Below are 121896 nucleotides of genomic sequence, written 5' to 3'. Positions count from 1 at the left end.
GTTTATGAACGAGACTCTCTGAATACCACATGACAAACTTTACATTCGGTTACATGTACCACTCAGATTAGACAGAAAACATCAGGAACAAACTGAGCTAATTTACATCAGAGGGCAAACATTTAACACTTATAGAATATTACAAGTGGCAGGAAATAGTTTGCATCTTGTTATTTTAAGGCATATTTGTCACTTATGTGTACCACAATATTTGAATATATCTTTATAAACACTTTTTCATTTGTACATATAAAAATACAGCTAGTATGGAAGATTAAACATGCATGTGTTCAGCTTAAAGACTTCTCTTGATATGGATTTTGAAATGATTAATAACATGGTTCAAATTGACTGATGATCATAAGTTATACATCAAAGGTCACCATGGACACAGTACAACACATATCATCAGATATTTATCGCTAAAGACCGCTGATCTGATTTGCTGTCGACCAACACAGATTTGAACCACAATGCACACTAAAAGAATCCAAGTCACAGGACACCCTGAATGGACATTTTTGAGCAGAACAACATGCTTGATTCAAGTTTCTAATAATAATAATCGTGAAGTTTAACATTATCTGAATATCAAAAATAGCAACCAATGCGACCATATATAAGCTTCATGCATCTGATAAACTGATTTGGCTAATTGCACATATACCCTCACTGCACTTGCTTTTATATTATTATTGCACAAAGTGTACGATACATCCATACAGTACCCTTATTCTACCTCTAAGTGCAAGTAAAAAGCACTTATATACACAAGAACACAGTGGTATGCCTCAGTCACCACTAGTAACTTACTTCAAAATTGCACTGTTCATTACATTTTCTTTTTTACTATTGCTATTATTTTATAGAACACAAACATACAGTACTACTTGTGTATGTCTAATGTGCCCCTCTGCACACACTATATAGCCACATTAACATGTATCCATTCTACTCTTTAAAGAAATATCATAAAGTGCCTACACAGACAGATTTCATCTACGGACAACCTCTTTGGCAACCTTACAATGTCAGTAGATGCAAAATAAACGAAACAAAAAACACTTTTGCATGTTGAAATAGATGTTAAACTGTGCATGATCCAGTGTGTTGTCAGCATGGCACGCACACACACACACACACACACACACACACACACATTCAGTGGATAGGTTTGCAGGATAACATTTACACGGTGTCATGATTGTTGTGAGTCACATTAATACACTTAAGCTCATATTTGTTTTAAAGGTTTCTGTTACTAATCTACACGTGTAAGTTCTACATGAACGTCACTCAGTTGATTCACACTCTGATTTAAAGGAGTTGCTCCTCACATCAGTGCTACAAAGCAGGCATGGCTTCAGTTTCCTAAAGGCAGCAGACCAGTTAATCTCAGTCTACTGGGTCAAGTAGAGTCACTGTTGGACCCCAAATCATTCTGGTGTCTACACACATCCAAAATAAATGTAGAGTTTTCTAGTGTTCATTCACAGTTTTTGATATTTACATATGAACGTTTAAGGCTTTGCATTTAGTCATTTAATAAACACTATTGCACAGACAACAGAGACACACAAAGCAATCTCGACCACTGAGTCTAAAGCTGATGTGTCTAAGTCTAAAGAGTGTGAAGTGGAGCAGCTGAGGGCTTTCCCTCTCAGTATGGCTTACTTCCCTGATTTTTTAGGCTGGCTAGCTCCCTGGCCGCTATCAGCTGGTTTGCTAGCAGCAGCAGCAGCAGCAGCACAGCTTCTATTGCACAGATCCCTGATTTCCAGCAGGCCCTCGTTCAGGGCTTTGACGAAAACAGCAGAGCTGGTCTCCGTGTTTTCCCAGAAACTGGACACACAGAACAGAATGTGGTCCGACTGCGGGTTGTAACAGGCGCCGTAGCCGTTGGGTACAACCGGGCCGTAGCAGCAGAACATTTCAACTGTGGTGGGCACCTGGAAACAAGAGGACACCGTCTTGGTTAGACCAATTTATCGTAAAGACAGTAAGATGTTCAGTATTTGAGAGCGATTAATCAGCTATGATTTGCAACCAGCAATTTGAATCATCTTCTAGTATTCTTTAAATTTGTACTGCGTCTTCACCCATACACAAACTCCTGAAAATGTCCAAACATGCCCAAACATTTTCAGGGTGAACTGAATGTGTGAAGGCAAACAGAAAAAAATGTCACCCCAACTTTATCCAGAACATTTCCTGCCAGCCGCCTACTAAAATTTACACGAGGTTGCTTTGAAGTCTGTTGTCGATTTCCTTGTCGTCCTTTTTACATCACATCCTTCACATATCCCTTATACACGCATCTTCCAATCCACTGATCACGATGCTGTCAATTTATACTGCAGTGAGCATATATATCTTCACACTTTATTTATGTAGACACCTTAAACGTTGCACTTTGTAATAAGTGGGGTTCAAGTGCTTTCAGGAAAGTCAAAGCTAATAAAGGGATGCTCTCAGTATATAAATGCTGAGGGCAGATGATGAGTCAGGCAGGGTTTCTAATTAAAAATCAAAGACAGGAAGCACTGGGCCCTCTGTGAGGATCCCAAACACAAGCATAAACAAAATATTTTTTAATTAGCCCCGTGATTTTGTGTTTTCAAGTGTTTTTTTGTGTTTCACTTTTGCTGTTATCAGTCCCTGGTTAAAAGACCGCAGTAGAGTTCAGTGAACCTTTTTGAGAGGCTTCTCCTTACACCTGGTGAACTGGGTTTTCTTATTACTGCACAGCTTTCTGCTAACTTCAGTTCGAACCAGATGATGCTGGACTTTATTTCAGTCTTGAAGTACAAAACAACCACCTGTTTTAAATTAATACAATTTGATGATATGTGTGTGTTTTGGTTTATGTGAAAACATATTTCTAGAGAGTGGATAGTTTTTGGGGTCAGAGTGTACTCTAAAGAGAAGCTGTATGATCTCAACCTTCACGTAAAGGAAAGCACTAGTTCTAGTTCTACAAGAGCAGAAAAGCTTTTTAAAAAAATATTGGGGCTGTCAGCATTAACTAGTTAATCGTGTTTAATTAAAGTAAATGGTAAATGGACTTGAGCTTATATCAGCCGAGATCCGTGACCAGTTCCTTTTTCCGTGGTTAAGTTAGTGTCGTAACCTTCAATCTACCATGAGGACCTCACTTCATATGAAAATAAAGCAGGGTTGAATTCAAACAGCAAGTGAAATACTCAAAGCTTAAGATTCAAAATAAAAGCCTAACAATTTTTATTTTGAAATGCAAAATAATGGAATTTCTAACATGTGGTTAAAATGTGATGAATCACAATTACATTTTGAAATATTAATCGTTTGACAAACTTAAAAAAAATATTTCATAACTAAACAAGGCTCTAATCAGAGTATTGTGTCGATGTAGTGTGTAATTATTTCTGTCACAGATCAAAATAAATTGTGTAAAAGCAGCACAAATATCAGATTAAGCCTGAGTATTTTATTTTAGTATCGCCATGCTGAGTCAGTACAAACGCAGAACTCCACGACTCAGCGGTTATGATCTGTGTGTTCTGGTCTCCCTGTCCATTGTGAATAATTAACCTTAGAGTAACTATCAACAGGAAAATGAAGAAAGGTTTCCAATGTTACCTGACTGGTAGAGAGGATGAAGTGGTTACTGGACACATACGTCTCATCACAGAAAATCTCTGGTTTCTCCATCTTGAGCTCCTTTGAGATCCTCAGAAGTCCAAGGAGATGATTGTCTATTGCCATTCCTGTAATAGCCTTTAAAATAAACATATGTTGGTTAGAGATAAGAAATTGTATCTGATTACAGCCTCTGTGTAAGCAATGATGACCGGCTCTGTGCTTTTCTGTGCAATAGTTTTTCACAATGTCCCTGATATTACTATAGAGATGAATCACATTATAGAATGAAGAAATAAATCACCCTCTGTGATTGTTCCTTAAAGGGATTTTGGACAATAACTTCTAATTTACTTTTTTTAGGGGTTTTCTGCACAAACTATTTCATTTTTTTCCATTTAAGTGATCAACATTGGAATCTTCTGCAACAAATATAATTTCATGGTGGCTGATCTACGCTCTGTAAGGGTGATGTGAAAACCTTGTGCAACAAATGCACTTTCTGGCTTGATACCGCTCTCATATCTAAAGTTTTAAAGGCAGGATGAGTAGTATTTTCCTGATATATGCTGCTCACTTAACATTTCACACCTTGTTTGTTTATTGTGTACAGAAACTGAAGTGTAAACTCCACATGTTGTGGTTAATGGTGGGAGTTGGGATTAAGTGCCTGACTATTTCTTGGCTATAGGCGCTGTGAGTATTGGGTGTCTCCGTTGGACGCCTGAAAACGTTACTGGGAGGGCAAGACTCCACCAAGTCACTGGTCAAGCCAAAACATCCTGAAAAAAGCTGGTTGCTAGGCTTTCATGTTTTCCCCTGTTGGATTGAGCCTACCTTCTTCCTCCTGCTGTCGGTCTTTGATGAGCCAAGCAAAATGTCTCCGATTGGAGCTTTATATTAACCATGCACTTTAAGTCTCTAGTGAGTGAGTGTTTTGCAGATTTTGGGGTGAAACAACATTTAAACACCATGTAAAGTAGTTCATTATAAACATTTAAATACTTACTGCAATTGTATAACTTGTCTGGGCGTTGATTGCATCCCTTAGTCGCTTACTTTTTTCTGAATCCTGTTGGAGAAGTGAAGCAACATTTTGTCGGATCATTTTTAATTCTGGATATTTTTTTCGTCACGTGCTTAAAGAGTTCAGCACAGCCAATAAATCCACTTTCCTAAGACATGTTAAATCTGCAGGGAGATCATCTGCTTGTATGGGAGCACCGGGTTCGGTGGCTCCTCACACCTGTTCACATTTACTCTGGCTGATGTGGGAGTTACTCAGTAATTGTGGTCAAAGTGAGAAAAATGACTCACCGTGTAAGTGACCCTCTCATCTGTCATGGACTTAACAAAAGCCAGGGCTTCGGGGGTGGCTGAGCGAATGTTATCAACCCGACCCTCTTGGAAACGCCGAATGGACGCGCTCTCATAAGTGGACACGAGCCTCCCAGTGCATCTGTGAAAGACATAATCACAGCAATATCAGCACATTTGAAAGCACATACTGTATGAATGACCAGTCGTGAAGATTTAGATCATTAATGAATTCTTTACTTGAAAAATGCAAGCTGCAAGGCGACTTGTATGAACGCATCTGGACTCATCTTCTGCTTCTTGATGAATTCTTTCCCGTAAGCCTTGAACTTGAAAACATCCATGTCGAGATTATCCACCAGCCTGAAGGAGAAAGTGCTGAAGTTACGAGACTTGACGTCCAAAGTAAGACAGAATTGTTACTTGATATGCTCGTATGGATGGTCATACTTCTGAAGTCTGTCTCCAGAGGATGTTAGCAGTCCATGGATGTGTGCGTTACATTTCCAGAGCAGCTTTCTTGGAGGAAGAAGCTCTCTGACGGTGGACGCCTTTGCTGTCTTGGTGGGACTCCCTGTTCTGTTCAGGACGACAACAACATGTTGGTGTCAGCAGCAATCATTGAGACAACAGTAATTAGTAGAATAGCCGTCAAAACCGCATTAACCAAGACAAAGTCATGACCAGCTTATATCATGACTGAGAGAAGACAAGGACTGTTCAATCAATCAATCAATCTTTATTTGTGTAGCATCAATTCATAACAAGTGTTATCTTGAGACGCTGTCCAAAAAGCAGGTAAAAGACCTTACTCAATGTTATTTCATATTACAAAAGAGCAGGTAAAAAGACAATACTCATTGTTCAGGGACTAAGACCAAGTCAAAACTAAGGCCAAGGCAGGGTAAGACCCCAACTTAAAAATCACAAGTGAACACTCCTTTTCAATTTCTTAAAAGTTTTACCAAGTTGTTACTATGACACTTAACAATCATCTTGAGGTTGATTCAAACTTCCACAGATAAATGTGTTATTTGTCTTTTGAGTTTGTAAGACCCTATTGCATGGACTGGCTTATTGAGGAGCTTGTGAAACTGCAATGAAATTATGAAACAATGAACATGAAGTGTTGTGATATTACAACAATTTGTTTTCCTGAAATAAAAACCTAAGTATTTTAACGGAGGCCCAGACAAAATGGCATAAACATTTGATTGAGTCCAAAGAGAGAGAGAGAGAGAGCGAGAGAGACCTTCAAATGACAACACTAGAAGCCAGTGAGTACATGTGTCTCAGTGAGCTGACTTACATGTATTTCATCACGTATTCAGAGCACTGCACCAGAACTATTCCTTCAAATGGGGAATGATCACACACAACTCCACAAAACCCGTCCATTCCTACAACAAACTGCGAGAAGGGGGATTAGCCAACGGAACCAAACTCAACATTCAAGAAAGAGAGAGGATTCTTGAAGGTTGTCCTATACCTGCATTGACTTGTCATACCAGCGGTTGGCCCCGTTCTTCTCACGCCCGCCGCCGTGCAGCATCATCAGAGCCCTGTTGGTGTCCCTCGGCTGGAGACCACAGGGCTCGTCCAGACACACCACACACACACAGCTCTCCATCAGGGCCAGAGAGTCCCTGTTGGTTTGATCTGGACATGGGTGAGATATGTATCAGTTTGTTTCTAAACTTCTTGTTACAAAACTTCACAAAGTTATCAAAAAAAATGTATGTGAATGTTAAAGCTGAGACCTTTTGTGAGAACATCTCTGGCTTGAGCCCATTCGGTTCTTCCATCAGAAGTCAGGACACCAAGAGGAGGGAGTCTCTCTTCAGCGTTTTCTGCCATTTTCATGATTTTCTCCAGTTGGGAAAAGATCTCTGTCTCATTGAGCTGCTTGTTGTTTGGGGCAACATCCAGCACAAAAAACTACGGAGGAAAAATAGAAGACAGAATGATACATTTCTCAATTATCCCAACTCATATGTAAAATACTTAGAAAGAGGTCCTTGCTTCCTTATATTGTCCGTATGTCTGCATTTATAGTTACTGTTTAAACAGTAGGGACTAAATAAGTCTATTCCTATCTAAAATATGTCTCATCCTGATCAGAACACTGATCTCTAGGAAGCAAAGAGGCAGATTCAATCAGCAGTAATGAAGTTAACAGCCTTTATCTCCATAGGGACAGACACTCATGAGCCCCAGAGTGATAGTTCCCAGAACCATTTGCAGGTGAGAGCTCCTGCTTTTCCATTTCTGTGGTAATTTAAAGGCACAATCCGTGAACTAAATGTAATCCAAATAGCCTCAGACTGCAGACCTGCAGATGTTGTTGGCGGGGATTTCATGCCTTTTTGGGAATATCTTTAGAGGCTTATCAATCAGGACTTGAAGACTTCTTGGAGGTTACGTTACACATAAATAAATAGATCAATAAATGATCACAGACAGGATGGTTTGGGACAGGGGACTGGAAACATAACTCATAATATATAACTACACAGCCATAAAACTGCTTTTTAAAGAATCAATAGTCCATCTGGTAAAATGGACAACGTGTATGAGAACCTTTGATTGATGGTTGATTTATTTCGAACATGTACTTTTTGTTCACCTTTCACCTAAAACTTCAATTTGCCAACCTTTCTTTTTCAATTTTGGATCTTAAGAACAAAAACTATTGCCAGATTTGGTTCATAAGGATAAAAAGCAGAGGAGAGGCATTTTATTTACACCAGTGCTTCTCAAACTGGGGGGTAAGCCCCTAAAGGGGCGTTGCTAAATGAAATGGGGGTCGCCGGGAGGCTGGGCAGGGGCGTGGCAGAATGGGTCGCTTGGGCCCGATTTGAGATCTGACGGGCCACTCCAGGTGCCAAGCCAAAATTGAAACTATGATTGACTAATCGCCTTGTCAGGGGCTTGTTGAAACAGGCTGCCAGTTGCTTTCTTTAAATTTCATTGTGGTAAGTTTCCTTTTGTTAGAACTTTAAATTGTTACTTTGAACACAAATCTTTTGAGTCCCCAAAGAAATAAGCATCAACGATTTAAACGTTACCACTCTGTTGTCCGACTTGAAGTTAAAGATGTTTAAGTTAATTTTAATTCAGCTTTTTAGTTACCATTCTGTTCGGGTAGGGGCGCAAAACTTTTTCCTCCTCCAATGAGGGGGCATGACAGAAAAAGTTTGGAAACATTTCCAGATGGGGGTAGAGGAACAACTTCCTGTATATGCTCCACATTGTTGCAAATCATTAAATTATCATCAAAATATGAAACTGTAAAAAATCACACGTGAATAGGGATTAGGATTAGGATTGAGGAGCACAACGCTATCTGATGTAAAAAAAAGGCTCAGTCATTCTCAAACTGGAAGTATAAAAGGCAGCAGTGCATGGTGAGGCTTTCTTATCCATTCAGGAATGTCATTTATAAATATAATCGAATGATTACCCACTTATGAGACTGACGATGTTCAGCCTGCCCAATAACAAGGTTGAAGATGTAGAGGAATGCATAGTTTGGTTTATGTAAGCCCATTGTCCTGTACTTTTCCAATGAGGAACATTTTTTATAATTCACTTTGCTCCCTTTTATTTTCAAACTGACTGCATCAGTTTGTTTTTGAGTAACTGCTTATTGATTTAATGTAAGCAGACTCATCCTCCTGAGGTCCTTTGAGAGAAGTTTGTAATTAAGCATTTTTATGAAAGTTAAATGCTTAAATGTTCCTCCTGGCTGTTACTGGAAAACAAGCCTTGTATTGAACACTGCTGAGGTTTATTAAGTGGAGGATTTTTTTTGTACATTCAAAAAAATGGTACTATATATGTGGTGAATCCACTACATCCTGGTTGTAAGACAATAAGAAGACAAACAACCCCCCTATTTGACAAACAACTCTCACTTGTCAGCACATGTTTGTTAATGTCTTTTAATGGGTGTGTTACTAATAAAACATCCTTTCACCCACTTGATATTTTTCTGAAATGATCAGGACTCTGTCTATTGCTAGAAGTGTGATGAAGTGTGAAAAGTGTCCTCACAGTCCTGTGTCCTGACCTGATTCTTGCATGCCACAATGATGTGCTCTGGCGTTGAGGAGGCTGCGTTCATGTGGACCTTCAGCGTGTCTGTCTTCAGACCCGGGTAGCGGTACGAGGTGAAGAGGCGGTAGTACTGCTCCATGCACAGCGGGGTCCCGGCAAGCTGGCCTCGAGCAAAATCCACCGGTAGGGCACGCCTTGGAGACATTGTTACACATTTCAAATTACCTCTGAGGATTCTCACTTTCTCACTTTCTATTTAAGTTATTTATGATCCAACTTACGCATCAATGAGAGCCTTATAGTCCAACACTCCTTGGATGAGACGAGCAGCAAATCTTAAAAGAGCATCAAGTTTGAAATTAGAAAAACCGGGTGCTAAATTCACCATATAACAGAAAATACACAACAAAAAGCAGGTAATTATGATTAGATATACTCTCATCTCTCTAACTGTAATCACATTATGGTTAATTACTGGGATACAGTGGGCGAGCAGTGTGTGTTTATCTGTGTTAGTGAGAGAGACAGAGAGAGCCGGTCTGAGTGGGCGGTGAGGGCATACAGGGAAAACACAGAGGCCTGTCAGCTCTCGTGCTGTGTGTCATTTGTCTCCATGTTATTACGTCCAAAGCCAGATCGATACAGAGGAGGCGGCCGCGGAGCACCACACCCCTAAATGCGGCCTGACTAGCAGTCTCTGCGGAGAGCTTGGTCCTGTCACTCCCAATCTAATAAGTGTCCGTGTCAGTAGATAACCAGCTCCCTTGCTGCAGTGCTCTGGAAATATTCAGTTAGTGCGGCACGAGCTGACAAAAGCTAATGTTGAGTTAGAGGGTTTGGAGGGACCGGTGTAATGTCTGGAGGAGCGCACAGACTAATTTAATAACAGGCCGAGATTTGACCAAGAGATGATGCCTGTGATTTTGTCCATGTCTGTTAGTCCGATCTTAATCAGAAGACTGCTGAGAAGATGAACATTAAGCATGTAAGTGACTACAGAAGTGAATGATATACTGCACACTTTGTTTCGTTAGCAATGAAAGCCAAGCCTTGGCTCACATTCTACTTCAATTGCCTTTGAAAACGTTGACCCTCAGATAATCTCCAAACACCAATCTCTGATGTTTAGTGCACACTAGGTATTGTTGTGTGATGTGAAGTTTTGTCATGTTAGTTTCAGCTGCAGAGGAACACTATTAGGGAACAAACAGGCATGAACTATTACATTTCTTTGACTGACACAATCCTTTCATTATTTTAATAATATTTTACATCGCAATTTGTGGGGGGTAAATTTTTTAAGATTTGCATCTTCTTTGTCTTGTGTGACTAAAATTTCAGTTTGATTGGGTTTTGGACTTTAGGTTGGACGAAACAAGCAGCGAGCCAACTTTGAGTGAATCAAAGCAAAACCCTAATGTATCATATTTTCTTTTATTTGCAGACTTCTGCAGATACTCCCATATTATAATTAATTATCTTCGGTGATTATAGCTAAGAATTAATTTTCGATTGCCGTTCTTGATGACCGCTACAGGAAGCAATAGTTTAGAAAGTGAAACTTTTTTTTTTTACAGATGGAACAGTAGGAACCAAAAGTCCCCTACATACCTGAGAGCATCTTTGTGATCTCTAAACGTCTGCTGAGGAAACACCATGACGGGACTGGAGTTAACAGGTAGAGCCAACCTGTTGTTTAGGTACATGTCCTCAAGCCAGTACTCATACACCTAAACAAAAAGAGAGAGACTTTTTGACAAATGTTGCTTCATTAAGCTATCTGGACTCAGAGTTATTGCACTCAGCGAGGAGACATGTGTGCAGTGGTGTAAAAAACCATTACAGTGTGTCACTGCCACATGAAAGCAGAGAGTCAGAGAGAGTGGGAGCGTGATAGATTTCACTGAGCTGGATGAGTAGTGGACTGAGCGATCAGCCAGATGCAGGAGGAGGAGATTGAAGGGGGAAAAAAGCACAAGCAAGAGGCTCCAATAAATCCTCATTGCCAGGAGTTTACCTCTTTTCAACTCTTTTATGAATGGGTTTACAATTTTCTTTTCATTTATAAACTAAAATGAAGCAGATGCAGCATTTAATATCTACTGTAATTATTACAAAAAACTGATGCTGTGTAAATCTGTATGAGGTATAAAATGTTTAATCAGGAGGAAGAATAATTGCTGAACATTAATTACATAGAAATTACTTTAAATTACAATTTTCTAATAAAAAAACACTTTGTACTTTTATGGGCTAATAAAATAAGAATAAAAATCTTATTGATACATTGAGGAGTGTGGGGAATGATAGGATTGTTCTTGTCCTTTTCCCCCCTTTTACAGTTCATACACCTGCAGAAAAGTGCAGCTGTGTTTGTTTATACTGAAGGTCTGAGATTTTACCCAGTTGTTCGTCTTGTCGCTTCTCTCTAGAAGCTTCTTCTGCAGAATCTCCCCGACTCCTCCAGGAGCACCAAACTTCTCCACGGTTGCCTTCGTCTTCTTAAACTGCTCGTCCTTCACCAGGTGCTGGACGCACTTCAGGTACGTGTCAAGGGTTTGTTTCAGCGGCGGCACGGGCACCTTTGGGAGCACCTGATGTCATAATAAATAACATGTCGGTCCTAATGAGTGATGAAGAACAGCTGCAAGTCTTTCCCATGATTCACGGAGGGTTCATTAGTTAAAGGGGCAATTCCCTCACATCTTTCTTTATGATTTTATTATTAGAACCTGATTTAATAATTAATCCTCAATGCTTCGAGTGTTTCCAAGTCCCGCTGTCTCGTGGGATTTCAAAACACTCTTGTTTTTTTAAAGACAGAAAATGCAAATTGATGACTTTTTCTGTCTGATGTGAGATCATTTGCATAATACTGTTAGTAACCCAAGATGATCAAATTGACCAGGATATCGGAATTTTTTTAATAAGTTGTATATCTGTGAATTCCTGGAAACAGGGACTTTGAAGATGTATTTTCTTTTTTCATAAGTGATAAAATGTGTCCCTTAAAAAAACAAAAAAACAATGACAAGTATGATACTGCATTATCCATCATGATATTATCAACAACCACACTAATGTTTATGTAATCCCTTAACAACAACAAATATTATCAAGTTCTTTTGATTTGTCAGAATTTGTAATGATATTTTTCTTGTCACTCCAGGGAAAGAAATAGGCCTCCTGTCACTTTCACCCCTAGCGGTCAGTCATCGTAGGTGTAGCTGCCGCTGTCCGTGGTGCTGAAATCCAGCGTAATTTGTTTGCCAACTCAGCACCATGGACAGCGACCCCGCTCAGCGTTAAGAAGTGAACGAACACAAAAGTGGAAAGACAGTATGATTTGTTTCCTTACTTCGCTGTCTCTGGCCGTCTTTTTCTCCATGATTGGCATCTTTGCACTCCAGTTCTTTTCAGTTAAATAAAGTGGAAACCTCCTACAGACTGTCGGAGTCCAGCCTTACCTGCAACGAGACATTTCAGGGGTAAAGAAAAAACTGTACATAAAATTAGGCTCAGTAGCACATCGCTCTGTCCAAAAGTGAACCAGCGGGCTTCATTCTTCATCATTTTGCCAAATGCAATTTGCCGCATGTCCTTGAATTCCAGCTGCGCCTCATCGCTCACCTCTGCACGGAGACGTGCATCCACAAAACCTCACTTCATCTCCATTTCTGTCTTAAGAGCTTCATTTTCCTGGAATAAATAATTTTAAAACTACTTGGAAAAAAAAGAAAAAAAGAACCGGAAATAGTAGACTACTATGTCAAAAACATTTTATGAATGTTCACAGTGAAAGATGCAAGTTCGTTTAATTGAAAAGAATTGAAAGGATTAAAGGATTAGAGCCCAAAGTGGACTTTTGTGCATCTTGAATGACTTTTAAAGAAGAAAAGTCGTCCTCGCTTTTAAAGCCAGGCTCTTGCAGGTGGAACAACTTGTGAATAAGTTATTGTAAATGACTAATAGGTGTAAAAAGTTGTCTTACCTGGTCAGAACGCCAATCAGGAGGTCAGAGAAGTGTTTGCTCGAAGTTCACATTGCCTCCCACGTCCACACCGGGAAATCCCATATTAGTGTTCAGCTCGGTGCGGGCGAGTGGCTGCTCCCCCTTCCCCTTGCAGCGCCATAAGGCTGTGACTCCACATTAAAGCGCACCCAAGAAAAGATGCTGAAGGTGTTTGCGTCTACCTACCCCCCCGAGGCAAGAAACTCCTCCCATCGAAATCTATTCGCGGAACATATTATCTAACAGCTTGCTTCAGCCCCCTGCCCACATCCGATAATAATTTAAAAAGGAGTGAGAGTCTTTTTTTTTGTAGTTGTGTCATTCATGGGTTTGGTGATGCTCGTGAGGCTCGACAGAGAGGACAGTCGTGGTTCGTTTTCGTCTCTCACATTTACTTTTTCTGAGGAGTTTTTCCACTTTAAACACCTCGGGTGCGCTCGTGCCGAAAAATACAGTTTGCAGCTGATACCATAATTTAAGGGTTGTTACACATTTATAGCTGTTAATTAATACATTTCTTTTATTCGTATTTTGTCTAATGTGTGCTTTGTTTGACTTTTTTGTCTTGTCACTACAGCCTAAATTTAAAAACTATTCAACATTCATAAGCTATGTCATCTGAATAAAATGTTCATTTTGTAATGGGATTGTGTAACTTCCAGGATTTAAATATTACATTTTAATATAATAAATTTCTTAAAAATGTATATAATAAGATCCACACTTTTATTCGTTTGAGGCAAGAAAAAATAGGAAAATCAGCGCAGTCACACAGATCCAAACAGATTTATTAAAACAACAGTTGATAAATGAATACATATTTGTTCATTTTCAGGACACTTTATTTGCTACGTCTTGACAATGTTTCATACGTACACGCGCGTACAAACATAAATAGACACACACAGACGCACGCACGCATACACACACACACGCGCGCGCGCACACACACAGACACACACACACACACACACACACTGTTGTAGAGGTCCACGTTATGATTTGACAATTTACATTGTGCATATATCCACATATGTACAAAATCTATTTTTTAATGATACATTTAATTTCAAACAACAGAAAAATAAAATTTACAATTAACAGGCCCACTTGTTGCAAAGTTTAAAATCACCATTATAACAAAAGAAGAAGAAAATCAGGCCTTTGATGTGCAAGTAAAAAAAGTTTCCTCAGAGACTAAAAATAGAGGCTATTTTTTTTGTGTAAGGGGTGGGGTGGGGGGGGGGGGGATGTGCTGCTTAAAGTTGGTCCCATATACTATTGTTCGCGCATGTATCTATATCTTTTTACAATAGTCAGTATAACACTAAGAGTCGACAGTAGCTGATAGAGCTCTCACAAAACTCCAGTTACACGTCCATGACAAACTACACATACTTTTTGGACACAATTAAATCACAGTAAAAAAAACAAAAAACCAACAAAAAACGTTTTACGTCTCACACAGTCGTGATTTTGGTGATAGGGTGTTTATATTGCACATCGGTACTTACAGAAAACTTTAAGTTACTTGACTATAATCTGCCTGTTTAAATCTCTCCAGGGGGAATGTTTCATACAAGGCGAGGGAGTGGTCAGAGTCAGAGCGTGGCCGGTCTAGGTGTATTCCGGACCGGACGACTCTTCTGACAAAGACCGCTGTGCTTTGAATGGATCGAACCCGTTTTCATCTACTGACAAACAATTCCCTGCGGTACTGTAGCCCTTCTTTTTCGCCCTCCTCTCCTCCATCCTGATAGTATCGTATAGCCCCTGTGGAGCCTCCTCTAACAGGTTATCTCTCTCGGAGTAGGACGGTTTCATTTGGCACACGTTGCGCAGCAGCAGCAGAGCTGGCGCGTAAAGCACATTAACAAGACCCATCCCCAGATTGAGCTGTACAAAGCCGTGATTGTGCACGATCTGTCCGGCTACTATCGGACCCATGGCGTATGCTACAGAATACGAGATATCTGCTAAAGCGTAAACACTTCCATACACTGAAACATGACGAACGTCGACTAAAAAGGCGAGAGTGGGTAGCAGCGCCGTGTCTACAAGCGCGATGCCGAAACAGATGCCGCACAAAGGCGCAATGAGCTGCCCAAAAGTTTTGCATGCGGGGACTGTGCAGGAGCTCGCGCCTATGATAACCATGCCCACAGCTCCGTAGAACCACTGCAAGTTTGGATGCTTTGCTGCTAATTTGACAGTTAAGTACACACCGAGGACATGCGGGAAGAAGGCCGGCAGCCACGTGAGCCCCATCTCCCACTGAGAGGAGTGCATGGTGGACTCCATCCAGTTGGCAATGGTGGGCTCCAGAAAAGCCAGGGGAATGTTGCAAACTGTGAGCGCCCCGGCCACCACGGCGATGTACGGGTCGATCATGAGTTTGTATATGGGGGTGCCGACTGGCATGTTCTCTCTAGTCCTGTTGGAGAACGGCTTGATGACTGTGAGCAGCAGGATGCCGTCCGCCAGGCAGATGACCGCGAGCACGATGAAGGGAACCTTCTTCCCCGCGAACTCGTACAGGACTCCCCCGAAAGGAGGCGCCACCAGGCTCCCGAATGAGATGAACGCCAGGGCGATCCCGAGCGCTTTGCTCCTCTCCGCCTCCTCTGTGTACTTGTCAGCTATCATGGCGATCCCGGAGGTGTCCGCGAACGCCGACCCCAGACCCTGCAAACTTCTGGCGAAAAACAGCGTGGCATAGTTCTCCCCGATCGCAAAAATGCAGGTCGAGAAGAACATAACAGAGAGTCCAATTAAAAGTGGAATGTCATATCCAACACGGTCTATGAAAGTCCCCGAAAGCGGGTTTACTAAGAGCTGCAGGATGGCTTTGGACGCAAAAAGTACTCCTATCTGGATATCTAAATTGTTCTTGTTGCTTTTGTCTTGGCTTGTGCTGTTGACTGAAGAGTTGGGATGCATCACTACGTGGACGTGCTCTGACTGCTCACTCTCCAGCTCTGCAAGATAGTCCGGGATAATTGGCACGATTACCATGTAGAGCATATTGTCCAGCAGGAGAGCAACGCAAACAATCACTAATATGATCCGTCTCTGCTGGTGAGGATCCTTAATGGCGGTACCTAACTGTTTGGTTCTCTCGCCCATCTTGGACAGTTTAACTGCGGCTGATTTGACCAGTCCAGATGATCCCCCTTCTTCATCCATGGTGTGCTTTTTGTTTTGAAAAAATAAAAAGTTTCACGATTAAAAAAAATGGTCCTTGTGCTTGTCCTGTGTGCTGCCGCTCTCTCAGCACCTCCGATGACTCATTGGTGCTTCCTTACATTGATGTGATGCTCTCCGTCCTCACCTCGCCTGTGCGTAAAGGGAGCGGCGAAGAAGAGGAACTTGGCTGCCTAATCGGTGAAGATTTCTTTCCTCAGCTTCCTCAACTTGTCCTCGCCTGAGCCACATCCCGACACTGTTTCATGATCTCCCGAGAAGTGACGCGATGAAAGCGTAGAGTTTCTACACCGTGCAGAAAGAGGCTTCAAATCGTGAAATCTTACATTTCAAACTTTGTTTGGAGCGATATTTTGTTACTTATTTGCAACATCTACGACGCGCAATCCCTCTCATCTGTGTGTCCATGCATCCCGTCACCTGTGGCACTTTTGCGCTCAGTTCCGAGACCACGAGTAGCTTCGTGGCCATTGGTGCACATTAACCCGCAGGTTGGGAGCTATTTTAGTCCCTTTTTTTTGTCTCCTCTATTCACCAAGAACTGTGACGCATCACCAGCTTGCCCCCAAGTGGATCCCTTCGCCACTTGCCTCTTTTATGTTAATTTTCCAACCATGGCAGCAATCATTTCAACCAATAAGAGCCAGAGAGCACCACGGCACGAGCCCTATACAAGAGCCTGGAAGAAAAAAAAGCTTTCTTATTCTTTAGATACAGTGTGTGACTGTGTTCTCTGTTGTTATTCGCCAGTGATCCTATGTACAAACTCACAGCCATTTACGCACATCCAAAGCTGAAATATCTGCATCAATACACCGTTACTAAAAATATATATATCAAATATAAATCATAATATTAGGCAAAAATACTAGAAAGAGTAAGTAGGTACTTTAGCAGTGGGCATATTTCATCAGACTTCGGGCTCAGAGGATTTATACGTTCAAATAGTTGAACAATTGTGACAAAATTCAAAAACACTTAAAGTTAAAAAGAAAAAAAGCTTTTAAAATGTATAAGTACCCATGAAGGACCCTGAGCCGCAAGAATTGAACAGATTTCAGGACCACATCACTACTGGACAGCTCCCATCACTACAGACACACATGAGAAACGAGACCTGAGACCTGAGAGGAGTTTTTCTCTCCCTTATCATTTAAAAAATACTCCCTGGGACCAAATGATGTCAATCACACAATGAATTATTTCAAAACCTTTACCCACAGCTCTGACGTCCTGAGATGGAGCGGTGCGAGAAGCCCACGGAATATGTGGAACTGAATACAGGACACTGGCGACACCCTGTGGTGAAAATCTTCCAGTGCATGCAACATCCACAAAAACACCGCGAGAACTATTCCAATTGAAATGGTCCAGTTACAGAAGTTACAAAATAATTATTGTTTGACGTCATTAATGTTCATCCTGTTCACATAGTCGTTTTCGTTTAGCCATTCTTTCTTACTTTCAGGGTATTTTTTTTTTTTTTTCTCAATTTTCAATTAAAAATTTAAGTTCTATGCATCAACACGTTTTATTATTTTTTAAGAAACGTCTTATTTTTGGCTTTCAAGGCCTATTGGTCTGTCTATTTAATTGTAATTTCTTTCCTGATCTACATTTTCTGACCAGTAGAGGGCGGTAGAGACCTGCATGTTCACGATGTACTGAGAAACAACAAACTTCAAAACAGGACTGGCATCATTTCAGTGACACTAATCAACGACCAATAAATCTGAGGAATAAAATCATTTTCTTGTGCAGAACTTGTGATGCGGGGGGTCTTCACAAGTTCTCTGTATTGATATTCCTAATATTTTAACCTTAATATTTCACTTTTCAATTTACAAATCCTTATAAAGTATACCTTTTTGTCACTGTTTAAAGCCCACAGAAAGTACATTTGTATAGGTCTTAATAGATTCGTCAAATTATTTTTTTCTTCACAGTTTTTACTAGTTAAATACTATTTTATTATGAATATTACACTCTCATCATCATGTCCCACGTGTGCATAAAGATACTGTACTCCATTGAACAACACACATTTATTTATTTATTAATAAACTCTCAAATATGACTTTTTCCTGCACTAAAGGTACAGATGTTTTTACTGTATGTTTTGAAACCACAGCCAAGAGAACACATTTTTTTTAATCTTTGTTGATATCAACACTTAGGATGATTACAGAGACAGCAGAGGGGTGTTTCCAGTCTGTTGGATAATTTGATGCAGAAATGGCAACATTAATACACCAAGCAGAGGATTAACACACCACGGGAAATAACTGCCCAATTTCACTAATGACAGAGAGTTGGCACAGCGGCAGCCATCATATAAACACTTTATATAGCATGGTCTCAAACCATATCCATATACAGTAGTACACTTATTCTTTTATATATACACAAATATATGAGCGAGGCAGAGATGTGATAACCTGGATAATCTCTGCTGACTCATTCATTCTACCTTGGCAGTGTCAGTAAACACGAGTTCAAAGTATTAGCTTTGTCCTCAGATATAGACGGTGCCTTGTCCTCACAGTGGAAGACAATATAGAGATGATTTATAAATTAGAAAGGAGAAAGGCCGTGAAAGGGCAAGTGACATAAATATCTTATCCAGAGTATTATTTGTAACAGTCCTTTAAAAAAATACAGCTATAGAAAAATACACAGGAAACATGTTTACCGTCATTTGTAATTATTAAAAAAATTAAAGTATCAGCTAATGTTTGGTGAAGGAAAAACATGAGCAGACATGTGCAGGGTTATGTCATGTCTTTGTTTTTGTCATGTGACATGTCTGCTTCCTCTAAACTGACCTGTGGACTTTAAGTGTGATGTTTAAAGTTAGATTCATTTTGAACTTTGTTTTCTTTTCTGATGAATGGATTAACCTTTTGACCTGGGTTGACCTTTACATATAGGCATGAGAAGAAGATCATTATTAAGATATTGCTTAACATAAACTACTCTTTTTTATCAATACAGAGTTAATCATTTACTTCAAACTTTATGCAACATTCGATTCCTCAGTTGACCTCTAAGCTTCAATGTTCACTCAGCAAAGTCTGTCTCTGAGCTTCAACGTTCACTCAGCAAAGTCTGTCTCTGAGCTTCAACGTTCACTCAGTAAAGTCTGTCTCTGAGCTTCAATGTTCACTCAGTAAAGTCTGTCTCTGAGCTTCAACGTTCACTCAGCAAAGTCTGTGTCTGAGCTTCAATGTTCACTCAGTAAAGTCTGTCTCTGAGCTTCAACGTTCACTCAGCAAAGTCTGTCTTGTTTGTGTTTTTTCTTTCCCAAATTGTAGTTGAGGATTGGATATTCACCACTCTAACAGATTATCATTTTTATGTGAGAGAAAGTACTCTTCAAGCATTATCCATCACTTAAAAAAAACCTTATGCATTATGAGTTTTGTAGAAATATAATCCAGCTGCAGTGAACAGCATTTATACAGCACACTTAATACAAAATCTACAACACAAAATAATAAACATAAACTGCATTTTGTACTGTGTTTGGTTATTAAATAATAATGTGTTATTCGTTGAAATCTCCATAGCTTTTCTGGGGAGTTATTGGTTTTAAAAACACGAGAGGTTTATTTAACACACATCTTTTAAAATTTTAAAATGTCACCATCAGCCCGAAAAAAAAAAAAAATCAGGAGGTTTATAATTCCAAGCAAGATGTTATTATTTAAATTTAGTTTTTTATGCCTGGGTTATCGTCCTAGAATGTTGTAGAAGCCTTGAAATGACCTTTAAGCCACTATGGAACCCCTCCTCCGAAAATTGATTAGTTTGTTTGTTTGTGGTGTTTTTTATTGATGATTTAAGATTGTGTCACCTCTTTGACTGCACTGTTAAGATATTTTTGCACGGGTGCTTCTTAGAAGTGATGTCCAAACCGTCAATTGCCATTTGTGGATTTGGAGAACTCTTTGAGAAAGCGACATTATGATCAAATAGGCTGTCTCTAAAACCAGATGAGAGCATTTGAGAGTACAGAAACATCCCATCCTGATTATAGAAGTGTGTGAGTGGGTTGTAGATACAGATAAGGGACTTAATTGTGACCCCTTTATTTCTAAAATGTTTGAGCTACGGCTCTGGTGATTTGATCCTGAAGGTTAAAATCTGTCTCTGTTGAACTAAATCTCTCTAAACATCCCACACGTGCTCACCCATGTGTTTTATGGCTTTATCCTGAGTAAGGTTTTCTGGGACAAGTCTGTTTTTTTATTTTTGCACCAGCTGTCTGTGAGTAGCATTAAATTAAACACACTTATCATTAGCACTAAAGGCCAGGACCACCCCCACCTCATAACATACTGTGGCTGGATGTCGATCTAAAAGGTAACTCTTTGTTGTTTACGTAATTATTTCTTTGTACAATGTGTTGGAACAAGGCTCAGAGAGACTATATTTGTCCATGACACGTCGTTCCCCTAGCTTCCTGTTAGCTTGTTGCTATTATTGCTGATTCTATCTTCAGCTCTGACTGAATTAGATCACTAGTACGCACACAGCGTCTCATAATCACCTGTGGTCCCTTTTGACTGCAGGCCTAATCAGTCAAAGGCGACGACTTTTTCCAAGAACTGGAAGCTAATCTGTTGTAGTACTTGGTCTTTCCTGAGAAAACCCCTGGTCACTAGAGTTTATGAGGAGGTGATTATGCCAACATACAACAATGACTAAGAGCAAGAGGGACATCTTCCTCCAAAGAGTTTCCTGAATAAGATTGTGTTTACACGTTTTAGCTTCATTATGACTGACAGTTTAAGTAAGTTACTAACACACTCACACACACAACAGACTTCAACTCAATCCACTGTTTTCCTTTGTTACATAACACAAGTCTAACATGCTAACAGCTAAGAGTGACTGTCAATTTGCTACCATCATCATGCTATGCTAAGCAGGTACAGCCTAAGCATGTCCACCATTTTAATTTAACTGTTTACTATGCTAGCATGTGCTTTCTTTGGATCATGGACTGTCTATAAGAAGTGCACATAGTCCATTGGTGAAAAAGGGGAAGTAAATTATGTTGAAGAGCTTTAGAACTGTATTATTTCCAATGACCAGCTTTTGCAATAATAGAAGTTAAATTGAATGGAACAAGATGAGAAAACATTGATTTTTATCTCAGTAATCTTTTTAATCTTAAATCTCAATCTTTATAATCTGGTCTTTCACATTACAACAAGATATTCATTTGGTAAATCATTGTCAAACATGAGTGTCGAAGAAGTGTTTATTTTGTAGTGGGCCACTGGGTGTGTCCATGGTTGTCCCTAAATGGACACTCCTAGCCAAAACAAAACAAAAACAAGGTGGCGGAAACTAAAATGCCAAACACAAGAATTCAAAACTTTGTCAACACAGCATGAAGTTACGCGGCATATCATGCTTCTTTTATACAATTTATGGTTTGAACGTAGCTCGTTTTCAAGGTATTCGGTCTATAAAAGAATACATTGGACAAATTTACAATTTGATTTAGGTCCTACATGATACGTTCAGAAGACATGGAACATGAATATGTGTGCCAACTTTATTCGTAATCCTTCCAATAATTGTTTAATCAAGTCAGATTCATCCCCTATGGCAGATGAATGTTTTTACAAAGTATTATTGGAAACTCTTTTATAGTTGCTGAAATGTTTCAGTCTTGACCAGGATGGTGGACAACTATCGAAAGAGTTACAGCGCCAGCCAGAAACTAGTTGATATGTTGCTTTACTGTTGCTTTTGTTGAAATGGTTGTTTTCAGTCTCATTGAGCTGATAATTTTCTTTATGTAATTCCTGGATCAATTAAAGTGGTACCTTTCATTAGAATATGTGCTGTATTATAATTAACTGAAAGCTCATAACATGACACTTCAAGACAGCTTTATTGTGTTTCATCGTGCTTTAGGCATTCAGCTTTCAGCAGGACAAGAACCTGTGTGGCTCCTCCTCCTCTGGGGAGGTGGGCTGCCATTGGTGGTGAGAGGATTTCACCTGCTGATGCTTCAATCCTGGCATGGACGTCAGTCTGCTCTCAGGTTAGTGTGACAGACTCTCACTTAGGTTTTATTTCTGGAGTGCATGTATTTAGCTTCTCACAGATGACGGCGCCGTAGTCTGTGTCTTTATGTTCGCTGAAGCTGTCACCACTCGCTATATTGTGGCTCATAACGATTGATATTTGGATAAGCCATGTTTGATATACAGTCCCTCAATAAAGATTGGACTGAAATAAAGGCAAGACCAGAGACTTATTTTTTTAAATGCAAGAGCGAGCTTTGCATTTCTTCTTTTACATTTTAGTAAAAGTGTCAAGAGTGTAAAACCTGCTGTAACAGTTTCATTCTGGAGGTTAAACATCAAGTTTTAACAAGTAGCTCCATCATGAGACAGAGAACTACAACATCTGTTTCTTTATTTATCAGTCCGAGCATTTAAATAACCAGTTACTCAGAAATGTGACGAGTTTGTCTCAGGTGTTGTCTCTAGTATAAGTCAATAATACAGTCTTAACACAGTGAATGCTTCCTCTCTAAATATAGCAGTTACATCACCTCAAACCGTCTTCCTAACAAAAACACAATCGATTTATCGGCTTAGTAAAGGCTTGAGACGGCCGTGTCGTGAGAGGACGTCTCTGGATGCTGGTCCACTGTTAAAAGAAAGAGTCTTACTTACAGCAGCTCAGTTATTCAGGTTAAAAAAAAACTTTAAGAGTAGGTTGTGTGTAGAGTCAAAAAAGTGGCAACTCAATGGGTTTATTTTGAGTGTTGTTACATGGACGGAGGAGCATTTCAAACAATTAGCTGTAAAAAGAATGCAATAATTGAAAATCGATGAATAACAAATCTGCAATGAGGCTTCAGTAGAAGTTGTGCGACCCACCAACCGTTCACAGGTGAAAACATAACAACTGCACTGACAACTCATTGCTCATTTATGTGTACAACACATTACCAAGACTATGACCATCCTATAAGAAGAGAAACTGATGGCGTTGGATGTTTGCCTGAACATCCGACATTTTTCCTTTTATTTTGACTTCTTGATAACCGGATCGACAATCTTCTGTCCGGTGAGGAAGTGCCAAACGCCGCCTCGGTAGAACTCGTTTCCAAAAGTGTAGAGGAGAGCGTTGAAGATGGGGTTTGTCTTTGCAAGAACTGGAAGGACCTGAAAAAAAAAAACAAGTACAAAAAAACAATTTTCAAGTTATTGACTATACATTTAAAATGGTCTCATTTTCTTTTTTAGTGGATGTGATTTCTATCAGGTATATAATCATAACAAACTCCCAACCGGGCATGAGACATGAGTGGTGACAATCTCAGACAGATAACAACACAAAATTCCAGCAGGATTATTTCAATCACTTTATTTGGAAGTGAAACTAAAGTAGAGCTCATGAGAAATGTCTGTAAAGTCCATTGTTACACAGACATGCAGGGCCTGTACAGTGTCATAGGTCAAAGTTTAAGCAAGACATGAATGACAGTGTAAGTTTAAAAAATGTTTATGTACCTGTTTTATCTTTCACAAATTCACTATTTTAGTGGTTAACCTAATGACTATAATGTCAGAGAAACACTCGTAGAAATAATGGCAGATTCTACAATGGTTAGACCAGTAAGAAAACAGCTTTATCCTTTAAAGGTCACAAATTATTCTCCTCTTCAACAAGAAGTCTCAGAGCTCCCCAAAATATGATGGTGAAGTTTCCTGTCAAAAATCCACTCTAATCCTGTCTTTTATAATTCCATAAACCCCTCTATTTCAGGATTGCTCAGAACAGACTGTTTCTGTGTCTGTAACTTTAAATGTAAATGAGCTGTGTTCGACCACGCCCCCTCTCTGGAAGGGCTTTGGTTGCACTGACTTTCTTGCACCATGCCCAATTGTTTACGTTGAGAAGGCAGAACAAACACCTAGCTGTGGGAGTGTCACCCATCTAGGGGAGGGGTTACTGCCCATTGTGATGTCATAAAGGGAAAATCTCCAAAAGGCCTGTTTGAGCACACATTTTCGGAAAAGGTGGAGCAGGCAAAAGGAGAGGATGGACTCTTGTAATTAAGGGGTTTGTAGACAGACTAGTGACACATATTAGTGTTAGAAAAACATTGTGAAGTGTATTTTGTATATGTGACCATAAAGAAAGTCAACAGTTAGTGGACATTAGATTTTGCCCTATATTTTCCTACAACTAACTCGGATTGAATGAAAGTAATAAATGCTCACCATCCTCAGTTTTGGAGAGACCAGTTTGGCATTATCAAAGCAGGCGTAGAGACACATGATGACGTAGGGACCCCAGCACATCAGCAGCACCCTCAAGGGCACACTGGTGTTAAACTGGAAAACAACAGTTCACGTGTTATTGTAGATTTGAAAAATGCATTTTAAGGGTTTAGTAATCTGAAGATTTAGTACTCACAAAATTAAGCAGGAAATAAGGCAAAAACATTTCTGATACGTCGTCCATTACAGTTTTATGTCTGTGTCGAGAGACACAACATGCCGTATGTCCATCACATTTACCACTCTTCACTTCACTTTGAAGCTTGAATGGTTCTCTTTTCATTGTGTTCTATAAGCACAACCTAAATCTTCTGCAGTGGTTTAATGTCTGACTGAAGAAGGGTCACTTTCAAATCTCAAAGAGTTCATTGCTTATTTGCACCACATTAGTGGATAAAAAAAGTCTATTGCATAGTGTTTTTTTGTGTTTGCCAATTTTCTAAAAGTTTCAATCAAAACACCTCAACATTTTATTTTGACCCTCATCGCATTAAAACAACGCAAACTAATGTGCACGTGTCTTTTGAGTTTTTCTAGTAGTGCAGGTTATTCAAAAACACCCAGACAGAGCCTTACTAGCTGTTTCTCTCATTTCTAGTGCTAATGATTAGCTAAGCTAGTTGTCTACTAACTGTAACCTCATGTTTACTCACTACTTATACATGATGAGTGATGTGGAGCTTATACTATTCCCCATTTGTCTAACTATACCTAAACTCAAGTCAACCATACACTTAGTAAAGAAAATCAGACTTTTTTGTTATCCTGATTGTGTTTCTCTGTGTCTAAATATCACACAGTGTACTACAGGAACAGTAAAGACATGTTAATTGAGTTCAGGGTAAGTATACTAGTGCATTCATTGCATTACATCTGATCTAACATCAAAACTCACACAACAAAAAAAGCTCTCCAAGAGATTATGAGAATATTGCTGCACTGTTACCCTGTAGTGATGGATCTTCTTAAAGTGTTTGTGGATGGCACCGTAACATGACCACATGGTGTAAGCCGGGAACATCAGGTAGAGCACCACTAGAGTTATCATGTAGGTGATATAATCCCTGTGGAAAAGAGATCAACAGAAAAAAAAGGTCTTTAACCGAGTGTAGAGTAGCTCTAGTTTGAGTTTCATTCCTATATTCTATCATCTGTACCTGTCCCCTCTGGTGTAGTCCAGCGTGCAGCAGGTCTTCATTGGCTCAAAGTCGAAGACGCCCCATCCCATTAGAGGAACAGCCGCCCAGAAGATGGACATGATCCAGATGAGGCAGCACATGGTCACAGTAGTGCTCCAGAAGAGCTTCTGTCCTGAGCAATGAAAACATACATATCGTCATTTTAACGAAGAGACATTTCATTATGATTTCAAGAAAATAAACTTTGTTTTATTTGGAAGAATGCATTCAATAACCAGTGTTATACTAACTGGTGCAGTACTGGTGATATGTTGTACTAACTGGTGCAGTACTGGTGATATGTTGTACTAACTGGTGCAGTACTGGTGATATGTTGTACTCACTGGTGCAGTACTGGTGATATGTTGTACTCACTGGTGCAGTACTGGTGATATGTTGTACTCACTGGTGCAGTACTGGTGATATGTTGTACTCACTGGTGCAGTACTGGTGATATGTTGTACTAACTGGTGCAGTACTGGTGATGTGTTGTACTAACTGGTGCAGTACTGGTGATATGTTGTACTCACTGGTGCAGTACTGGTGATATGTTGTACTCACTGGTGCAGTACTGGTGATATGTTGTACTCACTGGTGCAGTACTGGTGATATGTTGCACTAACTGGTGCAGTACTGGTGATGTGTTGTACTAACTGGTGCAGTACTGGTGATATGTTGTACTCACTGGTACAGTACTGGTGATATGTTGTACTCACTGGTACAGTACTGGTGATATTTTGTACTCACTGGTGCAGTACTGGTGATATGTTGTACTAACTGGTGCAGTACTGGTGATATGTTGTCCTAACTGGTACAGTACTGGTGATATGTTGTACTCACTGGTGCAGTACTGGTGATATGTTGTACTAACTGGTGCAGTACTGGTGATGTGTTGTACCAACTGGTGCAGTACTGGTGATATGTTGTACTAACTGGTACAGTACTGGTGATATGTTGTACTCACTGGTGCAGTACTGGTGATGTGTTGTACTCACTGGTGCAGTACTGGTGATGTGTTGTACTAACTGGTGCAGTACTGGTGATATGTTGTACTAACTGGTGCAGTACTGGTGATATGTTGTACTCACTGGTACAGTACTGGTGATATGTTGTACTCACTGGTGCAGTACTGGTGATGTGTTGTACTAACTGGTGCAGTACTGGTGATATGTTGTACTAACTGGTGCAGTATTGGTGATATGTTGTACTAACTGGTACAGTACTGGTGATATGTTGTACTAACTGGTGCAGTACTGGTGATATGTTGTACTAACTGGTACAGTACTGGTGATATGTTGTACTAACTGGTGCAGTACTGGTGATATGTTGTACTAACTGGTACAGTACTGGTGATATGTTGTTGTACTAACTGGTACAGTACTGGTGATATGATGTACTCACTGGTGCAGTACTGGTGATATGTTGTACTCACTGGTACAGTACTGGTGATGTGTTGTACTAACTGGTGCAGTACTGGTGATATGTTGTACTCACTGGTGCAGTACTGGTGATATGTTGTACTCACTGGTGCAGTACTGGTGATATGTTGTACTAACTGGTGCAGTACTGGTGATATGTTGTACTAACTGGTGCAGTACTGGTGATATGTTGTACTCACTGGTGCAGTACTGGTGATATGTTGTACTCACTGGTGTAGTACTGGTGATATGTTGTACTCACTGGTGCAGTACTGGTGATATGTTGTACTCACTGGTGCAATACTGGTGATATGTTGTACTAACTGGTGCAGTACTGGTGATATGTTGTACTCACTGGTGCAATACTGGTGATATGATGTACTCACTGGTGCAGTACTGGTGATATGTTGTACTCACTGGTGCAGTACTGGTGATATGTTGTACTAACTGGTGTAGTACTGGTGATATGTTATACTCACTGGTGTAGTACTGGTGATATGTTGTACTCACTGGTGTAGTACTGGTGATATGTTGTACTCACTGGTGCAGTACTGGTGATATGTTGTACTCACTGGTGCAATACTGGTGATATGTTGTACTAACCGGTGCAGTACTGGTGATATGTTGTACTCACTGGTGCAATACTGGTGATATGATGTACTCACTGGTGCAGTACTGGTGATATGTTGTACTCACTGGTGCAGTACTGGTGATATGTTGTACTAACTGGTGTAGTACTGGTGATATGTTATACTCACTGGTGTAGTACTGGTGATATGTTGTACTCACTGGTGTAGTACTGGTGATATGTTGTACTCTCTGGTGCAGTACTGGTGATATGTTGTACTAACTGGTGTAGTACTGGTGATATGTTGTACTAACTGGTGTAGTACTGGTGATATGTTGTACTCACTGGTGCAGTACTGGTGATATCTGTCCCAGGCGAGGGCAGCTAAGAAACTGATGGACGCTAGGATGGATACCATCCCCTGAAAGCCGTGATAGTTACATCCATCTACACCAAATGGCCAATATCTGGAAAACACAACAAGTGTATCAAACTTCAGCATACAGAAAAGAGTTACCTAAAGCTCGTATTTAGAACATTGTTATTGAATGTTTTAGTTACAGCATGTTAGTCGTATAAAAAAAACATTTGTCACATATACTAAGACAGATTTTTCACTGCTGATTCAGAGAAATAGTTAATGTAAGGCTAAATTAGCCAATCATTACTCTTACATAGTAATAGGAGTTATTTTATACATTTCTTTTGTCTATAACCTTATGAGGTAAAACTCCAATATCTGATAAATTAAATTCTTAATGATCTTGTTTTCTCTCAGATTTGTCTTTCTTGGTTCAGTTTTACATAAAACCACCTGCTCTATCCCCAAAGGTTCCTGGTTGACATTTTAAACACCTGAATGCACTTCTAAAGCACATTACACACTGACAGAATGTGGCATTTTAAAACACTTGAAACATCAAATGATCTTTGGAACATTATTTTCTGTGTTCTAGCTTAGCTTTGAGCATGTATTGTTTCAGTTAATTGTGCTGACATGGTTAATATAACTGGATCAATTTGTGCTTACACAACACATACACTACACGAAGGGGGGGCTTAGTGGGTTAATCTGACCCCTGTGATGCTTACAGTAGGAATCAAATATAATATGTAAGAGGTTTAAACAGGACAAAATTACCTAATGTTGCTTCATTTGAATTAAGATTCTTAAGTAACTTTCAGCATGTTGGCTTAAGAAATGTGAAGCCCACACAGTGAATGAAGAGGATTTGATTATGAAACCCAAAGGCTTATTACGCTTTTGCCACCCATTGGCCAATATCAAACACTGCATAAGCCGTGAGAAATGTAGTAAAAAACACCTGAGGATGTGACATACACCGTCTAATCTCAGCGTTTCCTCTGCCTTTTACCTGAGATAACTGGCATACGCAGCTACAAGTCCATTTATATTCAAACTGAGGTCGGCAATGGCGAGATTGAACACAAAGAAGTTACTGGGAGTCCTCATCTCCTTTACTCTGAGATAGGACATGATGCTGATCACATTGAGGAAGAATCCCAGCATTCCTGAAAATGAAAGAAGATCAATCAATCAATCTTTATTTGTATCGTGCCAATTCAGAACAAATGTTATCTCAAGGCTGTTTACGCAAAAGCAGTTTGTAAATGTGATGTAACAAAAGAGCAGGTAAAAGACCTCACTCGTTGCTATATTACAAAAGACCCAACATGAATCCACCATGAGCATAGCACTAAGCAACATTTATGTTTTAATGTTACCTTCTTTTATTTTTATGTGGTTCTGTTTTAACTGTAGCCTATGTCTGATTTTTTTCTGTTTCTGTTGTCTGCAAATGTGATTGTCTCTTTAACTTGCTTCTGTAAAGCACTTTGTACACCTGTCTTGAAAAGTGCTCTACAAACAAAGGATTATTATTATTATCATTTAGAAAAGTTACAGTGGCAAGGAACATTCCCTTTTAACAGGCAGAAACCTTAAGCACAACCGGACTCATGTTGAACAGCCATCTGGTAAGACTGTGTTGGACTTGGAAAGAGGGATAGAGGGAGATGTAGAAGAAGGATAGAAGACAAACAGAGCAACAACAACTAAAATGAACAAGATAGATTTATAGCAACAATGTCAGTAATACTATTAAAAGTGTAGTTTTACACATAGCACATACTTTCCCATTCAATAATACACTTTACCATTAAATTCTGCCAGCCAGTCATACAAACAAAAATAAATAGGGCCTGTAAAAGTCTTGATTTAAATAGTTTTAACCAACATAAGAAGTCAACAATGCAAGTACAGAGCAGGCTAATACAGTTTTATGGGGGAAAAAATAATTTGATTAGCTCAAAAAAAAAAACTATAAACTTTTAACATGAGACTGAAAAGTAGGAAACAAAGGATGCATGCTAAGATTTTATAACCAGCGATCATTTCATTATGTAAACAAAAGTTTTAAGGGGGTTACTGTCCCTTTAATTCTGGTGCACGCTCCACTTACCTCCAACAAGAAGCGCTGTTCCGAATGTAAACATGTCGAAATCCGTGAATCCCTCCGGTAACGTATACGCTGCCATGTTGAAATGCTAAAAATTCAACTTTACTCTAAAACACAAGTTCTTTTTCCCTGATGTGTAGCGAACCACGGACTCCTCCAAAATGACGCTTATAAAGGCTCTTTCACGTGAAAACGCATAAAGACTCTAATCTTAGTAAACCCCTCTAAAAAAATCCCCCCAAGAATGTCCTAATGAGCGCACTTCCTGCAAACTTCCTGCACGTTTCGGGGTCGACGAAAGTTGCGCTGCGCAGCAATTTGATGCCGATGATCGATATCTAGGCCCGGATGTGATTTGTATTTTTGTCGGTAACTTATGAGCTGCCACCGAAAGAATATATGCCTACATGTTTTATTGAGCACATCCATTCAGCGCTCAGCAGCAGCTGCAGCAACAACAACAGCAGGCCTACTTGTGTGACTGATAAGAAAGCAGAGTGGGAACATGGGAAATGTTGTTTATTGATCGGCTGAATTTAAGAGAGGATAACTCAAAGTAGGAGAAAACGTGTTTGGTGTTTCCAGAATGCAAATCCTAACCATGGAATAAATAATACACTGGGCAAAATGACCCAGCTCGGAGGTTGACTTTTTAAAACAATAAGTTTAATTCATGTTTAAGCAACTTGATAGATGATTAGAGAGATTTCTCATGGATTAATGGACGACTTGGAGTTTCTGATCTGTGGTTAAAAAAATGTTTCTCTGCTTTCTTAAATCCAAACATGGGGGCTTTAAATTGTTTCTCATAGGGCACAGTGTTAAATATAAAGCAGCAGAGTGCCAACTACACAATGCAAAGACTCAATAAAACAATCTGTTAATCTATAGCAGCTGAGTGTAGATTAACAACATGAATGTAGTGGATTCAGGACTTGTAATCTCTGTATAGATGGTTTGCACTGTGTGTTACGTCTGGTTTAAAGAACTCGTAACAACTTAAGTCCACTGTGCAACAAATGTCTGTCTCCTCTGTTCAGATTATTAAGGGACAAAGGACCACAAAGCTACATCCTTATCAAAAGCATGCACCATAGAGCATAAAGATAGTAGAGACACATCATCTCATCTTCATGCTGTATCCTCTATCATAGGAGAGCTTAGCTTCAGAATGAGGGCGCTCTGTGTGTAATGTGTTTGCAACATAGCAGTGGTTGCACATTAATACATTGGCTAACAGTTAATTACATCATCCTAATCTGCTCGTTTCACAATGAAACAAAGGTTTCAGTGTTGAATTGCATGTGTCTCCACAGACTGAAATGATCAAGAGAAAGATGCAAAACTGAATCAACGTTAAGCCGTGCAGAAGTATGAAGTGATAGTTAGCAGCAGAAATGAGAAGTAGAACTTTCTTTAATAAATATCACTAGGAGAGAGTTTTCTACTTCACTATAATTCAGGAGGAGATACAAATGGGCTTAATGGGATTATTATGTGACAATTTCTGTGATACATTGCTAAATCCAAAAGAGCATTTAGTATGTTAGCACAGCTAAAAGCAGTTAGGTAGGCACTTACTGAAATACTGCACTACAGTACAACTCAGACTTTTTCCTTTGGTATTTTTTTACACCATATACTTCCACTGCTATACCGTTTTTTAAATAATATGTACTTTTAACTCCACCACATTTGAGTAAAGTACATTTTTATGTTAGAACTTAGCATGCGAAAAAATGAGCTGATAAAATGTGTGTTTGTATGCACATCTATATTCTCAAAATATGAGATCATGAATCAAAACATATCATTATTATATAGTCATCCCAGAAGGGAAAGGGATATAAAGGTCAGACACAGGTCTGTCCCCGTCATGGCTGTTTTTATTCAGGACAAACCTCCTGAAAGAAATGGAACAAAGACGTAATAATAAAACACAAAGACATGGCTGGATTAAAGGATTTGATCCTGACGGGCAGTCGTGTCCTCAAAGCTCTGCACCTGTGGAAATAAGCAGAGTCAGTGAATGCATGTTGGTCCTTCACAAAAGGTGTCACTCCCAGACAGATAGACCAACAAAATATAAAAATCTGACTGAAAAAAGAGAGCACAGTACTTTTTTTTTTTTTAAATAAATTGGAGATTATTCTTAATCAATGAAAACATGGAGATAATCTTTCATGATGTTTTATAAGGTATTGAACCCCGATGATCTTCTAGACGGATAACGTAGTGTTATCGAGTTTTACCTTGACAAGAGACACAATGCAATTAAGTCAAGTTACGACTCTACACCGCCATCTTGCGGTCAGTTGTAGCAATTGCCCAACCATCATGCAAATAAGTCCGTCGAGTTACTGAACTTTCTACAACCAACGTCAAAAATGCTGTAATTTAAGGACAGGCCGACGATTTTTTTAAGACTCTAGAACATCTATTTAGTTTCATATCGGATTTAAATGTGTTTGTTTTAATGCTATTTTGTTGAGCTGGCCAGAATCATTCTTATTCCAACATTGGGCCGCAGTATGAATTAAAAGTACTTAAGGCAATTACAAAAATATATATTAAAATGTCAGTAGATTCAATTAAAATATCTCGAATTCATTTATTTTCTAGCCCTTCAACAAAAACAAAAACAAAAAAATGCCAGTCATTCTGATTGTTCTCCACGTGCAGGTAGATTTAGGGATTCCGTTGTGTCCTCCTGCTGCCTCCTCTTGATTTATTTATTTTTACCGTCTTCATTATTTACCCTCCAATGAACTATTGGAAAAGAACTCCCTGAGAATAAAAGCGATATCTGTGTAGCCTATCAGCTCCCAGGAAGCAATAGCCTAATCGTGTGAATGAAAATAACCCAAGTCCCTCACTAATCCCCGCCTATCCTTTTTATCTCAGGATTCAGACCAGGCGAAGCAGTATGGAGCAGTGAGCCTGCAAAGCACCACCATGCATCCGATGCCCCGTTACACCGAGCTGTAGCGCCTACTTTTTTTAAAATAGTAGTTTAGCTGCATAGAGTTTAGGAGCGTGCAGGAGGAAAAATGAGTTCACAGTGTATTGTTGCTTTTTGTTTGGCGTTAGTTTTTCTTGCAGGGCTGAGCAGTTCTTGCCCTGCACAATGCAGCTGCTTCTTCCACAAACTAAGCGATGGATCAAAAGCAAGGTAAATATTGCAATAATTAAACGTGAATGTGTTTTGTTTTTCTCTTTTTCTTTTTTCTTGCATGACGAAATAGTTTTTTTTTTTTTTTTACTACATCTCTTTCTGTCCAGTCCCTCTGTATGGTGGAGGATTAACTTAGAGTTGCCATTTAATCTTCTTTCCTTGTTACTGCACAATAGCCCTGCTACGTTTTTCTTTAATAAAAGCTGAACTTTATAATTTTGTCTGCAAATTGAGGCAGTTAATATGAACATTTGTCTGTTATCAACACCAGTTTTGCAAATACTTTATATTGAAAAGTTTTCTTTTTGTGATTTTTTTTTCCGTCAGGAGTGTTCTCTGCAACGATCCAGAGATCACTGTGGTTCCTCCAAATTTTCCCATCGACACGTCGAAGCTACGCATCGAAAAGACAGCTATCACACGGATTTCAAGTGACAACTTCCACTACCTCAACAACCTGGAGTTCTTGTGGATGTCTTTTAATTCACTGAACCTGTTGAACGTGGACAGTTTCCGAGGTCTTAACAACCTGGACGAGCTCCGGCTGGATGGCAACTCCCTCACCTCCTTCCCATGGGCGTCTCTAACTGACATGCCAAACCTGAGGCTCCTCGATCTCCACAACAACAAGATCTCCACCATCCCCGCCGAGGCCATCGTGAACATAAAGAACATCACCTACCTGGACTTATCCAGCAACAGCCTCAACACCATTCCTGCTGATGTTCTCACTATGTGGCTGAGTGTGAAGCCATCCCAGGACAGTGATTCTTCCAAACTAATTCTCGGTGAGGATCAAGCTGTGACATATTAGGAAACGGGAACACTTTCATTCAAAGCTTCCTTGCATGACGCCTAGTTCTTTTACACCAGAAGCACTAAGGGATTAGTCTAATTATAGTTATTGTGTGTCAGGTTGTCAGATTGCTTCCATTTATTTTGACTCACGGCCTCTAGTTCTTGTTAACATAATGAGTCATGGGAGCAGTGGAACTGAAATCTATCTTTGATATTTTCTTCTCTAAACGCGTTTTTGTTCACGCTTGGTTTCGTTCACAGGTCTTCATGACAATCCATGGGTGTGTGACTGCCGGCTGTACGATCTTGTCCAGTTTCAGAAATCTCCGTCATCGTCCGTGGCTCTCATTGACACCAGGCTGAAGTGTGCTGATCCGGAGAGCTTATCAGGAGTTCTTTTCACAGAGGCGGAGCTGCAGAGGTGCCAGGGCCCTCGGGTACACACCGCTGTGGCTCGTGTTCGAAGCTCTTTGGGCAACAACGTCCTGCTGCGCTGCGGCACAGTTGGAGTCCCCATCCCTGAGCTGTCCTGGAGTCGCGCCGATGGAAAGAAAATGAACGGCACAGGTGAGTTCTGAACTAATACCAGATGTGCCCAGGATAGAACTGTATCTATTTATACCTAAGTCAAAGTGTCAATGAGATTAAAGTTACTCTTTTGGTGCCAATCTGCTTAACTCTGTGGATGCCTGCTTTTTTGTCTTTCAGTTCAGGAAGAGATTTCAAAGGAGGGCATCATTTGGTCGATTCTCAGCGTGCCTGCTGTCTCGTACCGGGATTCTGGGAAATACGTGTGCAAAGCAACAAACTTTGTGGGCACCGCGGACGCCATCATCTCCTTGGTGATCACAGATTCTATTAGATCAGAGGAAGCTGGCGGCGGTGGTGGTGGTGTTGGTGGCGTTTCTAAGAGAACCAGAGGGAAGAAACCTGGTGGCATTGGAAGAGCAGCATACCAAGAGAAACTTATTGCCAGATACGTTCCTCCACCCACCACCACTGCTGCACAACCCATCATTGAACCTCTCAACGGCAAAAGCGCCACCGGGAAGTATGAGATCGAAAGCTACAGTGTCTCTGATGATGCCTCTCCAGGGCGAGGAAAGGGTTCAGACCTGGATTTTCAGAGGGATGGTCTGAGTAACTTAGCAGCCAATGCCTCGTCTCTGCAGCAAGCTCCTGAGAAAAGGATTGTGCGTTCAGTGAAGGTGATTGGTGACACCGATCACACTGTCTCCCTGAACTGGCGAGCCCCGACAGCCACAAACACAACGGAATTCAGTGTCCTATATGCTGTATTTGGTGAGAGGGATATGCGCCGAATCAATGTAGGCGCCGGAAAGAATCGGATCACCATTGACAGCCTTGTACCAAAGACAAAGTACATTGCCTGCGTTTGTGTCAAAGGCCTGATCCCAAAAAAGGAGCAGTGTGTAATCTTCTCTACAGACGAGGCGGCCAGTGCCAGTGGCACCCAGAAGCTCATTAATGTGGTGGTGATCACGGTGGCATGTGTGATCGCCGTTCCGCTCACCCTGATTGTGTGTTGTGGGGCCATAAAGAAACGCTGTAAAAAGCTGCTGGGGCAGCAGTCCAAGGAAGTTCAAGACTCTTATGTCACATTTGAGACCCTTGGCCCCGGGGGCAAAGCTAAAGGGATGGAGGGGGAGTATCTGACCAGGCTGAATCCTGATGAATCCAACAGGTTGCTCTCAGCGAGGTCCAGTGTTGACTCAGAAGCAACAGCTAGGACTGAGGGGCCACCCAATGAGTACTTCTGCTAAAACCCAACGTTTGCCACAACATCCAGAGGATGAACTTTGTTTTCTATCAGCTTGTGATGTAAATAGGTACACGTCTCTCCTCGGAGACGTAAAGATCCTCTTTTGAGGGTCTTTAGAGGAACTGACAGCTCTGTCAGCATTGGATGTATGGAATTATTTTACAGCCTTGTGGGACTAAAAAACACCTTTCAATAGGTGGGTAACAAAAAAGGGAAAATAAACACATTGACACAGTTTCAATCTCTACGTGCGGTGAGATACCAATAAGCTTTTTTTTATACACCATGCACTTTTACAGCCGATAATTAGTAGAGGAACATGTCTGAAAATGTTGCCCTACTCTTTCAAAAACCCAATCAGTTTTGTTGTTTTCCATGATGTAACCTCTGCACTGTGTAAAAATCTTTATTCTAAACAACGTATTTAGAAAAAAGAAAAAGAAGAACCTTCAGTTAGTAGTCTATTTTGTATGTCAGTATGATGTTAACGTGCCAGGTTTACTGTTGGGTCAGAAACCTTCAATACAGTTCAATTCACAATGTGTAAATATTTTTGACCTGAACTTAATGTGTGTGTCTGAATGTACTGTATGATAAATAAATATTTTTATATTGGTTTACGCCCTCAAAGCTCCTTCTTACACTACAAAACAATAGTTCAATCTTCATTCTTCACTGCAAAATAGTATCACAAAGTTATGTCTTATTTACAACTCTAAATATTCTCTAAAAGCTGACCAAAGTATCAGACGTGTGCTAGATCAAGAGAAATGACAAAGAACATTTTTTTGTTGTTGTTGAATTCACAATAATAGCAAGCGGAAATATTTTTGCTTGTATACCAATTCCCGCACAAATATGTTAAATGACAACACCTGATAACAAAGTGGTTGCACCATTGGTTATTGGTAATGTGCAAAAAGTACATGCTGGCATCAAGGACAAACACCTGAAAGTGCACGAGGGAGCAGACTAAAGTCTTTGTAACACATGGTAAACATTGGTATAGTTAGTATCATCTATCATTGTGAAACCAGTTTTCATCAGCTTACTCCTGGCAATGTCGCTTTGTTGTTTGGTTAGCTTACCACTTACTTGAAGATTACGAATCAACCACAGTCAGATCATTTGGTAAAAAGCACTCTTCTTAATGCACTGGCATCTTAATTAGCCTCTGCTACACTTTTCTTAAATGTCTAAGTACTTGATAATAGCATGCTAACACTAATCAACTGAAGCATCAACATAATCAACTACTCTGAGATTTGGTTTTGTCTCTGAAGAAAAATGTTTCCTTAATCAAGTTTTTCAAAAACAAAAAATTAATGACATCAAAAAGTGTGTGCTACACTGAATTAACAATAGAAATTGCCGGCGTAATTTATATACATTTTTGAATTATAGCTAAGAGGTTGTGTTGATATCAGAAAACCTGATTGACTCTTTCCCTGTTAATTAAGAGTTTACGTCTATAAAGAGCTTGGACGTTGAAGATATAGAGATTGAAACAAAAGAGCTGTAACTGTTAGCTGCTTTCACGCTGTGTCTATGCGCTGATTCTGCTTTTAAAAAACTAAACCTGTGAGTCAAACAGGGTTCGGATTATTGAGGTCAGATTACAGTCCTCTCCAGACATCTGTCTCTCAGTCTCTCTGCAGCGCTCTCCCTCTGTGATGCTAAGCATAGAGAGGGAGGGATCCGGCCCACTTAATACAGATGGGCCTCCTGTCATGTCAATGGTTGGGCTTTATTGGGGGACAAATTAGACTGACGGAAAATATTTATGGGCCATACCTTAAGGTACTCTTTCAGTAAAATGAAAAGTTACCCACTGAGTAGTGTTTGAGCAACATTTTGTGTTGTTGACAAAGTGGACTATTGCTATTTATACACCTATCTTAGTGTGTCTCACATGTCACTTGGTGTCTCAGGAGTTACGTCAAGGAGGATTAAAGTAATAGGCTTTGTTCCACGCAGCCCGCGGTCCTGTCCTGCCCACACAGGCCTGTCTCTAAAGCTCCTCTGGGAATATGGACGTCCTTCATGTCACATTACCTGTCGCTGTTGTATTTTGTTTCATCACTCCTGTATCTTCAACTTGTGTGACCGGTTGCTCCTGCAGAGATGATAAACTGGGAAGGTAAGTGGCAATTGATCCTACATGAACTCCAAAATAGGGTGAGTGCTAATTGTTACCTGTTTTGAACACAGCAAGTGTTGTTTTAAGTGTTAAAACTGACCACTACATTTGTGCAAATGGTGCATTAACTTAAATAGCTGTTTAGATAATATTTTATATTCATTGCCATTAGCTTCTGTTGTTTAAGAAACTCCTTTCTGACCATTCTAGGTCTTTGCTATGTATGGGAACCTCCTTGAGACAAATCCCAGAGGACGTCCCACAAGACTTTGCTAAAATACGAATTGAAAACTGCCACTTGACAGAGTTACCTCAAGGGTCTTTCTCTAAAGTCAGTGCCTTGGAGTTTCTCTGGCTGAATTTCAATGAGATCACCCTGATGAACATCAAAAGTCTTGGGGGGCTGGCTAACCTGACAGAGCTCAGGCTACAAGGGAACAAGTTGACCACTGTGCCATGGACAGCGTTTCAAGACACACCCAAACTCAAGATTTTGGACTTAAAGCACAATCGACTAGACGTCCTGCCTGAGCAAGCTCTGAGGTACTTACCTGCCCTGACCTACTTAGATTTATCCTTCAACCAGCTTAGCGTGATATCAAAAGATGTCTTCCATAACTGGCCACTTTACGAGACAGCACAGAAAGCATGGGGGAAAGAAGGACTGGTGTCGAATGTTGTTCTGGCACTGCACGACAACCCATGGTTGTGCGACTGCAGACTCAAGGGCTTTGTTGAATTCATCAAGACCGTCAGCCCTCCCATCATTCTGATGAACTCTTATCTGATGTGCTCAGGCCCCGCCTCCAAAGCTGGCAAGTTTTTCCATGAGATCCCAGTGAAATCCTGCATGAAACCAGAGGCCTCTTCCCCAGAGACTAACATCACTTTACCTCTGGGAGCAAATGCAACACTTTCATGCTTAGTCAAGGCCAGGCCGAGCCCTACCATTCACTGGATGTACAGTTTGAAGATTATAAGAGGATTTACTGGTAAGTTTCTTTTAATTACTACCGTCCATTACACTGTTGTGAACCTGCTACAGGAGCACTTAGTGAGGTATACCTCCAACCCTTAGGCTGCATCTGCTTTATGAAAAGATAAAGAATAAATACCATCTTTGGGGACAAACCATCAACTATTGTCCGATAACCTCTGGGAGCAACATTCAGGTTTGGGGGGGGGGGGGGGGGGGGGGGGGGTTTCACTGTAGCCAGCAGTTAGGGATCAAAGCAGGCCAAGACTTCCTTTTTGGTGCATTTTAACTGTCAACAGTCTGAGTAGCAACATGCAAGAATGGAGTTGGAGATCAAACATATTGCATGCACATGTGTGTCTAAAGAGATGGAAGAAGGTGTACTGGCATCAGATGATAGTGAACAGGATCTTGGATTGCATTATATCGGACACATTTTGACTATTTCTACCTTTTCACGGACTGTTATGTGACCTGCATATTACCAGTTCCTGCTGAATTACTAGTGGGTACTACTTTGCCAACAAACAGCAGGTACCCATATTCAGAAATGAATGTTACAATTTCAATTTGATGCCAACAAGCTCTTTCCTAGAATTCACTCTGATCTGCTGCTCTGTTTTGTCTTTCTAGTTACAGAGACCCAGGTAGACGAGGAGACGGTCACCTCCCAGCTGGTGATCCCCTCTCTTCACCTTGCGGAGCGAGGACTCTACACCTGCGTGGCCAACAACTTCATTGGCAACTCCTCTGTCAGCATTATGGTGGACAGCTCTTCTCCCTCCTCCATTCCTCTCCCTCCACCCGTCCCCATGTTGTCATCTGATCATAACACCTTCATTGAAATCCGAATCGCAAAGCAGACAGTTTACGGTATCACCCTGGATTGGCATGCAGAGACGGACAACCCAGCGAAAACATGGTTCACCATCCACTTTGGCAAGTATGATACACCCAAAAAGGAGACGATCTACATTGGCCCCGGCATCAACAGCTACTCCGTTGGCAACCTGCTTCCTGTCACCAAATACGAGGTGTGTGTGAGCCTGAAAAACCATCCGCCGAGGGAAGGTGAATGCATCGTGTTCGTGACGGGAAATGACATCAGTGAGATGGAGCAAAGAAAGAGACTTATACACATTATTGTTATCGTGTGCGCCATGGTGCTGGCTGTGCCGGCTGGCATGTATGCTTGCACCACAGAGATCAGGTTCACCTGCGTGGAACGCTGCATGGATCGTTGGAAGAAGCGAAGACAGGAAAACAGAGAGAACCATCCTGGGACGGAGAGGCAGGGAACCTTTGACAGCCTGCAGGCGAACAGCGAAGAAGTCCTGTGCAGGGAGTTGGAGGAGAAGCCGAAACGGAAACGAGAGAAAGGAGGAAGTGCTGCTTATATGTACTAGCATCAAAGCTTGGGAATGTGTGCATGTGTATTTGTAAAAGATGTCAGGTTTGAGCTCAAGTATTTGAGTTTAAGTTCCAATGTCCAATTTCTCTCTTTCCTTAACTAAAAATGTTTTTTACACTACTAATGGCCATTATGAGAGTATGTTCAGAAACATTGACGACTCTTCTGAGCATCTCAATGACAAAAGAAAAGAAAAATACATTTTGAACAGATTCCTATTTAGTGATCTTATTTCCTTTTCAGGTTTCTGTCCTTTTTTTGGTTCAAGTAAGAGTAAAAAGAAAAACATCAACTTAAACAGTTGTGAATTTTTAGTTTCCTTCTTTTTTTTTTTTACATTTAATGTACAAATTTAGGATGGACTAATGTTGTTTCAGGTTGGTTTTTTTGGATAAGGGAGGAATCACAGCTGGCAAAATGAGTAAATTATTCATGCTGATTTTGTTTATATCTAGATAGTGGAAAAAACACTTGGGGGAAAAACATTCAGAATTTAGGAAAATTTTGTAAACTGTTGGCCTTTTTTTTAATAGATGGCAAGTTTTATTTATTTATTTTTGTATCCAGAAACTCAGATGTTTACTGTTACTTGTTTTGAACCCATACTCTGACACACGAGATGCTACTGAACTGGGGCTCCTTCTGTAAATATATATCTGAAGCTATCATCTCTAAGTGGTGGTGTCGACGTCCTTATTATGAGGACAATTTGTTATTATCATAACATGGTAAGTTGCTTTTTTTGTTGTTTCTAAAATATGTTTCACACTTCTTTGGGTCATTACAAAATAAAGATTTTGATACTAAATGCAGAAACAGGTGATCCTAAATCCAAAATATGTAAATACCAGTAATTTTGTCTTTTTTACGTTGTGTATATTAATTGTTTATTCGCCTGAATTAAACTGTAATCGAGTGTATAAAAAATAATCATTGTTCAAACGTATTTAATCCACTTCATTTAAAAAATATGTTTTTTTTAATAAATTAGTCTTTTGACTGAAATGACTCTCTTGTATTTGAATGAAATGATGTATGATTTGGATTAAATGGACGTCAAAGACAAATGCTGAGACACACTGTGTCAATCACAAAGAGGATTTGTTACATAAGCAGAGTTTTCCCCAGCATTTATACATACAGCCTTAAGCAGATTAAAGTGATTTTCCATCTGAATCCTAGTGAGCAGGACATGATATTTCCATTTAATGACAGCTCCACGCTCACTCTGTCTGTGCTTTATTCCAACAGGCAAACAGACTGCATGTGTACAGTTTCATCCAAAAATGCAAAATGTATCTTTTTTTAAATGTTAACATCAACTTCATTACTAAAATGAGTATATCATTTGTAATCTAGTATTACATATTTCACATTAAAGCAGTAAAGTACTCAGCTCTTTTTGTTTGGCGTACAAACATTACAATCTAAAAATATCCATCACAATACAAAAATAGAAAAAAAAATAGACCGATAATATTTGTAATTTTCAGATCTTTATATTGATATACTAATGTGTGAGCACAGTAATGTTTTGTCTTTTTTAGAGCTGTTTTTTTAGAGCTGTTATCTTGAGATATTGGAGCAGCTGAAACAGAGGGTTTTTGTCAACACCTCCTCTATGTCCACTATACCACAGGACTGCAAGCTCTAAAGACTCCCTCTCTCCACTATAAACAAACATTCATTCAGGGATGAATCCAGTAAATACATTTTTTCCTTGTGATTAATCTTCTGTTTTGTTTCAAGAAATAAGGTGTTTGGTATCTTCAGGTAACAGAAAGCAATTTTTTCTCATATTAAGAGACAATTCACTAGTGTTCTTAAGACAACATTGGGAAAACATGCTAGGTTGTTCCTAACTTCTTAGAATCTGACTTTTGTCCAAATTTTCTTACTTTTTAAACATTAGATAATTTTGTCCTCTGAACTGTGAGGGGCCCCTTGTGAATGTTTGCCTGTTATCAATCTTTGCAATTCTTTGTTTCTCCTAAAAAACTCACAATATACATGAATAAGAAAACTAAAAGCCAACCTCAATGAACTGTTCTAAATACATTGCTTCTATAATGGCCTCTGGACAAAATGGAGCAAAGACCAAATGATTTTCAAATATTTATTCAAAATCAAGACGATACAAATAGCGAAAGAACAGGCAAGTGTAATGGAGAGTTGAGATATGTAGTTTATCTGAACTTGTTGAAGATATTTGTAAGTAAAGAATCAGTCAGATACATGATTTTTTTTACAGCAATTCAATGACTGATTTTATTTGCCTTCATTTAAAGGCTTTGAAGGTTAACACTGTAGTTGACTAAATGTTCAGCACAGACTCTTTACATCTATAGATAGAGGAAGAGGTTATGTTTACTTATTTACACGATGATCTGAGTTTGAAAAACTTAATATGACCTTTTTTTGAACGACAACATCCCACGGGTGGAGTTACATGGAGTTTTATAGAGTTACTGTATATTTATTTAAGAAAAGTGTTTCATTGTATTTACTGCTGCAGGATACATCTGGACATTGTCCATATCCTGTCACATACTGTATGTACACTCAATATAATGATAAATTACTCCATACTGTACATTAAAAATGGACCCATGTTATGTACACAAAAGCTTTTCTCTAGACACTTAAATAAGCCTAAGTTTATCTTGCTTTACTTTGAAAACCTACAGTGGCACATCATACAAAAGAGCAACTGGTCAGCTTTCAAGCGGCTGATGTAACACAGTAAAAATATTCACACGCGGGTTCTTTTTAAGCACTTTTTAAGAAGCTGAGTTGTTTTGTTTTTCATCACCGTTTTATTCAGCTGCACGCTCTGGTCAGAGTTCAGTGTCGAAAAACAATAAAGCATACAGGGTCCTGATATTGACACTTTTCAGGAAGTTATGTAACTCGTGCCTATGCACAGTAAGTCTTAGTAATCCTCTCCTCAGGGAAGGTACAGTGTCCCTTCTGACTGTTAAGAAGATGTAATCTTCCTCAAGATGGCAGTGTAGTGATTTATCTCTGCACCAGTGAAAAGCAGTCTGCCTCGAGACATACAGCGCCTTTGAATAAGTGTTAACGAGATTTGAACTTTCCCACATTTTACTGTTAAAACCTGAAATTCAAATAGACTTATTTAGACCTTTTGAATGGATGTGGATCATTTTGAAATGCACATTATATTCTTCCTTTCTTACTTCAAAATTTGGAATTGTTTTCTGTTGGTCCCTTACTTACAACCCCAATAAAATCAGTTTTTATTTGCAGTTGTAACATATGGAAAAGTTCAGGGGGGTTAATACTCATGCAAGTCGCCTTTAATATCTGTAAACATTCCTGTTATAACCCTCAAACCCTCTGCCCATTAATGATCTAAATGCAGGTGGATCCTACCAGATCATCACATGAACTTCAAGGTACAGTTTGGGGAAGACAGGACCAGGGAACCTTTAAATCAGATGTTTGTGTGTCAGAGTTAATAATAACCTTTGTTACTCTCGTGGATTTTCTGCTCTAACTTCATTTTCAGCTCAGACACTAAAGCAGAGCTCATGTTTCCGTCTTTACGGCGGGTGCACTTTGCTTTTTTGGACTCTTTGGAGGACAGAGCACCGGATATGGTGGGTACCGCCCGGGGTCTCTCACTTGGACGTGTGTGAAACGGAGGTGGAGGAGGCAGAGAGGGAGCACTGGGGGGTGGAGGCCTCGTCCTGGGACCACTGGAGTTGCTCTCGGCATCGCTGATGAGGAACTTCTCTGCAGGGTTATTGAATCGAATAACGGGCATCGAGAAGGTCCAAGGCTGATGCTCTCTGGGTCTCCTCTTGATGATGCGACGCACGGGCATGATCCTGTTTGACTTTGAGTTGCGCAAGTACAGAGCCGTAGAGATCAACACAGTCACGCCCACCATTACGCTAACAACAACAACGACCATGCCTAGAGCTTTCATAGGATTGTCTCTACTTTTCATTAAAAAGGCCGCCATAGGCCCCTTGAGAGGAGTCTGTAAAAGAGCACAAATAAAAAAGTTGAAATCAAGTCCGAGGGACTGAGTCAAAGTGTTAGTGCAGCATTTGAAGCATGCGAGCATGAGAGATGGAGGCGCAAAGCACTGACAGAGGAGGCCCAAACAATGTGTCTACTCACAAGGTGACACTTACACACTCACACTCAGCCATCCGTCCTTATCTCTCACAGCACAGGGATGCTGATGTAAAGCTTCAAACTACACACAACTACAGTTGTTGGGAATGCATCTGGCAGTGCGGTGCTTTGGGATTTCTCAAGGGGCATGTGAGGGTTTAAAAAGAACCAAGATGAGAAATGAGGCCAAAATGGAGTGAAGTGGATGCTTGTGTGAAAAAAATAAAGATGAGTGAGTGAATCCAGAGTTACATCCAAAGTAAAAGGCTCCATCTATGTCTATTTTACGGTGGAATTACCAGAGCCTGAAAAGTGTTTCCGATTTTTTAAGAAATGTTTTGAAAGAGTTGGATTCAGTTTTCATTCTTGGAAAAAAGTGGCAAATACTCAAGTCATAACGTTGAAATAGAAAAAAACATATATTTCTGTTTTATTCCTTTAAATGTGCTCCAGGACTTTTTTACAGACAATTTGCAACTATAAAAAAATGAAGTATTTTTAAAGGTTATGGGTGAATACTGAAGTTCCGGGGTCGAATATGTCTCATTTCATTCTGCGGATCACTTTGATATAGTTGCTCTCAGGGTTGATTCTGGACTTTTTCACCGCGTTACAGTACAGGATTGTGGATATGCAGATTGTGAGTAAAATGAGGGTGACGGCAATGCTGAGAAAAATTCCACACACAGTCAGCGGACGTTTGCTGAGGCCCATGAAGTATGTTATAATTCGACCTTTGACCTGTAATGCACGATACACAAGACAGAAACACCGAAAACATGGAGTCATGTCATCATGTGGAGTGAAGGTATGAAAACATGGTGAAAACACAACCATAACAGCATGCAGCAAAATGTAATGTACAGTTTAAAGGATAAAGCTGCTGTTTCTTTTAGTTGTGATTAAATCCTTAAAACTTACTGAAGAGCCAGCACGGTTTGAATTAAAACTTCTAACATCAAGAATGAATCTTTGAGGAGCAGCTATGTTTTCATGTTCTAATAAGAAGCCCTTTGAAAAAGTTTCAAAAATATAACCCACGGCTTTTTCAATGGTTAAAAAAAATTAACTCATGTTTTTAGAAACATTTGAAATCACTGACTGAGTGACCTTTGGGTTTCCCAGTTGTTTAATATCCCTTTTAGTAGTCTGATCATAGACATCTAATTAATGACTTATTCACAACTATAGTGGTATTAATATCTTTTAATGGGTTATCAATATTTCTAACTAAAAAGAAAGGTTTGACCACCCAAAAATAATTACTCTTCTTTAAAGCAACCTTATAAGACATGGTCAACCATGAAAAGAAAGCAGGTTTTCAGATGATTTGAATCAACACTTTTCATCATTATTGCTCATAACTGATCTACAAAGTTGGAGACAAAAACATATCAAAAGACTTCTTATACCTAATGTAAGATGTTAGTTCTCCTTTTAGTTTCGCTTTTTTAAATTGAAAACATGGTATAACAGTTATAAAGTTTACATCTGCCTTATAGAATCAGAGGACAAATTGTCCAGATTATTTTTAGCGGTTGGTGGAGACCAAAACAGAGCTAAAAGAAAAGTGACTGTTCGACCGTTAACTGAAAAAATTAATCTGTTGACTTTTGTTTCTTTTTCATGCCACAACAGTTGGACAAAAAACAGCAAATGTTATAAGTGTTATTCAGATTTCATGTGAGACGACATAAACATCACTTCAGGGTAAATTCACCGCTGGCTCAGATTTCACCGTGGGACATGATAAAAAAAGTGTATGTTTTGAAATGATCAGCATTGTCCCTAAAGAATATGAGTTCAATGAAATGGGGTAAGGATGCTGAATTAGCAGCTGCATAGCGTGATTACAATGCCTATTATCACATGTTTAACAAGTAATTTCTAAAGCTTATGCCACCTTAAGCTCAGGCTTTGTTAGGGCTACGAGCATGCTGCAGAAAGAGAAATTCTTACCGCCTCTGTGATATCGATGTTGACCACAGCCGTTGTGCTGAATGACGGGGAGCCTCTGTCCCTGGCCTGGACCACCAGAGACCACTTGGCGTCCTTCTGCCTGGTGATATTTTGAACAATCTCCATGGACTTGATGTACGGCTTCAGCTGGATCTCCCCGGTGTCTGAGTTTATATCAAAGGCGTTTTCAGGATCTGCTTTCATGATGGCGTACTCGATGACGTTGTTTGGAGACTCTGCGTCTTCATCCACTGCCTGTAAAATGTGGTAAAACAGCGTTAAAGGGAGCGGGTTCTGATTGTTTCCTTAACCTGCTTACTACACAAATTTAGAACCAAATACCCACCCAATAGCCAAATGTTTGCTTTGTAGATGACAAACGCTAGCCCAATAAAATGAATAATACTATTATACTAATGATTACTTTTCAAACATGATCATTCAAATTAAAATTCACATATATATGGGTTATTAAAAGAGGAGATGTACCAAAATTTTAACAGGTGAGCCAATAATCATGGTCTTTTCCAGAAGTTCTTCATCAAACTCTGGATGATGATCGTTTATGTCAAGGACGGTGACAAAGACTTCAGCCAGGCTGTACTTTTCCTCCGAGTCTTGAGCTTTGACGTAAAAGTTGTATTTGGACCTGAGCTCTGCGTCCAAGCTGGTCCAGGGCTGCGTGGAGATGAGGCCTGAGGACGGGTGGATGGAAAACCTGCAAGTTCGGACAGTTTTAGAGGCAGTGGCAATGCTTTCTGAGGCACAAACACTCAGCTTCAAAACAAACCAGGGCGTCTAACACTGGAGCCCTTCTTCGCAGTGCAACAGACATTCACACCACATACTGTGATTCTCTACATGACTCTCATTAATTGTACTATAAAAAGCAGAGTGACATTCTGTGTTGTTGGAACTGTGCTGATAAAAATGTGCTGAAGATAATCCGATGCATTGTCGTCGTCAACAGTAACGTGTTCACAGATGTGATTAATCTTGAGACCTAAACGCGTTAATTATTTTTAAATGCAAATAATCATGTGAATTTTCCTGCTTCATATTCAAATGAATGACTGATTCACCTTAATTATCCTTTAAAACACAGTAAAGTATGATATCAAACCCTGATGGAAGTGATGACTAGATATACAACTTCATTTGATCATGAAGCCCGGTGTTCCTTTACAGTTTTGTAGACTATCACTGAAATATAATAACTGCACTGCAGACTAGAGTCTAATTAACCGTGACAGACAAAAGATGAGCATCATCAACACTCAGATCCCTGTTATGAACCATCTGTCTTCGCATTGTCATCAAATCCAGGTCACAAATCCTGATTGAGTCCTTCTCAGCATGTACAGAACTTCAAAACTTCCGCTTGCATAGAGAGTAGGCATCTATGCAGGCTGGAAATAGAAGTGCCTTGTTTTGCACTAGGTGAGCCATTCTTTTTTCTTTAATTCTCAGGCAGTAATGGTAGACTAAACAACAGCTTTTGTGCTCAAGTTGTCGTGTTTGAAAACATCTGGCTAAAATTGTGCATACGTAGGTGTTGGAGCGGCCATGTGTTTGCACCCATAACATTGTATAATAGCACATCTGTATGCGTAATAGTGAGCAGGATGAGCTCAATGGGCTCAGGTAAGATGTGAGGTATAGATGAATCTTGCTGTCTAAGCTATGACCAATGACTTCATTGTTGCTTAAATTATAATTATTTTCCAGTTAACACAATTGGGTACAAAAAAATGTTGTTTTACCTGCAATTTTTTTTTTTTATATATATTTTTTGTATTGTTGTAATGTAATTTTTATTGTTAACAAAATTGTGCATACACTTCTTCAAAACCCATTGTTTATGTATCCTGATCCTCTGAATGTCCTTATAATTTTTGGGATTTGAGGTTTTTCTGACTTGGCAGTGTTTGTTTCAAAGACGTAACCTGTGGGACACACCAACACATGCTGATCACTCCCTTACTTTGTGATAAACTGAATCACTTTTCACATGGATTGTTTCAATATCTACAAACAAAACCAACTTCCATCAGAATAACTTCAATGATGTTACTATCACACAAAAATGTTATACATAAGAATTCACTTTAAAGGTTTCTACATCACTTGCAAAGGTTGGTACTTTTCAGAGTACTTTCTATTTCCGCAGCAGGCCTACTGCCATCTTCCATCTTGTTTTCCGCTGTGAAATATCACAAGTTGCCTTGAAACTGATAACTTTCACACAATTAACTCAGGTTGCAGCCTGAAGTAGAGCGTAAATTCTCACTTTTCCTTTGCCGTGCACTGCCTTGCTTTTCAAAGCTGCCGTTTCTGCGGCTCCAGCTGTCACATTGCATGTTAATTGGCTCCCCCAATGTGAGTTGGGCCAGGCTGTCTATTTTTAACCCTCAGATCCAATTAGGAGATTAGCCAGCATCTTGCAGCCATTTTAGAGCGAGCTGTTTGTGCAGCTGAGGGGCCAATCAAACTGGTTTCCTGCTAACTGCTACCATCACAAACACAAAAGATTAATCAAGACTGGGGTCCTGCTGGCTAAGTTCACCAAACACACCAAGCCAATCAGAAGCTTTGAGGCCTCTACACAGAAAAATCCATCTTTTTATTTGGTAAATGTGTGTTGTGAAGGTGCACGAGTCACGTATATGATATGACTGAGCTTAAACTGACAGTCAAAGCTTTACTCACAAATCTGATCCTGATCCATAAATCGTGTATTTGACTTCACCCCAAGGTCCTGAATCTGGATCAATTGCCTAAGGGGAAAAACAGCACAGAGATTAAAAGCCCAATTCTATTTATAACAAATATAATCAATGTATATCTCTCTAATTCAATTAATTTACAGCAATACATTTACTGTAAACACAACCAAGGTGACTGAAGGTGATATTTTCCACTGAAGAGGGTCTTAAGCCCATGTACAGTGGGTGGGGCAGATTATAAGTCTCTTCCTGTGGTGATGGGTGTGTAGGTCAGCATGATTAACCTTGAGCCAACACTAAGCTTTTTACTACACCCTGCGTAGCTTGGACACATTGCTTGTTTACAAGATGCATACAGCATAAAGGGATCAGAGGAGACAACATTTCTATTAATGAAACTCTTGCCTTAGGTTAAATGACAGAATGTCAGAATGACACATATAGACTTCAATTAATAACCAAGACCAACAAAAACAAAGTCAGGGCTGCTGAGCTTCTTTTGTCTGGAACAACCTGCTTTCATCTAATCAACTGTACAGAGCAATATGAATTTATTGGAGGATTGATGGATGATATAATCCCTTTGGTGGGGTTTAATCTTGATTGACTCACAGTTACAGACACAACACTGGAGCCACCAGGAGAGTTTTCCGGGACCCTTGCGATGTAATACTCCGATGTGAATTTGGGGATGTTGTCGTTTGTGTCCAGCAGGTTGATCAATATGTCCGCTGTTGCACTGAATCTCTCAGGAGTGTCGATCTCCACTGCCAGCAGCTGCACAGAGAGTCGTGAAAAGTTCGGTCAAATCCGTGCAGAAATGTTAAATTATCAAGAATGAGATCAATAATCAATAAAGCATATTCTGAATAGAGTCAGTGCATTGCATACATGTCAAACCCCAACTTCTAATGGTTCAATAGTGCCAAATCTGAGCAAGAAGTGAGGTGAAAGGTGCAAAGGGGTTATTTTTCATCGGTGTGTTTTTGCCATAAAACGAATGAAACTTGTAAAGCATTGTCAACCTGCACCCAGCACACACTGTATCTTAACGGTGAATTTGACTTGTTGGAGAAGCAAACGGTTCTAGGTTGAGGAATTGGATCTGCTCGTATGCACAGTGGAAGTGTTAAAGCAGACAATCTCTGGAGCAGCAGGAATCCACAAAAGCCCCTTGAGGTCAAGCCTGCGTCAGATGAGATAGCAGTAAGTGTGTCCTGGTTTAATGGCATCAATCAAATCAAATTCGGCATAATATAATTTATTATCTACTGAGAAGAGATAAGCATTTTAAACTCAGATAACATCCTGGTAAATTCATCATCCAGAAGTTGAAGAAAAGAAGCAGTTTGAAGACACCATCTTAGACTTTGAGTGCAGCAAATAATCAATCAATCAGAAAGATGATCACGAGACTGAGAGACTGAATATTGGTTTCATTTCATAGAACTCATGAATAATGAAGTGAAATAGTAAGACAAACCTTATATGTAAGTGTCTGTCCTTTTTCATAGTCGATGCCGGACGTGTCTTCCACAATGATCGTCACCTGCGCTTCATTGAGGACCGTCTGGGGAACCACTCGAAGCACTCGGCTCGGCCCAACCAGTCTCAGTTTAAATTTAGCGTTAGCTCCCTGCAAGAAAACAATACAATGTAGAAAACCATACATTAGTGGAAAAAACTGAGAATGAAGATGCCCGTAAAACAATGGAGGTGTGAAGGTTTTCAATGGTGATGTATAGCTACACATACTTTGAGGCTGGTTGGCAGATTTGTATGCAGTAGTTTACCCAGAGGTATTAGTGAAAACCTCAGCATAGGAACAAACTCAACATGAGGACATTAAGGTAACTAGATCACCAGCTTTGGTCAAACGTAATGAAAGCTTGCAGCATGTTACTGTATCTGTACAATGAATATCTTGATGATTGAATGTTATCTTGCAAAAAAAGACCAATAAACTCCAATAGTGCCTGGTGTTCAATGAAACACGAGTTAAATTAGTTCACAAATGTACCTGATCCGAATCGTTGACAGTGATCTTCAACCCCCGTAGGATCTCCCCTGCTGGAGGATGCTCGTACATGGTGACCTCGAACTTGCTCTGTGGTCCGTTCTCTCCGTAAAAAGTGGGCGGATGGTTGTTGAGATCCACCACCCGGACTGTAACCGTGGTAATGTCATAGTCCATCAGGTGATCATTTGGTCCGATCTCTGACGCCTGTGTTGTCAGAATCACATTCAGCAGAAAAAGTGGAATAAATTCACAAGCTTGAAGTGTGATTCACAGGAAAATACTGGAGAGAAAGAATTCTATATTTACCTTGACTTTGATTTCATATAATTCATTGTTCAGCATAGAAGGATATGTTGACAGGGTGATGGATCCACTGGTGCTGTTTATGTCAAAGACTCCATCACTTCCTGAAAGGTTTTAAAAGAAATCATGACAATGTGCCTGACAAGAAGACATAAACAAGAAACATTCTGATGAATTCCTTGATGTTCTGCTCTTACCATTCATAATGGAATAATGTATGGGGTAAGGATTGCCTTGGTCTCCATCTTTAGCGTAAACAGTGAATATTTCAGAACCCTAAAAGAAAGCAAACATAAATAACCTTGAACACATTCGTCACATGTTCCTACTCTGGTTGTTTAAGAAGAAATGGAGGACTTACAGGGACTGAGACTTCGTAGACGTAGCCAAAATAAGGAGTCCCTATGAAGGATGGAGGCATGTCTTGAGCATCAATCACGTTGATTGTTATAGTGGCTGTGGAGGTCAACACCTGGTGCTTCCCCTTGTACTTTCCACCTCCATCCTGACGGAACAAACAGTGAGACAGACAGCAGCATATTTAACATTTCAAGAAATTTGATTTTTCTTCACTTTGGAAAACCGTATCCATTAGAAATGACAATAATAGAGATTTTGAACACAAAGTGTTATGGTAACAGGTTTTACGTGTTCTCTCTCTGTATCTCCCTCTACCTGCTGCACACCTGATCTCTCTCCTTGATTCTCCGTCCTCCTTCACCTGCTGCACACCTGAGTGCAACCTGTTCTCAGGGAGGAGGAGGGATATTGAGAGGAGCTGGGTAGGAGAGACTGGGGCACACACACTCTGAGCTTCCCCATATACTTTTTCCTATCTAGGTTTCTGTTTTTCCCCGGGCATGTTGAGATTGCTAGGTTTTGTAGTTTAGGCTGGAGATCACCTGTAGTGTTATTTTGGGTCTTTTGGTTTCTTTAGGTTGATCTTTTCTTCTTATGTAGTATTAAGAGGAGGTGCCGGGAGCGATGGCCCATGATGCGATTGACTCGGCACCTTCCCATCTTTTGTTCTCTTTGACCAGGCCCCTTTTTGTTTCCTTTAGTTTCTCATTTATCCAGTGTTGGTTTTAAAACCTTAAATCTGTGTGGCGTCCTCATTTGTTTTCTGTTTCCATGTTTTGAGCCTTGATTTAGTTATTTTCATTAAGGAGACTGTAACAAAGGACACAGACTATGCTAGTTAATGGCTTTTCTATGGACTTTCTTCTAAATTATCACTGAATTTATGTATTTTCTAACTCCTATAATTGATTTAATATCATCAATACTGAAGCAGTTGCCTATTTTCCCAGACTAAAATAATATAAAACAGGCTTCTCACAGGTGTAAGGGAACCAGAAGTGTAGTTAAAATGGTTTAATTTCTAATAATAAGCTAATCAGAATTACAAAAAAAAAAAAATATGAGCACTAAATGCCTGATAAATTGTGCGTGGTGTAATGAATGAGGCTTTATTGGATGGATGTCTGTTTAAAACTGGAATGTAAACCTCTTAATCCACACTTGGCATGTCAAATTTAATATAATTAGGAACAGAAGAATCTCTAATTCAATTTGCATGGCTGTGTAAATCATGTTGTTATGCTTTAAGGAGACCAGAAGATGCAGAGTTTAATGTCTCTCTGAGGAGTTTGAAGCTTTGTTATCATGGTAATTCAAGTAGCCTATTTAAAAAAAAGTTTTTCATTAAAGATTTAAATTCTCAGTGTGTGATTTATTAAACACAGAATATCACTAAACTAAGACTCTATGTGCTGTATGTTTTTCCACAAACACAGGGAAGAGGCTATAAAAATAAAAGAGCCCTATTTTCTCCATCTTGCTGGAGAATTGACACTTCAGGTTTCTCACACACACGATGGGAGCAACACTGTCAACACTTCCCCAGACATTAATTTTCCTCACTTTGGCCTACAGAGACTGAGAAAATTCAGCATAGTTTCTGCGTTCAGAAAGCTTATTCATGACTGAACTTAACCTGACAATATTACCTTCTTACAAAAGCAAAATGGTGCGTTGGTACATTGCTTCTAATTCAGGTATTGCTCTCTAGCCGTGTTACTTCACAGGAATTATCCAGTTTACAGCAATCACTGGTCAAAACACACAACCTAAATGTGGAAATTACACAACACCGTGGATCAATCTGAAACTTCTAACGCTTAGATAGGATGGGGAAACCTGCCAAGTGAGATAGTACCATAATTTAATGTTTGTTTCAGGGAACCTGAGGAGAAAAGAAAGGCCAACAGCGACATCTCACCTTTGCTACCACCGTCACAAAGTGTGTCGGTGTGGTCTCGTAGTCCAAAGTCTCACCAGGTTTGACTCTGAGGATACCGCTGTGCCCATCAATGGTAAACTTTGCAAGTGGTGATGTCTGAGAATAACAAATAAAACCACACAGTCAGCAGATTTGACCAGTTAACACATGTTATTTTATAACTGCAATTTTGAAATTGAGAGCTACTGAGCTCAGTCCAAAGACGCTGTTGTTATTGCTTTAAACTCTTGATCCTCCTTACTTTTAACTTGACATTTCAGGATTGTTTCAGTTTCATAGTTGACATATAAACAGTAACGACTACTGTGCTGTCAGCTGTTGGCCCGCACCAAACCTAAGCTCCTATTAAGCCTTCTGTGCCTTGCTCAAATGTAATTGAAATTTAATCCACTAAAGTAACACCATTTCCAGACTGCTCTCCAGATTAATCTTTCGCTCTCCCATCACTCGAATGCTCTTTTCCCCTCCACATGGCATGCTCAGCTCTCGTGACTTCAGCTTGACCCCTGGCCAAATGGAGCCAGTTTACAGAATTACTCTGTAGATGATAATAAGGAAGCTGTACTGGTAAAAATGATATGTTTTTGGACTGGTTTACAAAGATGAAAATAAGACAGGATGAACTAAAAAAAGAAGAAGCTTTCTCTGCTTTGAAGTAAGGTTTTGAAAGGATAAGCTTGTTGGCAGTCTTCAGGTTGTCAGCTAAATAGGTCTGAAGATGTAAGTTGGTGCAAAGCTATTAACAGCTCGACATGTGATTAGTAAAATCTTTCAATCAACTTTGAATTCGACTGGGTGCCATGTGCAAGCGGGCTAAAATAGCATAAACCGTTTTAGCCCTTCTTACTTTAGTAAGAAGGGCTAAAAGCTGTAAAAGCTCCAGCGACTAAAGATAGATACAGTACGCTGACCAAGGTATAATAAAAGCATGACATGCTTTAAAGAAAATACAGGGTTACAAATGGGCTCACTCCTTTTTCAAAAAAGAAAATAAAAACAAATGTTTAGAGCTTTAAACTCAGCTGAATTTGAGCAAACATAGCAGGAAAAACCTTTGGAAGTTATGTTATTTTTTTGATGCAGAATCAATCTACAACACCCTCTAATTCAACAAAGCTTTAGAGAAGTCTGAGTAACATCTGTGCATCATCTGCATAGCATCAAATCTGTTTACCTGTAGATAATAAGAGACGCTGCCTCCTGAGCCCATGTCTTTATCCACTGCTTGGACTCTGTAGATGCTACTTCCTGGAGCAGTATCCTGGTGATGAGAAAAAGGAGCTTTATTCTAAATGATGTTTCACTCAATGAGCAGATTTAAGAGATCATTTGTGGCCCAGGATAACCTACAGTATATGATTTTCGGTATTTAGTCTTCATACTTTACCTCTGGGATATTAATGATGAAAGGCAGGTTTTGAAATTCAGGTGGTTCATCATTGGCATCAGTGACAAACACTCTCACTGTCTCGATAACCTGAAAGAAAACCAATTCTGAACTACAAGTAGAAACAACTGCAATAACAAGACTTTATACCCAGGCTATGTTCTTTCAGAGAGACATAAATACTCTGAAACTGATTAGAAAAGTACAATTCAATTAATATACATTTCATTTTTCTTTTTTTTTGTGGTTTTTATGCATTTATTTTGATTTTAGGTTATAAAATCAGCAATTTGCGTGATTCATTTATTAACATAAAAATACAACACAAGTAGTAAACACCTACTTTATTGCGACCGTCAGTTATGCTCACAAGCACTGAGATCTCATCTTGTTTCTGCAAAGAAAAAAAAGGTGTCAGACTGTCACAGCCTCAGATGTGGCAAATTTAAAGCAGCTTCCTTCAAAACAAAGAATCTCTGATGACGAGCCTTACCTCTCTGTCGAGCTCTTTAACTAGGGTCACATTTCCTGACTTGGGCTCCACCCTTAAATATTCTTGGGAGCCCTTTTCAAATGTCAGACCGTATCGTACTGGATCTCCCTCTGGATCTGTACCATTCAGAATGTAAACCTGCATCCCTATGTGAAATAAATGACAAAGACATTGTTAGGTGTTATAAAGACCCAAGATGTTGTGTTTCTTAGAATGATTTAAGGAAGCTTTGAATGCCTGTGGTTTTGTTTCTCTGTTGGTTTTTTTATGGCAGGTTTAATAACCAGGTCACATGAGCAAACGCTGAAATGTTTTCTTCCTGTAAGTACGTCATGATCTGATAGTTATCCCAGTGATTAACGGTAGCTTCAGTAAGTGTGATGATATCATTGTTAAACCCGAACATGTACAACACGCAAGTGTTGACAACAGGAGATTCACTTTAATTAATTACATTTATGGTAAAAAAAAAAAAAAAAAAAACATCATTAGACTTACCAACTGGTGTATCCTCAGAGATGCTAAACAAGGCCATGTTCCCATTTGTACTGCTGGGTCCATTGTCGTAAAAATATGGAGCATAGTCCGTTTTCCCTTTATGTAGGAAAAAAATACATGTTATCTGAGTAGATGATAAATTATGAAATAATGGAAGAGACTGTTAAGAAACTACTCAATATACTGTAAAAACCTGAAAAAATATCATATTTAACTATGAAGTGTTGACTAAACTCTGTTCTATTTCTAATACAAATGTTTATCTAATGAAGAGATAACTGTTGCACTCACTTGCTAAAAGGGGCAGCAAACGAAAGCAGGCGGGGGAGGATGGAGAGGAATTAAACATATTTATGGGTTGAAGTTTCTATCACAACACCGACATACTATCACACACGCTAAGATGGACCTCTGTGTGTTTAACCAGAGGATTAACCAGATAAGAGCAAGGCAAGAAGTCTTAACCACACACACTATAACAGCATAAAAGAAAGAAACGCAGAGCCCTACCTGAGGTAAAGTGAAGCAGGAGGAGAAACAGCAGAGCATGTGTTTTCTTTTCCTTCTTCATCCTGGTGGAGAGCTAAGGCTTGGCTGGCTCATGTGGAAGGCTTGGTGGAGGTAAAGCGAGTAGTGAGTGTCTTGCCCTTCTGGTGGCGTCTCAGCAGCTCAGGAGGGAGAAGAGGCTGGGACGGATTCTCAGGCACTAATCCAGTGACGCATCCCTTCCCTCCGCAGACATCTTCTGCCACACTCTCTCACTCTGATTTCTCCTGAAAGAGCGCACAAGGAGCGAAGAGAGTTCAGGTTCCACACAATATGGTGTCATCACACCTCTGCACATGTGTTAATGTACATGTAAGTATGTAAGGCATAAATAATACTGTACAACTAAAGATTGTGTGACACAATTCTCTTTCAGAAACAAATGTTCTAAAGTGGAAAATCTAAATTTGTTCTTAATTCTTAATTCACAAAGTCCAGTTCACACAAACTGAGAACCTCTAACAAAAATCCTGTGAGTCTTGTGTTCCACATTTCTTTCTCTTTATTCAATTCTCTTCTACAATGAAAAATGTGGCTCCTCATTTTGATATTCAAAGGGTTTGATTAAAAAAAAACATTAGTCACATATGGCAAGTCACACTGACCTAAGCATCCAGTCGCTGCTCACCTTGGCAGCGATACAAACCTGAGCTGTGCTTGCGGATCTACAACCAAGCGGCTTTTTTTTTAGCCTCCGCAGTCCACTATCCCTGGAAACCCAGTGACCTGCCAATGACCCCGCCTTGAGACTCCAAACATGCAATGCTTTTCTAAATAGTCATTAATCTCAATCAGTGTTCTTTGAATCATACTCTTTGGGGCTGCAAGATTACTTTATACTTTTTTGGTTCAGCTTAATTTAAGTATGTCATGTTCCAGATGATGTGTGCCACTAAGCACCGTCTTAAATTACAAGAAATCCTCCCTGTATGAATCGCTGCAGCTTAGGAAGGTCAAAAACCAAATCAAAGCGCTCCAATTCAGGAATACATACCCAAAAATAAACAGCCTAGCTGATCTGAAAAAAAAGGAAAATTTATGTGACAACTAAAGGCTAAAATGGAAAACCTAGTACAATAGTTTGATCCTGCAACCATGCTCGTACTATAGACAATCAAAAGCCTTTAAAATCATACTTCTTTATATTTGAACACAATCTCCAACGAGTCTAGTAGCTTCTTTTAAATCAAATCTGCGGCTGTGACATTGAGAGACACTCAATTGGTTTTAACTGGCTTGACTAACTCATTCACTACTGCAGCAGTCCTTAGCTATGTTCAGTTAGATGCCCTTTGTTAACCGGCTTTATAAAGAGGTTTGGACAGAGAGTTGATTAGCATGCTGCTAGCTAGATAGCTTGCAAAAATCCACGCTAATATAATAAGGGTATGACTGTTTTGTTTTATGAGGAATAAAACTTCAAAGAGTGCTGTTAAGAAGTTCTCGAGTAAAGTAACTTAAAATAAACAACAAAAAACGTAACACTTGTTCATAACAAAAGACTTTAAATGGAAGTAAAACAGACTGTCTTCATAGCTGCTCCATGATTCTGTAATCACAGTGAATATTTTAGCTAACTGCTAATATTAGCTTGCTGACATGCTAATATAAAGAACATATTTACTTTGTCATCTCAATTTTTGTGTGCCTTACCCTTACCAGGATAGATATTGTTACTTTTTGTACATCTTTACATTGACTACAGACAACATGTTCTACTTGGTTCCTCTTGCTGATGTTTTTAAGAGTTTCAATTAACTTGTTAGTCACAGGAAGCAAGTCCCAATGACTTAAGCATCCGCAGGCTCCTCTCTTTGCTAACAAGCTGACCAACGAGAACCTCAGCTACACTTGTGGATCTGTTATGCAACAAAAGCCATTAGGGTTTTCAAAGTCCACTATCCTCAGGAAGCCCAGTGACCCGTCAATCACCACACAGTGAGACAAACCAAGGCTTTCAAAAACAGACGATATCATCAGTCAGCATGATTTATTTTAACATTTTCAAGCTACAAGCCTCCTTTGTTAGTTCAGTTTCATCAAGGTTTATCTTTCAGAAGATGTTTGCCACTGTCTTTATGAATCATTGCAGCTCAGGGAGGTCACAACCAAAACACTGTGTCGGTGTTTTGAAATACAGACACAAAATATAACATTTCAGATTTTTAATAAGGACAAGATTTGACAGTCTGCAGGCATAAGTGTAAAACAGATGAACTGCATGTTTAAGAAAGAAACAAATCATGTACCCTTGCCTGTATACTGACGACTTTCAAGGGACTAAAAAACGTCATTCTTTTTATTTTTACATACGATTTCCTCTTCTGAGCTGAGTTTTACACCTTTTTTTTCTTTTCAGATCTGATCGTCCATAGGAGCAGGTGTCATGTGAGTGCACTGTATTGGTGCAGGCTTTATTGACTTACTCTCTCAGAGGTGTAGTGTGGTTCACTTCCTGTATTCACAGTTATAAAAATAGTGTCTGACGTTCAATGACACACTCTTGTATCTCACTGGCTGGAAGCCAATGAAAAATCAGCTCCGTTCACAGAATGAACACAGAATTCAGAAACTGCTCTGTGTTTTTAGAGTAATGAACAATTTGGACAAATCAGATATAAAGAATGTATTCTGCATATGGTACAATGGTTATTGACAAAAAGCTATAATATTGGTGGTATGGAAAAACTTAAGTATACAACACTGATTCTAAAAGAGCTTACATATCAGTTGAAGTAAAATATTCTAAAACAAGACAACAGTCTACAGCCATACCAACAACTCTTTCATGCTTGTGTTGTTTTGTGTTCTGAGCTTAATGCTAACTTTAGCATGCTAATAAGTGAAAAAAAGGTTACCATGTTAACGATTTAGGCTATAGTGTTTGTAAGTCAAATATGTTGAGTTGTTGTTGTCTTTATATGAGTTGCAGGTAATGTGTAAAGATTGCTGATCAAATAATTGCTCTTGATAATTTAAAAATAATCAAATGTCAACATAGGACAAAATATACACAGTTACACGTTTAGTCAACTGAACTTTGGAGAATTGAAGATTAAGGTAATGCTTCTTGTAATGTGTTTTAATGCTAACTTTCACTGTAAACAAATCAAAGCTAAAACGTGAACTATAGCATACTAGCAACATTTGCTGACAGGTGCTAAACACAAATCAAATGCTAACTGTTTAACGTGCTAGCTTGCTTACATTTGCTTGTAAACACTAAACTCATATCATTTATAAGGATGATAAGAATTTTGAGTTCTTTTAGGACACAAACTGAGGTTTGGGCAAGATATAACCTTGAACCGATAAATGGCCAGAGGGAAAATGGAGTTATAACCAGAGTTGTTTTTGTTATGACATTCCTTCCAAACTGAACAAAAAAAAACAACATTACACCCAAAACAACAATGTGAACTAAGAATGGCCCAGGATGGGGAAAAATTTGGTTAATATCAAAAATCAACATGGAATCATGTCTTCAGTCTAACCCAGCTAACAGCTGTTGAGATATTTCAGTCTGGACCAATGTGGTGGACCATGAACAGTTTCTATCCTGAGAGAATCACTGTAAGCATGATTCAAAATCAATTTAAAAATGTTCCGAATACTGTACAGTAAAGGGTTTATAAGCTTATAGCATTTTTTATAAGTCTGAGTGATTATGTAAGAGAAAGAGATCATTAGAGGTTAGAGTTCCTAAGGTATTGTGATTTAAAGAGCTAAAGCTATAATAAAGACATAACATGCATGGACTTATTGTCCTCTGGATTTGTTCAACTACTCTCTCTCACACACACACACACACACACACACACACACACACACACACACACACACACACACACACACACACACACACACACACACACACACAAAGCCTATGTTTGGCAGTAGAACCTTGGACTTTAACCAAATATTGGTCATCAATCTGAAAATGACTGACAGGAAACTTTTATCCCCAGTAATGGCAGATCTCCACATGCTGTAGCTTTTTAAAAAAATTTCCATTATTGCCCTCTTTATCCCTCCCATCTGCAGTTTTTTTTGAGTATATGAATCATGTGCATCCTTAACATGTATATGATCTGCGGGATTAAAAACATGGCCTGGCAGCATTGTGATCCACGTGTGCATGCTCTAATGAAGCACCTTCACATTTACAGATGTTAGCATCTGTTGCAAGTGCCCTGGTTTTGGAGGTTTAATTTTAGAGAAGCGGCCAGATGGTGGACAAGAGGATTAGGATGCTAAGCCTTTGTCATCTGCTGCTACACACTGACTGTTTATAGGCAAATACAAGGTGGACCCACACTGGTGCCTCAATGATGGGAAAATGGTGGATATGGAGGTTTTTGGCTTATTAAGTAGCAGCAGTAGGGCGTTGTGGAGACAAATATCCTCCATATTTATGATTTTTGGACATCATATTAAATCAACTCGCTGCTCTAATTGTTTGGCAGTTGGTGCTTTTAAGGTCTAGCACATGTATTTCTTAAAATAGTCACGTAGAAATTCACAAAACTTCCATTAGACATTAGAATAATTTGGATAAAATGCAGATTATCTCCTGAAATATTCCACTGTCATCTGGCATACTGTATGCCAAACATTATCATAATTCAATGATGCCAGTTAAAGTTTATGACCATTTTGTAAAACGTCATAATGAAGCATTCCAAAATAATTTACTTATAAAATGCAGTATTAAAATGAATTTAAGATATTTGGAAAACAAACTCGGCCCTGTAAAAGGATTGTTCACAAGGACACTGGCATTTTCTTTGTAATGTTGTGGAAAACACTTTTTCCACGAAAACACTAGTAAATGTAAAAACTGACTTAGGATACACAGTCATTTTTTTTTTTTTTTTTTAAGATTTTTGGGCATTTTGTGTCTTTATTGGAGAGATAGGACAGTGGATAGAGTCAGAAATTGGGTAGAGAGAGTGGGGAATGACATGCCGGAAAGAAGCCTCGAGCCTGGGATCGAATCGGAAGGTCAGATTCGATCCCAGGTCGACCACTTGGAGGACTACAGCCTCTGCACATGGGGCGCACGCTCCAACAACTGTGCCCCAGCACCCCACATTTTGTCATTTATAAAAAATTGTAGATGTTTTTACAGGTTATAGCTGGATTTTTTTTCACATTATTTCAATTACCATAGCTGCATTAGCAGAAGAGTTGCTATTCAAGTGTCGCTGTGAGCTTCATGGACGGTAGCAGGCCGCTGAAACCAAAGCAGCTAAACCGATTCTAAAAACTGACACAAGACAAAATAAAGACGAAAAATAATAACTTTTTGCTTGTTTATTGAATGATCCCGTTGCTGAAATAAATGTTTATTTTCTCAAAAATATATGAACTAGTGCCAACATTTTTAACCCCTCACAGATGTAGATCAGTTTATAATGGAGAAAGTGCATACAGCCATGTTATTTATTACACTCTATGGTTATGTCTATGGGTTGACTTGTGACATTTCTGTTGCATAAACATAAACGCTAACTCCTCCCTTCTCATTAGAAACAGAAACATCAACAAGTGGAAATAAATACAAAACAAATAATACAAATAATGCAGACATTATAAACCATCTGTACCCCTCAGGATAAAACACAAGCTTCCACAATGAAGGTCATCGCTCTTAATTTGCCGGTGCAGTCCTTGCACAATTTCAAAGCAGTCATTTTTATTAACCAGTTAGACTAGTTGTGTCACTAAGAGATCACACATGGCATATGCTGCTGGCAGTAAAATGTGATGTTGTCAAATTAAAGCTGAAGTCACACTGCTGCTGTTTACTTTCTTCTGCCGCCACCGCCGTTGGCCAGGATCATCACCAGTCTCATGAAGATGTTCATAGTGTCCATGTAAATCCCCAAACACCTGTAAGATTATTGAAAATATGAGATCCATACCGTGGTTAAGGTACATAACTGACATTAATCTGCATTTGAGGTGAATATGAATATTTCCTAGAGTGACTTACGCATTGATAGGGTCATATTTCTGAACACCGTAGAGCGGATGTGTCTCTGCCCTCTTGATGACCTTCTGTGTGTCATAGAGGAGGAACATGCTGAACAGGACCAGTCCTCCATACACGGCTATAGAGTACAGGCCTGCCCCGAACGCCGAGGACGGAGGCAGGAACATTGATCCTGAAAAAAGAGATATTCACTGTGAGACTGAGTGTACAATTTTGAGTTCAATGTAATTGCATAACCCCCTAAAACGTAATGACAAAACAGTTATATTATATGAAGGTAACTGTTTGATCAGCTGCTGTTTAGAATTTTATATTTTTGCAATTTGGTCCTGAAGCAAAAAGAATATTTGAAGTTTGAAGTGTGAAGTTTTGTTACTGATTGTTGAAGAAATGACTAAGACTTGACTCCATACAATAAGACTCAGTTGACTCAGATGGCTTACGTTGATGAAAGTTTATTCATCAGATGAATACTCCGGAGGAGACATGATTCAACATCACACTTCTTTACTCGTGTCTTGCTCAATCACATCTGCCGAACTTCTCGAAAGGCATCGCATATATCCAAAAAGACATTACCATTATCAGGGTCGTGTCACATTGACCCACCTAGACTAAACTGTGACATCAATAACACTGGAGCAGACAATAAGTCTACAAAACATCCTTGCAGATATCAGGAAGAACAGTTGACACTCTCGAAGCTGTACTTGGTGTTCTAATAACAACTGAACTCTGTCAGGTCTGACTGACATTAGAGAACAGTGAATAAACCTAATGACATCTGTACATTATAATCTAAATAACTACAGAAATTCCACCACAGTGATCTTTCTCTGACATTGAGTACCGATAACATGACTTATCATTTACTCCAGACTTGCATAGACTTGTGTTTGAGTTAAGTGCATAGCATCTCTATTAATGCACCTATTGGTTCTTGTTACAGTGGGATCACTACAGCAAAAATAGCAAACAATACATAAATCACAATATTTGATTTGCTGGTCAATGTGTTTAAAGTGCACATGAGCGAAGTGGAAGGAGAGAAGTCAGTTACTCCTGGTCTCCTAAATAAATGAGCAAAAATTACAATATAAATAACAATACACCAGTTGCCGGCACACTTGACTTTTAAGGCAATGGCAAAAGACACAGATTGGGTTTGCCCAAAAATCCCAGCTATGAATGATTAGAGACAAAGTACAACACCTTTGCCCCTGAAACATTACCGTTAACCCAGATTTGATGTTGTTGAACTAAAAGGGGGGATTGGACACGCCCTTTCAGTTAAGGTTACGCCATATGCCATGGATTGTTTAAATATAGCTCAAAGTGTCTTTATACCAAGCACAGAGATGGGAGAGATCTTCCCAATAACATTAACTACTTATTCTCAATATTATAAATGGATGAAAAGCATTTTCGATAGTAAAAAAGTGTGTGTGTCATGATTATTATAAGATTAAACTATGTCTCACTTTGTAGCTCCTGTTTTTGTGGTAATGAATACAGAATGCAGATATTCCCTAGGTAGGTGTGACGTCAAGCATATTTCTCTGCATACATGATGAATGAGTGTTGTGAGTACACTTAAAAGTGCGACTTAATCACCAGATTTGCATTTCATTGAATTAATCATAGAAGAAGTGACATTTCCCACGTGGGAACGTAGACGAGGTAAAACATACAATACCTGCCGTCAAACACCTTGACTGTAATCAAGCATTCAGTTGAAAAGTGTGGCTTCATCAAGAATGAATAACTTGACATTGTGCTATGATGTTTATATCTATAGTTTGAGGGCCATAGCATGTAATGAAACGACACAGAGCCTTAGATATGGGGCCAAACTGCATTATACTCACCAATAGAAGAAGCGAAAACCACACCAAAGCCCACAGCCAATGGACCGCCCATATTGAGGAACTTTTCACTTGGGGCGCACATCGCCACCGTGGACAGACCTCCCACAATGCCTGCAGTGTACCAGGCGGCCCTCATCATCAGAGGTCCTCCCAGGAGAGTGAGCGGAGCGATGACAGCACCCATGACACCTTACCAATAAATAATACAGAAAGAAAATTGAATGATAAAAAGAAAACGACAAACAGGGTGGATCATTCAAGGTGTAACAGTAAATGTTACAAATAAAGCAGAAGCAGTTTATTTTAAAGGTTTTACATGACTGCCCTCTAATGTTCAACTGAGACATTACACCATAGGAAAAAAATACAGTGATAGATAAACAGTTTAATGACACTCCACTGGACATTGTACTACAAACCTGCATGAAGCATCCAAGCAAGGTGTTTCGGCATCGGGCTGTGCTCATATGAAACTGATCTGACCAGCATGCCGGCACCAATCATGGCAGCAAATGTTGCTCCAATAGCCTGGGTTAGAAAAACATTCAACATTCATTTAATAGCCTTCACATAAATAATCATTTAAAAAAATGTTTTCAATGCGGTGAGAACCTACAAAAAACATCTGCTTTTGTGGAATCAACTTCAGTAATGTAGCTTACCAGCCAGGATCCTCTCATCATAAGACCCATAAGTGCCGGGGACCTGCTGACGGCTACAGCTGACAGAGCTGTTAGTCCAACGCTGCCTGCAAAGTACATGTAGGTGGAGTGGATCCTGTCCTTCACATACTGAGGCCAGATCCTGCAAAGAGACGGGGGAGCCAAGTCTGTATGGAGCTCCCAGAAGGTAGCAAACATTTTCTATGCACTTGTCTGTCATTCAGAAGACGATAAAGGAGCTGCCTGTACAAATAAACTGTTACTCACACTGCTTTCTCAATGGCGCCAATTTCATTGGACATGCCGAGTCCGTAGTAGCACAAAGCTCCAAGTCCAACGGCTGCACCTCCAGCCAGAACCATTCTTCCCATGCTGTCAACTGAGGACAAAACGTTTACATTAGGCATATGTTGAAATGTTTTGTAATTCCTCATAGATATAAAAACACGCAAAAAAAAAAGTGAAACACTGTGGCTGTCATAGGACTTTTTTTTGCATCATTGCAGGTAAAGAAACCTGTGAAAGAGGCCGATATTTGAGCCCATCATATATTGGCACAGCTATGTCCTGTTAGAGTTCATTGAACGAAATCAATTAAGTAAGACTAAAACTTGAAAAGTAACAGCATACCATTATATTAGCCCCCCCCCCCCCACTTGAAAGTCAAGTTAAAAAATAAAAGTTTTTTGGGGGGCTTTTTGTGTCTTTATTGTAGAGATAGGATAGTGGATAGAGTCGTAAATTAAGGAAAGAAGTCATTTAAGGAAACCTTTACGATAGAACAGGACAGCTGTCATTAAAAGTAACCCATGAACACCAAGATTCCTTCAAGTGTTTGTGTCGGCGTCCGTCGGCGTCCGTCTGCCCGCATCCCCCCCCCCCCCCCCCCCCCCCCCCCCCCAAAAAAAAACAACAACTGTAAACCTAGGGGAAACACTGAGCATGTAACAGCACCTTATATTGATAACCAGATAAAATACATTACTTTTAATGGCGGTATTTGATGGTTCAAAAGCTGCATCTTTGAGCTGGTCTTTCGCTGTCTTCACACGACGGAAACCAAATCTGGCCTTAGAGGATAAACCCTGTGGGGGAAAAAAACCAAAAAGAAACATGTAACACAAAATCACATAACACTACAAAATGTTTGTTTAAGGGCTATAATATAATTATTAAATAATTATCAAGGAGTCAGCAACATATAATATCCATCAGTTTGCTTATTATACTCGTTATTGTAGATAGGACTTTTAATGTCTTACTTTTCCTACTATTTCCAACTCAATGTTTTTACTTGCAGTATAATTAAACAAATGCAAACGAAAAAAAAAAAAATTTATTATTATTATTCCACAGGTCATATCTCTGTACATTTAGTGCCCACTATGTGATGATATCTTGCATTTATTCCACCATCTGATAACAATTAATACGATTGTATTTCTAACATAGTAGTTTTATATGATTTACCCAATCATATTAGAAACAGCACCAGCCTCAACTTATTTAAAAAACAAACCATTCATTTCCTGCTTGGCCAATTAACCAATGCGCCATCATAATCATTCTCTGCCATAAGAGCTTACTTTCCTTTTTCCCCTCTTCTTTAATTTGTCTCTTTCTTGTTTTGCTTTCTTTTACACCTTATTGAGTATGTGTTCTTGTTAGCTTTATTGTTTTTGCTTGGACTACAATAATAATATGTCTCTGTGTTACATGTTTCTCTTTAGGAGGGCCACTCGACAAGCCCCTCTGGGTTTATTTGGCTCCTCCAGCACATTTCTTTCAAAATGTATAGTTTGTTAATTAACTAATCATTATGTACTGTCTGTTTTTTTCCATTGATCTATTATGTTTTTTTTGTGTGCAATAAATAAAAAAAAAAAAAAAAAAAAGGCAAGGCAACACAATACACTTCAAACTCAATCACAGTACAGTGTAATGACAAAAATAACATGTTCATAACATTTAATGAATGCTTAGGAAGTTAAAGATAAAAGTAGGACAGTGGTGTTTAAAATGTCATGGTGTGAAATAGTAGTTAAAACAATGCAAAGTGTTCATAATATGGGGCGGCTGTTGCTCAGTTGGTAGAGTCGTCGCCTCTCATCCGGAAGGTCAAGGGTTCGATCCCCAGCTGAGCAACATGTCCGATGTGTCCTTGGGCAAGACACTCAACCCTGCATTGCTCCCGCTGCTTCAGTGGCGGTGTATGAATGGATTAGTGTTGTACTTACTCTCTGATGTACGTCGTAACATTGTAACATTGTAACATAATATAAAGTGCATGCAGGGAGCCATGAAGCCCAGCCTGCCAGGTGTGAACTTTACCTGCTGGGGCCTGAGCAGAGGAGGACAGGTCCTCATCAGGATGGGTGCTCTCAGGGCTGGAGAGCTCTGTGACAGCACAGGTCGGAGCCCGGCGAGCGGGGCACTCCTCAGGCATGACAGCCGCGCAACCAACATGGTCACAAAAAAATGTTGAGATGCAGCAGCAGTCTGAAAAGACAAAACATCAGGTAATGTGACAGTGTCTGACAGACGACACTGTAACCTCACGTACGAACGTCACATGTATTATGATAGCGACACAGAAAGTTAAACAACGTCAAAGGAAATCTACAATAACGCTGGCAAAATAGGAAAGGGATACAAACGTCACATCATAACATTTAATGTCACTTTACTACGCTAGCTGACGTAAGCTAACTCTTAGTGGCGTAACATGTAAGACTAATTTCACTGAAAATCTTCAGGGTATTACTTCTGTTAAGATTCGCAGTGTATCTAATGAATTACTCTTTCATCATTTGCCCTAATAAACATTTGATATATCTCGAGAAAGCTGGATAAATGTCACATACCAGAGAGAGCAGCGTTCGTCGTTCACCTTTCAGGAAACAAATGCGCACGTTTCTGACGCAACTGTTTTTCCAACCTTCGTGAAATTTCTCTTTCAGCACGTCATCATTAAGCGACCTGCATGATGGGGGTTGTAGTTTTTTTTTTTGTCCGGGCTGTATTTTGTAACCTTGTCTGTTGTTTAATAAGCAGCCTGTTAAGATCCGATACACAGAAATAAAAAAAACTTCCAAGCACACATTAAATATTTACATATTTTACTTCACATGAAAGGTGTGATGCAGACTCTCAGCTGTCAACTTTGCTGTTTTTACTTCCTTCTATTTGCCATGCACCTTAACTGCCTCTGCTTTATCTGGTCTCATGCACTACATCACTTTATTCTATCCTTTTTATATCAGTATTCATACAGTTCTGGTTACTTATTCCTGATGTTTCTTATCCATCATTGCACTACGGTCACTTTATTTATCTCATTTTTACCTTTACAGTTATATTGTTTATATTAGTTCTGTTGTTCCGTTATTCACCATGCACCTTAATAACTTATCATTTAGTATTTAGTATTTGCCTACTTGCACATAGCTCTGTATATATATATTTATTTCTCGTTTACTGCACATAGCTCTGTTTACATCTGTTTACATCTGATAGTCCGATCACTGTCCACTTATATCTACTCTTTTTATATTTTGTATTTTAAGTTAAGTTTAAGCTTTAAGTTGTATTTAAATTGACACTTTATATTTAGGTTAAAATGTTTCGTCTACCTGCACTGTTGTTAATGTACTGCTCTGTGTGCCTTTGAATTGCCCCCCGGGGACAAATAAAGGTTTTTTTTAATTGAATTGAAGGACGAAACCACAGTGAGGAAGCATTTAAGTGGCTACGGTGTAAAAAAAAAAAAAGTGGACTTTTTTCCATTATGAAATCATCATCCACAGTTAGGTCCTATCTAAAAATGTTCGAGGAGTGTAGTGTACATGTCCACTGGTCTAGGAAAGAAACATTTTAACTACTTAGACTTACATTGCCCTACAAACATCTAGGCTTTAGAAAACATTTGGCTACATATTCTGCTAGGAATTTAATAGCCCGATTTACATTTGTATGTGCAAATAACAAATAGGCAACAGCTGCCAAATAATTGTAGCCGGATAGCAATTTTATGCCTATTAATGGACATTTAGTATAGAACTACACACTATTAGATAAGTAGCCTAAATAACTTGCGTATGTTTGGTTGTAAAAATAAAGATATAAGGAAGTGTTTTATAAATATCCTTTTCAAAAAGTTAATGTAATTTAATTTTAAATAGAGAGTTCATTCAAACCGACAAATCAGATTTTATGTTTTCCACTAGGCGGCGTGTTTGCATTGTTTTTCGTTGAGTGCTCATCACCGCAACAGTATTAGGCCTTTATTTATTCTTACATCGTTTCTCGCGATTATGTGTCTACTTTCAATAGTTTCTAAGGACTACACATGTGGTCTGTGCGGGTTTTTTTTTTTCTGGGGGCAGTGCGCCTCCTGAGGCTCCGCTCCTCGTGGACCTCAAAGTTTCCCCATGTGATTCACTGAGTCGCAACTGTTGCATTGAGTTGTCATTCAGTTAAGCGTGCAGCCCGACCAGCGGACACCTCCAACATGACTCCATCTGATTCTCAGCTTGCACATTTAGAGCTCCCTCTTTTGGATTTCTCCACTTTTTTGTCACACAAGTAAAGAACTCGGGAAGAAATGGGACTTATCTCTGCCCGGAGTCGCTCTTTGAGGAAAGGCTGATTAACTTCACGGATGAACCGGGGGGACTGAGGACGTTTCAACACTGTAGCTCATCATTATGGTGGGTATGAAGAGCGGACCAAAACCTATACTGTAACAACATTGGAGGTTTTGTCATCTCAAACAACACCCTGGTACTAAACTGTAAAGAGTTCTGACTTCAAAGTTACTTAAAGTGGCATTTTAATGAAGTGAGCATGACTTCAGTTTGGTTGATTTGTCCTGTTGACCTTTAAACGCAGTGCATGCTTTGCAGAGACCATAATAACCACTTATTTATTTCATTAGCCAGCTGCCTGTCCCCAACATAAGGGGCTCTGTTCAACTTTACGAATTGTGTAGGCCTAAATTGACAGCAAAATTACTCACAAAGTCACTAGGCTATACTCTGGATTTCCAGGATTAACACGCATGTCTATGTTTTCAGATCTAAATGTGTGACAAGAGCACTACTCTCCAAGTGCAAAATCGCCACATTGTCCATACACATACTAAAACCAGCGTGAATCCCGCCTACACCCTGGTCTTAATTAAACTTGTGGTGCTTGAATGCCTCTCTCCTGCTGTCCACCCCTCACTGATTGATTCACTGTCACTACTGATAACATTATAAATTTGTTCTCTGATTAAAGATGAAAACGTTTATTACACACAAAGTCCAATCATGAAGTCATAAAATGTTAAAAGGGTCTTTATTTAGGCCTGTGATTATTTATGATCATCTCTAACAAAGATCTGACCACAAGTTTCCTTTCCGAATTTGTGCACTCATTACACTTCCTGTAACCATGGCAGCAATCCCTCAGTCTGATTGCATAACTCAAACAGTCTCTGAAAAGTGTCCTACAGGTTTCCCTATCTGTCATCGTGACACACAAAAAAATTAACTTGTAATGCTTGAGCATAGTGCATTCATTTTTTCCTTTGGTAACTCACTAAGATGCTGTATTTACAGGTCAGGACTCACTGTACATAACACAGCACTCTATGGCAGTACAGTAGCCTATTTAACATCTACGGCTGCAACTTCTGATTGTTTTCAGAAACAAATAATGTGCTGATTATTAAATACCTGTTTAATTGTGCAGCCTTTAAGGTGTGAAAAAAGTGTCCCTAAAGTCACAATTTCTAAATGCTTCTTTAGTAAAACCCCCAAACTTCCTCTAATTTCATATAAGACATTGACAAACAGCTTATCCTTGATTTAAGAAGTGTTAACCAAGAAACATTTAAAATGTTGCTTTTAAAATGATATCACTGGATTTGCTGTAAATACAGTTAAAACGTATTTTAATTCTTTAGGTAGGCTACTTGATTAATTTGCTAAACTCCTTTTTTAAATCTGATTTAGATTTTTGTCAAAGTTACATGAAGATGCTTGAAGATAAAAAAAAAAGATGGCAATGTGGCTAACCTTCTGATTGAAACACTTGGTAATCTAAAAATATATATAGTGTAAACCATACCAATGTATCCTATTATATACCTTATAATATGTTTATTGTTATAATAAACTTAAACTTATCTAGTATAGAGGTGGAATATGTCCCTATCCATTATTCATTTTGTATTATTTCATTGTTTCATTTTAGTTCACAAGTACACATCATCCTGTAATTATCATGTCTACATAAGATTGTATAGATGATACTGAAGGGCCTTCTAATCAGTTGGTTTGGTGCTGTCAGATAGTCTCTAAATATAGTTTACATCTGCAGTACAGTAGCACATACTTGCAGCTTCTCAAGAAAAGTTGGTTGGTTTGTCTTCCCAACAGATTTACATAAAAGAAAAGGCAGCTATTAAAAGCACTTGTAACAAGATGATAAATGGTGTGGTTCCGTTACGAGCAGATGATCAAAAGTGTCATATGCCTCAGCGGTTTGTGAATATTCAAGAATGTCCGCTCATGTGTGTGGGTTTTTTTCTTTTCCTTCACAGAGCAGATGTAATAAGCTGAGATAATTGGTGTACATCTAATTTACCACAGAAATGACAAAATCTCAGAGAACTTCTTTTCTTGATGAATTGATGGAGTCTCTCTTTTTTTTAACATTTATTTTTTTAATCACATACAAAGGACAAAAAGTGTTTCAATATATACCAAATCCCAAAGAACTATGATGTAGGATGTACTTTTTTGTCAAGAGGAATCCCTCAGTCATGACGTTTTCATTCAACAAACTGCATGACAAATACAATAAGTTGTTTTTTTGGTTTTAGCACACAGGATGTGACCAGTGATGGCTTAAGGAGTCAGTTTTCATGCAGCCGACTATGTAACCAGTTCGACATGACCTTACATTCAGGGGGGTTTAGTCGCTGACCCCGTGATGTGCGAGTGACCTGGCAGTTTATGTTCCGCGATCTCGGCCGAAAAGGAGGTTTAGAGTCCCTCCTGTGTAAAGAGACCTTTGTGGTTGTGGCATGCGGCAGGCTGGTGTAAGACAGAGCAGACTTTTCCTCTTGGTGAAAACGTGCTTAAGTATACTGGCTGTTCACCTTTGATTACACACCGTTCCACGTCAACAGTGCTCCATCTGAGCTGTAAACGTCTCGTTCCCCTCTCCTAGAATTTCACAGGAGGTGTCCAACCATCCCTTTTGTTTAGACTGCAAGCTTTTTTTTGTACCTCCACACTGGCCCTGGACCGAGGTCAGGATGTGAGAACTCGACCTCTAGAAGCTGTCACGTGCCAAGCTTTACACGTCCTGCACAGTGCTGCTTGTTTGGTGTCGAACACCTGACTGCTGTGCTGCAGTGAGTGAAAGCTTGGTCTGTTGCGGTTCTGCTGATTAATAGCCGCAGTTTTGCTAATAGGTTTGCCCCTGAGGCTAGACCTGCCATCATTTCACAGACACACTCAGGACCATGTGTAACTCCTCACAGATCCCACAAACAAATGTTCTCACAAACCCAGACGTCTGATTCAGAATGAAAAAATACTGACTGTACAACCTCTGTGTGAGCGTCAAAAACATTTAACGCATAAATTCCAGCATTTTAGTGGCAACACATCAAATTGGCCCTCAGTAAATTTCCTCAAGGTGTCTTGTTTACTTTTGCTGTGTTTTCACTTAAAGACAAGATAAAGCAGGACCATGCTAAAATCCAAAGATGAGTTAGGGATTTGAGCAAAGATACCATTATCCTAAAGGTAAACTAATATCAGTCTTTCAGGAATGCACAAGAAATTCCCAAATAGGCATCTTTAAATCCACCCTTTGCTTATTTTAACTTCCCACTGTTACCATCTACATACTACTCGAAGTAGTGAATGGCCTGCAGGCTTCCAACACTACAATTTATGGCTTCATGACAAGCAGGCTTTCCCCTTCAATTTCAGCAGCGTGCAGTTATACCTCAGTGTTTGGACATGCGTCCCCCTCAGTCTCAGGCAGTGTTTTAGGCAGCACAAAAGGCATATTATGAAGAAGCAGCACATAAGCCCACCACCAGATGGTTTACAGCACAGCTAGCCCATGTCACCGAAGGCCTCCTCTGTTGAAAAGATCTCCTCCCAGTGTTGACATGAAGGGGCAGCTGGCAGTTTGGAGGACAGGCTGCTCAGCTCAATATATATCAGAGAGAGGGAGGATTATCAATTTAACCCAGACAACTCATGATCTTAAATGCAAGCAGCTTTGCAGTCGTGGAATTGCAGCTTAATTACAAAATTGTCCTTGAATTGCACTCAAGAGTTGTTTTTCAGCTCATTTTTCAAATCACTTCTATAAAGACTGAGTCATAAACGTGAACAAGCCTTCAGTCTTGCAGGGTGGGTGGGCATGCTCCTGAAATGCACTACTGCACTTAAAGATAACAAGGACTTCCTCATGGGAAGAACTAGCTTAGACTCCAGTGCAACACACTTGACTATGTTCTATTCTTACCTACTTTAGATATGGTATTTTTGTCCCTGAGTCAATGCCTCCAACATTGTTCTTGTAGACTACAGTACAGTGGTGCTCTGCATGGCAAAAAAAAAAAAGAGGAAGAAAAGTCACAGGATGGAGAAGCTTTGAACCGGCATTACGGTTCAGTATTTGATATGCAAAAAACAGGCTGTCAGTTTCCTCATTTCTAGGAGCGGCACACCTCAAAGAGTTTCGACACAACGAATTGAGAAGTTGTTACTCTGCTTCAATGTGCAAAATGTGTAACTGACACGTCGATGCTCATTTCATTTACAGGATGAAACATCGGCCACAACAGGGAATACAAACAACCGGGAGGCTCTTTAAGAAGGTGACTGGAGACTTACAAGATTGGCAGAACCCATTACGAAGAAGTCTGTAAAAGCATATCCAGGCATCCAAGAATGAGGATCAAATACACAATATCCGTCGTCTTTTTTGTGACACTTGTTATCATTGAGAAAGAGAACAACATTTTATCAAGGTAAGTCAATTTCAGCGATGAATGTAATGCTTTTGAGATTGACTTGTGAATCTTATCTCTTCCATACATTTAGAATAAGCTACAATTGTGCCTTACTCTTTATAACTCTGATTCTTCATGATTTCCAGGGTGTCAGATAAGCTTGCCTTAAAACAAACCCCTCAGACCCCACTGCAGCCCAGTGGTTCCTTCAACATACTGCTGAAGAACAATGGTTCCTTTACCTCCCTTGGTAAGATGAACTCTGCCTTCACGTTGATGAAGCGACGTCTGGAGAACTACAGCGAGCACCAAGAGATTTTGACGAGGGGCAAGAAGCACATCCTCTTGTTGGCCACCACCAGGACCGGCTCCTCGTTTGTCGGCGAGTTCTTTAACCAGCAGGATGACAACATGTTCTACCTGTTTGAGCCGTTGTGGCACGTAGAGAAGATGTTAACCCTGAAGACAGGTGGCACCAATGCCACAGCGTCTGTAGAGGCATACCGTGATGTCCTCCAGAAGCTCTTCCTGTGTGACTTCTCCCTGCTGGAAAGCTTCATTGAACCCCTTCCTGTGGACCACATCACCCCAAACCTCTTTCGTAGAGAGTCCAGCAGCTCTTTGTGTGAGGAGTCCGTCTGCAGCCCTGTTGTCAAAGGGGTCTTTGAACGTTATCGCTGCAAGACCAGACGCTGTGGACCACTAAATTTGACCATGGCATCACAGTCCTGTCTTCAGAAGGAACACAGAGCCATCAAGTCAGTGAGGGTGCGCCAACTGGAGACCCTTCGTCCCCTGGCAGAGGATCCTCGCCTTGATGTAAGGTTCATCCAACTGGTTCGGGATCCTCGGGCTGTTCTAGCCTCGCGTATGGTGGCCTTTGCTGCCAAATACAAGAACTGGAAGCAGTGGGCTTTGAACGGGGATGTGCCCATTGATGATGATGAGGTGAGGAAGCTGAAAGGGAACTGCCAAAACATCGCGATGTCTGCAGGGGTCGGCCTCAGGCAGCCATCGTGGCTGCGAAGGCGATACATGCTGGTGCGGTACGAGGACATTGCTCGGTTCCCAATGAGGAAGGCGACAGAGATGTATAGGTTTGCTGGAATCCCGTTCACTCCACAAGTAAAATCTTGGATTCTGAAAAATACCCAAGCCTCAAAAGAGGCCAGTGGTGTTTACTCTACACAAAAAAACTCCTCAGAGCAAGTCGAGAAATGGAGGTTTAGTATACCGTTCAAAATAGCCCAGGTTGTCCAGAGGGTTTGTGGACCAACGATGAAGCTCTTTGGGTATAAACTTGTTAGCAGTGAAGAAATGCTTACAAATAAGTCTATCAGTTTGATTGAGGACAAAGTGTTCAACTTTGTATAGACTTTGACAAAGCTGAACCCTGATACAGTCAACATCAACCTTTCAGAAAACTCTGATATGACTGATATTTCTATTGGGGTCTTTTATTCTAATACAGAGAGCTTTATTTTTTTCTGGTCATGTGCTATTTAAAGTTTTTTACTATTTAAAATAGTGTGAATAAGACATGTATTGCTGAGCAGAAAATACATGTAAAGCTTTCTACTCTTATTGGAAGGTTTATGAGACATTATTTTGACCTTCATGTGGTTATACCGTGATGGAAACAGAAAGGTATCGTCGTTTTTTTGCACTATTTTCTCTCTCCAAATTAAACTATCATTGGCTTGTCTTGCAAGCCAGTCCAAATTAAATGTTTAAGCAAATACAGGAGAGTCCTATGTGAGATATTTGTGGGTTTGTGAACAATAATGAGTTGTCTCAAACACCTCCAGGAGCCTCAGTTAGTTGTATACATCAACAGATGACACAGCAATAAAATGCTGCTTTTACACCAAAGAAACTTGAAGTGAAAAATGTTCATGCACAGCCAAAAATATTTTGTATAACCAATGTTATGGCAGGACATTTTAATGCATGAGATTAAGTAGTAATATCCAATGCATCATTCATTTCTTTTTGCAAAACTTTATGACTCCAGCTCTGAATGTGCTCCATAGGTTCTTTCCCTTCAGTAGGGGTACTTTTCTTGCACAACTGTACTGTATTTTGCTGTACATGCATGTTTATAATTGGCCAAAAGCTGTTTGAAGTTGTCCTCAGGACTGTAAGGACGTATTCTGTAAAAACAGATGTTTACACTGCCAATGTATGCATGCATTCCAACTGCAGCTGGTTTGCAGGATTGTGTGAGGTTTGTCGGCAGCTTTCTGTCTGTTGACACAAGTCTGTTGGCTGGTGATAAAAAGAGGCCCCGATACTCTGGCCTGCCAGACTGTTTGCTGATGTTCCAGTCTATTCCTTTTGCATTTTGTTTGTTGCAATAAACGTTCTTTTATGTTAACTGTTAAACATCTCACTCTTGAATGCAACCTAAAACAGTTTTTTTTGTCAACTGACACCAGCTCTGTTTTGACAAAAACCCAATTTTGTCTTGCTGTTATCCTTTAAAATGATCTTAAAGTCTAAACAATGACATCTGAAAGGGAAGTAGAGTGTCAGATCCATGTAAAAGATACCTTGTTGGTGCAAAATAAAAGAGACTCAGTAAGTTTCCTGCTATAAATACTACCTTTGTAAAGCTTCTAGAAGTGTTTCCCTTTCAATGTGTGTTAGTGTGTAAGTTAATAGAACTAGGGGATAGCTTTGTCCATCATTAGCAAAGAGGTAGCCTCATTAGCATGCTAACACAACAATGCAGTGCGAGTTGTTTTGGTTTCATGCTGGTGCTCAAGGGCGACATCTACTGGATCAAAAAGTAGAATATTCTTCCTTTAAGGCTGGTTCACATTTACTTCTCTGAACACATGCCTTGAGAAACACAGTTGATGTTATAGTTTAAGTTGTGAAACAAAACCACTCAGTGATTTTAAAGCCTCTTTGCTTTCTGTTAGAAGGGTTAATTAACGTGTCCCTGCCTTCTTTTTGGTCTTCCTAAACTAAACGTTTTAAGTTTTTGCACACTAACTTGTTTGTCTCTGAGGAGGCAAGAAGGAAAGATACTGTGGAGGCGTCCTGACTTCCAGTGTGTTTACCACTGTGGGCCTGGCTATTTAAGTCTCCAAACCTAGTAATTACCCAAACTTTACATATAATGTGGTCCGAGTCATTTTGGTCCACCTGACCCCACCCGCTTAAAGAAATGCAGGCAGTCTGTCGTTTATACAATCTTTCTCTCTCCGTCTCATTTACAAAGGAAAGTTTTTTTAGTTTAAATATTTAGTCATTCACACATCTTAGCTCTCACACATTGCTACGCCAAAACCACTTCAGTGCACTCAAAGTAAGTCCCTTCATATCAACAGATCATTATCTGGTTAGCTTGGGCTGGCTTTTCTACTTTAATAGAGAGTGTTACCAGGTTTGCTGCGTCTGGGTCTAATGAGGAGAGCTTCACATTCATAAACTTTTATATTAAGAGTGGCTTTATGTGGCAAGTGTGGAGGGTGGAGTCACTGTATGGTCAGAGCAAATATAGAATAACCACTTTCGACTGAATTAAAGCCTTCTCACCCCCCCCCCCCCCCCTCCCCTCTGCAGTAAAATAAGGGCATTTAGGTAACCCCACCCTCTTGCTCTGTTTTATGGTGCCCTGCAACATCAGCCATGAGGGGTTTGAAATATGCAGAACAGCCTGAGTAGAGGTGGAATGATACTGTACCCAAGATCTGTGATAAACAGACAGAAAATTGAGTTAATTCAGACATATCTCGGAGCTAAACACGTAAAAATCATGCTGTTGCAGGTGATTATGATAGTTGAGGAGCAGACATAAATCTAAATACACAGTAAATTATCTCAGCGGAGGCATGCAATTTATAAAACTCAGATTGTTGCATGTGATAATGAGCCACTCTGTGAGGAATTTTAATGCACAAAACTCTGCGATGAGTGATGAGGAGACTGTGGTGGAATTTCTGTACTTATTTAGATTATAATGTACAGATGTCATTAGGTTTATTCACTGTTCTCTAATGTCAGTCAGACCTGACAGAGTTCGGTTGTTATTAGAACACCAAGTACAGCTTCGAGAGTGTCAACTGTTCTTCCTGATATCTGCAAGGATGTTTTGTAGACTTATTGTCTGCTCCAGTGTTATTGGTGTCACAGTTTAGTCTAGGTGGGTCAATGTGACATGACCCTGATAATGCCTTTCGAAAAGTTCTGCAGATGTGATTGAGCAAGACACGAGTACAGAAGTGTGATGCTGAATAATGTCTCCTCGAGTATTCATCTGATGTATAAACTTTCATCAACGTAAGCCATCTGATGGCAACTGAGTCTTAGTGTGTGGAGTCAAGTCTTCAACAGAGACAAATGAGACACTTTTCATCTGTCATGTAAAAATGATGTATTGGAAATGTGACTATTATTGAGTTTTCTCTCATCTTTAAACATTTTTCAACCATGCATAAAATCTATACAGGCACATTTTCAGTGTATCAGCACCTCTGTGGCCAACTTTGCATAGGAAGCACTTTCCGGTCTATATCATGCTGCTTCAAATAAAATGGCTTCAATAAAACATGTTGTTTTTTTTACATGGCATCAAATGTCACGTGAATTAGGCCGGCAGACATTTTTCTAATTTTGAGCTTAAACAGGAAAAGACGACCTGGGGATTTACGAGTGCTGTTATAGTTTTTTTTTTTCTTCACATACAACCATAGTCAGACATGAAAGTTCTGATGTGGTTTGCTTTTCCCTGCCCCAGCTACACTGATGGGCTTGCTGTAAGCATAGTTTCAAAAAGCAGCTCAGTTGAGTTTTTGTTTTTAGCTTTTTTCCCCCTGAAACTCAAATAGACCATATTTTCACACAGTAAAAAAAAAACATTTTCTCACATCACTTTTTTTCTAATCTTGTGTGCGTTCATCTTTCAGTGGAAGTTGAGCAACTGTTTTATCATGCGGCGTCATAGGGGGCTTTTGATATCACGATAAGCTTATTCTGCACTGAAGATATTACGCTTCAAAGTTTTAATGTCTGAAATTTTCCGGAAAAAGTTCCAAATTCTTTGTAACATTTCACAAAAACACACTTATTTCTTTGTTTTTTGAGTGCTCCATTGTGGCTGACCACACCATAAATGCCTCGGACAGAATGGAAATGGATGCCCATTTTCTCTGGATTTAGATTCAGCAAAACATGGGCAAAAATACCCCAGAGATGTGGGAAGTGTCTTGAACTGTCTGACCATTACAGCCACCAAAATGTCTAAGAAAACAGAGTAACAATGATTGTGATTGTTGAGGAAATTATTAAGACTTGACTCCATACAATAAGACTCCGTTGACTCAGATGGCTTACGTTGATGAAAGTTTATACATAAGAAGAATACTCATGAGGAGACATGATTCAACATCACACTTCTGTTCTCGTTTCTTGCTCATTCACATCTGCAGAACTTTTTGAAAGGCATCGCATATATCCCAAAAGGCATTACCATTATCAGGGTCGTGTCACATTGACCCACCTAGACTAATCTGTGACGTCTATAACACTGGAGCAGACAACAAGTCTACCAAACATCCTTGCAGATATCAGGAAGAACAGTTGACACTCTCGAAGCTGTACTTGGTGTTCTAATAACAACTGAACTCTGTCAGGTCTGACTGACATTAGAGAACAGTGAATAAACTTAATGACATCTGCACATTATAATCTAAATAACTACAGAAATTCCACCACAGTGATGACTGCGGTAGCTTAAGAAAATCACAGCAGACACTTTCCTTTTTGCTAGAAAGTTAAATGTTAACCGTGATTTGTTTGCAGAAAAAGTTGAAAAGCAGCATGTTTTGACGACTTTGTTTTTTTTTTTTTCATAGTGCTTATGGTTGCATTGTACCTTGTCCAAAACAGGTCTGTTTAGAGCACAAGCATGACCAAAGAAACAGTAACTTTTTATACCCAAATACAGTCTAATCTTTGACTTCCATACATGGTTTCCTTTATATTGGAATGCATTTCTGACTGCAGCACCCTTTATCATTTGGATTATGAGCTCAGTGTTTATGCACAGCAACTGCCAACCCCTATACCCAGCCCCAAAAAGAAACATAAAGCATGACACCCACTCTAAATTTAGATATTCATCTAGTTTGTAACAACATGGAGGTTCCATGGTTGAAGTCATCGAGCATGGCATATAGATACAGTCAGCCCCCGGTAGTACAAACAATGGCTTGTGGGTGAGGGGAGAGTTTAAGTAAATAGTTGGGGTTAGGTCAGTACGTGGTACAAAGAAAACAAGATGACAAAGCACCTCTCGGAAATTCACTAAATAGGTGTCGCTTATATTGACTTAACCTTCTTTTTTTGTTCTAACACAAACATCCTTCCTGAGACAGCAGGTTAATTCACAAAACCCACTGCATTTTATGCCAGTTAAATATTTGTTTTTCTGTTTTCTTGAGCTTTGGTTTCTTTTCTTTGTCCATATATTCCTCTGAGAAGCCCCCATAAGACAACAGGAGTGTGTATGGTCATTAACATTGCAGTATACTTCATATGTAGACACTGAGGATATCTTAAAAACAGAAACATGGATAAACTAGAAACATTTGCTTAAAATCAAAATCACATACAGAACAAGCACCATTTCTTCAACTCCTGCCTAGCGTGCTGCTGAAGTACAGCATAAATGGGTTTACTGTAGCTTTCTTGAGTACAAGATGTGCCCCCATTTGCATTTAGAATTAGGGTCTTTGAAAGGACTGTTTCCTCAGCCAATTCTCTTGAGCATTACACAGAGCGTCAGTCTTCCCGTACATCAATACCTCCTTTTGTGTCAGCACCAAGAGGTCTTAAAAAAATGTAGAGCTACTGAATGGCTCGCTCCATTTGTCCCACTGTACTGGCTCTGCTCCAAAAACAGACTAAGTGCCTTTCTACTGCAACTAATAGTCGCGATAAAACCGGCATTAAAAGTTACGGGCCAAGGGGAGCAGCAGGAGCGATTCACCAATGTGATCCTGATGCAGTTACCAATTACAGATTAAATCCCGGCCTCGACAGTGTAATGACAGGCCTCTTTCTTTTACCATGTGAGTACCAGCCACGTGATGCTGCTGCATGGTTGATGCACAAAAAAAGGATCAAATAAAGATGCTGAAAAAAAAAATAGTACAGCAAAGCCAGAATGTCTGCCGGAATGAGAGAGCAAGTATCCATTTTTACACGGGCGGAAATGGTGGTGGAGGAATAGAACCGCAGCCGTTAGAAAAATCTAAATTGTGGGCTTTCATTCCCACCTTTTCCCACTTTTTTTTCTTTTTATACAGCTAGAGAAACAAAGAAGCATTTGTGTTACTCACTGTGTATCAAACACAACTGACCGAGTAATGGAGGCAGTTTATTTTCAGTATAGGTTGAACAATAATTACAGACTGGGGTGGCCTGTTGAGGGATTAGACGTCGGGGTTGCCATAGCAAACCTTAAACAGAGTTTCTTTAATATTTATTATGCTGTGATAACTTTAATATGGGTCAGTGATAAAAATAGAGCCATGGGCCGTATTAATTATAAGCTTGTGTCCACAGCTGACCACAAACCACAATGCTAAAATAACTGAATGCACACTGTGCACACCACAGCAGTCCAGTACTGAGGTTCTTAAGGTCATTTGTCAAGTGTAATATTACCTGAATTCAGTTAAAATGTTTAAAAATAAGTTGTAAAGCTGGAATGAACCATCCAAAGTAAGGCTTCAAATCTTGGCAGATATTTCCAGGATATCCAATCAAATTAAATCCTAACAATGGATTTGTAAATACAGACGTGAAACAAAAAGACAAGGAAAGACTTCTTGCTAATTCGTCTACTTTGGTCCCCTGCTATCTCTAAATACACACTGTAAAAAACTGAGAGGAGTCAATACAGAAGGAAAAGGTTCAGCACTTTCTACAGTGGCAACTAGCTCTTTTTGATTTGTGGCAAAAGGAAAGGGAACATTTTCATACCTTTGCCCCCGCCGTTTCTCGTACACAAAGCTTCTCTATTTCCAGCGCACAAGGCTGTGGTCTTATATGGTTGGTCGGTGCAGATAGGGCAGGCATTTTCCTAAGGGAGAAACGGGTTACATAAAAAGAGCAAAAAGCTAATATTTACTTTCTCTTATTGCAGGATTCTTATCAAAACACAGAGGGCAACGTCAGTCAGTGACCAATTTTTTCCCATCTCAAGAATAAGTTAAGCTCTAGTAAGTATTTTTTCTTTAATGTACACCAAGCTGTTTATCAGTGGTTTCCAAAGAAGGGGTTAGGACCCCTCAGGGGGTCGCGAGCCGCCAAGAAGGGGGTCGTGAGATGTCTTTTAAAAGTCATTAAAAGTTATTTTCATGTTTTCAGAGCCTTTATTGAATAGGACAGCTGAAGAGAGACAGGAAATGTTGGGGGGAGAGAGAGTGGGAGGTTGACATGCAGCAAAGGGCCGAGCCATGGATTTAAACCCATGGCGGCTACGATGAGGACCATAGCCACTGTACTTAGGGCATGCTACCTAACGGCTAGGCTTCCTGGTGCCCCAAGATAAATTCCATTTTAATATTAGAGGTTTTTGATTACGAAAGTGACTGTGTGAATGAAACCCTAGTAGATGAAGGCATCCGTTTTCAAACTTCACTTTTTTTATTCAGCCTTTTGCTGGTGAGATTGAGTTCAGTACAAACTGGTCTACACAAGCCTTGTCTTCAAGGTCAAAAACTCAGCAGCTAATTATTTGAAATGGACAGAAAGCTGACAAAAAAAAAACAGCTGAAGCAATAAGGTCACAGCTAGCTTGTGATAAAGCCATGTCTAGCTTTGGATGAAGCAATTCCAGCTATAATCTGTTTAAAAAAATACATTTTTATCAGCTGACATCTTTTTAAGTCAGTAGGAAAAAAAAGACTAATTAACCCAGAAGCTGGAAAAAAAATCCTATTAAAGGTGCACTATGGAGTTTTGGTAGAGAAATGTGAAAGTTGGAGACATTTACAGATTATGTGGTATGTTCATAACTCTCTACACAAACTGTCCTCAGAGGAAAATGTGGTCCCTGGAACTCTGTTTGAAGATAAAACCCTCTGTAGGGTAGGACAGTCAATAGTGTGTTTTTTTGCAGTGCACCTGCATGTCATACTGAGGAGACATTCAGGTGTGCATACTTTTAAACAAAGAACAGAGAACTCGAATGATTACTTATACTACAGAGGCAGGACAAACTGAACGGGTGCTGCATATCTTGTACGGTACAATCACCGCTGGCCTCACAGCAACATCCCCTGCGGCAACACAAACATCTGTGTGGTACCAGAAAATGCAGAGCAAATGTGGAGGCCGAAACCCTTCATTAATGCCTGACGACAGATGAGCTGATTGGAGTGGAAGCTTCTCACTTCTCATGAGAGACAAGGAATGATTTTGTGTTACAGCAGGCCAAAAACAGTTAAGAGAGTGTATCGGCACTTACAAAGTTAGATATGTGACATGATAGGTTTTTAGTTTGTTTGTGGTCAGACAAAGGAGACCGTAATTCATTTCATTTTAAACTGAGTCACCCAGTTATTATTATTTTTTTTTTAAATCTACGTATACAATATTCACTCTTAAATGTAAACTCAAATATGGCAAGAGATCCCTGAAGACCAGCTCACTGTTCAGCCGCTCCTTCGTACTGATTTCGTTTGGGCAGGAAGGAGGCCCCTCAGAGGGGACACACAAACACTCACACACACCTCTCTTTACTTTTCCACGGGAAGGAACTGAGCTTTGAAGATGATGGAACAGCTAGTTTCTTGTTTTAAGCATTAGGGAATTCAGAGCAGTTGATCTGTGGAGGTAAAAGCACAGACTTAGTTTTAAGTGATCAGGAATTATTTGTACAAAATCACAACATGTAAAATTTGTGAAATAATGATGTATATTTTGAACATTTACTGTGGCATTAATTAATGCAGTCCATACAATAATTGTAAACATATGGGTTTAAAGTCTTGACAGAAAATCTCGACAAAGTGGGAGTGGCAGTCAGTACCCACAGGCATCATGGGCCTCTCACACGGCTCGTAAATGACCAGTTGTTCACACAGATGCTGCTGATCAGAACCCTGGCAGGCGGAGGTGTAACCCAGAGGACGACGATCTGATGGCAGCAGCTCAGAGCAGAGGAAGCTGTGACTGGGGGCCTGGGGGTGATATACAGTAGCTGTGTGTTCAATAAGAAAGGAAAATTACATTAAAAAAGTAATGATTTAACATCAAAACACATACTTTTGAGCTTGCGACCACCAAAATAAGGTTGCCAGAGACTGGGGACCCCCACTGTCCCTGCAGGGGGGTAAGCCATATAACATAGGGCACTAATTTGCTTATTCAAACCCTGGTAATATAAAAGAACAACATAAAGAATACATTAGCCTAAAAACCATACAGGTATTTCACACAGTGATTTATCATAAGAAAGGCTAGAACAAGCAGAACAAGTGATTTCATGTATAGACTCTAGCACTGAGTCGACATACAAAATGTAATAGACACACAGGTGTGTTCACGTGTTTGTGTAAAGAGCAGCAGACATCTACATTGTTGCAGTCATACAAACTTACATTATTTGTACTTTCACACATTACTCTAATTTTCACTTCACTTAATGACCCCTGGGAGGTCCCGACCCCTACTTTGGGAACCACTGATTTAGAGCAGTGAACTCTTAGATTTAATTTCTGGATAGGTGCCTTTCCAATGGAAAAAAAAATTGGTCTTATTTATTTTGAATTATTCGGATAACTTATTCAATACATATGACAAATACATCCAAACAGTAGATATGCAGAATTCATGCCTTGATCAACTATTTTCAATTATAAAATAATTTTCTTATTTCAATCATTGCATACATTTTAATAGGAAATTCATCACAAATGACTAAATTGATATACCACAGTGCATCCCATCAGCGTGGATTCATGGTGATACATTTGACGCTTCATCACTGATTTTTACAACAAAGTTTAAAAACGGCCTCTCACAGTGTTCCTCTTACCTGTTAAGAGAATTTTACCTGTTTCAAACTAATCATGCTGAAATAACAGATTACTTAGAAAGTGACTTTATCCACATGGGTTTGGATTGTATTGATAAGTGGGTTCAGAATGAAATGATTCTGTTAATATTCATACATACAGTAACCTTAAAGTTAATTTAAATTCAAAGTAAACTGCTAATAAACATATTAAAGACTTAGAAAAGTAAGACGTAGTAAAAAAAAAAACATGTATGTAAACACCAAATTAAACAGCTGATAAAAGTCCCATTTTGTTCTGCAGTATAAACATTTAACATCCGTTCTCTTATTTGTTTTACAGTTTTGTAAAGCGCGTTCTGCCTACAATTCTAACAGAGTTCGTTTATTAGGATTCAGTTTTAGTGATGGGGAACAACACGGCTGAGAAATCTCCAGAAAATAGAAAGACTGATGAGATATTGATTCATTTACAGTTGATTTGACATCATCTCAAAATGTTTGAAGTGGCATGACCAAAAGTAAGAAGAAAAAAAAGACGTAAAGTGAGCCGAGTGTGAGCCTTTATAGACTCCTCGCTGGGAGAAACCAATGCCAACCCTGTAAAGGCAGGATTGCACCTCATAAAAAGAGATAATTCACATGTTTGTGTTTTGACTTGCACGTCAAACCTAACAGAGTAAACACCCACAGTGAGCCCCACAGCACAACAGCAGCCCTCAAAACTCCCAGTTTACGTGCAAACTCTAAATACGAGTGCAATGTGCAACCTTCAATTTAGCTTCTCAAGTAAAACCAAGTGGTCCCTGGTTTTACAAAGTCAGTGATTTGGGAATAAAAATACAGAAACAGCACTGAAAGAGGGAACAAACACATCGGTGCTATATACAACACAGGATGGTCGGCTTGGACGACATGCTAACAATTTACCAGAGAGACCACCGGAGAAAACTCAGGGGGAAACCAGGGAAATTCTGCTTGTAAAAAACACATAGAAATATATCTGAAATTGTCTTGACGTCCACATTACTATAAAGATTTTTGAAGAATGAAAGTACAATACACATTTTTACTACGTCAATGTTGTAGCTTTTTATTTACAAATCTTAAAATTGTCTAATGATTTTGCCTTTATTTGCTTTTTTTGTCATTTTTTGTCACATTATTTCACAAAAATACAACAAATAAAAAAAAAAACATGTAATGCACGTATGTCCAGTGTCTCATTGTGTAGCTCTTTTGACTTTTTATGTCATTTTTTCTGTTGTATTATTTCAACAATAATAAAGAAAAACACCATATAAAATGACATATCATGAATATCTGTCCTTTGCCTGGGTTTTTTGGTCATGTTTTCCACCACTAATAATATAAAAAAGGACCAACCAACCAAATACCGACACATTTAGTCAAGCGAAACGCTTATTATAGACATGTTTTTGTTTGATCTTCTATCACCTCAGGAGTTATTGTACCCCCTCGTCTCGCAGGTTCCACTCGAGGGTTGTTTTGGACCACCTGCTGCCATGGACTTGCTCTACTCCGACTGCTCCAATAATTATTATCAGTCATACTTACATCATCCTTGTAAGGATTGTCATGACTTCTATGTGAAACAGCTACTATTACTAGTGGCATTATAACTGTGAGTCTGTATTTTCTGTTGTCGGTTGTGACTGTCTGTGCGTCTCTATCCCTCTCTTGTTTTCTGCCTCTCTCTCTCTCTCCCTCTTATCCGAGCTAGCCGAGGCACGTCTGTCCTCCACTGAGTCTGGTTCTGCTCAAGTTTTCTGCCTTTGAAACAGAAGTTTTTCCTTGCATCTGGTGCCTGTTAATTGCTGGAGTAATGTTGGGTCTCTGTGATTAATATAACAGAGAGTCTGGTGTTACCCTTTTTGAAAGAAATGTCCTCAGACTTTAATGGTTGTGCTATCTGAAGTAAAAGTGATTGAATGAATAGATCAGTGATGATTCAACTATAATAGCGACAAGACATTCCCCTGTTAGAAAGGTCATTATCTGCAAACTCTAAACGGAGATATTAGCCCAGTAACCTTAAGTTCCTGCAGAGGTCAGTGTGCTCAAACATACACGACTAATAGCTCTAACTTTGACTTTTTTTCCCCAGCAGCAGTATAATGAGTCATGCCCCGTCATCACTTCCATTAAAACATACTCTTAACATCTATAAACCTCTCAATGTGACATCATGTTGATCTCTCCTTTGACAGCCTTTGTACTAGAACAGCTTCACACATGCTCGTATATGTGCTGTGTTGACAGATATATTAGAAGCTGTGTTCAGTTACAGTGACTCAGCAAGCTTGTAAACACTCTTCACTATTAAAAAAATAAACATGTGATGGAACTGTTCCATGATTTAATTCCAAGCTGGATTTCATGAAGGTCTGGCTGCATTTCCTGCTAATTCCCATGTCCCCTTTGCATTTTGTGATGTGCTAACTTTCCACAATGGCAGAGGATATACTCCAGGTCTTAATTGTGACTGCAGAAAAAAATGAAACGGTCACGGGCTTCCCTGTCTGGACCATCTGCATGGATTCTTCTATGATTGCTTCCTGATTTTCAATAGCAAGGAAGTGCGAGGAATTACCTCTTCAAAGGGATGTGTGCCCCACCAGCACTAATCCCCAGTTAATGGCCATAGAGGCAACAGACCCTACAAACCTCACATCCTGCAGTTTCATATACATCATTCTTTGTCCAGGTTAAAAAAAAAAAAAAAGAACAAGGGGACATTTTTTACAAATAAATCTGCAGTTTTAAGTGAATAACAAATTTTAAAAAAATGTAGAATCTTTATCTTGTTGTCAAACTTCATGGAGCTCAGGGTCATATGTAGAGAGACGGTCAGAGCCTCATTTGAAAATAAAGGAAGCATGATTTTTAGTTTCAAACTAAAACACAATGATTGTTACAAATGACCACTCGACTGTGCTTAGATGTTTACAAACGCTAATAATTTAAGAGTGTAGTTGTATTTACTGATAACTTCTCTTTGCGGTCGTACTGCAGGTGTGTGTGTGTGTCAGGTTTTCATGTGACTCTGAGAAACAAGCACAGCTCTCCCTGGTGGCCTCGAGCTGAACCGACAGACCGTAATTGGACTCACAACCCTCCAATTTAGAGAATTAAGGAGCGGCATCAGCCTGTCTTTATACTCAGGACAAACAGAAACACTCAAAGACAGATGTTGGCAGAAGCAAAATGGAGATTCTGATATGTAATTATAACATAATTATGATGTTTCTTTCTGTATCTCTTAAAAAGCACAAAACACCATCGTTAAAAAAAAACCAGCCCATGTTGAGACATCTCAAGATTTAAAATGCCAAAAAAGATTCAGGTCACACAATAACTGCAACAAAAGAAGACAAGACTCTCTTCATTTGGAAGATGAAGGGAATCAAAGCACTACTTAAAAAACATGTTTCAGTTCTATCTGCAGTAGATAGAAGAAATAGTTTTTGTTTTTTTATTCAGTCTTGTTTTACTTTTACATAGACTTTGTGTGTGTGTGTGTGTGTGTGTGTGTGTGTGTGTGTGTGTGTGTGTGTGTGTGTGTGTGTGTGTGTGTGTGTGTGTGTGTGTGTGTGTGTGTAAGGGGGGGTCTAATGTATGGCTTGCAAAATAATATCCACGTGTTCTGAAAAACAACAAATGTGACTGATTAGTTTTTCTGTCAAGTCAACATGAAGCTGCGGATCAAAAAAGATCTAACATACATCTAACATACCTTTGGTTCCAACAGTGAAATAATACATAGACACAGTTGTCCATATTAACCAATCAAAGCAGAAAGAAATAGAATTAAATCAGCTACTTCACAATGTTACAGCCATAAAGGAGCTACTAGTTTAAGAGCAGCTGTTGTTTTAGCAGAGGATGTATAGTTAATTAACAGGTTTGAACTTTGGGTTTTCATTTCTTACACAGCCTGTGCAAACACTTGAAAATGAAAAAAAGAAATAACCATTTCTAGAATTGGATCAGAATGAATGGAGAGAATTTTTAAACACTTCAGAAACTTGTCACTTGACTTCATACTCAGTGAAAACGAGACGTATCGTGTGGATGATTTGGTCCAGAACAGATGGATGTTGTGCTAACTGTGCTCAAAGTTTAAAAAATGAGATCAGATAAATGGATATACAGTACAGTATCCTAATTAAATAAAACTGTAACTTAGAGATTTGCAAAGACCATTTCAAGGATTTCCAGCTAAACAGCTCCCGATTCGCTGTGAATTATCAACGCTTGGATTTCTTCCCCCCAATTAACGCTTTAGTGCTTCAAAGTCAAATATTGACTCTAATACGAGCGCCATTAATTGGTGAAACATGGATGTTGCTGCTGCACACATGTAGAACAGATGCCACTGAGCCTTGGGGAAGCACAAACACTTCACTTTCACGTCGGTGATCTCGCTCGCTGCTTTGCAGTGATTTAGCATTTGTTCAAATTATTCAGACATCACCGTTTGTGTCACGTGACCTGTCAGTGCTCGTTACAGACCGGGTACGGATCAGGGAGTATGACACCCGGTGAGGATACAGGAAGCGCTTGGATTGTTTGGAATAAAAAATGTTTAAAGCTAGTTTGGAACAAATGCTGAAGATTTTTTTAGTGTGCGTTTACGTAATACATATTGGCCTTTTACAAGCCAAATAATAAGAAAACTCACAATAATTTAGTGCTTTTAATGTGTTATTTATTCATTTGGAACAAAAAAATAAAATGATTGATAGAAACAGATCGGTTGACTTGATAAAAGTTAACATTCTCTTATCCATTTCATGACGAATAAATGAAAATCCCCATGATTTAAATCTATCTGAAGTGTTATTTATTCATAAATGAATACAAATGAAGATTTCTCCGTAGATTTTATTTCTATTCCTGACATTAATTTCTCTCCGAGGTCGCAAACACTTTGATTGGTCATTCCTGGATTATTTGTTCTCCTCTTCCAATATTTATGCCCTCAGTAATGGATATCAATTTAGTTTTCAGCTAATGGCTGAAGAGATCCCCGCCGAGCTAAAAAGGGAGCCTGTCTATTGGTGGAATGATCAAACGTTGAATCTTTAATCGCCTCACCTTTTGGCTAATTCATAATTCATTGGAGTGGGAGTGAAGCATTTAGCTCTTTCCTGGCTATGGTCCGCTAAGTGAAATGGTGTGGAAAGTGTGAGGTCATTAACCTGTTACAGGTATGTTCTCTCCTCATGTGGGGGATAATGTATCCCAGCCGAGTGTGACAAAAAAGAGGCAGAACTTGTTCAGGGGGAAGGCGCCGTTCATGGTTTTTTTTTAAGAAAACTTCATTTTAGAACATTAGGTTATGAAAAGTTAATATCATTTTAATCAGGAGAGATTTCCCTCCTCGTATCTGGGGGAGATTTCCACTCTGCTGAATGTGGACCGATAAAGGAAGAGGGGAAGAGGGGCGAGGCGATTTCCCATCATGCTCCTGTGCATATCAGACTGCGTTCATTTATAGCACTGAATCCTTAACCCCACCATTTGACTTTATCAATGACTCTTAAATATTCAGATGAAGATAAGATTTCATTCAACAACCTTTGAAAAAAATATTTTATTTATTAGTGACTTTTCTCTAATGGGGCACCAAGGGAAGCTTACAGATGTTTTACTGATGTGCATCTTGTTTTATGTGTAAAAGTACAAACATTTTGTATTTGAAATGTTTCATACAATTAGATGAAGTGTTAAACAGTAAGAGAGTGTGGCTGCATTAAACATCAGTTTCATTATATTTCAGGTTCAGGTTACTTCATTTGTACCCGTAGGTTCATTTGGTTGCAGGGAGAGTCACATATACTTAATAAAACACAGACAATACATAACACGTACAAAGTGCAAATGCATGGTACATGGGTAAAAGTGCAGAAGTGCATAAAGTGCTCAGATTCCAATCCAACAATGAACAATTAACTGGAAAAAAATGGAAATGAATAGTTGTGTTAGATGCATCTTCATAGAGTACCTGATGTTTTTCTGTCTCTAGTCTAAACCTTTGCCTTTTCAACACAAATGTATAAATGTTTGGTAGATGATTTTATAATGCTTTGGAAAAATCTTTGTATTGTATTAATTGTTGTGGTGTGTATAACTCTACTCTGCTAAATAATACAAATAATAAAAAGATTGAAATCAAACATATATAAGCATGTTTTTCTTACCTGAGGTGAGACAATGATCGCTTTATTTTCCTTTTTTAAATCAACAAGAAACAGATTGATGACTGAACATTGATTTTCTTTCTTATTGAGGTTGAAAAGTTCAAATCTAAAACTTGACATTTAAACACATCACTTATCATCTTACAGTGTACCTGTCAGTCATTTTGCAGTTCATACTTTTATTTTTCACTACCCTCTGTTTTTTTTAAATTGATCTCATTTTGATTGGTCTAAAATGTTTCTCTTTATAGTTGTACGTTGCCTTTTAACGACCTTTTCATACTGAATGTGTCGGCCACTCCATTGACCTCACTACTAACTGCTTCTCGTATCGGTAAATTCATTTCTTAATTCATCCATATCAGGTGAAGTTTGATGTGCTAGATAATGCAGAGGTTATTCCTTTTTGTTTTGCATCTGTTCTTTGACTCCACTCACATCTAAATATATATGTTATGTTTCGCGCCGCTGTTTGACTTGGTGCAGACGAGGCCATAACTCTCGATGTTTATCGATCCTTCAGCCTCTGTTGAATTTATTTCTACATGTCTATACAAATCTGTTTGTGTGCAGCCTTTTGTACCGGAGGGGTTAATGTATTATACAAAGTGTTCGGATCAGGGATTAGATTTTCCCCCAATTCCATCAGTCAATTCTCGCTGCTCTCCGGGGCATTCATCATTTTGACAGTTGCAGATAAGGCAATTATTTTCCCCGAGCAACTACAAAATGTAGACAAGTGCTTCTGTGACAGTGTGTCTGTTTGAGGGGGGAACGCAAATATTATTCCAGCAGTCACTGATGGCACATACTGTTCACTACAAAGCCATATCCTCTGTAACACAAAGGAAACAGATGTTGTGAGCATTTCTACGTCCTAATGCACTTCAGCGTTTTACAGTGGATTGAAGCTCCATGCTGCGATTCAATAAGCTGTCTACAGTAATAGTGTTGATGTGGAGGCCTTGTTCTCTGCAGCTGGAGTACATATTTACACAGTCATAAAGGCCCTGATTGTTTCTAGGGAACTACACAAATGTTTTAATTGTCACTTAAATACCGGCTTGATTTATTTTCATGATTCTCTTCTTAAAATCAGCTTTGGAGCAGCTGTGAGAAAACACAATCAGTGACTTACTTCAGCGTTTTGTGCATTATTTTCCATTGTGACATAACAGGAATTACATTAGAATACGTTACATGGAAACATTAAATCTGCACACCAACTTTGCAACCCTAGAAAACACAAAAAGTATGTGCTTTTGTCACACACACTGAAGGCAATAACTGAAACTAGCAGTTCAATTTTTGTTTTGTGTATGAAATTCTTTTAAATGTAAACAATCACACCTTAATATTATGAGATCTCTCCCTCAGCATCACTTGAGAAAAAAATACTGTATCCTTATCACCTCCAATGAGTCTCGTCAGAAGGAGAACGACGTTTCTGGCTGCAGGACTGCCTGTAATCCCCTCTACTGGCCCCTGGGGGGCAGCAGAAGACCTTCATTTCTGCCCCGCTGCAGCTGCTTACAGCTGACTTACACCTCTGTCACCTTCTGCTCAGGCTCAAGTCAGGACATGATTCAGTGCTGCTGATAAATCCGTCCAAAAGAAACAGTAAAGTTTGCTCTTACAAACAAGCTCTCAAAGGCGATGGAGAAACTTTTGTCTTTTTTCTATTCGGCCCAGGTCGTTGTCAAACTTGCACAGCAGTCACAGATGTATTATTAACCAATAGATAAATGTTCTCTAGTGCAAAGATTCAGAACTTAAGGTTTGTATTCAAAATCCACTTAGTAAATAAATTCATTAATTCTCGCAATCGTCAAACAGATCGCTCTGTCGGCATGCTTTGTACAGACAAACATTATTAGAGTGACTGTAACATGTCACACACTAAATACAAGCATCCTGATTGACCTTTCACACATGTGACACACACAGATCTAGAGAAAACCTCTCAAATCTTAGGAACTTGTTTTTTTTTATTTGCTTACATTTTAATTATGAGTTTGAGTATTTTGAGTAAAACAAAGCAGCTCCATTCTTGACGGATTATCCTCCTTTTTATTGCCTAATACCGATCATACGAGTATTATGAGTGCGTATCTAAAGTGGAGAGAGTGTTGTTGTCTGAACCTCAGACTTAATAAAAGTGAGAGAGCAGCAGGATGACGTTAGGCTGAGCTCAGGTCTGTCATCAGATCAAAGTGGGAACTTGTTCTCCCATCGCTGTCAGCACGTTTTAATGATTGCCGAGCCAGGTCGAGCTGTGCCTCCCTAAAACTTTCCCATACCGAGTGTGTGATAGATTCATAGCTTAATCATTAACTCGCTCTTAATTCGTCTGGAGTAACATTAAGCTCAAATTACAAGAGGATTTTTAGCAGAGGTCGCTTTCACACAGCAGTTAATTCTTGACTTCTCTGTCCAGAAAATCACAGACAATCTTCCTGCAAAGATTTGTAGGGTTGGGGGAAATATTTCGGAAAGGAAAAGTTATTGCAGGAAAATTCTATTTATTTGGAAATTCCTCAAGAATAAAACACTCCAATCCATGATAACCTAAAATCTGTTTTGAACTTTGCTTTTAAAAAATGGGACGCAAACCTCCCCTGTGTGTTCTGAGTGGACAAACAGGCTCACTTTGCTGCCATGAAACATCTCCTATAATATGTACAAAGAGAAGATGCTGTTCACTAAAGGAAGGATGTGTAATCATTGTAAAATAGGACTGTAATTCAAGTAAAACCTCACCCTCTAACATGAGGCATTTAGAATAAACAGAGAATTGTTCAAATATAAATATAAACGGCAATCTATTGAAATTATTGTAGACAACAGTCACCAGCAGAAACAAACAGTTTCATCTTCCGCTCTGAACCTAATGTACATTTTTAGAACACCATGGTTCTTTCACATCACAAATAATTATACTTTTTTCAGAAATGTTTTTTAGTCTAAGAGCTTAAAGCCTCTGTCAGCATAAAAACAATTGTCATAAAACAGAGCTATAATATTTGCTCTCTTCTTGAGTACATTTGCCTTTTTAACACTTCTGGCGTAAGCATACAGATGAAAAAACATTGAGATGATGCTAAATGGGCAAAAAGACAAAGAAATGGTTCAAGCTAACAAAAAGTGTCATTATTGGACAGACAAAGGTTTCATGAGGCCGTCTGAGCTGAGCTGCTGTGACAATAAATCAAGCCCAGAAAGAAGGCCGAGGCCTTTATGGGCTGTGCCACCCATATATTGACTGCACATCATAGCAGCCCTCCTGTAGTAGGCTGGATTATAAATCCCATTTCTGAAAGATATATGGCACTTCACATGTGTCAGACCTGCCTTTTCTTCAACCTACCTACAGTACATGTTGGATGTTTTTTTTTTTTTTTTTTGCCATTTACGAATCCCATGACGCCCAAACCATTTTAAGCCATCCTTAAATTCACAGTGAAGTACTTAACATGTAAATGTAATCTTTGCTTTCATATATAGCCAGTAGCATGGCTCCTGATGGATAAATAAAGTGTTGGTAATAACTTTAGAAGTAAAAAAAATCTTTGTACTTTAAATTAACTCACCCGCTTTTTGTTTGAACTCTTCCTTCCGTCCTTGTACGTCTGATAGGATGCATGGTGCATGTAATGAATGAGGTGGCTGCTGTAGGCTTCTATACAGCTCAAAGTATTCTGGTGAGAAAAAGAGAGAGAAAAGATCAGCCAACAGATGAGGGGAAGAGAATCCAAGCTGAACCGGGGATCAGCCCCTTCAAACTGTCCCAAAACAGAACCTCTGTCCCTGCAGAAACTCACATCTCCAGGCTCGTAGATCAACCTCGTAAAAGGGGGTTTCGAGTGCAGGCCGAAGATGTCTATAGCATCAGGTCTCAGTGACTATGGCGCCGATAAATAAAGGAAAACTGTAAAAGTTAAATCAAAGGCTTTGTAGGATTGTTTGGTTTGCATACTCATTCTTTGATAAGAACGTCCCTGACTGATTTTAATTTAAAGTGAAACCGTACTTGAGCTGCTGATATGTCACAAAAGTATTAAAAACAAATTAAAGTAAAAGAAAAAAATCAAGACATTGTTTTTTTTCAATGTCAATACAATGTAGTTTGTTCTTTCTTTAAAACTCAGACTCAGTGATCCAAGCCAGTGCCACCTGTGTTTAAATGGCTCTTTGAAAACAGCATTTATACCATTTAAAGATTCTTGACAAATGCCTAGAGAATAAGATATATAACTATCTGTACATTAAAAATGAATTAATTGAATGTAAAAAAAAAGTCCCGATTCGGTTATTTCTATGGTGTCCTGCAGTAGACACGAGTGATTTCCTAATAAGTTTTCAACTGTTACATTTACAGCCATATATCTGGATAATTGGCGGATCTCTCTGTGAAATTCTGTTTGAAAAAACAATCAAAATTGTCCGGCAGCAGCTTCTTGAAGGTGATTATTTTCTGCTTTCTCAAGTTTCACTCAATCTTATTGTTTATAGGACATTTCTTACAAACTCAATGCACTTCAGAGAGAGAGAGACCAAATATAAAGCAACCAATAAGAGGGCTCTATGCAGGGAAAACCTTCCTTTTAATAGGCAGAGACCTCGAGCAGACCCAGACTCGCCGGTGAACAGTCATCTGTCTCTACTCATTTATGAGGAAATCCAATATCTTGTGTGTTGTTGTCAAAAGAAGACAACTGCAGTTGTGCATTTTGCCTTTTGGGAATGCTGATCAACAAGCTTCCATCATTTTATACCTCTTTTACAAACCAAACAACCATTTCATGAACTGAGAAAATAATCGAAAAAATTAGCCAACATTGAACATATTTGTGAATCGCAGCCTTACCTGTCAAAACCGTTCACGTTCACCTCTGTGTTTTGAAAACTGCTGCAGCCTGCGATTCTTTCTATAACTTCTCACCACTTAACTCTAGTGCAGCAGAACACATTTATTCTTTCTGACAGAATACTTTGTGACACTTAATGCCCCTGCATTGTCTCTGCATTAGGACAAATATTTGCATTTCCACTGCATGGATTTTGCTCCAACTATTACTGTGTCTGGAGTGACTTATGGAGAGTTTGCAGTCAGCGCTTTAGAGCACAAACAGATATGCACACACACAAATGCATGCACGCACACAAGCATACACACACGCACAAATACACCTCATCCCTCAGAAGCATTGATTCAGTTTTGAATAGTGTGTTTTCTCCTCACTCTAGATAGTCTTGCTACTGCCCATGCTGTTAGTGCGCCAGGCGTTTTCAAACTCTTTACATCCATTACATTCCACTAGGTAAATACCTAATGCAGGAAACATTTGTCAATGTGTGCGCCTGGCTGAACAGAATAGATTATTGGGGGCTGAGTAAAATACACTGCATTTCCAAACAGCACTACGGCTGTGACATATTAAAAAACTTTGCACAGGACTCGCTGCAGACTCCCCCTCCCCCCCTGCACAGAGGATGTGTAATATTTCAAGGAAATAAAGCAAGCAAGCTATAGTAGATATTCCTGGTAAAGAATAGGAATGTCAGTATTCTAAATAACACCAGCAGCAAGACGTCTACCCCTTAGCAACAACACAGACCATACACCATTCTTACACTTTCTTTATGTAAACTTTAAATGAGACGGATAATTAGCAATACCCAATTTACTCAATGGAAAGCACTGTTTACTGAGAGAAGGTTTGTCTATTGAATTACACCTGGATGTAACATAAAACCGCTTTACGTCGCAGCTCCCAAACTGCTTAAGTTTATAGTCTTCTGTTTAATTTGATTATGTTTTCTAATTGATTTATTCATCTATTTAGACGTTTTTTTTCCCCCCTTGGAGATCAGAGAATTTTTTTCCAAGGGAGACCTGGCCAAGAATAGCAGCAACACACAGTTTCAACAACGAAACACTCAAACCCATACAGTACACATAATAATAAAAAAAAAAAAAAAAACATCAGATGAACGTTTGGATTTCAGACTTTTCACGAAGAATTGAAAACATTCAGGGTAACTTAGTTCGGCAGTTTAAAAATCAGACTGTAGATTGTTCCAAGCACAAGGTGCAGAAAACCTAAAAGCTTTCTTCACCGACTCATATCTAACTTTGGTAACGACAAATTCACAATGTCCAACGAGCAAAGGATTCCGTCCTTCATGCTGACTATACAGTACCCACATATATCTCATCTTGCCTTGGGCTGCAGCAGCCCTGACATATTTATATCATTTTTTCAGCTGATTTCTCTCAACCACTCAACTTTTAAAACCCTGTTATGTGTCTCATTGTTGTGTTTCTATGATCCTTTGTATAAGTGCCTTTAATGTTTAATGTAAAAAAGTACTTCTGAGTATTTATCGTGTACATTTTTGAAAACGGGCTTAAACTCTGGATTGTAGTAGGTGGTTATTTCTTTAAATCAAGGTTCTGGCATAATAAAATAATTTTGTAGGAACAAACATTTCTATTGTATTCTCCGTTCTGTTGAAACCTGTTCAAAAAACCCCCTTCAAGCCGATTCCTTGAATTGGGCACAACATTTGAGCAGTGATAGCTGGCTCATCTTGGGAGTCTTAAAACACCAAAATAGTAATGAGAAAAGGACCGGATTGTGGTTCATTAATTGGATTAGCACCTCTTTAAAACGTCTGGTATGAATATGCATGACGCCACGGGATGTCTCTGGAATGAAAGTTAGGGAAAACCTGTAATCAGTTACTCTTGCACACCTAAATAGAGAAGCAGTGTGCATTAAAGTGACAAAGCACTGTCTCTTGTAGAGCGGATGTATCCGTTAATACGCAACAGAGACACAGGTTTTTTGATGTTAGTTTTTTTTAAAAAAAATTTAAGGAGATTCTTTTTTTTTTCTCTCTTTTATTGCAGTTACTGGGATTTCTCAAAAACGTACAAAGGTGTAAGGTCAGGCATTGGTCAAGATACGACTTGTTTTTGGGGCATATCCACAAAGGGTTTAAGTAGTTTTAAGATGACAACATATCAACAATCTTGCTATATTCTAATGCTGTTCTTAGTCATCTAATGAATCAAATTAAACTAATGAATAAGATAATTTACACAAAGCCTATAAGTATTTATTGTTCAGTATTTATTGTTAAAAAACATTAGGAGGTTAGTGTGAATGTGGCAGTACCCCTTTAGTTACTACTTTTTATAAGTGGGACTTCAGAAGAAGAAGAAAAGGGTTAGATGATATAAAAACTAAACACATTTCTTTACATCAGCAGGTCTCTTCTGTGCCTCTTTGATCTTCAGTAATTGATCGAGAATGGGACTCCTGCTGCAGACCCTCTTCAACAAAGATGCACAATAAAGAGCAAAGGGGGGGGGGAGGAGGACAGAGAGTGGGGACAGGGGTGATGTCGGCTCTCTTATTTGGGTGCGTTTCCATTCATTCCTTCAATATTCCATTCCTGGTTCTGCTTCACGGGTTTGTCTATTGTGAGGGCGCTGAATGGGGGAGCGCAGGAGCGTCTCTGCTTCCGTTAATTAGAGCTTTTTAGCTGCTTCCGCTCCTTGAGGAGTCAAAGTTAAAGTGGTGGGGAATAAAAAAGAAACCCTCTGTTGTCCATCGGGGCTTCAAAGACATGAAAAGGTGTAGTTTACAGCTGGTTTGGGTGTAGGTGGCTGGAGTGTTGGAGTGGCTGAGGGAGGGATAAACAGGGAGAAGTGAGTTTTTATCCCCTATGAGGGTTTAATGGTCAACTTTTTTTTCAGGTACTTTTTGTTTTTTGGTGTTTAAGTAAAAAGTACTTCTTAAGCACTTGGGTAATTCTCAAGTGCTACATATATGATCCTGAAGTTCATGCAGAGTTAAGCATGACGGGACATTCCAAGGACTATTATATGCATACTGATTGTGCAGGAACCTCGACTTGTCTTTACACATGAAATGACCAATTGTTCGTGCGGGCTTAAGTGATGCACGAGGCGAAAGAGGAGAGAAAAAAAGGACCCGGGGTCTGTAATGACATGTGGCTATGGGTGTCCTTTTATACCTTGAGATTCCCTTTGCCTCATTAGTTAACACACTTTCTTAGTTTTGAACAATACCTTAGCTTGAGTTCTCCCAGAAGAAATCCCCCCGCTCGGTCGATACTTGCAGGGCCTGCAGCAGAGTTTCAGAGAGAGGGCCCTTTCCCCCCTGTCCTAACAGCTTTAATACTTGTAATTATCTCTTGCTGGGGGAGGCTGGAAATTGGATTAGGGTGGTGAGTCTCAGCTGAATGAATTACCTCCATCTCCCCACTTGGTGGGCCACACACTGATAAAGTGCGGAAAAACGGATTTGGATTCAGCCTTAGCATTCATGGCTTCCTTGTGGAAAAATGAAATTTTCCAACAGAAGGGGCCAGTGTGCCAGCAGTATCTGTCCACAGCATGTTTCATCTGCTCCCGCTCTCCTGGAAATGCAATTACCTGCGTTATCGGGGCCTAAATGGTGACAGTTTGGCAGGGGAGCAGTTCCACCTGCCAAAGGCATCATTCCACAGTGTTTTTGTGGCATTCAGGATTCTTCCAGTTTGAAATAATGTCTCCTTATTTCCACCTGTCAGACTTAAAACTATCTGCTGATTTGTTTGCAGCTAGAATAATAGTGTTGATTGCAGAAAGGAGAAAAAAACTATAAACTTGCATGATTGTGTATATGCCATGTTTTTTCTTTATTTGGTCTTTATGTTATATATTCTTATAATGAGGTCATTTTCAGATTTTTTGCAAATACTTATTATAGTAAACATTTTATAAAATCAAGTGTTGGATGGCTGGAATATTTTCTAAGGAGTAGAAACAAAGCAAAGAACAATAAACCACAGGAAAGACACATTAAAAAAAAATATTTTTTTTTTTAGGAAAGACACAAATGGAACAGGCAAAACCAATGTTTTTATTTCTGTACTGTACCTCAGCCTTCACTTGTATGACTGCACATACAGAAAAGTAAATTATTTAACATCAATTCAGCTGATGTTCTACATCTGTTGTTTGTCTCTAAGGAGAGAAGCTAAGCTCTTTCAGACGCTCTATTAAATCAATATGTGGGAAAGCGTGCCACTGTGGATAACTCACCTCCAATACATCACACAAAATATGAAGTGAGTGATTAAACCGCTTTATTTCAGACTTCAAACTGTTGAAGTCAGTGTGGATTTGGTTTTCCGTACTGTTTGAGTTGTATTTGTAAGACAAATGGTTTGAAATCGGGGGTTTTATTACAAATCATCAAACACTTCACTAAATGTTGCGTCTAAATGGAGTGAAATTACCTCAGACTAAGCTGAACTAAAGAGCTAATGCTCTGAGGAGAAGTTAGACTTTCTCGCTTAATTTGGAATGGAGCCAGCTTTATTTCCCTGTTGTTCATTAAGTAGTGGCTTTAATTCGGTTTCATATTTAATTTCCCGCTGTGTCATTGTAAGGAAATCAGATCAAACAGAGGACAAACTAGCCCTACATACCCAATGCTCGCTATCAGACACCCCCCTTGTCTTTTTCCACTTCCCATTCCTTTAACCCCCCACTGAGGACAATCCTTGAAGGTAGATAAAAAGAACAACAAAAGATAATTAAATCTAAAAAAGGAGGGAAAAATCTCAGCTTTCTCCCTCAAACAGTTGGGGATAGATTTCAGCACAGTGAGGGTTTGGCTAATTTATACAGCGGCCTGATGGGAGTCCTTCAACATTTACACTCTGCCTGAGACATGGATGGGTAAAGCGAAATTATATTTGCCTCTAATTGTTCTATGTTCCTATTTTTACTGTCTTTCCTTATCACACTTTTGCCAGCACAACTAAAATTATTAGCATTTGTTCAATTGCAAAGACCACCAAAGGCCAAAGCCATAATAATTCCTGATAAGATTATCACTTTACAGCTGTGCTGTTATCGGAGGAGTAAAGATTGCTTTGACGTTGCCTTGTTGTTCCAACTCAAACCTCCGTCCCATCGGTGACAAATCTAAAATTATAATACAGTAATGCTTCACATAGACCCAGCTATTTAGGCGTGAATTTAATATTCATTGCTTTTGCAGCTTGGTTGGTTTTAAGGTGCTATCACCCTTATCCACCCTCCTCCCAACCCCACCCACTCCCCAACATCACTGCCACCTAACACTCCTATATCCAGCAAACAGGGGCAAATGGCAGTCAGTGGGACAGACATACCCCCCCCCCCCTCCCACACACACACACACACACACACACACACACATCCAGCCATCTCTTTGTCCCTCCCTCCTTCACTCATTTCCCCCATTCTCTTTCTGTGGCTGCCTCTCTCTGTCCCCCATCACTCTCCCTGTCCTTGTTTTTGATCTTCAAACGCTGGTAGGGATAATGACTACAAATCAGGGATGAAGGTGAGTGATCACAATGTGGCCCACCCATCCCAGCTGGCCTTTTTTACTCCCCTCGTATGATGCATCTTCCTGACTCTTTCTGAGAACCCGCTGAACTGCACCGTGAGGGTATCATATGGAGTTAACAGAGGGCCAAATATGGACGGACTGAGTGTTTCAGGCTTTTAAAAGGAATTGAAACTCTGCTAGAAGCATGAAGATAATTTACTTTATTATGTTGTAAAACCAATAGATGCTTATTTTTGGTTTGTGAGACAAAATTTCCATTTTTGGCCATTGGCCAAAGTTGGCTTATAACCAACTTTTCCACAAAATATGAAAACAATCCATCATTACTGGCCATACATTAACGAGACAACCAAGGAGGCATCATAAAGGTTTATTGAAAAACTCCTCAACAGATTTTCCGTTTGTCAGGATTTATCTGTCTCAATAGGAAGTGTTTTTGCATCTATGAAATCAGACAGTGACTCTCTCAGCAGAAGCAGTGTCAGTCCCAAGCAGTAATCTCCAGTCTTCAAAAATTAAGCCAATGCGGAAGTTCAAAATCCTGCAGTTACTCGAGTGTCCACTTTAGGCTGGCTGCAGAAGCACCAGAAGTCACATACACATCCATTCAAAAAAGCCAGCAGAAATAAACATGTTTACAGCTTGGTTGAACAAAGGAAATAGGTCTGATTAGCTCATGTCTTGATTGGCACACACTGGACGGAGGGTGACCATTTTGATAACTCATCAGTTTTTATTTTATTTAGGATAAGAGTTATTCACAATAAGGTGCGTAGCTGACCTGATTGACAGGTGGATATCGTGTAGCGGTTTGTCAAGAGGCTCAAAACCTGACTAAGCTCCCACTCTCAGCCTGTCGTTAAGTTGACTGAAAAGTTAGGTTGACACAGCATTTCCAGCATGGCAACCACCATCGATGGGACTCCAAACCCCCTGCAGGGACAGATGGGTGACGTCACTCAGGTTTCGTGCATTAATATTTACAATCTATTATCAGTTACTTTGAATGAGATCGATGAAGGTAAGGTTTTCATTGTATTTTGAAAACCAAGGGTGTAATGTTTAATTCGGCAAGTTTTAAAAATGTTCAATTGTTACCCTCTGGGTTATTTTGTAGAGTTGTGTTTCCACTGTCTTGACACACATTTTCACTTGTCACATAAACAAAATTTGAATTTAGTATGACTGCAGTACTGCGTACACGCAAAGTATGGTGGGTCAATCTTTTTGTTAAAGGCCATTCCCAAAGTCATCTCATTTTTGCAAATAGGCCTGAAAAGTGAAGCAGCATTTATCAGACTCATGACTGACCTTTCTACAAAATATTTTTTAAGGTTTGTGATTCTATTTTGAAGTTATGCGCCATTTAGCCATAGGCCACTGCAATCACCATAAACCTTACAGCCAGTTTGAATGAATAGCAAAACATGTAAAGTTGCCAAAGGTTGAGTAATTATAACAGGAAAGTCAGAATGAATAGAGAAGAAATGCGACAAAGTGTCTTAAAAGACAATGTTGTAATGAATCCCAACATACATCATGAGACTTTAGCATCCTCTGAGGAGACTACCAATGACCGAGACAAAGATTGAATGGCACCCATATAGAAAACAATCAGCCTTCGCTGTTAATCTCAATGAACCGACTCAATACTCTCAGTGCGGTAATGGCGATCGCTTAAATACACTTTTTAAACAGCAGATTTTCATTTAAGTAGGTCAAGGTCTGGATGTAAACCTGACTAGCATCATCTAATAAAGACACTCCACAGACACAAGGCTACTGAAAGCTGTAACAACAGCATTATCATGGATATAACCAATAAGGGAACTTTGTAGAAAATTATAAACAAATGTATGTTGAATGGTATATGGACCTGTTTAATTAGTCTTCTAGACTACCCAGAGCTGCTTTTACACCACTGGTCATTTTCACCCATTCACACCACATTCACACACTTATGGAAGAGGAGTCTATGTAAAGAGCCCAGTAGTATTAACTAATCCTGTTCATACACATTCATATGCCGCTGGCGTAACAGCTGGAACACTTGGACATGTGATTGCAAAATCTGGGGAACAAACCCCCAAACTTTCCAGTTAAGAGACGACAGACTCTACCACTAAGCCACAGCTGTCCCGTTGAAGCCAGTGAAACACAACTTTTACATGCAGTGACAGTGGATATCAAACTATTTATAAGTCTAACTAAAAACGCAGCAACTTCGAGCTCTTCATCCTGTTTAGAAATCAAATGAAAAAGTGTCCCCGTACCAGGAGTCCTATCCTTTCACATCATAAGTTTCTAATGGGCAGTTTAGATGATTCATGCCAATCAAACATCTGTTCTGCATTCCCCTTGTCAAAAGGAGCACCTGTTGACCTCTATTTGACCTCCACAGATAATCAATGTGATTGAAGAGAGGGACTATGGCTTCCTATTTGAGGCAGCAGGACAGAGAAGAGCAGGAAGAAGTATTTTTATGACCACTGTTTACCTTGGTGGAGGCCTGCCTCTTTCCCCCTTTTTTTTCTTAATGTGCCCGGCAAAAAAATGTTTCACTAGGGAGCAGGAGGTGAAATTTTTCTCATCCAAATGGATGGCAATTTCCCACCATTTAGCACCTGAAGGTAATTAGCTTGAAGAGATTGCGGAGTGAGAAACACGTTCATGGAACATTAACTCTCGTACATTCTCCAGTTGCAGGGAATTAATAGGAAAGATTAAAGTTTAAAGAGAGCAAATGCCATTACCACACAAACCACCTCTCTGTGGCACCATCTTGGGCTAACTTTTCCCCCTCTTTATAATAAGTCTGTATTTCATGATGGCATCAGGGTCTGGATTACAATAGCAGGTAATAAGTGGTGCAAATGACACAGTTCTGCAGGTTTGCCGTAGTATATGAGACAATGAGGAAGCTTGATAGCTTGCAGCTTCATTTTTCTCCTTAACAGCCTTTCTGCCTGCTTTCCCTGCCCTCTAATGCTGTATGCTAATAACCAGATCTGCATCCATTTTCTTAACAACAAACCTTAATGCAAACTTCGATTGAATTAAGGTTTAAATAATGTTATTTCCTAAAATAAGACACATTGTTAACTGAAGTTGTTTCCAATCTTAAAATCAAAACTGTATCTGTACACAGGCTGTTTTATGTGTTCATGGTAGTCAAACATGTGAATGCTTGTGTTTATTCTCCTTAGAGATAGCAAAGTTTGCTAAAGTATATGTGAAAGATGACGCGATAAATCATCCCCTCAGATTTAAGAGCTGAAAGGAATTAAATTGAGACATGGGGGAATTTATTGCCCAGAAAATCCCATTCTACTATCTGATTTGAAAAGTCCAGTCCTCCAAGCTCTCGAAAATCTATTTTCCACATTTTAATACCCCGCATAACAGTCCTCATAATTCATTCGAGTGTGTTAAGCACAGTTTTATTAGATCTGAAACAAATTTTGGTGGGGGATCCTATAGGCCATTAACCATGGAGTAATTTTATCCTTGTTTCCTTAATGATGCCATAATGGCGAGTGAATTTCTTAACTAAAGACCAAAGAACATTTTGAAGGTCAGCTTCATCTGCAGACTCCTTCATGCGCTTCTCTGAGAGATTGGAAAAGTCGGAGATCTTTGAAGAGTCATTAATAACGCTAAAGCTGAAGGCCTATTTGCGTTCTCGCTTTCTACCTTTTAATGTTACAGTTTCTCCCTGCTCTTTCTCCCCCTTTTCCCTGCCTCCCTCTGTTTTGCAGTTTCCCTCATGCAGAGAGAATGGAGTGCTGAATGAGAGGGTAAAAACGGCAGCGCGGTGACATACAGATCCCAGATGTGGTGCCTCAATAATTTAAATTTTATGCCTTTGTTATCACTTTAATCATTTTCTTTATTCGTTTCTTTCAGTGATAGGAGAAACACTTGATAGGCCGAAATGCCAGGGGAACAATTTTTATTTGGTGTGTGGTGCAAAGTCTAATTAGAATTAGAATTTTGCTGAGCCTTGAAATGGTCGGTGCTTTATCCTGATCGCCTTAGATATTGTTCGAAGTCAGTCATTTGTCATAGCAGAGCATGCTGGGAAGGCTGCTGCTAATCAAGGCTCCATCTCCTCTACTCCTTTTCTGCTGCCATTGCACCTCTGTCCAAATAAATGCTGTGGGGTGAGGATGAATGCAGTCTTGGCTCTGACACTGAATCTTGCGGGAGCTCTGAGATGCAGCTCTCAGATTACAACTTTTTAAAGAAGAGTCAACTTTAAATTTACATTGATGAACCACTTCAAGTTATTTAAGTTACTTCTTAAACTGGAAATGGTGGGAGGAAGAAAAAACGAGTGATGCACAGCTGTAGAAAGTTTTTTGTGGACTTTTTTAAGAGAGGTGTGTCTCTTTATAATCCTTGTTTATTTTGAGGGAAAACAAATCATGTGTCTTAATTGAAATGAATCACGCGCCATGTCTCTGCAAGGTCACTGATCCTACCGGTGGGTCTCCCTGTAAAATGACACACCTCTAAGCATGGCCGCTCCACCCCCTGAAGATTAGCCACATAAATAAATTAGACCCCAGGACAAAGAAGCACCCGCTCTCATGAGAAACCTCAGTGCTGGTGGCGGAGGCCACAGACAGTGTCGTTTTTTTTATTTTTTTTATACTATGTCTGTCAGGGATGGAGGACTATTTCCCCCCGGTGAACTAAGGGTCTTAAAAGAAACTGAAGCCGACAACCGTTAACATTTAGAAATGTACCAATAAATAGCTTTTATGCAGACATATCCCAGTGCCTTGGTGACACACTGTCAGGACAAGAGCTGCTGTTCAGGAGTGTCAGGTTGAGTGAAGCTGTTAGAGTCTGGAGACCGTCTCCAAAATAAGACCCTCTAAATACCTGGAACTTCTACCTGCACATTGGTGAAACCGTACTGTTGCCTGAAAGTAATCAAATTAACTTTAACAGTATCCTTTGTTGCCTGCTATTGAAATAATATTTACTTAATAGCTATGATGTTCATTTAAAAATGGGAAATTCATAAACCTCACAAGAATCCATTAAGATAAAAGAAACTGATTTAAGATAAATGATCATGTGACTATACAAACGACGACAGAATCGTGATAACGGAGAGGCTAATATGACTGTAATAACAACACATCCTGACAGGGTAAGGAATTTATAGAAGCTAAATAATTGTCCCAAATGAATCAAAGGGGTACTCTCAGCAAATATCGAAGGAGAAAGGGAATGGGAATCATACTATTATCAGTATAAAAAGTAGTATCTAACAAACTACATACTTAGTACTGTACACAACTACAAATGGAAGTAACATGAGTACAACTAGTGCTCAAAATGATACAGCACAGTCAGCTTTTCTAATTTTGCTGATGTGCTAGGTAAAAAGAGCCTAACAAAATATGTAAGGGTATGCAGATACATCCAGTTCCAACCTCAGAAGGTTGTCTTTGTTCAGATGAGCTCTACATGAAGACTTGCCTTAAAGCCACAGCCTCCCCTGGTGTCCTCTCTTTCAAATGTTCAGAAATAACCTTCGGTGGAAAAAGACCTAACATGGCAAAACGTGCCTTTAATAGCCAGAGACGTTTTCTTTTTCAGCAACAAGTTTAATTGGAAAGAAGTAGAATTCACTTTGAACGGGCGGAAAAAAAATAAATCGGTGTGACAAGATGATCGATTACCTGTAACTCCACCTGACACAGAAATTAGGGTTTTTTAATGATGGGCTGCCTCTTCTTGGACATGAAATTCAAATGCTCTCCCAAAGTCTACCTACAGCCGTCACTTGTCTCCCGCGCTTGTACGCTCCAAACGCAGGCACTTTGTCTTTGTCACCGGAGAAAGGACATTGTTATTACGGACATGCCTTTGTATTAACCAATTTCGCTCCTCTACAAGTAACATCTCATTGGTTTTACCTATGCTGCAGGCTCACATTTATTCCCAGGACACATGTGCAGGATTATATTTTGGTGAATTTAGTTTAAAATGATATATATCTATGTCCTTTAATTTGCTTTGTCTGAAGAAAATGATACACTATACATGATTATATGATTATTTTCTTACATTCAATGAGACTGTAACAAGATAAATAACTAACCATAGAGTAGTGCTGACTGTATGGAAGCAGTGATCAGGTACAGCCCTTCCTTCCTATGTATTTAATATATTTTGACACTAAAATAACCATCCATGAAGGGGCACTCATTTACACATCATAAAATCCACATATTTCTCATTTATGGCCGCAAGATCTGCTTAATGTGACACTTTTCTTGATCAAATTATATGATGAAGTGTGTCAGAGGAGTTGTGGAGCTAACAGGCTTGGTGGGAGGGGAGGGGAGGGGAGGGGGGGTGGGTGGGTTGGGGAGAGATTGGGTGAAGTGTTTGCAGCTCGGTCGCCTGTGAGTGTAGTGATGCAGCTCCCGGCCTGCTGTCCACATGGCTGGAGGTATTGATCCAGTTATCATTGCTAGATCATCACTATATAGACTCAGCAGCACGTAGAGCCAGGACGACAACTGAGTGGAGTCTCACTAACTGAGTGACTGCCTGAAGGAACAAACCAAGAAACTGAGCTGTGGTCATCAGTGCCAGTCTTGACTTTTTTAAAGTGGGGGGGGGGGGGGGGGGGGGGAATTTAACAATTTAGGACACTCTTTGTTTTTATACAATGATTCCCTTAATGTTAAAACTTCTTGGAGGATCTCCACCTTTGTCTGTGTTATAATCAGAAAAAGTGTATTTCCTATAATACCAAACCTCATATATTTTATGATAAATTATGTAATTGAGTTTGACTAATTTAGTAGCGCACCTGCAGAATCAGGTTTCTAATAAAATCCACAAATTAGCGTCAATGTTCTTCTTTGAGGCGAAAACAACAATTCAAGCAATGCATCAGATAAAACAGATGCATTCATACAAATGAAATCTGGGGACTCAGGAGCTCTTACAATAAAGGTTCATATTACAATGACATTTTCTGAATTTGTTGTCACGTTTGGCATCCTTCGAAAAACATTATTATCTGCAAAATTTAAAAAAAATTCTTACAAGCCATCAACATCAGGATGCCTCCAAGTCTCCAAATGTAGCATTGCTTCCTGTTTTCTTTAGACATATAAAAAAAAACACCTTTGTTTTAAAAACTGCATATCTTATTTTGGTAGTACATATACTCTATAGCTTCACATTAAAAGAGGGAAATACACTTTTAAATACATGCGGTGAAGTAAAAAATTAAAAACCCATTGACAATACTAGTCTACATTTTATAATAAGCTCCTCACTGCTCTGGCATCATCGATGAATGGAAATAAACTTTATATTCCAGCTGTAAAGTCGACCAAAAAATACTTTTTGGGGAATATATGAGATATTTTACGCTAGCGGGTAGGAATGCATCTGCTCCAGAAATATAAACAAGTGAATCCTTTCCTAATTTTTTTACTGTCTTCAAATATCACAACAACAACATTAGCAAGCTCTGAAACACGCGGCGCTCACGTTGCAGAACCCTCTCCATGCACAGACAGAACATGCAATAAGAGAAGCAAATTGCCCAGGACATGCGAGCTATGGCTCCCTCAGAGCAGGGGCTATAAAGCTCACCTCACCTCACTGAGTTATATGCTAAAGCCCAGATATTTCATTTGCTTGATCACTTTGCCTCATCATAATCATTTTTATACGGATTTATTGCAGCGTGGGTCACAGTGCGGTGGAGGTGCAGCGTTCTCCAGCTGTTTATGCCTCCTAAGAGCTTTCTGCTCACATGGTCTTTGTCTTATTTAGAACGAAGAAAATGTGAAATATGACAGGCGATAGTGCCCTCATTTGTTCTGTAGATTGCTTCACACACACCTCCCCACATGTCGGTGCCAGTCTCGCTCTACCAGCAACTCCTATTTCTCCCCCCACCCTCAAGACCCCCTCTCCATCCCCCTCCTGTCGCTCCACTACCCCACTGCTCGCCGGGCTCTCCCGAGTGTTGTGTGTTGTCCCCGGCCTCCTCAGCCAGGAGGAGGAGGAGGAGGAGGAGGAGGAGGAGGTGGTGGGCACAGGGCTGTGGAGCAAAGCCGCCACCGCCAGCGTCGCCTCTGAAGGATAATGCTGTTTATTGCATTTGTCAGGCGAGCGCTGCAATACTTTGTAAGTCTATTGCCCACTTACTGCCGTGTACTTTAAGCCGTACTGATGTGCCTCCTTTGTGTGGTTCTGCTCGTGTTATTTGGCAAATTGACTCGCAGCTGAAGGTTGGAAGCAGTCCTCAAAAGAATTATAACGTGTTCCTTTGTCCCTTTCTGTCTCTGTTTCAGCTACTTCTTTCTTTCCTATCTTGAGTTACACAACATTTTCTCCCAGCACTCAGAACCAGACCAGGACTGATGAATCAAAATAAGTTATTCCGTTATATTTTTTTTTAAGCCACGGGAGCGCCAGTATACGAGCCCCAGTGCACCATTATTGATGATATCATTATTATGTATAGGATCCCTCAGTGAATAATAACCCATTATCTTTCATTTTTCCTGTTTTTGTCACTGGATGTTGGAAAGGTTAGGCAATTTATTTTAATGTTAAAACTGTCAGGCACTTACACAGCAATGTCTTGGTTCCCACTATGTTCGGCACTTGGGGCCATGATTGGTTTTAAACTAGGCTACATCTTTGAACAAGCTATTCCCACAAATCTCAATGCAATTCTCTCTGCTTAGGTCTGTACTGAACAGACTTCATGCCACTTTGACAGAAAGTCTCACAGCTTTAATTTGGTACTATTTAAATATGACCCTTCGTAAATACAGCTTAAACATTAAGGGCTTTGTTTAATTCTGCAGTGTTAGAAAAATAAAACAGCTTGATACAAATATACATCTCAACCAAAGACAAAGGAAGAGGAGGGAGAAAAAAAAAATCCTCTGAACGCTTCAGTGCATTTAAATTTATACAAACTCTGTCCTTGACAGTGATGAATGTTACACTGTATTCTACAATATGTTTAATGCATAGGTCTGTTAAGTTAAGTTTTCTATTCCAGTGCTGTGCAGCAGCGTCACCTCGAGTGAACAATATTACCAGTGTCACAGGAAGAAAACAGCAGTCAATATCCGCACAATGTTTTCATCTGGCAGATTATGTTCCTTATGTTATAAATATCCTGTGAATGACAGATTACCTAACTGATGGACGATTCACAAGAAACACTGTTAACATGATGCAGTTGATTTATATTATGTGGGATCATAATGCACACTGACACCATCCAATATAAAGTTGTTTGCTTCAAACTACTTAAATGTGAATCATGTTTGCCTTTTTTTTTTTAAAACAATTTTAAAGCTCCCTTCAGGGGTTTTTATTAAAGAGACTGAAATAAATACTGTCTCCATCTGACCTACAAAAGCAAATGAGACCACCTGAGACTGCATTGATAATTAGACAATTTCCTTTCCTGAAACCGCTTCAGAGGGTGTTTGATGCTAGCATGTTAGCCGCATGCTGCAGAAAAAGTTGTTTATGTACAACTTATAGCCATTTTCCACAACAAGACAAAGATGCTTAACGTGCAACACATTTGACTGTTAAAACAGAGCAAAATAGTTTTTTTCTTTAAAAAAAATAAATTAAAAAAACTCCACTACCTACCCAGGTAAAATCAGTGAAGAGATGAAAAGAAGGGCTTTGTCCACAGGGGTCGCCAGAATTGACACATTGCTCTCAGGAGCTATAACTACGATAACTACATAATCGAACATGTCTCTATATATAGATTTTATATGTGACGCAGTTGTGTTTTTTAAGTTGAAGTAAAAACTTACAAACAGTTGAGCACAAAGAAAACCCCATAGGTTTACACGAGTGATAGCACAATATCTTTAACATAAAGGAACATTTCAATTGTGAAACATTTGACAGCTCATCTGCATCACCGTGGCAACGTGGCAAAACTGAAATGTAGTTGTTGTAACACATTGTTGGTGTGTTTGCTCAGGTAGCATGCATGCACCATCAGCAATGAATGTTTGCATCAAAAAGAGAGAGAGAGAGAGAGAGAGAGGGGGAGAGAGAGTTATCTGTTCACACAATACATAGTCACTCAGGCAAGGCTTATAGATTCAGGGAAATGGATTCCATGTCAGGATATCACACTTACCAAACCTTTAGAGTGTGGCACCTTGTATCCAGGCCTGACTTGACACAAATACTCCCTGGCCCATATAAAATCACCTCCACAGACACAGTGTTTTACAGGCGACCCGTGACAACAAAAGAGCGTCAGAGAGGTCAATTAATTAGATCCTGCGTAATAAAATCAGCTGGATGAGAGACTCGTGACCAACATGTCCGGAAGTCCGAGTTAACAACCAAGTTTTATGACCTTGATACTGATCCAATATAACTCCACATTGGAAGTGTAAATACAATTAAGTATGGATGTGCAATTAAGTAAAACCTTTAAAGACGTTTTGATTTGTTTGTCGTGAAAGGAGCAGGGATACACTGCAAAGTTTTTGTGAAGGTGACAGCAATAAGTCGTGTTTTACAAGATTACGCAGATGTAATTTATCACATTTTGAAATGAGTAAACTGTCGTAAACGCAGAGGCAGGTGTGCAGCCACCTTTTGATTAGCGCATGGAGTGGTAAACGGCTACAAACAAAGGCTGATTTGTATTTTTCTGCGCTCTCTTTTCACAGCTCAGTGTGGTAATTTGCCATGGCTCTGCTTTAAATTGCACACAAGTAACAGTCTTTAAATGGTTCCCCATTGAGATACAGTAGTGCTCTGTGGTGTAATGCAATTCAAACACAGTGATCTGAGAGCAAAGGTAGGATGTACCGCTGCTCTGCTGCCCAGGACTTTACCTGCTTTCTTTAATGCAGGCGGCCTCGAGAAGTAGAATCCTTTAAAGAGAGTGTTGGTGTGAAACAGCACACACCCAAAGTTCAATAAAGAGGAATCCTGTATATTAACCTCTCTAAATGAAAAGTGAAGTGGTTGATTTCTTTCTTCAGGTCACTCAGGTGTTCTTTAAGAGATGCAGCAAATTGCTATTGAGCACAACAAATAAGACGGTTGAAATGTATTCTCGTCAATCTTTGATATCGCCCCTTAGTTTGAGAACCTCAACAAAGGGCAACCATTTCCAGTCCAAACTCAGAAAAATACAGCAACACATTTCAAAATGAATCACGTAACTTCTACTCCACTGTCATTTCTAGAAGCTGTTCTAAAGTTGTTGTTGTTTTTTTTTCATTTAGTGTTGATGTCAGGGACCTACTATGAGGAGCATACAAGTCTGATTGGGATGTTGGGAACGATGGATTGGTCAGACAACAGTGAGTCTTGAAAGGAGGCACTGGTCTCATTGGATGCTTCGAAGATGATTTTGAATAACTTGAAGGTAAAAACATCTGGCTGTAGATCTTCTGCCTGACATATTGTATTTTTGATTGTTGTCGATATTTCTAACAAACATTTGCGGCTTTACTTGTTATTTCATGTTTAATGCATAACAGTCATGTGTCTTGTGTTAAATTATTATCATTTTTATGACCTTATTAATTGTTGTTTAAATAAAAGATGTTGCATAGTAATCATTGCCGACTGGACTGTGGCGCCTAAGTGAAGCTAGAATTACACGAAGAACATTACAAATGCAACCTTTAATGCCTTTATTTATAGAGAATAAGAAAGTGGATAGAGTGGGAAATCGGGATGTAAGACTGGTATATGACATGCAACAAAGTCCCGAAGAGTTGGAAAAGCACCCGGGCCTCCCACTGTGAGGACTATAGCCATATGGGGTGCGTGATGTAAACCCTGAGCTGTCTGAAGCTCCATAACATTTTATTTAGAAACCTAGGGCCACAAACCAGGCTATACTACCTTTGACAATTCTGGAGAGCCAACATGTTGAGGAAGAAGGTTCTATTTGTTGGAGAAGATATTATTTGTTTGTCAGCAGGTTTAGGGAAAATAATCTACAGGACCCATTTCCAATAAAATTGGTTGTTATGTGTTTTATTGGCCGAGTGGGAACCCGTTTAATTTTGGATGAGATTCAGAGATAACTCATGAAAAAAAGAGTATTGATGGTGTGGGATGATTAGTGGTTCTGACTAATTGAATTTCTTCTTTCACAAACTCTTAAAAATGTCAATGTTTTGGATATAGAAGTAAATTATCAATCCAGAGCTGGGATGATGATGTAACATTTGAAAGTGTAGTGGGTTGCCTGCAGATTTGCATATCATACAATACTGGACTATTGGCCTTTGCTCATTGCTCATTTGGGGTTGTTTCTTTGCTTGTATGTTGCATGACCATGTAATTCAACATATTCTTTTATGTTTCCACATGTACTACTCCCGACACTGACAATGATGCCACAACACACAGTTGAAGCAACAAAGCACAACAGCGTTATATTCCTTCTTCAGTTTTATGAGGCATACACAGAAGCAGGGTGATATAAGGCCTGCTGAACCCTTCAGACAAGAGTAAAGAGAGTAATATGTAAACAAAGCTGCTCATAGGCACTCTGATTTACAGCGCTCCAGCCCTACCTAAGAGCACAAGTCCTGCTCCCTGCTGATTTGGTTTAGTGACAGCCTGAGCTCTGATACATTTTATCCCTCACCAGGTTTTATGGCAACTCCTAACTCGCTGCAAAATACGCCAAAAAAAAAAACCTTACCACACTCACACACACACAAACCTACACGCACACACACACAAACACACACACACAAACAGACATTCACCCTCCCCACCTCGACAGGAAAAAGCTCTTCTGTTGTCAGAGATCAAGCATATCCTCACACTCTTGATACGCCATCTGTATCTTCACCCCTCCTTGAGATTAAGTAAGGTGGGGTAACCAAGCCGCGAAAGGTTTTTAACATCTGTGCCGGGCTGCTGTAAGTGATACTGAGGAGTTATAATTAAAGGTTCCGACTGAGGGAACAGTGTTTAATGTGGAGCACCCCTCTGCTATCCATCTGAAGTAATGGGGTGCAATGCAAGCACCCGACTGCCACTCCCCAGGCCCCTGTCTCACTCTCTCATCTTTACCCGACCTCTGATGGATGGGGAGGACCGGGGGCCAACTCTACCACCACTTCCACTGAGCAGTTTTTCTTTCTCATTTAGCTACAGCGTGTGCTATAACGTGAACAACAGCTTGAGGAATGGCTGATTTCAGATTACGGCGTCACATAATTGAGTCACTCTAAAAAAAAGGAGTCGGTATGACAAATATTTCAGGATTCGTCTTTTAGCAGCTTGACCTTTTCCGATGATAGCGGGAGAAAAATAAACGCCATAATGCTGGATAAATCAAGCGCAGATCATTTGCGTTAACATAAAGACGTGCTCTCAGGTTTGATGGAGCCTGGAGATGAAGCCTGTGATAAACATGAGCTCCTTATATGAACATAATGCACTCCAATGATGCACATACTAACCTGCACGGTATGCTAATGGGCTGATGTGTGATTACAATGAGGTATTTGCTGGCATTACAACAGATGCTGCATTCAGGCTTTGTTTGAAGTGTGTTGCTCTTTTACATGGACGTGTAATGTAATACAAGCTACAGATAAGGCTCTCTCCACATCCTTGTATTATGTGCATTCACATCGAAATTTATGTAATACCAGCTAAAACTAAAAGGCATTTCACACTCTTTATGCCACTTTTTTTTTTTTTTTTACAATTTTGAACTATAACAAAGATGTTAAGTGTAACAGAAGCTAAAGCTAACATCCTTAATGCCTCTTTTCAAGTTTGGTGACCTCAAACATGGATGTAAAAGCAAAACACTCCCTAAAACTAATGGACAATTTGTATCCCATGTGACACTTTTTACAAATAATGTGCATTTACAGGTATGTTACATAAAAAACAGACCAAGACCCTAAAGAATTTTACATCTATAGTGTACAATTTTAAGTATAAAGTGATTTTTCATGAATGTTAAATGTAAAACAAGTCATAGCTAAATTGTATTTTTTGTCCTGAATGAGGCTTTTCAAGTTTTCTTGTGCTTTCAAATTGATTTTTCTTTTGGCAACAGAAGCTAGAGCCAAGAGACATTTTCGCGTTTAATGCGAGACGAGCTAAAGCTAAAGCTAAAAGGCTTTTTTTTCGTCCTTTATGTCACTTCTTTTTTCTTTTTTAACATATTTTAGATTTTACATTGAGAATAAGTGTAATTCAAGGTCAAACTAGAACAATGTTCATAGTCTTCATTTGATTTTAAAGTATATTTGGCATTTCACATGGATCTTTAATGTACAACAAGCTAATGCTAAAAATCCTTTAACATCCTTCATACCACTTTCTAGTATTTAGGTCTTTAAACTCAGTTAAGCTACATTAAAAGGCTTTTTTTTAAGCTTCTTGCCATTTTATACTTTTTTTGTTTACCACAGGGCATTACACATCCTTAATGCCCTTTTCTTACGTTTCTGCTCTTTGTATCTGCCACTGCAAACAGAGCGAGTTCCTTCATTTGCTTTAATCGCTGTCCCTCATTTTTCACATCTGTGCCAGAAAATCAGTTGTGACAGGTAAATTCTGACAGTACAGGAAAATCTAGCCTCGGTCATTAGAGTTAATATTATGTTTCTTTGGCAATCCCTCATCATTTTTGGGCCTCATTGACTATTTTTCTTTATAAGATATTAAGTATTCAAACCTCATTTACATCCTTATTTTTCAATTTGCTGCCGCAGTAGTTTAATTTATTCCATATAATTTCTTTTTCTGAGAGGGACATTAATCATTGCCTGTTCCTTTTAGTGCCTCTGGGACTTTTTTTTTTTAAATCAATAAAATAAAGGCTCTTCCTTTGCTGAATATGATAAAACATTTTGCCAAGGGATATCAGTGTCCTAGCCAGGCTGTTTCCTCCTTCTTGTTTTATTCATATTATATATTCCGGAGCTTGTTTATTTATCTCTCGGCCTTAATGCATGGCCTTTCATACACACATACACGTGTGTATACAGTACACAGACAGAAAGGTTGCAGATCTATTCAGCAAAAAAAAAAAAAAAAAAAAAAAGGTGAAAGTGCAGCCAGACGTTTTATCATTCCCAGCGAGTGGCCTTCCCCTTGATCATCTTCATAAGACGCCATGTGATTTTTTTTCTTTTCATTTTTAATAGCTGATGTGGGATAGTCAAGTGTGAAGAAGGGGGAGGTTGTTATAGAAATTTAACTATCCTTTACAAATTGATTCACACTCCAGCAGCGCACAAGGTCCAGTAGGTAAATTACCAGGAGGACACAATCTTAATTCTCTGCCTCTGTGGCATTACGGCTCTGTCCGCAGATGATCACAGCATTAGCAGATGTAGATAGTTGTAGGAACAAACGCACCCTCGACGTAGGGAAAGTGTGTAACTCAATATGCCCGATAGAACTATATTTCAAGATAACGTTGAGCTGCTCGTGTACTTTAAAAACATGACTCCAAAGTCTTTCACCTGTTGTATTTTGTAACTATCAGATGAGAATGGTGTCATAATAGCCTTCAGGGTAAGAGTGATTCTCTGAAGTTTTCAAAGTGTTCAGCCAAATGAATGGTGGGGTCTCACTTATAATGGTCGCCCCCCTCATAGCCAAACGTCTCATTACTATGGGGCGTTAATCTATATTAAATCATTAAAAATGGTCGTCCAAAAGAGTTCAAGTCAGCGTTTTCCTAAACATCCACTCTCCTAATGACATCATTCTTCTGCTGTCATTAAGGATATTAAAAATTCATTAAGACGAAAAGTACTGCTGAGTGGTGACAAATCAGTGAGCATTCCCCCTTCAAGACTAAAGAGCAAAAGAGTGTGGCAAAGTTTCAAGTGGATTTTTAAATGATCGCTCCGTTTTAATGCCACCAAGGTTGTCGGACATGGTCGTCAAACGGACCATAATTCCACTTGTGAAAGACCAAAAACTCAGATGTTAATTTCAGAATCATCTTCCTTTTGCTATTACAAAGTTGAACATTTAGGACATGCATGAGGACTCAGATTTGATAAAACAGGACTGATAAGATATAGTTGTTCAAAAGCCTCAAAGATGAAAAATCGAATAATGAAAAGAAACTGTGTTCTGCAACGACGTGTGGGTTTAGGGTTAGGAGCGTCAATGTGCTTGATTCTATCAGTTGTTTACACCTCATGTAAACAACTATTTGCTGTTCCTCATATCATTATTAAGACGTTACATATTTTGCATCCTTCCATGGGTCCAGAGTGTTTCAACATGTAAATATTAGAATAGGAAAGTTAAAAGGATTGATTCACACTTCATGTCGCTTGTTATTTCCCTTATCCCCCTAAAGGTCATGAGATGATGTATAATTTTTCTACAAATTGCAGAAAACAATAAAACACTATAGTATTTAAAAGAGGGGTTTGGATTCACCCAACGTATATGGGAGTGAGAGCTTTAATGTATCAAACCTAAAATATGTGAACATCATGCTGCATTTGTTTTTTATGTTTCCATGTATTACTGCAAGTTGTAAATCAGTCAGTACTCCCTGACTAATGTCTAAAGAATGTAGCATATATGTTTAAAGTATATTTTTAATTATGGCTCTATTTCAATGCACAAAAGGCAATCAAACATGGCTAAGAAAACGTACATGGTACTTACTAAGTCTTGTGTGCCTGGCTTTCATAGTGTAAAACCCATACATAAAATAGACAGATTTGAAGGGACATGATGATAGGACAAGGTTTGTTTGAACTTTAGAATTTAAAAAGTTAAAAACTATGAAAATAATTGCATCTATTTGGCGAAGGGAAAGATAATCCATCCACATTGGGTCTTTTGTAACATGTAATCTGAACCATTATTAGCTATTCTTTATTAGGGTTTGTCTTTATTAAGTTAGCCTGTTTTTAACTAAAATATATTTGTATTTTACTTCATCTATATTCTGATTTTTATTCATTACTGAAAGCAGAAAATGTAAGGGTTCATGATATCTAATATAAAGTAACTGGATTATATGAAAATGTAGTATGAGTGCACTTCAACTCCTAAAGCTCCTCATAAATGTGATGATATGTTATCTAATTCTCCGAAAGTTGAGCTACAGCAGTGCATGGACTGTTCCCATTCTTCTCTGCTCTGCGGTGTGTTCTAAGCTAATACCTGCCTATAATGTGTTTGTACTTTACATCTCGCAGTACTTAACATTTGCACTCCATTTTGTCGGTCAGGGCCCAGTGAGTATGTACAACAATTTCATTTGTGCTATAGGGTTCTCTCAGCATTTTAATGGTTTCAACTGAATACACATGTGGTCGGGTATATACTGTATACACAGAACGCTGCATTTTATCGATGTAAGCCTATGTTCAGTGCCACCACGGCCCATTGCTCTATCAAGTTTGCTATCAAGATGCTGAAGCCTCTGCACGTCTAGTCGCCTGTCCAATTCATCCGAGTAAAACAAGTGAAGGTTGCTGTTTACATGACCCCTGACCCTAATTTAAACCGACAAAACTACCCTCTCTGGATACACGTGTTTAAACTTGAAATTATACAACAGTATGTTTTATGCTGAATTGAATCTTGCTGTAAAATTTCAATTTTTAATTTAAATCATGTAGGTTCTTATGTTGTGCTGACATGTTTGTGTAGTGTGAGGGAACAACAACTTAAATTCACGGTGTAACTTTGTCCAACCTGGAGAAAATTTTGATTCCTGATCATTTGACCTAAAAGTTGTTATTAATGCCTTAGTATACTGACAGTGAGAACTTCAGAAAAAAAACATGCTACACATTTCCTAATGCCTGGATTGGACTGTAACATAACATGCTACCTAACAGAGTCATATTAATGAATCCTTGTGTCCTTTTTACCATTTTATTAGCAAATGGTTCAAACTTACAATTATTCTGTCTTTTTCTCAGTCAATGTATTAATTAATCTGTCTCTTAAATTACTTTAAATGAACGCAGTATTAACTATTCATTTCAAAATTCAAAGAAATGTAAGTGACTATGATATAGAAACTCACACTGGAGAAGCTGGGACCAGTAAACGTTTGTCTGTCTCTCCTTCAATAATGATTGAAGAGATTGATCAATTACACTTTTTGACTTATTGTTCCATCATGTAACTCAAGAAATAATGCCAGACTTATTGGCACTATACCTATAGGTGGCGCTACAGCAACATCACTCTCTTTTAATTTCTTTTCTATTTTTTTTTGTTGTCCAAAGCCAGAAAGGATGTAGGTCATGGGCACATCAGTCAAATGGGCCTGGATGTCGTAAAGTGTATTTCAAGCAGAAAGAGATCCAATCATAGACGTGGAGGTCTATCTTTAAAAAGGAGGTTATATCTTCTTTTATGAAGAGAATAGTGTATCTTTAGCAGAGGTACTGTGTGTTGCTCATTACTTTTGTTTAAATATTAGTGCAAACCAGTCATTACTCTCCAATTGTGTCCTGTCATCTTCTGTGGCCTTTTCTGTTCATGAAATTTTACTCTGTGAGAGACGCTCGTTTATTTGCCTGAAGGAGTCGGACTTTATTCCAGAAAAGCTACATAGAAAAAGTGATTTGAATCTGTTTGATTTCTGTCTGCAAATAGTGACAAGAAAAGAAAGTAGAAAAACATTATTTCACCCACCCGCCCTCTCCCCAACCCCAGCTTCCTCTTTCTGATCAACATTAGTTTAGGAAACAGAAAATGAAAAAGGGAGTGGTAATGACAAGCGGGTGATGGCAGGAGCCTGTTTACTCGGCAGGACACACACGGACAGTGGAGAAGGAGGCGGACGGGCTGAGGAGTAATAACACTGATGAGATCTTAGCAGGGCGATCTGATTCTGATGTGAATTAGAGTTAAAGAGAGCTCCCTGCCGGGCTCATACTTAGGACAATCTCCCTCACTACCAGACATTCATTGTTAATATGACATTCCCCGCGATCCGGGCTAATAACAATCTCAGAGGGTGGGGTCTTTTATGACTGCTAGAAAAAAGAAAACACAGCCATTCTGCCTTTTGCTTAATGTTTATCTCTCGGGAATTGCACAGTGGCACGGCACACAGTGATACGATCCCTTTTAATTCTCTTTCTGGTCTGTTTACACTCAGAGGATGAAGCTAAGAAATCAAGGGGGGGGGGGGGGCAGACACACTCAGAAACATCCAGCCTAAAGCAGCTAATGCGTCAAAGCCATTACATTCTGATTGGAAATCTAATAAACAAATCATCGATCTTAATGTGAGTCTACATCAAACATCAGGGGGCTGAGGGCCGCTTCTGTTTTAAATCTGACACAACTTCACATACAGTAGACACAAAGTCGACTCATTTTGATCTTGTGGCATCTCCTTAAGTCCCAATTAAGGCCTTAGCCTCTGGGTTGCTCAGAGATTTTCCCATTTCTTTCTTCTCACAAATTCAGTAAATATATTATTGAATCACATTATCTGTTTTTGCTTCGCTCCCATTACTCACAGAGAGCAATCTGTAATGATAGTCTATCATCAACGTGGTGGGTCGTGTTGCATCATTGATTATAATCCTCCAAACAGCTTTTATTTTTATGAGAAATCACCCTAAGAGCAAGTCCTGCATCGTATTCCTCCTTTCTGCTACATGCTATTATGTATTTGTGTCTGATCGCAGATTCAAATCTAATATTGATCAAGAAATGCTGCCAACACAGACCGGCTCGCACGGCTGTCGTCTCAGCTTTCTGTTGTCTGTAGTGGGACAAACATTAGGGCAGAGTT

The 121896-nt window shown here is 39.3% G+C and overlaps 8 protein-coding genes across 9 annotated transcripts; 3 read left to right on the top strand and 5 right to left on the bottom strand.

The window, feature by feature from the left end:
* Window positions 1–591: 591 nt before the first annotated feature.
* Window positions 592–13144, bottom strand: LOC132955685 (choline O-acetyltransferase-like). The gene is made up of 15 exons (XM_061028630.1): window positions 12986–13144; window positions 12353–12461; window positions 11397–11588; window positions 10606–10724; window positions 9276–9329; window positions 9008–9188; window positions 6696–6873; window positions 6425–6594; window positions 6245–6345; window positions 5386–5514; window positions 5176–5298; window positions 4936–5077; window positions 4628–4690; window positions 3619–3756; window positions 592–1949 (listed from the first exon to the last, which is right to left on the bottom strand). The coding sequence occupies exons 2-15, from the start codon at window positions 12389–12391 to the stop codon at window positions 1671–1673; spliced, it is 1908 nt and encodes a 635-aa protein (XP_060884613.1). The 5' UTR covers window positions 12392–12461; window positions 12986–13144; the 3' UTR covers window positions 592–1670.
* A 632-nt stretch (window positions 13145–13776) lies between these two features.
* On the bottom strand, window positions 13777–16778 carry slc18a3b (solute carrier family 18 member 3b). The gene has a single exon (XM_061028631.1). It carries the CDS (start codon window positions 16190–16192, stop codon window positions 14624–14626), a length of 1569 nt encoding a protein of 522 aa, XP_060884614.1. The 5' UTR covers window positions 16193–16778; the 3' UTR covers window positions 13777–14623.
* A 6179-nt stretch (window positions 16779–22957) lies between these two features.
* Window positions 22958–30629, bottom strand: rgrb (retinal G protein coupled receptor b). The gene is made up of 7 exons (XM_061028530.1): window positions 30179–30629; window positions 29072–29228; window positions 28041–28162; window positions 25689–25842; window positions 25478–25595; window positions 24472–24585; window positions 22958–23409 (listed from the first exon to the last, which is right to left on the bottom strand). The coding sequence occupies exons 1-7, from the start codon at window positions 30252–30254 to the stop codon at window positions 23269–23271; spliced, it is 882 nt and encodes a 293-aa protein (XP_060884513.1). The 5' UTR covers window positions 30255–30629; the 3' UTR covers window positions 22958–23268.
* A 2451-nt stretch (window positions 30630–33080) lies between these two features.
* Window positions 33081–36546, top strand: lrit1b (leucine-rich repeat, immunoglobulin-like and transmembrane domains 1b). Its single transcript, XM_061028749.1, has 4 exons — window positions 33081–33347; window positions 33678–34138; window positions 34410–34715; window positions 34857–36546. The coding sequence occupies exons 1-4, from the start codon at window positions 33226–33228 to the stop codon at window positions 35930–35932; spliced, it is 1965 nt and encodes a 654-aa protein (XP_060884732.1). The 5' UTR covers window positions 33081–33225; the 3' UTR covers window positions 35933–36546.
* Window positions 36547–37726: 1180 nt separating this feature from the next.
* Window positions 37727–41634, top strand: LOC132955186 (leucine-rich repeat, immunoglobulin-like domain and transmembrane domain-containing protein 2). The gene is made up of 3 exons (XM_061027938.1): window positions 37727–38071; window positions 38282–39063; window positions 39681–41634. The coding sequence occupies exons 1-3, from the start codon at window positions 37962–37964 to the stop codon at window positions 40451–40453; spliced, it is 1665 nt and encodes a 554-aa protein (XP_060883921.1). The 5' UTR covers window positions 37727–37961; the 3' UTR covers window positions 40454–41634.
* A 1063-nt stretch (window positions 41635–42697) lies between these two features.
* LOC132955576 (cadherin-related family member 1) lies at window positions 42698–57032 on the bottom strand. Of its 2 annotated transcripts, none has more exons than XM_061028471.1 (17): window positions 56806–57029; window positions 56296–56391; window positions 55798–55943; window positions 55648–55698; window positions 55305–55394; window positions 55092–55178; window positions 53897–54013; window positions 51977–52120; window positions 51813–51891; window positions 51619–51719; window positions 51313–51516; window positions 50776–50928; window positions 49905–50069; window positions 49276–49343; window positions 47056–47284; window positions 46567–46821; window positions 42698–44467 (listed from the first exon to the last, which is right to left on the bottom strand). In XM_061028471.1, the coding sequence occupies exons 1-17, from the start codon at window positions 56864–56866 to the stop codon at window positions 43937–43939; spliced, it is 2577 nt and encodes an 858-aa protein (XP_060884454.1). In that variant the 5' UTR covers window positions 56867–57029; the 3' UTR covers window positions 42698–43936. The 2 variants fall into 2 exon arrangements, with proteins under 2 accessions (XP_060884454.1, XP_060884455.1); XM_061028472.1 differs by having other exon boundaries at window positions 44326–45348; window positions 56806–57032.
* A 5110-nt stretch (window positions 57033–62142) lies between these two features.
* ghitm (growth hormone inducible transmembrane protein) lies at window positions 62143–67866 on the bottom strand. The gene is made up of 8 exons (XM_061028151.1): window positions 67701–67866; window positions 66355–66454; window positions 65637–65748; window positions 65370–65511; window positions 65127–65235; window positions 64708–64896; window positions 62840–63011; window positions 62143–62736 (listed from the first exon to the last, which is right to left on the bottom strand). The coding sequence occupies exons 1-8, from the start codon at window positions 67833–67835 to the stop codon at window positions 62649–62651; spliced, it is 1047 nt and encodes a 348-aa protein (XP_060884134.1). The 5' UTR covers window positions 67836–67866; the 3' UTR covers window positions 62143–62648.
* Window positions 67867–69655: 1789 nt separating this feature from the next.
* LOC132955574 (carbohydrate sulfotransferase 3-like) lies at window positions 69656–76785 on the top strand. Its single transcript, XM_061028468.1, has 3 exons — window positions 69656–70078; window positions 74211–74418; window positions 74547–76785. The coding sequence occupies exons 2-3, from the start codon at window positions 74339–74341 to the stop codon at window positions 75772–75774; spliced, it is 1308 nt and encodes a 435-aa protein (XP_060884451.1). The 5' UTR covers window positions 69656–70078; window positions 74211–74338; the 3' UTR covers window positions 75775–76785.
* Window positions 76786–121896: the final 45111 nt, after the last annotated feature.

This window comes from Labrus mixtus, chromosome 21 (assembly GCF_963584025.1).
Source record: "Labrus mixtus chromosome 21, fLabMix1.1, whole genome shotgun sequence".
Lineage (NCBI taxonomy): Eukaryota > Metazoa > Chordata > Actinopteri > Labriformes > Labridae > Labrus > Labrus mixtus.
This window is presented reverse-complemented; position numbering and strand designations above follow the sequence as displayed.

What these genes read in the sequence shown, in the direction of transcription:
- LOC132955576 (XM_061028471.1), bottom strand. Translation starts at nt 56,866, where the DNA reads ATGAAGAAGGAAAAGAAAACACATGCTCTGCTGTTTCTCCTCCTGCTT. An exon ending in CTCTGAGGATACACCAGTTG is followed by an intron (nt 55,944 to 56,295) that starts GTAAGTCTAATG and finishes TATTTCACATAG; the next exon opens with GGATGCAGGTTTACATTCTG. An exon ending in TAACTGACGGTCGCAATAAA is followed by an intron (nt 55,395 to 55,647) that starts GTAGGTGTTTAC and finishes GTTTTCTTTCAG; the next exon opens with GTTATCGAGACAGTGAGAGT.
- LOC132955685 (XM_061028630.1), bottom strand. Translation starts at nt 12,391, where the DNA reads ATGCCAATCATGGAGAAAAAGACGGCCAGAGACAGCGAA. An exon ending in AGACGGCCAGAGACAGCGAA is followed by an intron (nt 11,589 to 12,352) that starts GTAAGGAAACAA and finishes TTATGACATCAG; the next exon opens with GTGCTCCCAAAGGTGCCCGT. An exon ending in GGTATGACAAGTCAATGCAG is followed by an intron (nt 6,346 to 6,424) that starts GTATAGGACAAC and finishes CCCTTCTCGCAG; the next exon opens with TTTGTTGTAGGAATGGACGG.
- LOC132955574 (XM_061028468.1), top strand. Translation starts at nt 74,339, where the DNA reads ATGAGGATCAAATACACAATATCCGTCGTCTTTTTTGTGACACTTGTT. An exon ending in GAGAACAACATTTTATCAAG is followed by an intron (nt 74,419 to 74,546) that starts GTAAGTCAATTT and finishes CATGATTTCCAG; the next exon opens with GGTGTCAGATAAGCTTGCCT.
- LOC132955186 (XM_061027938.1), top strand. Translation starts at nt 37,962, where the DNA reads ATGGACGTCCTTCATGTCACATTACCTGTCGCTGTTGTATTTTGTTTC. An exon ending in AGAGATGATAAACTGGGAAG is followed by an intron (nt 38,072 to 38,281) that starts GTAAGTGGCAAT and finishes TGACCATTCTAG; the next exon opens with GTCTTTGCTATGTATGGGAA. An exon ending in GATTATAAGAGGATTTACTG is followed by an intron (nt 39,064 to 39,680) that starts GTAAGTTTCTTT and finishes TTGTCTTTCTAG; the next exon opens with TTACAGAGACCCAGGTAGAC.
- ghitm (XM_061028151.1), bottom strand. Translation starts at nt 67,835, where the DNA reads ATGTTGGTTGCGCGGCTGTCATGCCTGAGGAGTGCCCCGCTCGCCGGG. An exon ending in GGCGCCATTGAGAAAGCAGT is followed by an intron (nt 65,512 to 65,636) that starts GTGAGTAACAGT and finishes GTCTCTTTGCAG; the next exon opens with GATCTGGCCTCAGTATGTGA. An exon ending in TGATGAGAGGATCCTGGCTG is followed by an intron (nt 65,236 to 65,369) that starts GTAAGCTACATT and finishes TTTCTAACCCAG; the next exon opens with GCTATTGGAGCAACATTTGC.
- slc18a3b (XM_061028631.1), bottom strand. Translation starts at nt 16,192, where the DNA reads ATGGATGAAGAAGGGGGATCATCTGGACTGGTCAAATCAGCCGCAGTT.
- lrit1b (XM_061028749.1), top strand. Translation starts at nt 33,226, where the DNA reads ATGAGTTCACAGTGTATTGTTGCTTTTTGTTTGGCGTTAGTTTTTCTT. An exon ending in TTCTTCCAAACTAATTCTCG is followed by an intron (nt 34,139 to 34,409) that starts GTGAGGATCAAG and finishes TTTCGTTCACAG; the next exon opens with GTCTTCATGACAATCCATGG. An exon ending in AAAGAAAATGAACGGCACAG is followed by an intron (nt 34,716 to 34,856) that starts GTGAGTTCTGAA and finishes TTTGTCTTTCAG; the next exon opens with TTCAGGAAGAGATTTCAAAG.
- rgrb (XM_061028530.1), bottom strand. Translation starts at nt 30,254, where the DNA reads ATGGCAGCGTATACGTTACCGGAGGGATTCACGGATTTCGACATGTTT. An exon ending in GCGTATGCCAGTTATCTCAG is followed by an intron (nt 28,163 to 29,071) that starts GTAAAAGGCAGA and finishes TGTGTTTTCCAG; the next exon opens with ATATTGGCCATTTGGTGTAG. An exon ending in TCTCTCCAAAACTGAGGATG is followed by an intron (nt 23,410 to 24,471) that starts GTGAGCATTTAT and finishes TTTTTTTTTCAG; the next exon opens with GTCCTTCCAGTTCTTGCAAA.